Genomic DNA, 105154 nt, shown 5'->3' with positions numbered 1-105154 from the left:
TCTAAGTGGATAGACTACTTTGTATTTGTATACATCAAGTCTTCATTGCAAGCTCGGAAAGTGAAAAAATAATCTAGTTTCAAGCAATTGATGGCAAAACAGAAACAATATTCTTCTTCTATGCTGAATGGAGATGATTTTTCTTCTCTCTTCGCTCACTTATGGAGCTGTACAAGAATCACTGTATAAGTTGTGATGGCTGCAACTGCCTGAAAAAAAATTACAGTTAAATAGGACTGTTTTTCGACAGTCAATAGTTTTCAAATCAACAGTCTCAGAAAAATATTCAATCAGCAGTCTTAAATAAACAGTCTCTAATCAACTGTCTCTAATCCTAATGAACAATATTCAATCAACAATATCCAAACAACACAGTCTCTAATCAACATTTTCCATACAATAGTCTGAACCTCTTTTATAAACATTTACCACCTTGTAAATGTGAAAAGTTAAGAGTAGATACATCATAAAGACATATTCTATAGCATAAACATTTGTAAAACATTTAATAAACCAAGTTCTACTTACTGCTGTTGCCAGATTGGCTCGTAATATGTAGAGATCAAATGCACAAGAAATAGTGACGTTGCGGCTTGCAATTTCTTGACAAAAATAATGTAGCTGTAAAAAATATTTGTTTTAATTTTGTTATTTTAACTCAACTTTTCTGTGCTTACAACAACTTATGTTGATGAGCATAATAATTCTAAAATATGTTATATTATGTACAAACATTATTCATAGAAAATTTTATTTTTTGGTCAATAACAATAAAAATTTAGTGAAGGTAAAGGAATATAAAATCACCTACCTCTTCTTGAGTCTTTTTGGAAAATGTTTGACATGCATTTCCACTCAAAATCACCATTGTTCTACTAGCCTGAAAAATAAAAAAAACAAAAAAGGGTTATTACAATTTTATTGCAACCGGTTAACTTGCTCTGTTCATGATAGGCTTTGGATTGCTAGTAGACAGTGCTCTCATTATAGTCAGAAATTTGCTGGTTTTATCCTAAAGACTTCAGTTTTTTTCTGAAATTCATATAAATCAGAAAAATATCCATCCAAGTGTGCTCAGCTTGAAGAATTGAGTTAAGGTTCAATGCTTGGTCCAACAAAAACTATTTAAAATGTCTTCATCTATGAACCACATACGGTTGCGTAAAGGATTAATTTTTTTCTGTAAAATAGTTTATGGTCTAGTAAGCAAGCGTGTGAGATTTAACCCGAAGGGAAACATTTTTTGAATCCATACATTTTGGCGTTATTTATTTTCAATAATTACTACTAGTATTTCTCACTTAAAAGCTGGAAAATCAATAACTTAGAGCAGCACATATTGAAAAAGTTGAATATTTTATAAATTAACTAGTAAACAGTTGTAGCTCTAAATCCATAAATTACATAAAACTACAGATACTTACCGAGTTAGCAGTTACTTCGCTTATTACTAGAGGAATTGTGAATCTGAAAACGCTTTTTAGAATCCAAAACGATACATCGAACCTCGTGGAAAGAATGAAAATCTTGACGAATCCATAGATAACAAAATAAGAGTTGAGAAGTATTAGAAAGAATGATGCAAATATGGAAAATAATAGAATATATTCGAACATGACTTTTAGAAAGTACAGAGCAATACAGAGATGTCGATGGCTGAGGCGCAAACTCTGAAGTCGACTCGAGTAATCGGATTCTGAGAGAATAACTGTTTTATCTAAAAAATTGTCAAACTCTGATGTAAAAACTGTAGCAAAATCCAATTGTTCATCAACTTCATCTTGAGGAACAACAAAAATGGGAACCGTTTTGATGCAAGAATTCATCACTGCTTTTTTATTACGAGCTTTAATTCGCTTCATCAAATATTTCGATAGTGTTACATGATTTAAAGATGACTTTTTAATCTCAGGATTAAACAGCTTTTTCCGATTAGTCCATTTGTCTGCGAAAGATTTGATTCTATATTCAAGTTTGATATCGTGCGGTGAAAACAGATTTTCAAGAGTTTCATTAATAGCGTTGAATCGTATTCTTAAACTGTTGCACATCAGTACAAATTGAATTTCAGCTATGAATCCGATCATGTCGATGAAGTACAGGAATATTATCCAGAACGTTACGTATTTGTTGAGAACGTGCATCAGTGCGAGAGACGTAACCGAGAAGAGTTTCACCGGAATGCTGAACCCTAGACAGTAAGTTATGAATCTAATCGCAAAATTATCATGAGTTTCTGAAAGAACTCTGCCTTTCCTTAGGAACAAGTCACACTCGTCGAGGTATTGCAGATATTTGGGCAGACAGTTTTTGTACCTTCGCAAAGCGTTGAGGATTGCGACTATACTCGTGCAGCACATGACCATTGGGTAGAAGACCTTGACGAATTTCGTTAACAAGTAGCCTCTAGTGGTACTGATTATGACTTCGGGTCCCGGACCTTCCCTGACGTCTTCGAAGTATTGCACAACAGGAATACTGAGAGCGAGGATGACGATAGAGAGCAGAAGAAGAAAAAGAGAGTAGGAAACATCGCCATAGGAGACTTTGGGAGAACCCTTGAACAGATCTATCGGTAACATTCCAGAGAACTTTAATATGCTTATGAAAAGATTTGGAAACACTTTAGAATATGCTTGAGAATCCATCACAATGATCCACAGTTGAATTTAATGAAGACTTGACGGAGAAAAGATTGCATTTACTACAGTAATGGTTCTTGTAATATTGACAGCTTGATGTGATTAGTGGACTTTTGAAGTGAACTAATTGGAAACCAACATTTGCGAAGTGTATTTATCTATCATTATGAGTAGTGGTTTTGGTTATTGATGATCCATCATTTGATAATTGGAATTGTTGAATGTTGTTTTAAGTTTTAATGTTGTATTTTAAGGGCTGTTTATGATTAAATTATTCCTACTATTAATTAATTGATGTATTACATTGAAACTACAACGTTTACTAAAGGTTCTTTATATCTGAAACTAAAATAATCAAACACTATGTGAGTAACTGAAACGAGAAATAAAATGCTGTGAAATAAATGCAGCAGCATTGGAAGAATCCACAAAACCTACATTCCAAGGGTATTGTTAGCTTTTATTTGAAACTGCATGTAAGTTCAGAAAGCTGGAAGCTGGGTAGAAGGTATTAAAAGGAAGGAAGGTATTAGGAATTAGAAGAAGTCAAAAGGTTAACGGTTTGATCCTGAGAAAATCATTTATCCTTTTGATGGCTCAAAACTGGACTCAGCTGTCGCTTGATGTTGGAAACTTAATGAACGGCACCGGCTAAAGAACCACTGTCAATAACGAAAAATATCACCAATTTCATTTAACACTCATCTTCATTTTACAATAACCACCCGGCTTATTGTTGGCGTTGCATGAGTACTAGAATTATTGATCCTAACTGATGAAACAGCTGATCTTAGTCAGTAATAAAGCTACACAGATCTCACAACATTCTGCACCATCCTTCACTCATATTTGCCTTAAAATATGCATATAGGCGTCCTCATCTCATGATGATAATAATATGATGTAAATTTAGCTCCATATTTTTCAAATTTGCCGTATCATAGTAACAAAAATTCCAGTACATCCAAGATGAACAGTAAGGATTGGGGTGTGTGTTCGGTAGGATGCCAGTGTGCTCGTTACCGAAGGAATGTTCAAGAGTTTCATCCTTTTCTACCAGGAGTTCTTCCATCGCCTCATTTGAGAGAAAGAGAAGTCACTGTACACTTTACAGAGGGTTGGTATTTATAGTAAATAGTGGGATTGGACAGTTGTGTATGTCCTGACAGTATCCATGTAGAAATTGTGCAATCAGATATCTTCATAAAAGAAAACAGGAAGATACTGATATAGTGCAGTTTAAATGGAGCTACCCACACAAAAACAAGACTTGATTGATGGATTTTTTATCAATTGCTATTAAAGATCAATCAGATCAATTAGGATGTCAAAAAAGGAGGGATGAGGGAGAGGCTCATTAATCAATTATCAATAACCGGAAATTATTTAAGATGAGGATGCTACTATGTATTATCATTATGATATAGCTGTTTCATCAGCTGACCACATGAGAGTAACACTATTATAAATAGACGATAGTAATATTAAGTTTATCTAACAACAAATTATTTAGATGTATGAATGATAAAAAAAATGACAGTACCGGTAGTGGAAAATTGTTCTTGTAGGCATCTACATCATACTTACCATTGTTACTGACATGGCTCACACAGAGAATTTGATTTAACAAGGTCAAATTCTAGCTAAATAATATTAATAGTTTAAGAAAATTAAAAAAAAAACAAAAAAAATTACTAAAGAGATGGTAATAAAATTCTTCTACGTTATAAAACGCACTTTCAAGGAGTTCATTTTTTAATGTTTCTTAAAACTTGTTTGAACTCATTTTTTATAATTTACCGTTAGTTTATTATACATTTTTAAACCTGAGTACAAAGGACTTTTATCAAATAAGGTCAAACGGTGATGTTATTCAACTCTTATGCTATTCCAGATCAGTTTCTCCAAGATCCAAGCAGCAAAGATTTGTCCAGATTTAAGCAATGGATGCCAATAGATCCAACCTTTGTTATACCAAGGTGATTCATTTACAAAAATTTAGATTCAATTTGAAATTCAACATTTTAAATTAGTTGAAATTACACAATACAATTCAACGAGATTTGTTCATCTTTGACCCAAACGTGTACAAGTAGTTTATCCCCAAAAAGTTGTTATGTTACTATAGTCTATATGATGGAACCTGTCTTCTGAACCTTTGCCTACCTGGGCCTTAAACCATTAGACAGTCCTCAGGTAGACAAGTAGTAGGAGACAAATTTCATCATACAGACTATAACTGCTTTATACTACAAGTTTTAAAACATTTATTTTTTCAATCCTCTGCTTTGCTTTCTTGCTCTAGATATGTTGAAAAAAATCATGAAAATTATTTTGGGATTATTTTGGAAAATAATTGGTTTGTAATGGTAATATTGGCTACCATTTTGGATAGAGAAGAGATAGCAAACTCTGGTTTTCACCATTCTTTAAGTTTTTGTAAACACTTCAAAATGAGGTGTCACTTGAAGGGGGTTTACATTTAAAACATTTTAGTTACCCCCCAAATCCCCCCTTTTAGGGGACACTCAAAAATTTCAAAATCATAAAATGAAACTTCCTGCTAAGATTGCACGACCACCAAAAGGATATCTTTGTATATTTAATGGGAAAAATATTAAAGGGGGGGGGGTCTTGACTTTTTATTCACCCTGTATATAAGCTTCAACAGCTATGTCAGACACAGAGTATCAAAACCAAGCTTTCATTTACTTATTAGTTTCTACGTACCTACATAAGGAAAACTCAAGAAAAAAAGCAAAAAGCCATATTTGACACCTATCCCAGACTGTAAAATTGTTGAAGCATTTTATGCTTGGGATTTTCTCTCCCTTATGCTAATGAATTCTTCCCAATTTTATTCCAGTGGAAAATCAAAACTGTTATTTTGATAAACAAATTGTATTGGATCAAGAGGCAAAAAGTCGAGGGATTTCACGAGCTGCTGAGCTGAACATGGTTAAATTCTTTTTTTTAAACTTGTAATTAAAAAGCTTTAATGCTCTTAAGATTGTTGACAGTTTGATTCTATGAGTTTGTTGTCAAAAATAAGTAGGTTTAAAAAAGTGGGGTAAGTAATAATCATGCAAATACATTGGCACGTTAACTCCCCTAATGAGGGGAGGGTGCTTTGGTCCAAGTAGTATTTTATGCAAGAAAAACATATTTCTTGTTTATCTGATTGTTAATATGTAGATTACATCTAAATCAAACAGCTGTAGTCTAATTTTCACTCAAAAACATCAGAATTATCTGCCTGGGTGTTTCTAGCTTATTCCCTGCATGGGAAATTTGCATTAAATCTGCAGCTCAAAATAACTACCAAGTTCTTTTCCGTTCTAAAACTGCATTCAACTTAATACTAACGTAAATTAATGTCTACTGTAGTACTTTAGTACTGAAGTACAAAAATTGTATTCCTATAACCAAAGGTAGCTCACGCTTGAAGTAAATTAGATATTGACTAAAATTTCTGTATTACCTATCTGAACTATGAAACACAACTTGAATTAATCCGGTAGAATTCAACAGGACCAAAATTGACATCCAAACACAACTTGAAATAAAGTTTTATTATTACAAATATTTACAAGCTTAAACTTACCCAAAAACTATTAATATAGAGTAAATTTAAGTGTAGCACTCTTGTCACAATTTATTTTTGTGGATCTAGAACTATTTAACACAACGCTAAAAATCTAAAGAAAAACAGCTCACCGTCATAGTCTGGATTAATTTTTGACTAGATGTTCTAAAATGTTAATATTTTAAGATATTTTTAATACTGTTAGTTTTTATGTAAATAAAGTAAGAACTACTGTATATAATACTTTTTTGTGTTCATTTCATTTTATTTTCCACAGCAATGTCATTTACAATCATTTATCTCTGTATACTCCAAAAATTTGCAAGTAACAAGATCATATTTAAAAAAATATACATTTAAAAATATATTCACAGCTTATTTGGGAAAATGAGTAGCACTTTAGTAGTACAGTAGTTGATACTGTACTTCATCTTATGGTAATATTTTAAATTAATAAGTATTCATTAGGTAGACCTACTTATAATAGTATGTATTAATTGACAGTTATTTTTGTAAATAATACTGTAGTGTACAAAGATAGTAGGTTTTAAAAACAAATTAGATGAAAAGCAAATTTCAAAATCATACATATCTGTAGTACTGTGTATTATTAAAAGTTGGAATGCTCCAAAATTATGCATACACACCTAATTATGTATGAAAATAATTTTTCACTCAAGTCAAAGATTAACACCTTTAATATTTTTTACAAATACAAAAATATTATCGCTTATCAATGTAATAAAATTAAATTAAAAGATTTTAAATCGAAAATCTTTGTAATAATAATGAGATAAAATCTAAGAATTAAAAGTGGAACACTACTCCAAAGCTGAGATTTTCTAGCTTTTAATTTTGTGTGCAGATCATTTTGTGAAGGTTACTAACATCTTTGAAAGAGAATGCAGTAAGTAGCCTAGTATTTATATGTTTCGGGGAGCGAGCTGGTCTAGTGGTTAGAGCGCGGGAATTCGGTCCTTGAGGTCCCGGGTTCAAATCCTGCCAATCACCAATGGATTTGATCTATTTGATAATGCCAGTACCCCTAGGCCTACCTTGAAGTTATGTGACAAACATTCTCAGGCTAGAGCATAGCGTCCCAGGACGAAACAAGAGTTGTTGAAAAATAGCACCTAATAATGCTAAGTGATATTAATTTGATTAGAGGACGAGAACTTATACTTAATCACTTCTTTTTAGCAATTTTGTTATAGTAACTATTGCGGAGCTAGGAAAATGTAACGGCGCAGCACTATACGCACAGTGGTTCACATTTCCTTGGGAGCTTTGAACAAAACCGAGCTAGAAAAACCCACCTTAAGTCATAAATAAATAAATACACTACTTAAACAATTCTAATAAAAAAAAATTCCGATCAGGAAATAAAGATCTTCAAATCTGCTTCCAAGAACAGTACACCCTGAGTTCGTCTGAAGCTCGGCTGAAAGGACGGCTGCCGTTTGACGCAACGTACTGATTGGCTTGGTACTCACTCATCACTTTGTAGTTAAAAACATCAGTGCCGAGTTGCTGAAAAAATGTTCGGAAGATTAGCTAAAAACACTTAACCAAACTATCTCGACATCTTTTAATTGGATCGTTAGTTTACTCAACTATACTTGCAATAGTGTCAATATTTGAATGGTCTTGAGTCAGCATTTGTTTTGAGAAAGTACAGTACTTTTCGTTAGTTCTTTGACCTTGTCAAGGGGGTAGCTATCAAGAGGTCGGTGTGTATAGAACCCCTGTAAGAAAGGGGGATCCTGGGGTCCTCCTTCAGAAAAATTTTGGTATTTTCAATATCCTTTAGTGACTCTATTAATCCACTTTTAACATCAAGATTTGAGTCCCAAAACATCCATTACTTTTTTAGGACAAAATGTATGTTTAAATTTACTTTTCCAGTTCAATCCGTAGCCCTCCCCCCTTGGAACCGCCATTGGTTGTGAAGTATATTTTAGTCATCGCTTAAATAGTGTTTTGATTCATTGGTTCATTCTTTTATTAAAACTTATCCATTAACCTTATCTATTTAATGACCCACTGTTTGAATGACTCATCTATCCATCTTTTTGCTAGTCAATTTATCCATTTGTTTACTTGTATATTCATCTAATTTTCATCTATTTGTCCACTCAACCATTCCTCCACTCATCCGTTTGTCCAGATAAACCAAATACCAAATGGATTAGAGCGCGCGACTTTGGTCTGCGAAATGGTCTATTTTCCGTTAATGGATTTTAAAGTGCGTTCTAATCCATTCATTCACTCATCCATTTGTCTTATCACCCGTTTATACACTCTTCCGTTTGTCCAATCATCAATTATTCATTCGATCACCCATCCAAAAATTTGGTTTTGTGTTAGGCTCAAAGTGAACAAATACCATACAACAAACATATTAGAAACATAACAGAGAGGGAATGGAGTAGGGTTCAGGCAGGGAGATGAAGTTTATAAGAGGGATAAAAGATAAAACAAGATTATACAGAATGAGGAATGAAGAGCGAGAAGAGGAATAAAGAAAGTTTGAGAGAACAAGTAGAGAAGACGAGATTGAGATGGTTCAGCCTTGTAAGAAGAATGGAGAGTGAAAGAGTCCCGAAAAGAATGAGTGAACGTCGAATGGATGGAAGAAGACCAAGAGGAAGGCCCAGAAGAAGGTGGTTCGACGAGGTGAAACAAGATGTGGAAGCAAGAGGAGTGCAATGGCAGTATGTGGAGGAAGTGGAATTGTGGAAGGACAGACGAAGATGGAGAGGCCTAGTGAACACCCAGACCCGAAGATAATAGGACCGGGAGAGGATATGTATTAGAAACTGAGAAAACCTATAAAATTTCCTAAGTAGATAGTGAAAGGGAAAATGTACCACCCCATACCTTAGTAAGAGGGCTAGTGTTGGTGGTGAAGATGCCGGCGAATCCTCGAGCTGTTGCTATAGACAACACTTCTTCTTCCATCGTCTGCATGGCTAGGACATTCTCAGCGGCCGACAAAGACTGTTCTGTGCCCATCATAAAGGCATGTAGAACCCTGCCTTTGCCTTGGGGTAGCTTGTAATCCCTGCACATAAAATGTTCTGACATTTCATTGGGCAAAGATGTAGTGGCAACGTTGGTAGGATTGAAATCAGGCCAAATGTTGAGAAAGATGTAGGTGGGAGGCAAAGGAAAAGGTGGATTTGAGAAAGATAAGACTGAAAGAAGGATGATGAGAGATTGAAAGAGAGACGTGAGACATTAAAAACACTGAGTAAAAAATGCAAAAGTCCTCCTTGTCTAATTTTTAGGATGAGTACTTTAGAATTAAGAAGATAACAATGGATCAGGGTAGAAAAAGCTTTGGTTAAAATGAATTTGTTGATTTTCTTATACTGGAATAATTGAAAATGTTAGGGCCAATTGATTCTACTACTAAAAAAATAGTTTATCGTCAGCGATATAGTACAAATAAATAAAAAAAATATTTTTACTTGCTTATACAATTAACAGGTGAGGGTTTGCGTTGAAAAAATCTAAGTAACTCAAAATCAATATGTGAACAACTACTACATTTTAAATCATAGTTGTAAAATTAAACTTTGGTGAATCAAATTTCATTTCAACATGTAAAACTCATATGTAATTTCATAAAGTAGTAGAAGTCAAAACAGATTTTCATCACTCCTCACCGAAAGTAACTATTTTCGATAACAGCTGACATCAATGAAAGTAGCCGTTTCCCAAGCTCTAATTTAGGGCGAGGGAAAATCGATCAGCTGATTTTCCCTCGCTCTAAATTTACTTTCCCTCGCTCTCAATTAGTTTTCCATTTATTCACTACGCGCGCAATTTTTTTGTTACGGTTTAATTTAATGATTCAAATCAGCTGTATGTATTGTTCAAAGTAGTTTTAATCTTTTATTTTGATGTTTGAAGTATTGAGAAATATACAAAGGTTTCCTTTAGAATATTTTATTTTATTTTATGTTTTAAAAATCAAACAAAAATGAACATAGGTTTACTTTAAGAAGATTTTATTTATTTTTATGTTTAAACAAATTGTTTGATAGATAATTACTGTAATATTACTGATGAGGTCTGCTACTCTGTGTTTGTGTATTTTTGCGTCGTGATGAAAAGTATCGTTCATAACTCGTACCGAAAGTTATTATTTGGCACTTGCTCCATTATTCCCGTCCTCGGCTTCGCCTCGTACGTGAAAATAGCTCTCACGTACTCGGCTTCGCCTGGCACGTGAAATTGGTGTTCCATGTGTTCGGCTTCGCCTCACACAAAAACTTGAGCGCGCGCCGGAAAATGCCACTTTCGGTCCTAGTAATGAAATATACTATTTCAAGCGTTCAAGGAAAATTAATTGTTACAAAATATTTTTAATTTATATGAATTTATATGAATGTATAGGAAAAAATGAAGATGAAAACATTATACCTGATTGGGGCTTCAACAAATTCCAAGAAGTCAAAAACCGCAGTGAGGCCTCCGCTGAGTTGAACTGGAGGTTCGTCATGGGCATCAAAACTGAGAGCTACACTGACAATTTGACCAGTGGCTCGGGATAGCAGGACAAAACTGCACAATAAAAAAAAGTACAGAATGCCTTCACATCAGCACATCAGTTTGTGTAAAATGTCAAAGACAAACAATCTTTATAGGCACATATAACTGTACATTGTATGGATTGATTATTATATATTTTCATAAACAAACACGTACTACGGCAATGCTGATCAAGAAATTATTTAATGATCAGAGGCTATATGTCTTAGTTCTAAGAGATAAGTTACATCAAGGTCAAATGATTTGTGCACTCCATAGAAGGCGGATTTAAAAAAGTGAAACAATTGTGTTTAGATTCTATAGTTTCAATTTGACATAACAAAATTTGCATAAACTTTACCTTAGTTCAGCTGCAATCAGAGGCTCCCATATTTTGTCCAGAAGCTCATGGTAGTCTTGTCTGGGTATACGTGGCTGAATGCACTGCTCTAGGTCTCCTTTGGAGTAGAAACTATCTGTGATTATCCTACAGACAAATTTGAAATTTGCTGTGAAAAAAATTAATGAAGACAGTAAAAATTATTGGTTTACTTATGAAAAGATAAATAAATTATGTTTTAAAGTGAACTACTGCACCGTAGTAAATTATGTTTTTACTGCTACTGCTAATTACCGTAATTCTCTTAGTGATCTAACCTGTAAACATCTGATTTATGTTTGTTGCTTATGATTTCTCTGATGTAAGGTTTCTGGGTTTGGGAGGATATTATGTTGTCCTCCTTTGCTTCTTCTTCTGGCTCCATTTTTTCCAACACATGCCTGAGATTTTTGGCGGAGATGAAGTCAGTGATACCTAGAACACATTTAAGTCTTAGAGAACCCCAAAACTCATTGGTATTAATAGTTATCCCTAAATATATACATTTGGACAGATGGTGTTTTTAGCCTCTGGCACATCAAAATAAAAAGTAAAGGTGTCGCCTGTCTAGGTCTTACGATGAGACCTTCTGTAACTTATTCCCTAGGTTGGAAATTTACTAAAAGTAAAAAAAAACACACAAATAATATTTATGACGTGACGACATAGGGTGTGATTATTAATTCAACCCTGCTTCTCTTCTTGTCCCTGCTCAGAAAACATCGTCAGTTAAAGACGTTGCTCCATCCCAATCTCCACCCTAAATGATCATATCAGCCATACCTTAAAGATTTTTATAACAAAACATTGTCCCGTTGAACAAGAAGAAATATCCTTTCCCAAACTAAAATTACGAACCCATCTCACCTATGAGATAGCCCTGATCTCGTAGTTTAGTCACTGTGTAGACAGAGTTGAGAGAGTTTCCGCCGAGGTGGTAGAAGTTGCTGTCGAGAGAGACTCGTCCCCGAGCAGCGCCTCCCAAGACAGCGGCCACTGTGAGTAACAAACACTTGGCTGTCGGTACATCCGTCTCTTTCACTCCAGCCAAGTCCAGGTCTATGTTCAGCATCTCTCCTCCTCCTACGATATGAGAAAAACAATAATATAGACAATTATTTATTAATTATATATTTATCAATTATTATTTATCAATTATCAATCATTGAGTTTGGGACACCTAACCCCCAAACGTTGGGGACATTTGAAACTTAATATAAGTGAAGGCTGAGTGTAGAATGATGTGAGATGATCTGTAAAAAATATATTTGATTTTTAATTGTTCCTGGCAAAAATCAGCTGTTTCATTAGCCAGGATAATTTATTTAAAGTCCAATGATCAGGGACAGCTGGGTCCAGTTTCGATCCATCAAAAAACTACCGACTCAGGATTGACCTGACGAACTTTTGATTGCTAGGCGAGCACTATAACACAGTCAGTATCTTTGATAATGCTCTTCAAAATACATACTCATTGGAAAAAGTACTGTCTTCAGAAAAATGCTTGTATTTAAGCTGATTACTATTTCTTTCTTTGAAGTATTGTTTCTGCAGCAGTCACTGATGTCATAGTAATATCTTCTGAGGTTGTTTGGAAGATTATTGAAGTACAGAGCTTCATCGTAAGAGATGATAGTGGTACTTGATACATGAGCAACTGATCTACAGTAGGCTACTGTGTATCTGTACATCTAGATAGATAATACCCAATCAATATGTCTCCAAAAAATATTCAAAAAATAAATAACTCTATCAAATTTAATGCAAAACCCTTTAAAGCTAAAAGATTTTTTATTTATTGGTGTTAATTTATTCTATATGTTTTTTCAACCTGCCTCAAGAGCTATTACATTATAACATTGTTGTGCTCTACTTGGATATAGATTGTGTTAATTGGGAAGGGGTGTTGGGAGATTAGTGCGAGAGACAGAAAATTTTCCTCCGCACACTTTCCCTACTCTGAAAACGTACAGTTAGTTTTTAAAATAGCTTGTTTAAATTAAAGTGTACAAAATAATAGCGGCAGTGATAGGGGAGGGTTTTTTATTTGAATAACCATAATTCCTGCTTATTATTCTAAATGATTCAATCCATGCAAATGATATTGTTTACCGTAACGTTAATGGTGTGTGTTTACCGCCGGTAACGTTACCGTTGCTTAATGACATCGATAGCATGATTCCTTGATTCTTCTTATAACTAACACTCATGCCTAAAACAACTTTTATTTGAACCATATTATACTTGGAAAATATGGAAGAAATATAGGATAGATTTTCAAGCAGGTATCTCACCTCCCATCTCAGCGTATCTCTTCAGCAATGTTTGTCGATCAACTTTGCCGTTGTTTAGCAGCGGAATTGAATCCACTACTATAACCTGAAAGTTTAAAAAGTAAATAATTATATTGCAGGCCTACATATACTCATTAAACAAGTTTACCATCCTTAAGTCTGTATATATACCAGTGGCTTTGGATGATGCTATAACACTTCAATTCCTATCATAAAACTTTTGGTTAGTTTCATATCTACTGTTACATTAGATATGCTTACATTGTTTTCTAATTTTTTACGATCTGCACGCCTGATAAAGTATAATTTCTTCATGTGATATTTGGTAACGCAGTCTTTGAGATTCTAAACATTTATGAAGAAACCAGCAGTTTAAATCGGATTGTTGGTTTTAGGAGAAAATGTTTGGTTGATTAATTGTTGTAATTGTTGTGAAAACAACAAGCATGTCAGAGTTTCTACTCGCTAGGGTTATGTGATAAAAAATCCAGCCTTAAGATAAACACATCTTGACAGAATTTGTCACGAACACGGGCTTAAAAATAGAGCCAACTATTGAACATGGAGATCCAATCCATTTAATCTACCCTTTTAAAAGCTTGTCTATGTAGAGTTTAACCCCACCCAATGAGCTTAACAATTCTTCAAAAAGTTTTTGAAACAGTCATTATAAAACCGTTTTTAACATATCTATATATCAGTTTAGTATCTAAACAATGAAAAGTTTTAATAGTTTAGTTGTAACATCTAATTATAATACAAATTTTTATAAGTTGTTTTAAACTATTTTACTATCCATCACATATACCTGAGAAAAATAAAGGAATTGATGTCTTTACATTCAGAGAAAATTTCATTAAAAAAGTCTTTGCATGAGGAGTACCACAGGGATCCATTCTTTGCTCATTGTTGTTCACTATTTCTTTTTAATAATTTACCTATCTTTTGTACGCTTACATAAAAAGGGCTGAAAATGACTCTAAACTTAGATTCTGTTAAATTACTTGGTAAGGATTAATTCTTGTAAAGTTTCTTGACTAAAGATTTTTTATTAAATTTGAAGCAAATCTTACCTGAGGAATTGCATAAATGGCCAAGTGTGATAGAAGTGCCTTCTCTATTTCTTCTCCTGAACATTTCTGATCAGAGTGTAAAGTTACATAGGCAATCACCATCTGAAATCAAGTAACATAAACATTTCATACACATCATTGTCTCTATAGATTACAGCGGCATTTGAATTCAGGATTAGTTTTATCCATACTAAAAATATCTTTTTAGTAAAAATCTCACTCTTCTTACAAATTCCATTTTTAAATTCATATCTGACATCTCATAATAGCTTATTAACCCAAAAATAAAAATCCATTTGGCTCTTAAGCCAAGAAACATCAGTATATTTGCTTTGATTAATTAATAGGGAGGTTTATCAAATGTTGGAATTCAGAATATTTTCAGTCTGGATTAGGGATTCCTATACCTGGACAATATAAAGAGAGAATAAATCCTGTACTTCTCCAATGTACAAGTAATGAGTTTGACTGACCACTTCAAAACGTTGGCTTTCTTAGCAACTGTTGTCAGAATCCATTAGAGTTTTCGGGGTCAATTACATCGTCTCATGTAATTCACTGCCCTGATGTTTTCATTTACCATGAATTGGTGGCATCCTCCTTGCTTAAGCTGAGTCCAAGTTCCTTACTTCACAGGTTGGAAGGACGAGAGGTGTATTACATGTGATTACACAGCTGACACAGAAAATGAGTAGATGAAATTACTATAAAAACTTCACCAACCTGATCAACTTCTCCAGGCTTGTAGCACAACACCGCTGCCTTCTCTACCTGCGGCAGTTTACTGAGAGCTGCGTCGACCTCAGCCAAATCCACCCGGTGACCTCTGACCTTTACCTGTGAATCGGTACGACCTTCGTACAACACTGTGCCCTTTACTAGACGTCCGTAGTCCCCGGTGTGGTATAAGCGGCTCATGTCTGTAAAGAAAAAAAAGGTTCCCTAAAATGTTTGGAAGATTATGTGGGCAGGAATAGTTCTTATGTATACTTGTAACTCTGCCTAGTATAAAGGTTTACTACATCGTTCATTATCCACGGTGTCAAAGGTTGGGACGGAAATGTACGAGCAAGGAAGAGCCGAACGGCAAGCACTGTGCGGAAATTCCTATCACACAGAGGAATCAGGGTCTTCCTCCACCGTGAGTGGTGTAGTAAATGAGGGGCAGTGTGGAACTTTGCCCTAGACACCAGCGACTAGTGCTAGCCACCAGCCAAGTGTACCATGAAATGTATCCTCTGTTCCTTACTTTACTGTGTCCAAACAGAAAACAATATCAGTTAATTTCTTACCTGGATCAACAGTGTGATTGTTGGATATAAACTTGTGAGGATCTCGGTTGTTGATGTATCCTGCGCAGACGTTGAGTCCAGCCACGTAGATCTCCCCCACCTCTCCCACAGGCACCACTGACAGCTGTTTGTCCAACAGGTAGATAGTTGTGTTGTCCACCGGTCGTCCTTCAAAGAGTAACATCTCATGAAAAGACTTTGCTGAAGAATTTTATATGTTACAGTTGTTTCTTTAAAATCTGTGGCGTAAGGGGGCGTTGGTTTACAAAAAAATGTCGGATTATTGAGACTGAGTTCCTTTTTAAATGCATTTGATTATGATATAACATTATTTTCTACAAATTTTTAGAGCAGTAAAATGGAAACAAGGCAAAAAAGGAAAGAAAAAAACAGCATAAGAGAATAGATTTTATTTGATGAAACATTTGCTGTGCTCTATATGCCTCTAATCTTGTCATGATGTATTGGTTTCTTTGCACCTGAAGATGGGATCAGATTCAAGATTCTGAACATTTTCATGTTTTTGAACAAATATTTTGCTACACCTAGTACATATAGATGAGATGCTTACCATCCACAAGTTAATGATACTTATATTCTACGCCACTAACCAATGGGGACTTTGTCAAAGGCAGCGAGGTCGTCATGGCTGCGGATGACGTGGAATGTTACGTCTCCCATTACCTCCGTGCTGCCGTAGAAGTTACAGAGTGAGACGTCTTTGTCGTGGAAGTGATCCAAGAACTGCTGGGCCAGAGAGACTGCTAAAGGCTCTCCACTACACACCCACGTCTTGAGGTTCTGCAAAATCAATACTATACTTGACTGCAAAGAGGAAAAGTATAAGCTATTTAGTAGTTTAGTTATTATCTTATTTGTTTTGTTTTGCATCAATGGTAGTCAAAATACCTAAAACTAAACTAAAACCAAATAACACAGAAAATTTTCCCGATTCCCTCACCAGCAAAACCTACTCAAAACCATCAACAAAAAGTCAAGAAAGTTACCTCAAAATATACAAGCATGTAAATATAAATTGATTGAATACCTTCCTAAGCAAACAAGCAAAACTATAGCCAATTTTCAAAATAATCTACAACATTGAAAATGTCATAACTTGATAAACAGCAACAAACAAGTAATATAACAAAGATTAAAGTATCCACCCAACCAAAGACCTGGAAAGCTGTTACCCTTAACCGAACGCAATAAACTCCAAAACCCCCGGTCGGAGAAATGAAACAAAGAAAGAAGGACCTCCCGTCAACATGAACTCACAAGAACTCAAAAGTTAATAATACCTTTTATATTAAAAACTCAAGGTAAGAAATAAAAATAAAGCCTCTTGGTTACTAATATGCACTATCACGGCGACTCGTAATGGACAGAAATCACTATAACTACTCACTTGTAACTTGTATGTTTTATCCAAGGTCAAGAAGAGAAGAATAGCTCGGAGAAGAGTTGGAACAACAAGCAGCCTCTCCACCTGAAAAACAGAAAAACTGAACTAAAGAGTCAATAATTATCATGACACAACTAATAGTAACATGCAAAAATCTGGTTAAATTAGAATGACAAATTATTTATCTATTGAATAAACTGTGTTCTCTTCAATATCATGTTACTGTAAAAAGTTAAGCTATATTATAAAATTTTTCAAGCTTTTAAATTTCACCTAATTTTAAATAAGCAACACATATCTAAAGTTTGTGGAGTCCTCTTCTATATTCATGAAAACTCACAGGCTAGAGAAAAAAAACTACTTTGCTTTCCCAAATGAAACCTTAACCATCAAACTTCTCCCTATTTAATCCAACTATTCAAACAACTACCCCCATTATTTTTTTTTAGGGAAAGGAGGTAAAAATGACTGTACACACACATATTGCCATTTGAAGTACAAGACTCCTGAATTGATAATTTAAAATATGCGCCTACTCTGTTGGACCCAGACCTGAATTGGTTTGTCTCGTTACTTAGAGTCAGATCAACATGTGACCAAAGCCCTCAGGGCTTGCAACATTTCTGGCATTAAATTTCTTTATGACCTAGACCACATCCCGGTTGTGATCAAGCTTCTTGGCACAGAGAATACCCTGGAAAAACTCTAACACACAGGTCCAATTGTCCTCACCCTCCGTCACCATCGGGATGACCATGTCCACTGACAACAGTCCTTTATGTTGGTTGAGCCTCCAGGTGGGACCTTTACCAGTGGAAGAAAGTGTGTTCCCCTACCTCTGAGTACCCAAGCAGTCTGAACTCTATCCTTTTTCAGCTTAATTTTTATTAAATCTATCTTGGTATTCAAGGCGAAAATGTTTCTCATAACCAAATTGGCAGGTGGACAATTTGGATTTGTTGTTGATGGATAACTTCTGATCAATAATGAGATGCATCAGCCCATAATGATAGTGATGACTAAGTTCTACGCTGACCACCATAGTGTTATTTACAGTGTTTACCTGGTACTCGTCCAGTAGGGGTATCAGCCGCTGAGGGTCCTTGGTTATCTCGCGAGGAACCACTAGTAGACTGATAGGAATCTCATGCAGCAGGGGCCCCCAGATCTCACACACAGCGTCTACGAACGTCAACGTCGTCTTGAACACACAGACTCGTTCAGTCTGTCCGTAGGGGAACTCTCGCCACTGCCAGCAGAGACGATTCAACACTACAGCATGCGGTAGACGAACACCTGCACACAGATGTAGACTTTTGGTTCTTATACACATTTTTTACACCGACAAATTTTTCTGCTTACACATCTGTCAATTGGCAACAGTAATCAATAGAAATAGTTCTCCTTCCTTCAAAACCCTAATCAAAGAAAGAGATTTATTCTTGGCAGGAGCATCAATTTTCCTCCACTTTTGTTTGGTTTGACAAGATTAATATTTGTGTATATGTTGGAATTTAGGAGGTTTATAGTGGACAAAGTATAGAACACTACATTGGTTTCAAATAAAAATCTCACTTGGCCTAAGAGTTTAAAGTAGACCTTACTTACAACACTCATAGAATAACAAATTTCTTTCCCTTTCTTTTCCCTGATAACAATTTGTCCTAATTTTAAAAAGAAATTGTAGGGATGGACAAGTTTCATAATTTTGAGAAATTTTCGGGAAATTTTCAATCTCGTTCTTCAAGACAAGATTTAATTTTGGTTGAGATTTTTTCGAGACGAGATTTAAAAAAAAATCAAATTAAAACGCCTGCAGAAAGTCAATGCAGTACCCGCAATACAGGCGCGCGTTGTTGATGAGTTTCCTTTACGAAGGCGTTTTTATATAATTAACTAGCTGTACCCGCGGGCTTTGCCCCGTTTAACTTCATAAGTACTCGCATGGCTCAATCACGTCCTGGCTGAAGTTCGTTCGCTATGCTCACTCACCTTTAGGTTGGAGCTCGTTCGTTGCGCTCACTTGCCTTCGGGTTAGCTCCTTCGCTACGCTAACTCGCCTCGCCTCCAGGTTGAAGTTTGTTCGCTACGCTCACTCACCTTTTGGTTGCAAATTAGCTGTTGTCATAAATATAAAAAAAATAGTGCAGCACCCTGTTGGTAATCCTTGTAACTTCAATGCTATTGAATATCATAGAACAGAACCAACTTGTTTAATAGAAACAGCTGTTAAGATTCATTAATTCCTTTATATATGACAAATCATAAGGTTAACATGGGAAACTCCAGAGCCACTGGGGCAGAACCCAAAAGCCCGATCAGAATAAAAACTACTTAGTTTTTCTATTTAATGCCCAAAGAATCAGTGTACCGAATTTCAGCCTCCTAGGTGAATGGGAAGTAAGAGAATTAGTGATGAGTGAGTGAGTGAGTGTGTCAGTGAGGGCTTTGCCTTTTATATATTTAGATTCTTTACATGTAAATAAATATAGCTTTAATTGTTTTATATTTTTTTGGTTTTACTTTGCAAATGGTGAGAAGTTTTGTTAAGTGAGACATGTTTTAATACTTTTAACATAGGTAGCCAAAACAGGTCAATAGAAAATCATTTTAAAAATAACACAAGACTGAAAAATTGTTAGGCCGAATAATAGTCTACTTAACTAGTATGACTGATGTTACAGACTGATAATTTTTTTTTAGTTGTACTATATCCTAATTGATATCACCATGTTTCCTATGCGTCAAGAGTTATTTTTTGAGTAAGGCAGGACAATATTTTTTCTTGCTGATGTTTTTTTAATAAAAGATGTGAGATTCTTGCTTATTAATATTATTTTTGTATTTAACTAGTCATCTGTTATAAATTAGTAGGTATTCAAACATTTTACAAAGTCAGCTTAAAAATGTCGAACGTGCATTTCCCGTTATGTATGAGAAGGGAATCCCGTTTCAATCTCGTCTCAAAATTTTATGTGAAATAAAAAATCCCGCCTCGTCCTGAATTAAAAATCCAATCTCGTCCATCCCCACAAATTTGTAACAAAAAATTAATAACAACTACCTGTAATTCGCTATATTTCCAATACTATCAACATTTTTGCAACTATTAATTAGCGCTAATGGGAAAATATGTACTCCATTGACTATAGAAACATGGTTGAGTTTCATAATCAATGGTGCAATGGACCATCAAAGTGTTTGTAGCCTATTGGTTGATGTAATGACTAGACCAGCAAGTAATTAACCAGAGAGTTTATCGGTTGATTGATTTGGCCAAGAGAGAAAGAGCGCCAACAATAGAGATTACAACAGATATTTCTCTCTCTCACTCTCTCTCACTTTTATTCTCACAGTTGAGTTGTTATGCCATTCTGAACTCTATGGCCTTCTGTGGAAATCAACGATATTATAAGTTTGAATTCAGACACATGAAACATTCTTCTCATCAAAATATTTATAGGGGACATTTGTTATTCTTCAATTATTAGATTTATTTTCCTTCAAACTTTATTAGAGAATTTCCACTACCACGAATGTAATCGGTCTGCTGTTGTATTAAAGTAATAGCATCAATAAGCAGTGGTCATTCATTAAGCTCCTACCTATTTAAAAATAAATTAGTGCATTGTAAATATGTTTTGCCATTGATGTTTAGATATTGAAGCAGGCATCCTATCTATAACAGCTGTAGATTATTTTTCATTGGAAAAGTAAGTATTTGAGTGAGCCGCAGAATGTGCAACAGTGTAAAAATATATTTTACCCTGTAAGTGTTTGTTTCTAGGATAGTTTGTGTGACATAAAAGACGCTATAAAATCTGCAATAAGTAGTAATATTGACTTTGTACAAAAGTTGGCATATTTTACAGAAATCGGTTGTTGGCTGAATTCAACTACGTCCATTTTGATTCTAAAGCTGGTGACAACTTAAACATGGAGATTGAATGTCTCCTACCAATAGTCAGAGCTTTGCTTTACTAGATAGCACAGAATGCATGTACCTTTAGGTACCCCAGTGCTACCAGAAGTGTACAGCACGAGTGCGAGGGGTTGGGAGGTAGATGGCAACATCTCTTCTTCCGCAAGACTTCCATCAGACTTCCCAGCAGCCTCAGCGTCTAGGGTGGCGAAACTGACTGTGTTGTGACTACGGAGCACCGAGTCCAGCTTATCTGTTCGAAGAAATATTTTTGTTAGTCTAACAAATAATAAAAAGTGTTTCCTTTTGAACTAAATACATATGCAGCTATAGGAGTATTGTTTAGAATGAAAATGTTGTTGAATCTTTTGTAAAAGGATATGTAAGGGTTTAGTTTGTATCCATTGACTTTCCATTTATGGGCAAGATGAGGTGTAGCAATTTTTTATTAAAATGAGACAAAGTTGAATGAATGTATTCACACTCTGATGAGGTAAAGATATATTTCAGTACAGAGTAATATTAATAATAAGAGTTTCTTTAACTTTATTTTACTTTCCATTCAAGAAACAATGGTGGTTTCTTCACTAAGAACCAATTAATAACAGAAAAATCCTTACCTTCTGGTTTATCAATGATCACTAACTAAGAATTAGCTAAATTGACTGGTTATTCATGTACATTTGTGTTTTTTTCACAATGACTGAGTTTAGTGACTTGTATAAACGTTTGGGTTACAATCTATGACAAAAATTACAAAGTACCTTCTGATTCCTCGGTGATTACTAACTGCGGTTTGGCCTCAGAAAGGATATGTTGTACTCTGTTGGATGCTTGCTGATCCAAAGGCAGGTAAGCTGCTCCAGCCTTCCAGATGGCAAGGAGGGTCAGCAGCAGTGCATCACTGGGTGGAAGACTAACAGCTACCACAAGATCACCACCAGAGGTACCACTACGCACTCTAGACACTATAGCACGAGCTAGACAGTTGGCAGCCCTGTCCAGCTCACTGTACGACAGCTTGTGGACAGCTCCGGTTATACCTGGGAACGGAAACAAATATTAGTTATTATCTTCTTCGTCCTTCCAAGGAATAGGCGATATAAAAACTACTTCATACTCCTTCTTCACCTTCCACTGGTGTGGAAGACGATTGCTACATCCACTGCGGAGAGCTGGGAACATCGCAACAAGTGCTGATGGAATGCTGGTTCTACAACGAAGAAAGACGTGAGATTAAGGAATGCCTTTGACAGAAGATGTGAAACTGGGAGAAGATAATGTTACAAGTCAGGAGCCCCGCGCAACAATAGCCAGGCGCCGTCTCAAAAGGGTTGTTTGTTTACACGGGTTTCTCCTAGCGCACCACTGATAGACAATAGACCCATGTCAACGTACTACCTCAATAGGGGCCCTAGAACCTTCTACACTTCTACGGCGTAAACACCTTTGTCTAGGCTACCAGGGGTCTCCAGAATGCTCCACGGCAAACTTATATAAGGGACCGTCTTCCGGCACACGGCAGTTGAGTTGAGTTGAGCCTTCCGAGAATCGTCGCGGCAAGCGCCCGTCGGTGTTAGTGACCAGTGCTAGTGCTAGTGGCAGTGACAGTGTAGTGACGGTGTAGATACAGTGTAGTGACACTAGTGACAGTGTAGTGACAGTGTTGTAACAGAAGTAGTGATAAATCCTGTAGAGGCTAGCTGTAAGTAGAACCGTTGTAAATTAGAATAGGCATTAGCTAGGTTTAGATAGGGTTAGTTAGGTGTTAGGTAATTGTAATATTTGTAAATAGATAATAATTAGTGTAAATAAATAGTTATTAAAAAAATCGCCTAATTTAATTGTAAAGAACCTGCTAAGCCCGCAACAATAAGCTTCTTGGAAAACAAGGAATCAACGTTGGAGATTGCCAGTGTGTGCCGAAGAATGGGGGTAGTTTGAAATAGAAATACAGAAAAATGTAATGAAATAAGAGGATTGAATAAAATCCAATGATCCTAGTTCAGTGAGTTTTTAGGTGAGGAGAGACGTGTGTTGGGTGGGCACCGAATCTGGATGGAAAGACAAAAATTAAAGCTGACAGCAGAAAGAGGAATTTGAAGTTTCTTAGGAAAGTGGCCAGGTGATAAAGTCTCTGCCTTAAACCAGATGTGGAGGAGGGCCAAACGTTTTCCTTTTCACCTACTCTGGTTCTCCTTCTTTACCTTCTCCAGGATCCTTCTTCGCTGACTCCAGACTCTTTCTTCGCCAACTATTGATTTTTCCTTCACTTACTCCAGACTTCTTCTTTGCCAACTTTTGACTCCTCCTTTGCCTACTCCAGACTCCTTCTTCGCCAACTTTTGACTCCTCCTTCATCTACTCAATACTCCTTCTTCGCCTAATTTTGACTCATTCTTTACCCCCCTTCTCCAGACTACTTAATCCCCTCCTCAGGACTCCTTCTTCACCTTCTCCAGATGTTTTGTTGCCTCCTCCAGATTCCCCTTTTCGCCTCTCCGATGATCTTAGGTGATCTTAGCAGTGCTCGTGGCCACAGCGTCTTGTATTTTAAGGTAAACGTTAGTCTAAATGTTTGTTCGTACATGTTTAATGTTTTGAAATGTTTTGATCACCTCAACATGAGCAAAGTGTGTATCTTGACAAGGACCCATAGAAAGGTGACACAATAATTGGAACACTTGTCATCCACCTGTAGAAGAGAGAACAAAATCACCTGACAGAATTTTGAATCATATGGTTAAAACTTTTTCTTTACATAATATAAAGTGATTTAAGAATTCACAATATTTTATCAGAAAGTAAGACATCACATAGACTACATTTTCCATCTTGTTTATCTCCTCAAATTTAGGAAAAACATTAGCTTATTCTACTTATTTTAGTAGTCTGCAATTTTTTACCTACCCTTATATATGACAGCAGTAGCCCCTGGGTTGTTTCTCGCCTTCTCCTCGTACAGTCGACTCAACAGACAGACCCGAGGCAGCGGCCTGGTGGCGCCCCGCAACACCGACACTTGCGGAATCGACCCCATCCTGAGCAACAGATTTACGAATTAGTACATGTATTTATATTTACCAGCTCAACAAAAATAAAAAAATAATATTATTGGTGGGTTGAAAATGGGAAAAACCAACCCCCATGGGTTATGGGGGTTGATTGGGTTGGTTTGGGGGGGGGGGGGGGTTTGTGGTTTGGGAATGAGGGGGTTGGTTGGGGGAGGGATTGGGTTAAACTAGGGACAGTAACGGTTGGAACAATTTTGAACGATGGGTTTTTTTGGCCTCTGGGGCATCAAAATTAAAAGTTAAAACAGTCCCGGATGTCTACAATGAGAAATAACGGTAATGGCTAGGGAATGAGATAATTTTCCTTATTGGTTAATTCGCTAAATGACCTTGTTTTATAGTTAGCAGGCCTTGAATGAATACAAATAAGAACTCTTGCCATCCACATCAATCATCCTAACATGCCAGACATTCCCAACAGAGTTGGCATTGATTAAAGACTTTTCACAGCTGTTTCCATCTCAGCTGTTTTTGTATCAGATGTCTTAATCTGCAAGGACCACAGAGATGATTGGTCTGCCAACATGAAGAAAATCTATTTTTCTGTTATCCGTGATTATTAATTTGTGTAATGAAAATTGTAAATAATAAAAGACAAAACATCTGATTTTAGAGTATTGTTGAAAGACAAAACATCATGGTAACTATTATAAATATTTTGAACTTAATTAACGCAATCAATGTTTTTTATTGTTTCTGTGATCTTATAAAAGTTTTCGAAATAGTTCTTATTAATTGTAACTAGTGTTTACAATACAAAGTTTGTCCCTTGTAAGAAAGACAAACTTTGTTGACAAATTACTTATTACGTTTTTAATAATTAATTAGCACAGCTGTTGGTAAAAACAACTAATAAAAATAAGCATGTCTACACAAGATTAAATTTTATTGAATAATAGGTTGAACATGACGAAACATTATTTAATATTTTCATAAGCCATTTTGTGAAAAAAAATCACTTTTACTAATATTACAATTTTAAACAATTTTACTAACTTATAAGGTAATATATAATCACCCATAACCAACAATAAGTTAAATAACAGTAAAATAAATTGCCTTGTTAAAAACTTCCGGCAACAATGAACAGCTGATCTAATTACAGTCAGTGTTGCCAACCTGTTTTCACGCGTACACGACCTCGCCTAGCTATTACCAGTAGACTACAATTATACTGTACATGATTACGGGTTATATTCAATGCTATTACATGCTTACTATTTTGTGTTTTTACGATGAAAAGCTCTTAAACGGTAAAGTGAAAGAGTTCAGTAATACATGTAAGATATTTAATAAAGATTAATATATAATAAGATTAGCTTATTTTATATATGTATACGTGTGTGTCCGTTAGAACGATAACTCGAGCTAAAATTATCCGATTTTGATGAAATTTAGTACAAACGTTTAAACCTACATTTATTCGAACGAGTTCCCGAACTAGCATGATCGGACTATGGGAAGGGGGGTTATGGGGGTTTTTATGGGGTAAAAATAGGGTTTTTCCTATTTTGACCTAAAAAATATAAATTTTATGAATTTTCTTCCAGACCATTTTGTAGAGCTTAGAAAAACAAATAATTTAGTATATTGAAGCGTTATTATGTGCCTAATGGTTATGGAAAAAAGTGTAAATTTAAAATTTCCATGTTATTCTTATGGAGAAGAAGTAAACTGTTGTACTGTAGTTTGCTTGTTTATGAACGTATTTTGATCAAATTTGGAAGATGCATTTATTTCATACTAAACTATTAACATTTTTACAAAAAAGAACACTTTTTACCCTCCCTGTTGCTGCATACTTAAGAACTCGTTCAACTAATTCTATTTAAATAGGGAATAAAAGTGACATTTTTAAGGCGACATGCTAGTGTTTCTTTACAATAAATTTTGAACTGCTTAAACTAAGCTTGAATTAAGAATAGACATATTGATATAAATATACAGTTTTAATGGACTACTCGATTCCCGTACATAGGACGGGCCAACAGCTCGTATACTTTAATCTACAACAATTTTTCTCTCCAAAGTAGCTTTGATCAAAATTTAGCGACATTCTTATTACGCACAGGCAGAAGTTTTTTTGTGTATACAGGTAGTGGTGTGTTACTTGCTAGCCTAGTGGTTAGGATCGTGGACTTTGTTGAACAAGAAACGGGTTCAATCCGTAACATACCCAACAGATTTTGATGATTTTGAACCGCTCCCTCTTAAGCGTTTGTTGCGCCTCAAAAATGCCACTGGCGTAGACACTTAACATCAAGAACTCCCGTACTCCCGAACTGTTAACAATACAAACATGAAATATCCTTCTTCGACCTCCAGTTGTCATTCATGCTTCCAAACCTACAGGAAATCGCAGATCCAGATCTTGAATGCAATTATCAGCGTGACAAACTCTATGCTCGTTCATTGTGCAAGACCTAACAGTTTTGTCCTCTAGTCCTTGAAGTCTCTGGTTCATTCATCCGTTGATTTCCTTAGAGCTAGGAGGACAAGGACGCTATGTAAAGGACCTTATCATAGTTACAATAGAGAAATCTCTGACACGCTCTCTAGTTGAATAGTTGACGGTGTTTGAAGGACTACTGATCTAGAAATACAACTGAGGGAAGCACTGGCACTTAAACTCTGCTAGAAAATCTAGGTTAGGTTACTTCAGCTTAGGTTAGTTTGCGTCAGATATCGATTTCGGCTCAGAAACTTCATCTTCAGTTTATCAAGGTAGACAAAAATTGTAAAACAATGTTATTTGAGAAAGTGTGAATCAGACTCCCAGTTGAAAGAACCTGTAGAGTCCGGAAATCTCATTAACTTATCTATTCACCAACATGTTACATATAGCACGGATACATTGCAGTATACAAAGTCTAGCACTAATATTTTACATTCATAATCCAGTCGGTAAACGTACTGAAAATCAGGAAGAAATCATTAATCATGTCTGGAGAACATAGCTACTGCGATACCAAGAGTTATTACCAAACTAATTTCGCATGATACAGTATTTAACAGCAATTTAAATCAACCAAACGAGTAATTAGTACAAAACGCAATTTTCTGTAGTAATCATCGTCTATATATGTGCAACAAATCTAACTCCAGCAACCAAGGTCGGAACTGTCAACAAGGTAGCTTTCACACGAAGTTTTTTTTTGAAATTATAAAAAACATTAATTGACAGTCTGTAGCCTGGAGGAACGATTGGTACGCTCAACAATTCTAAAAGTAGTTTCGCGCTAATTGAACATATTGCTACCTTCATGGCTTTACGCTTCCTGGTAAAGTCTGAATGCATAATGAATAAATCAAGTGTTGTATTGATTCATGTTGGCCATCAAGTCAACTTTACCTTTGAGCAAATCCAACCATTGGCCTAACTAAACATTGAGGTAATCCAATTGGCAAAACTAAGCGTTGTTTTCCCGACTATTGGCACAACTAAAGGTTGAACTACCGAAACTATTGTCAAAAATAGGTGTCGAGCTACCCCAAATATTGGCAAAAATAATCGTTGAACTACCCAACTATTGGCAAAAATAAGTTTTGATCTATTCCAACTAATAGCACAACTTAGCGTTGAAGTTTCCCAAATATTGACAAAAATAAGTTTTTTGCTATCCCAACTATTGGCACAACTAAGCGTTGAACTACCCAAACTATTGGCACAACTAAGCGTTGAACTACCCTAACTGTTGAAAAATAAGTTTCAAACTATCCCAACTATTGGCAAAAATAAGTTTTGAGCTATCCCAACTAATAGCACAACTTAGCGTTGAACTTCCCCAAATATTGACAAAAATAAGCTTTGAGCTATCCCAACTATTGGCACAACTAAGCGTTGAACTACCCAACTATTGACAAAAATAAGTTTTAGGCTACCCCAACTATTGGCACAACTATGCGTTGAATTACCCATAACTATTGGAAAACATAATTTTTGAGCGACCAGAACTATTGGCACAACTAAGCATGAACTATCCAACTATTGGCACAACTAAGCATTGAACTACCCCAACTATTCGCACAACTAAGCGTTGAACTACCCCAACTATTGACATAACTAAGCATTGAACTACCCCAGCTGTTGGCAAAACTAAGCGTTGAACTACCCCAACTATTGGCACAACTAAGCGTTGAACTACCCTAACTGTTGAAAAATAAGTTTCAAACTATCCCAACTATTGGCAAAAATAAGTTTTGAGCTATCCCAACTATTGGCACAACTAAGCGTTGAACTTCTCAACTATTGGCACAACTAGGCGTTAGTAGATATATTCATGTCACTTCTGGGCCAAAAAAGGAGCCACTCAAAAATTAAATGAATTTTCCTATTTTTTTTTATACAATATGCTATATTTTTTACCCTTTTAGGTCAATTTCTAACATTTTCATATTTTTCTAGAAAAAGTATACAATTTTGATGAAATTTTCATGAATATGTCTATATTTTACATAAAATTGACTACAAAACAAAATGTTTTTAAAAAACAAGTAAAATTTTAAAATTTAATTTTTATACAAATTTAACTAAAACAGTTTCTTTATCTTTGAATGTTTTAATTTCAGTAATAATTAAGTTTAAATCTTTTTTATTTAATTCTTTAATTGTTTTTTCATCAAATATATTAATAAATCTATGAGGTAAATGAACTTTACATTTTTCTAATTCAACAATAATTGTTGGTCCATATTTATCTTTAACTTTTTCAAATTTTTCTATTTTATATTTTGTATTTAATTCTAAACTTTTTATTGGTTTATATTCTTTGAATTTACATTCTCCAATATTATTAATCTCTTCTAATAGATCCATTTATTACAAAAAATAATTATAGAAATTTTAAACAGTTAATAATTGAAATATATGAAAAGAATTTTAAATATCACACAACAGTTTGTTAGAACTGTTGTGTGATATTTAAAATTATATTTTTTTTAATAATATCTGATGTATCACTTATGTTATCAGAAAAACCATTATGTTGATATATTATGCATGGATCATTTAAAGTTGATAGATGTTTTAAGAATTTTAAAAAAATATTATCAAATTCTGGTTTTATATAAAAATTTAATTCTAAAAGTTTAAAAATCATTGGTAATAGTTTTTTAAATGATATATTTCTTTTTGTAAAACTGAAATATGCATTAAAAATTACTGTAATATTTCTTTTATCTTCAAAATTTAATTCAAAATCAATATTGAATATTTTGTTTAAGAATTGGTAGTAAAATATCCAGTTTGTATAATTTCTTTGTTTTAAGAATAATTTTATATTTTTAGGTGTTATTTCAAAACTATTGTCTAAAATACATAACGTATAGATTTCATTGATTAATTGTTGTGTGCGATATGGTTGAAAATGATTAAATTCTCTTAAAATATTTATAAGATGTTTGTTTTTATTTTTTCGTTTATTAATCTTTTTTTCAAAAATAATTTTTTTACATATATTACATCCTATATAATTTTTAGTAATTGTAAAGTTATTAAAATTACGACATTTATAACATATATCCATTTATATATAAAATGTTTATATCTAAATGGAAGAACTTATTCAGTGTCATAAATGTAAGAAGAAAACTAAAAATATTAATCCAGAAATTGTTGAAATGAAGAATGGTTTGTTTAGAATTGCTACTAAATGTTCAATTTGTAAAACAAATAAAAGTAAAATAATTAAAAAGGAAATTAAACCAATAATAAAAAAGGAATTAAATAAAAAAGATCAAATAATTGAAGCTAAAGAAATTCATGCTCTAATAAGAAAAAAATTTCGAAAAAGAAAAATAGTTACATTAGGTATTGATGATTTATGGGCAGCTGATTTAATCATTATGAAAAATTATGAAAAAGAAAATGATGGTTATAAATACATGTTGAATGTTATTGATACATTTTCTAAATATGTTTGGTCAAAACCATTGAAGAAAAAAGATGGAAAACATGTATCTATAGCATTTGAACAAATAATTAAAGATTCAATAAAAATTGGCCATAAACCACCAAACTTATTACATACAGACAAAGGATTAGAATTTTTAAATAAAGAATTTAATGGAATTTTAAAGAAATATAATATTAAAATGTATCATACAGAAAATGAAGAAAAATCAAGTATTATTGAAAGATATAATAGGACTCAAAATGAAAAAATGAAAGTTTTATTTGAAATCAATAAAAATTTTAGATGGATTGATATTCTTAAAGAAATAGTTAAAGAATATAATAATTCATATCATTCAACAATTAAAATGAAACCAATTGAGGTAAATAAAGAAAATGAAAATGATTTATTAAATACAGTTTTTAAATATATCCCACCAAAAATAATTACAAAATCTAAATTTAAAATAAATGATAGAGTTAGAATAGGAAACAAAAAATCAACTTTTTCAAATAAATATAAAAACAATTGGTCAAGAGAAATATTTGTTGTTTCCAGAATTAATAATACAAATCCTGTTACATATAGTATTAAAGACTTGAATGATGAAGATATACTTGGTAGTTTTTATGATTACGAATTGAAGAAAACTAATTTGTAAAATTTTATACTATATAAATGGAGAAGGAATGTTCAAAGTGTAAACAATTAAAAAATATTAATAATTTTTATAAAAATAAAAAATATAAAGATGGATTACTTTCATATTGTAAAGAATGTGATTTAATTTATAGAAAAAAGTTATATGATAATATTATAGTAGAAGAAAAAAGTGAAAAAGTATGTTTGAATTGTAAGGAAACAAAAGATATGGACAATTTTCATAAACATTATTATAGTAAAGATAAAAAATTTGCAATTTGTATTGAATGTGTTAGAAAAATGATGAGAGTCACAACCCATTGTGAATGTGGTAGAGATTTAAAATGGCTTAGTTATCTTCAAAAACATTTACAAACTAAAATTCATAATAAAAACATAAATAAATTAGAAAATTCATAAAAATAATATTAATTTTTGAAAGTATTATTTAAAAAAATTACTGGTTTTAAAAAAGTTTAAGTTTTATTTAAAATACTTTTATAATTTTTAAATTAACACATAAATATTTATCTTAATATTTATATTTTACAACAATAATTTTTTCAAATAAAATTATTCTTAATAAATCGTGCACATTTTTCTTCTAATAAATGGAGCGTACAAATAAAAATATATTATGCCCTTATTGTAATAAGAATATATTATCTAAAAATTATAATAGACATTATAATTCAAAGAAACATTTTGAAAATAAAACTAAATATGAAACTGAAGTTAATAACTTAAAACTTTGGTGTAAACAAAATAAAATAGTTGATTATCAAAACGAAAATTTAGATCAATTAAAAGAATTAAAGAAGTCATATGATCCAACAAATTATTCACTATTTAACAGTGAAAAATTAAAAGAAATTGCTAACAAATTATCTGTTAGAAATGTTGACAATTTAAATAGAGATGAACTAATTAAAAGATTAAATAATATCAAACAAAATCCTAATAATCTAAAATATAGATCATTACAATTTATTCAAAATCTATCAATTAAAAATGGTATTAAAATAAAAGATAAAACTAGAAAAGAATTGATTGGATTATTAACTGATCATTTAAAAAATAAACCAATTCTAAAGGAAAATGTAATAAATATTCAGGAAGTGTCATCATTAAAAGGTTATTTTCAAGAGTATTATTTAACAAATTCAAATGATGATTTAGATATATCTGAATATTTAGAATCACAAAGAAATGAAATTAAAAAATTGATTGAAAAACAAGAATTTAAAAATAAAAGAGGTCAGTTATCATTATCTTGTGAATATGAAAGACAATTAGTAAATGGTGATAGTCAAAAAACCCAAATGTATTATCCTTTAAGAAGTTCAGATATATTAAACACTGATGAATTTATTGATGATCAATTTAAAAAATTAATATTAAGAGAAAATTTAAATCAACCATCAAAAGGATCTGGTTGGTCATTAAAAAGATGTTTAGATTTAAATTTAAAAATAAGTAAACATAATTCATTAAATGGTGGTTCATATGTTGAATTACCAATTGAAATAAAAAATAAAAAGTGTTGTATAAATTTCAAAAATAAAGATGAATATTGTTTTATTTATGCAGTTAGATGTGCTATTGATAAATATGAAGATAAAAAGTTTGATCATCCACATAGAGTAAAACAATATAAAAATTACTTGAATGATGAAATTTTTAAAGAATTTGATTATCCAATGAGTTTAAAAGATATAAAATTATTTGAAAAAAGATCATTTGATTCTAAATATAATTATCCATCCATGTCAATTAATGTATACAGATTTGATGAAGATAAAAAGATTGTTCCATTACAAATATCTGAAAATTACAATGCGAGATTAGATATTGATCTATTGTATATAAAAAATGATAATAATTCACATTATGTTTTGATAACAGATTTAAGTAAATTTGTTTCTACTCAATTAACAAAAAGTAACAGACATAAGAAATTCATTTGTAGAAGATGTTTAACACATTTTTACAAAAACAAAGATTTAAGTGAACATTTAATAATTTGTAAATCTCTTGAACCTTGTCGACCAATTTTGCCATTTCCTGGTGAAACTGTTAAATTTGAAAATTATTGTAAAAAACTTGAACATCCTTTTGTAATTTATATGGATTTTGAAAGCATTCTGAAAAAGATTAATGCTTGTGAAAATAATCCAAACAACTCATATACAAATAAAATTCAGAAACATATACCTTATGGATTCACAATTTATTTAGTTTCTAGAGTGACTAATAAAATATATAAACCAATTAGTTATAGAGCAAAAACAGATGAAGAAATGAAAAATGTACCAAATAAATTATTTGAATACTTAGATGAGATTTCAAAGTATATAGCTAAAAAATATAATTCGAAAAACAAAAAGCCTATGAGTTTAACTAAAAATGAAGAAATTGAATATCATAAAGCAAGTGTTTGTCATATTTGTGAAACTAGTGGTTTTGATAATGACACAAGACGAAAGGTAAGAGATCACTGTCATTTAACAGGAAAATTTAGAGGTGCAGCACATTCAAGTTGTAAATCTAAAATTTCCACAAAATATACCTGTGTTTTGTCATAATAGTTCAAACTATGATACACATTTGTTTATCAAAGAATTAGCTAAAAAATATGGTAAAATTGATTTAATAGCAAATACTGATGAAAAATATATAAATTATTCAGTAAATTCAGGATATGGTTATGAATTTGAAGATGATAAACCTAGAAAATTTGTAAAATTCTCATTTGTAGATACGTTTAGATTTATGGCCTCATCAATTGATAAGTTAGCTAAAAATCTGAAAGAATTTAAACACTTGACTAAATTTATAAAAAACATTGATATAATTGAAAAAGATGATGAAACATTTGAAATATTATCTTCTAAAGGTATATTTCCTTATGAGTTTATAGATGATATTGAAAAATTAAATTATGATAAAATATTAGATAAAGCACAGTTTTATAGTTCTTTAACTGATGAAAATATTAGTGATGATGATTATAAATACTATCTAAAAGTTTGGAATAAATTAAAAGTTAAAACATTAGGAAATTATTCTGATTTATACAATATTCAAGATGTGATGCTATTAGCTGATATATTTGAAAATTTTAGATCAGTTTGTTTAAAGAACTATCAATTAGATCCTGCACATTATTTAACATCACCATCATTAGCATGGGACTCTATGTTAAAATTAACAAAAATAGAATTAGAATTAATAAGTGATTATGATATGTATTTGATGATTGAAAAAGGTATAAGAGGTGGAATTTCTCAATGTGTTACAAGGTATTGTAAAGCAAATAACAAATATACCAAAAATTATGATCCTAATAAACCTGAAAATTACATGTTATATGTAGATGCAAACAATTTATATGGATGGGCCTTAAGTCAAAAACTACCATATAAAGATATTAAATGGATGAATCCAAATGTATATACAACTGATGAATGGAAAGAAACTATATTAGAATTAGATGAAAATGCTGATTATGGTTATATTTTAGATGTTGATTTAGAATATCCAAAGGAATTACATGATAATCACAAGGATTTACCATTAGCTCCTGAACATTATAATAATAAGCTTTGTACTACATTATTTAATAAAAAAGACTATGTGGTTCATTCAAGAAACTTAAAATATTACTTAAAAAAAGGATTAAAATTAAAAAGAGTCAATAGAGTGATTGCATTTGATCAAGACAATTATATGAAAAAATATATTCAATTGAATACAAAATTAAGAGCTCAATCAAAGTCAGATTTTGAAAAAGACTTCTTCAAATTAATGAATAATTCCGTATTTGGCAAAACAATGGAAAATGTTAGAAATAGATGTGATATAAAATTAGGTAATGAAGAATATTCATTAAAACTAGCTAAAAAACCAAACTTTAAAACATTTAAGATATTTGATACCGATTGTATTGCTTCTCACATGATTAAAGAAAAAGTAAAATTTGATAAACCAATTTATATAGGATTTTCAGTTTTAGAATTATCAAAGCTATTGATGTATGAATTTTATTATGAAAAGTTGAAGAAATTTGATCCAAATATAAAACTATTATATATGGACACTGATAGTTACTTTGTGGAATTAAAGAAAGATCCTTATAAAATTATTAAAGAAAATATAAATGATTTCGATACAAGTGATTATAAGAAAGATCATGAATGTTTTAATGAAAAGAATAAAAAAGTAATTGGAAAATTTAAAGATGAATTAAATGGTGAAATTTTAGAAGAATATTGTGGATTAAGATCAAAGCTATACAGTTATGAGTTTGATAAGAAAAATCCAGTTAAATGTAAAGGAATCAAGAAAAGTGTTGTAAATAAGTCAATTAATATGAATGATTTTAAGAAATGTTTGTTTGATGATGTGGAACAATATAGAGAGATGACATGTATTAGAAGTTTTAAACATGAATTATACACAGTGAGAATTAACAAATTAGCTTTAAGTAATAAAGATAATAAAAGATTTGTATGTGAAAATAGAGTAGATACATTACCTTGGGGACATAAAAATATTACTAAATGAGCGATCAACCACATGCATTAATTATACCAAAAGAAGTTTTAAATATAAATGATAACCAAATAATATATTTATATCCAAATATGACTTATGGTAAAATATTTTTATTTAGATATAAAAATTATAATATATATCAGAATAAAGAAGATAAAAATTTAAAACCATATAGAACTAAAATTAAAGAATTTATTAAAAAATATTTTTAATAAATGGAAATAATAATTATACCAAAAGAATTAATAAATAGTAAAAATGATCAAAAATTATATTTATATAAAACAAAAATATCAAATAAACATTTAGTTTATCTTTTTAAGTACAACCAATATTATGTTTATCACTTAACATTTAATTTTTGTATTATGCCATTTTTACATATAGTTTTAAAATATGTTAAAGATAGTTTTAAAGAAAATGATCAAAATATAATTAATATGTAATATTTATAGTTGAATTATTACAATTTATAGGTATATTACTTTTTTCCAATTTATTAAATTCTTTCTCTTTTATTAAGTTGTTTTATATCATTTTTAATAGAACTATATAATTTACATTTATCATTTTTATAATTTATTTCTTCAAACTCTATATTATTTAGTTTTAAAACTTTTATAAACTTATATTTTTAATTATTTAAACAAGTCACAATATTAGTGACTTGATTATTTCTTAATAAATTCTATAAAATCTATTAGTTTATTTAATAATTAAACCTTAAATAAACCTTTACAAACTTGTTTTTTAATCAATTAATCTACTTCAAGATTTTTATGATATAAAAAACTTTAATAATTTTGATAAATTTCATATTTTTTAATAGTTTATTTAATAATTAAACCTTTATAAACTCATTTTTAATCATTTATTAACGCGTCGCGATTTTTGCGACGCGTCAAATATTTAATAAATTCCATAAATTTAATAATTTATTTGATAATTAAACCTTAAATAAACCTTTACAAACTTGTTTTTTAATCAATTAATCTACTTCAAGATTTTTATGATATAAAAAACTTTAATAATTTTGATAAATTTCATATTTTTTAATAGTTTATTTAATAATTAAACCTTTATAAACTCATTTTTAATCATTTATTAACGCGTCGCGATTTTTGCGACGCGTCAAATATTTAATAAATTCCATAAATTTAATAATTTATTTGATAATTAAACCTTAAATAAACCTTTACAAACTTGTTTTTTTAATCAATTAATCTACTTCAAGATTTTTATGATATAAAAAACTTTAATAATTTTGATAAATTTCATATTTTTTAATAGTTTATTTAATAATTAAACCTTTATAAACTCATTTTTAATCATTTATTAACGCGTCGCGATTTTTGCGACGCGTCAAATATTTAATAAATTCCATAAATTTAATAATTTATTTGATAATTAAACCTTAAATAAACCTTTACAAACTTGTTTTTTTAATCAATTAAACTGGTTGCAATTTTAGTGACTTACATCTTAATAAATTCCATAAATTCAATAGTTTATTTGATAATTGAACCTTTATAAACTTATATTTTTAATCATTTAAATCTAATTTTATATAGAAGATTCTTTTTTTAATTTTAAATACACAATCGATCTTACATTTTCATTATTCAATAAATTTCCTTCATTATCTTGAATAGTAATTTTAATATTTTGAATTTTATTTATATTTTTTAAAGGAACATAATTAATTTCATTTGGCTTTTCACTAATCTTTAAACCATATTCAATATTTGGAAAGAAAGAATATAAAATTTCAGATTCTCTATGTAAATGTAAATGATCTTTATGATTTTCAATGCTAGGTTCAACTAAATTACAATGGATTTCAATAACATCAAAAGGTCTTAATTTTGGTAATTTTATTCCTTTTATTAATACATTTGGTTCAATCATTTCATCTTTTAACCCTAATAGATCAATTATGAAAGCTGTGACTATAATTTTAACAGGTGATTTTATTACAATAAAAGGACCATTGTTTTCTAATAAAAATTCATTTTCATTAAATTTATCATATTTATTTTTAAATTCTGTTAAACTTTTTGTAAATAATTTTTTTTTGTCTTCTAAGGTGTAATATCCTTTCTTTATATTAAAATATTGATCAATTGTTTTGTTTTGATTAATAATACTAAAACCATATATATTTATATAATCATTTGGTACATTTAATATAAAATTATCTGAATAAAATCCACAAAGACCAATACTATAATTTCCATCTAAATGAATTGGATGTTCTAATCTTAGTTCAATCTTTGAAGAATTGCCTATAATTTTAAATAATTTCATCTTATTTAAATGGAAAAATTTTTAAAGGAAAAAAATAAGATAAAATTTGATACATATGATGAAAAAATCAAGAATAATCAACCAATTAGATTGTTAATAATAGGATCAAGTGGTTCTGGTAAAACAACATTACTATTAAATTTCATCTATAAAAGATTGATACCATACACAAATTTATATATTTTTAGTAAATCATTAGAGCAGCCTGCATATATAAAACTACAACATAGATTTAAAAATATTGAAATGAACATTAACAAAAAAGTTGCAAATTTCTTTGGTTCATGTGAAGATATAATTTCATTAAATGATTGTAAACCAAATTCATTAATTGTTTTTGATGATTGTATTTTAGAAAATCAAGATAAAATAAAAGAGTATTTTGTAATGGGTAGACATAAAAACATATCATGTATTTATCTTTCACAATGTTATTCAAAAGTTGACATTAAATTAATAAGGAATAATTTAAATATGTTATGTATTTTTAAGCAAAATAATCATTATGTAAAACAAATTTTTGATCATTTTGTAGGTTCTGATATGTCATTTAATGAATTTAAGGATATTTGTAATGATTGTTGGAAAGAAAATTATGGATTTTTAACTATGAATTTGATATTAAAAACAAATGAAGGAAAATATATGAATAAGTTTTCTAATATAAAATTTTCTTCTAAATAAATGTGGTGTATGCTTGATTTAATTGTTGATAAAATATTTGTTATAATAATATTTGCCTTATCTTTAGTGTTTATTTTTTTTATTAAATTTACAGAAAATAAAAAATGATGTGTTTGTGTTTATTTTTAGATTTACTTATTATTTTTGTTTTATTTATATTAATCATTAGTGTAGTGTTGATTGTGCTTAATCGACATAGTTTATGTTTATGTTAACATGGTTTATGTTTATGTTAACATCATTTATGTTTATGTTAACATATTTTTTCTTTTAATAAATGGATAACATAACTGTTGACAAAGCTAAAAAGTTAGATGAAATTGAAAAGAAATTAATAAAAGAATTTAAAAATCAGATTAAAATTGATGAAAATTATGAACAAATTAAACAAAAAGCATATGAACCAATAACATCTGCAATTGGTAAAGTAGAAAATAAAATTGGTGAAGTTTTAAATGAAAATAAAAATTTAATGGATTTAGTACCTATTGTTAATCAATTTGCAAACATGTCAATACCACAATCTGAAGAAGAATTTATGTTACCTTCAAGTACTCCATTTAGACCAATAAGAGAACAAATTATTGAAGAAGAATCAACATTTATAGATCCAAATATTGTTTCACCTCAAATATTAAATAAAATCATTGGTCCAATTGCACAAAAATATTTACCTAGAGCAAAAGATGATAAATTTGGTTTGTATTGGGATAAACATAAAAAATCATTTATGATTGGTGATAAAATAACAGTAATTGATAATGATGATTTACTTGTTAATGGTAAAACATATACTGGCACTCAAGGTTTATGGAGATTATTGACATATAAAGACAAACCAGATGATAATTTATATAGTCAAGATGATTTAAATAATTACTCAAAAATTTTATGGGAAACAGATTCAATTTATAAAAATAATGATCCAAGTACTAGAAAACCAAAATCAAGTAAAGGTAATAAATATATGAATTTGATTAAATTTATTTGGGATTCTAAAGGAAATATTGAAGGATCTGGTATAAGAAAATATTCAGAAAATAAAATTGAATACAGATATATTGATGATTTAAACAAATTAGAAAGTATAATCAATTATATATATGCTCAAGAAAAAGCTGGAAATAATAACTTTATCAATGAAAAAAGGGCTATTAAAGATTTTATTTCAAACAAATTAGATGAATTAATTGAAAAACCTGATGGTATAAAATATTTAAAAAGAATATTACCAACTATAACATCACCAATTATAGGTTCAGGATTATTAAATGATTTTATAAATAATTTACCATTTGAATTGCATGTACCTGGTTTTCAATATCTAGGACCTGGAACTAAGCTACAAAAAAGATTAAAAAGAGGTGATCCTGGAATAAATGATTTAGATAAAGCTGCTAAAGAACATGATATATTTTATAGAGATCATAAAGATACAGAATCTAGAAATGATATTGCTGATAAAATATTACAAGATAAAGCATGGGATATAGCAACATCTAGTGATCATGATATAGGTGAAAGATTAGTTGCTTTACCAACATCAGGTGCTATGTGGTTAAAAAGAAAATTTGGAATGGGATTAGAAATAGGATTAAAATTTTAACCTATATAAATGGAGAAAGTTAAGGTAAATTTAACTGATTATCAAAAATCTAAAATTAAATCTGCTTTTAATAAAAATAAAAATTTGACTATACAATTTGAAATAGATCAATTTAAAAATGGTAATGATGTATTATTATTAACTAAAAGACAATTGAATAAATTAGAAAAACATAAAAAATTAAATACTGGATTAAGACTTGAATTTTCTTATAATCAACTTAAACAAATAAAAGATGGTGGTTTATTAAATGAAATATTAAATGTTGCTGATTATATTCCTGGCATAAATAGTTTAACACCAAAAGTTAGAAGAGGAGCTAAAGTAGTAAAAGACAATGTTATTCCAAAATTTAGAGAATTTATAAATTGGTTGGATCAAGAATTAGCTAATGTAAAAGGATCTGGATTAGATGAAAAAACATTAAAATATGTTAAGAAAAAAATTTCAACCCATTGACTTTAGCTGATTTACAAAAATTATGTCAAAATATTAAGAATTTTAGAGGTGTTTTTATGAGAGATATGCTTCCAAAAACTGTTAATAAATTTGAATGTGGTGTAGTCAATTTAGATTCTTTTTCTGGTAATGGAACTCATTGGATATGTTATTATAAAAAAGATAAAATTAAATATTACTTTGATTCTTATGGAAAAATTGTTAATAAACCTTTTAAGGAAATTGTTAAATATTTAGGAAAAGACAATATATTTTTTAATGATTCACAAATTCAAAATTATAATGATCCACCTATATGTGGTCATTTGTGTGTTTTTGTATTAAATGAGTTGAATAAAAATATAAGATTTGATAACATAATCAATAAATTAATTCTTAATAAATATGGATTCATTAAATATATTTGATCTATTTGGTAGACAGAAAAAAGATTTAATTGAAGTAAAAAATGATTATATTAATTCAAAATTAAATTCCATTTTTAATGATATTAATAAGGATTTAAAAAACCATATTAAGAAAACTAATAATTTGGTTAATGCTATTAGTCTATCCAAAAATTATTTAAGTATTAATTCTAGAAGGATTGTTAATGTAAAACCAAGCATTAACGACTATGATGTTGTCATAAAATCTGAGTTAAATGAAGTTTTAAATTCTATTATTAAGGTTGGTAATGATCATTCAAAAACTAAACAGGATTTAAATGAATTGGTTAATTCATTATTTAATCTAAAAATGTATGTTGAAGATTTAGAAAAACAACTTGAAGATAAACTTGCTGAAAAAATAAGATTAGTAACTGCTGGATTAGCACAAATATTAGAAGATAAACTTAATACAGAAAACCAAGAAGATCAATAATTTTTACTATATAAATGGAGTTTATTTACTGTCTTAAATGTAAACAAAAAACCAATTCTAAAGACATTCAAGCAATAAAATTAAAAAATAAAAATATGATTAAAGCAAAATGTTGTATATGTAATTCAAAGAAAAGTTGTTTTGCAAAAATTTCCTCCTAATAAATGGCTCTATATAATTCATTTGATTATTTCATTATCAGAAACCAATTTCTATTAACCAATGAAGATTGGGATATTATTTCAGAAAAATATGAATTGAATGATGAGATGATTAGATTGTTTCAAAATAAATTGAATTGGGAAAAAATTGCTAAATATCAAATTTTGAATGAAAAGATTATTACTGAATACATAAATTATCAGTTAAAAGATCATATTGATTTGATTTGTAAATACCAAACATTATCTCAAAACTTTATTGAAGAATACAAATATATGTTGGATTGGGAATTACTTATTGAAAGCCAAAACTTATCTGCTAAATTTATTGTTGATAATGTTAAAGAAATTCAATATTTTAAAGATAAAAATGATTATGATACTGTTGATTAAACATTTTTCAGTTGATTAAATAGATTTCAGTTGATTAAAATTCAAAATTAATAAAATTTTACTTGTTTTAAAAAACCTTTTTCTTTCCATATTTTTTCATAAATTTTTCCTTAATAAATGGCTAATACTTATGAAATTGAAAGAGCTGAATATAAAAATTTTTATCCTTTATCTAAACTACATTTGAATGAACCAAACAAAAAAACTGAATTTAATATTGATTTTGGTGATGGATTTTGTTCATCTAAGTTTCAATTTTATATTTCAGGATCATTAAAAAAATCTGATGATAAAGACTATAGTGCTACAGATAATGTAAAGTTGATTAATAATTTTATACCATTCTTATTTTCAAAAATTGAAATTAGAAAACATAATAAATTAATTGAGGAAATTGAATATCCTGGATAATTGAGTACAATAAAAGGTACTGTTACTTATTCAAAAACAGAAGCAGTATCCAACATTTGTAATGGATTTCAATCAGATTTCAAAAAAACATTTGAAGCTGTGGGTAATCTATCACATTTTGGATTAGGTTTCTTTGAAAATGTTAATGTTCCAATATACAAAGGAGGATTCAATATATGTTTTGTTAGATCTGAAGATAATGATGCCATTTTTAGATGGAAAACTAAAAAAGTTGATGGAACTTTTGATGATACTACATTACCAAGTGCTGGAAAAATAATTATTGATGACTTTTTTATTAGAGTTCCAATAATTGAGTATAAAACTACAAGTAAAATTCAATATATTAATGAAATAACTAAAAAAGAAAAAATACTATTTCACTTTAATCATTGGCAATGTATTGAACAAAAGACAGTAACTGGAAAAACAGTTAGTTTTGATATAACAAATATTTATCGAAACATCTATAATCCAAAATTTATAATAATTGGTTTTCAAAAAGGTAGAACTAATGATCAATTATATGACACTTCAAAATTTGATAGTATGTATATTAAAAATATTAGAGTAAAATTAAATGGTCACTATTATCCTGATGAATTAATGAATCTAGATATAAATAATGGAAAATTTAGAATTTTATATCAAATGTATCAAGATTATAAAAAGGTTTATTATAACAATAGTGAAATGTATTATGATCCAACAGAATTCATTGAAAATAGACCATTATATGTGATTGATACTACAAAAACTCCTGTTAATATTTCTGGTTCAAAGAATGATATTATTATAAATATGGATTTTGATTATGATATAAATGTTGCTAGTAAAACTAATTGCTATGTAGTTGTTGTGTCTGAAAGATTATTAGAGTATAATGTAATTAAAAATGATATAACTGAAATCAAATAAAATTGTTATAAATCACCATTTATTTACTACTTTTTGACATATTTTTCAAAATATTATTATATTTTATGAGTAATGAGACTACTATTGTTAATTTAAAATTTGTTTCATAAAAAAATATTAATAAATAAAAATTTTTGATTTTCAAGGTCACAGGAAATGAATATTTTAAATTTTATTATTTAATAAATTTGTACTTACCTTATAGATATATCATACCAAATTTCATGAAAATATCTTTAAAAACAAAGAAATTATTAAGGTTTTTAGTTTAAGGGTAGTTCACCCTAAATTGGAAAATTTTAGTAAAAACATTGATTTTAAACATAACTTTTCATAATTTTTAAGTTTTAGAATTATTCAATAATTTTTTACATTTTTATAAATAAAATACAAAATAAGGGATGAAACTACCCTTAACATAAGTCAAAAACATTCATTAATATTCAATGAGTGTATGTTTCAAATTTGGTTAAGATTGGTTTAAAAACACTCAAGTTATAACATACAATATATTTCAAATAATTTCATTCGATACTAACAATCGAATAATAAGTTGAAACATTCGATATTAACAGTTAAATTACTGAATAGGAATTCAAAATAACTCACACAAACATAAACAAATAATATTTACTGAACATTTCAGATTTATCAAAGCGTGCATGCAATGCACGCTTTCGTTGAACATCATTTGGTTTGGCAAAAAAAAACTGTCAAATAAAACAGCACAGTCACTTAAATTTTTCTACACAAAATATTTACTGTACAATTCAGATTTATCAAAGCGTGCTTTAGAAGCACACTGTCCTTGAATGTCATATGGTTTGGCAAAAAACTATCAAACAAAGCAGCAATCACTTGACCTTGAAAATTCTGATTGTTTTATAAACAAGTTATGATTACAAACAATAAAAATAGTCTATAAATAGTTCAATAAATCACTTTTACTTATTAAAATATTAGTTAAAAACACTTGAACAATCCAAATATGGTGATGAACACTTCAAACACATTTCACTTCACAACACGATAGTTTCACAATTTTCATAGTTAATCTTCTTTATACTTCATCTTCAATCAATAAATAATAAACTTTTACCATCAATAAACTCTTATTTTAAATATTTCTTCATAAAACAAAATGAGAATATACATAGAAAATCAGCCAGTCGACAGAGCCACACCCATTATGATAGCTAATGACGAGATTTTTGCTAACTTGACACTTTTTTTTTTCAATCGGCTAGTTTCATTAGCTAACTATTTAACCATTGATTATACATTTTAAGCATTAATTATAAAATACTTTTCGATTAGTTTAGATAAATCAAAATAATTATTTTAATCCACACTGCAATTTACTAACATTCAACTGGTTATTATTTTATTCAATCACTTATTTTCATAAAAAGATCGACCAAACAAATTAGGCCATAGACTAATATTCCTTCAATAAGATTATATTTACAACACAATTTGTTTTTGTTGATTTTTACATTATCTTTAATCATACAGAAATGTATAATATATGAAATAGCACTAATTTTTAACAAGCTTTTCATTGGTGACATTTATTTTTAATTTAAATCAATACTTATCTTATTATCTTAAGATTATCATTTTTGATAACATTTCATGTTTAAGTTTAAAATTATTTAAAATGAAATATGGACTTGTAATACATCAAATATCATTAGAATTTTCTGAGAAATTCAATACTTTTAATACATTTTGAATAACTCAAATAGGAAAAATATTATTTACAAAAACAATAATTAAAAACAAATATTTAGAATATTTAAATAAAAAAATTTAAAATTTTACTTGTTTTTAAAAACATTTCAGTTTGTAGTCAATTTTATGTAAAATATAGACATATTCATGAAAATTTCATCAAAATTGTATACTTTTTCTAGAAAAATATGAAAATGTTAGAAATTGACCTAAAAGGGTAAAAAATATAGCATATTGTATAAAAAAAAATAGGAAAATTCATTTAATTTTTGAGTGGCTCCTTTTTTGGCCCAGAAGTGACATGAATATATCTACTGGCGTTGAACTACCCAACTATTGGCAAAAAAAGTTTTAGGCTACTCCAACTATTGGCACAACTAACCGTTAAACTACCCCAACTACTAACACGACTAAGGGTTGAACTACCCAAAATATTGGCAAAAATAAGTTTTGAGCTACCCCAACTATTGGCACATCTATGCGTTGGACTACCCCAACTATTGCCATAACTAAACGTTGATCTACCCCAACTAAGCGTTGGACTACTCCTTGAGCCAAATCTGCGAAGGAATCAACTTCCTTATTCAATAGGTAAAATTGATCAGGTTTAAAAACTTCTCTTTTGATCGATATTGATTAAAAATTTGTTTTTTGTTTGATATTAATACGTTTAATATTTCTAACAATTAGTGACAATCCAATTGTTAATAGCTTCTGAATATTGAGTTTTCCCATATAATGAGCAAATTTAATAATTGAATTAACCATTGAACAATCAAACAATCTCGTTCTTAACTGTCATTGAGCCTATAGAGCGAAACTCGGATCGGGCCAGACTGTCGGTAAGCGATCGCGATGCGATAGCCTACTTAGGGATTACGCAATCACCATCAACATTGGTTCGTTGACATCTGTTAAGAGGCGACAAAACTGTGTGAAGTAAAAGTCATAAGGAGTTGCTAAATTAAGGACACGAAACGTGGGCTAGAGTTTATAGTGTTACCTGGGTTGTTTAAATGTTAGTAACGCAGCATAAAATGACGGGTGTCAAATCTTGAAATGCTGCTTGGAAATCAAAAGGGCTTGTATCACGAAAAGGATAGGTTTAAATAATACGTGTTGTTGCAAAGTAAATTAATGCGTACGTCTACTGCTAGAATATTCAACATGAAATCTGTGTTATTCGTTGTTAGGTCGAGTCGAGGATTAAAGTTAGCAGAACTCATTATGAGGTACCACAAATGTAACACAATCGCAATGGACGAAATGATTGAATCACTTTTTAAACAGCTGCTTATTTGCATTAGCAGAGTTGAAAACAAGCTGGAAGTCGTTTTGAGAGGTTATCTTTACATACAAATTATTTCGTTTTCTAGCTTTGTTTGTAAATTAATGATGCAATATGACGAAAAATATAGTTCACCAAACGGGCAGTAAGTGACTTTTTAACCCTCACTCCATTTTCCGACCCGGCTTCGCCTCGATCGTAAAACTTCGGTCAAAAACAGTCACTTTAGGCCCTAGTGATGAAATATACTATTCCCATCCTGTGATGATTTACTCTCTTACTGTAATCAGCTGTTTTATAATACAACGTAAACAAGAGAGAAAGAAGAAGAATACAACTGGGATAAAAGTTAAACTTAGGATCGTTACATTTTGGATTAGCAAATGTTGATGCGTTGGTCAAACGATACATTTAAGCTAATCGTAAAAAAAACGTTACTATGGTTCTGATTGGGAAAGCTATAAACTTTTGAAAACGTGCACTTAACAGTAAACATTGTTCTTCAGGAAAACTGTTCGTAGGTTAAACAAAATATAATTCACATAAAATTTTTATGAATTTCACCAAATACAGGTATTTAGATCAATTTTATAACACTCTTGAAAACCCACTAGCTAAGTGACATTTACCTATTCTTGAAGCCACAATTCGTTCGATCAAAACGAATAACTAATGAAAAGTTTATAACATTTGTATCCAAATCTTTACTTTATGATTACATTTTATTTTTCGTAAAATGTTAGTATTACCTAGAAACGTATGATCAAAAAATGTAAATTGTAAGAATTCCGCTTGAATAATCGTGGAGTTGAAACGTCCAACGGTTTTGCAATAGGCATTCACATTGTGGCCAGTTAAACGGGTTCTCATTGGCCCAATTAGTTCAATTGTTACAACCACATGAGGGACAATGTTTACGATGTTGCTGGTCTTGTTTTGACTGCAACGTTTAAACGGAAAAAAGAGATCGAAAGGAGGGGTTTTGAACGTCTTGTTCCCCATATTATCTAAATTGGTGTTATTTCATTATTATGGTCTAAAGTAATTTTGAATGGGCATACGTTAGACAGGAAAATCTAAGGTCGGAAAATTAACGATGGTCAAGAATACACTTCTGGTCAGTCTAAACAATTTTTTTCGTCACACTGGACATTAGGATGTCTACTAATATACAAATTGAGAACATTGGGTATTGTTTAGTTTTATATGGTAGTCGGAAAAGGACATGTCATAAGTTTGAAGATTTATAATCGTTCGACTATTTAACTATGTTGCTCGGTTGAACAAAGTTACTCATCAAATGTTACTCCGCAAACGGAATAAATATTCCAAGTTTTAATTACTGAAATATTTTTACATTTGAGGTTTAGTTTGATTGCCAATAATGGGGTATTTATTGTGGTAATATATAAATTGTAAAACAATGGGGTTACCAAATAAGATTCGAATAACGATGGTATAATTTTATTGGCACTATTTACTTCGTAAAAACCATCGGACCAAGTTTGCAAGGGAAACATCCTGTATACAGTTGACGCCCATGATTTGAATTGACTTTCCACCTTAACCACGAATATTGTTTGAAATTATTCAAAGATAGCCTTGTCCCATTTCAATCAATCAAAATTTAAATCCAGTGGTCATTTGAATCTCTTTAACCACTCAATCGCCCAAGTTTCATTTGAAGTAATTTAATCAAATACTTAAACAAAAGTCATAAGCAAGAAAAAACTGTGATATGACCAAATATGGCCATTTTTTGTACTGAAAGTAACCAGAGTATACTTCTTCCAAAGTCATCACTTAACCACGATCTGTAATTACATTTGAATGCAAATCACAGCCCGATGATTAATATTCATCCAGAACCGAGTAATTATGTCACTAAACGATCAAACTTTCAATCAGCCACGTCGACGGCCTCCAGACCAGCTGATCGTTCATAACTACTAGGTAAACGATCCAGTTTCTTCAGGAGTTAAGAAAGGAGGCTCCAGGGGTGTCAAGGACTTAGGAAGGCGAACAGGATCACAGTCCACTGCGGCAAGTCTTGGGGTAGGACTGGGCGTAGAAGGCCGTAAGGAAAAGTAGAAACAGTTGAGGTAGGACGAGAAAAGAAGGACACGGGAAATCTGGGCATATTTGTGGGTAGGACCATAAGGTGATTACTGGGAATATTTAGAAAGATCAGAATGTCAAAGATCACAGAAAAATTTAGAAACAGTTTGGGTAGGACCATTAGGAGGGAAGATACTGGAACACTAGACACATTTGGATGGAAAGATCAAAATGTTGAAGACTTCAGGAACATTTAGAAGCAGTTGGGGTAGGACCATGCTGCAGTAAGCTACTGGAAAACTAGAAACAGTTGGGAAAAATCAGAATGTCGAATATTACAGGAATATTTAGAAGCAGTCGGGTTTGGACAAGACGGGAGAAAGCTACTGGAACACTAGACACATTTAGAAAGATCAACATGTCGAAGGCATAGGAAAATTTGGAAGCAGTTAGAGTATGACTGGATGGTAAAATGAATAATACAGCAAAGCTATAACAAGTTGGGTAAGGATAAGATGGTGGAAAGCCATATAATAAACACAAAGAAAACAACCGTGGGTAGGACGTAGGTGTGGGACCCAACTGTAGAATGATGTAGAAATGTTGGACACATTCGTATAAGATTTATAGCCAGTTGAGGTATGACCTTGATTGTCGAAGGCAATTTAGAAGGAAATTTAGAAGCATTTGAGTAAGCTTCAGATGGTTGAAGGGTGGAGAAATTTAGAATAAACTGGAGTAGGACCAGATGGTAGAAGAGTAAGGGAAAATTTAGAAGCACTTGAGATAGGAAAAAATGACAGAAGGCTACAAGAAAATTTAAAAGCACGTGGGGTGGGAGGTGGGACCAGACGGTGGAAGGCCATAGAAAAAATGGAAGTAGGATCAGTCGTTGGGAGGGATAGGATCAGACTGATGAGTACAACAAAATGTAGACCAATTTGGGCTAAGATCAGACTGTCGAAGGCTACAGCAAAATTTAGAAGCAGTTGGGGTAGGACCATACGGTAGAAGAATGGAGAGAAATTTCGAAACATTCGAGATAGTACTGGATAATAGACGACCACAGCAAACTTAGAAACGATTGGGGTAGGACCAGACGTATCAAGGCCACAGGAAAACAAGAAGCTATAAAACTTACCGGTACTCTTCAATTGTAGGAATTTAACTGGTTCTGGTGTGATTAATTGGGTTAATGAGTCTGGCCTTGGGCCACACAGATGGAAAGGAAGTTGTTATGGATTTTCTGTAGTTTCAAAACATTGCATTGATAGTAGGAAATTGGAGTGTGAATAAAGTCGAAGTATTTTGCATGATTTAAACCTGTAGCGTGATAATTACAGTAGCCAGTACATCATTGCTGAGCTTTTTGCTACTTGTGTATATTAAACATTCTTCTAGGTAGGTTTGTGATTATGGTTCAGCGAAAGACAAAGATTGAAATTTCTGTCAGCTATAATGGGTAGAGTGTGTTTTCACGTTCACTATCTATTTTATTGTCCTTTCACCAGATTTTAAAGTATTTTAACCTAATAAAATGATTGTAAAACATTACTTGTACTTTGTAATTAAAACCAATGATTTAAAGAGCACATGGAGTAAAAACTATTGAAAATTAAATTACGAAATTTGCCCTAGAAATATTAATTAACATTCAATCACCATTATATGCCCTTTAGGCTTAACACGAATTAAGTAACCATCAAAATATTCTACAATTTTATGATGTCTATTAGTATAAGTTGTCATATAGTAAACAATAGGAGTTGGCACTGACACTGAAATTCAGCTAAAAAAATCGAGACGCTGTAATTTTGTTAGGTTGGTACCAACTAGGGGAATTGGGAATTAGCTATGATTTATGATATACTAGCAGAGTACCCGTCCTTCGTACGGGTTTGGCATATAAGTATAATTCTTATTGCAGCTATACTCAAGCTCTGCGTTTGCAATGAGGGAGAATACAGTTTAATAAAATTTACTTTTTTAAATTTACAGTTTTCTATAGTATTACAAATCTACCATAGCCATAATGTTCTACCACTTCACTTCACCTAAACAATAAAAAAAAATTATCAAAAATTCGCAAAATATCACAAATTATTTATGAAAAAACATAAACATAACAGTAAACAATCCTCCTTTGACAGTTAGTTCTCATTGCGTATCACATTTATTTGTTGCTGCCTAGTTCAAATTAGCTGTTTTCATAAATGCAAAAAAATATATAGTGCTTCACCCTGTTGGTAAATCTTTTAACTTTTTAATGCTTTTGCAAATATAGAACCAACTTTTTAGTTGAAACAGCTGACTAAATTCTTCAATTCCCTTTAAATATGAATACTTATAAGGTTAACATGGGGAACTACAGAGCCACTGGGGCGGAGCCCGAAAGGATTTTTGAGAAAAGAATATGCCTATATGTTAATCGGGAATATGAGCTATCATTATGCCAAATTTCAGCCAAATCCGTCCAGTAGTTAATGCGTGATTGAACTTCAAACAAACAAACAAACAAACAAACAAACACACAAACTTTCACATTTATAATATTAGTAAGATAAAGATTTATGATTTCTGTATAATCCCCCGGTTCAAATGTACTAAGTAAATCGTATAATGTACAGACAAAACAAAATTTTTTGTACCCTTAGTAAAAATGGCGGCCAACGTCTCGCAATTCCCTCATTCAGTTCTACCTCTAGTTGTATAATTTCAATGGAATTGAGTCCTGCATCGACCTCACGGATTGAACACCTAAACCTACCTAAATCTACCTACATGAACATATGTTTTGCTGGTGGCAAGATCAACTAGTGCACCTGACGGTCATAGAGATTTCAGACTAAGATTGTCGATAGCAATATATTGCAGTTAACTTTAATTGCTGTTAATGAACATGTCCTTCTTTGAACCATGTAAAAGGAGTTGTAGAAGATAAAATTAGGGACTGATCATTATTGATTATCAATATCCCCCTTTAGAGCGGTCTTCTTTATGGATGTTTATCGACTGGCACTTGAAGATTTATATTTATAAAGGTATATGAAGGGTAAGTTTAGTTTTGTTGGAAATTTATTGTCACTTAACTAAAAATATTACTACGAAATAGAACGATTATTTGTCTGCTATTTGATCTTTCATATTGTTACCAATTACCATATAAAGAAACACAATACTGGTACACATTTTTTTTTAGTTAATGCGAACTGGCGTCAGTGTAATAATGCGTTACACTGAATTACATGATTGCACTTAATTGCACATGCACCTCATATAAATCACGTCTTAATTGGTATTTTTTTTAATTTTGGCCAATTTTTACACTGTTTTAATCTTATTCAGAAAGAGATCAGCGATGATAACATTGCACTCATTTTGTTAACCCACCGTTCTTTTAGATTTGATTATATCACAATTTTTACGAATAAATCTACACATGTGCTATTTAAAAACATGTTACTTTTAAAACAATTTAATTTACATTTCTGATGTATTTCCTATTGAGTTGAGTTTTTACTCGTTAAACACTCTTTTACACAATCATCTTGTATTTCTTCATTTATTATGTTTACAAGAACAAAGGAATTGTCAGATTACTGTGGTGTTACTTTTAATGCCCTGGAATGCCACCTTGCAAGTGAAAGGAAGAACTTAAGGAGTTGTCAAGAGCCTTGAATTTATCGTAAAGCCGAGGATAGTGCTTAAGTTCTGAATTACCGATTGTTCCCGACAGTCGAGAGTCATTGTTGAAGAGAGGAAGAAGAATGACGATAGAGAGGGATATTACCCCCCCTTTATTATATTAATGGGTTGAGAGATGGGATTGTAATATTTAATATTTACTCAATGTATGAAAATCGACTACTTTTTACTTCCTCTCCTAAACATAGTATATAGGGAAAGTAAAATATAGTTTAAAAAAATCTAATTTTATTTTTAGGTGGATATTTTTGGCCCACTTGAACCCAAAAAAGTTGTTTTCGAAGTGATGTATGTGTGATTGGATGTGTACATAGCTTCAGACCACAACTGTGGTCCGATTTTGATGAAATTTGGTATGCGAGTGTACTAATCAATGGTACCTCCAGGCTTTTTGTAAATTTCCTCAAAATTTTGATTTTCAATTGTAATTTTCCCATATAACCCAATAAAAAGGGGGAGATTCGGATTTGCACGAAAACGGCCCAAACGATTTTTATTAAAATTGTTTAATTTACAGACCTTTTACTTATTAAAAACTTCCTCCATTGCTGTAAAATAACAGTTCAAAAGTTACAGCAACTTATGTGATTTTCCATAAAATAACGGGAAAATCAGATTTCTGAGAACACTGCTCTACAGATTTTGTTTCAAATATACTATGTTATATTCCTTTCAACTCCAAACAAAAGTGTACAACCCCAATTGCTGTAGTAATTAAGATTCAAAAGTGATTGCAGCTTTTGTGATTTTTCCCCATAGACATCATAGTTACTTCCACCGCATACCTATGAAGGGTTTGACAAGCTAACGGATATTCTAAGTCTAAATGTCAAGTATATATTGCAATTATTATACATATTTTATGTGTGAATTACATTTGTGTCTTAAGAATATTATAATTATTTGCTAAACATTTCATATTGATAGAACCTCCAACATAATCTTATTTTACTTCCTTGTTTTTGCATAAAAATAACGGTTTAAACAGAAATCTTGGTGACAGCTTTTAAATATCGTTGACACTATTTAACACAAAATGAAACTACACTTTAACTTGAGGTCGAAGTTACATGTTAAGTTTTGTCGTGGTCGGGTAGTTTTACATAATTGATCAACACACAGCTCACGCACTACAGTGTGTGCCATAGCCTTGTTGCCAAGTCTGGATCCTGATTACTTGAATAGAATGCGGCAATCTTACATTAAGACATCGATTATCTATCTATATATTAATAGGCAAGCATGTTTCTTTAAAACCTTTTTTCTCAGCTCGTGTTCATCGTAGGGAAAATCTACGCATACCGTTAGAAAACTATTTTCCTGTAGGTGTGCAGAATCCCTTTATAAATTTAAATAGGCTCAAAGATAAGCACAAAAAATGAGTTTAAAAATTTGAAAATATTAACATGGATCTTATGCGTTGCCATGCTGGTAACGAAAATAACAACGAAATATAAACAGAAAACCAAAACAAATGGAAGAAACTCAAATCACATGTTTTATTTACTGTGTGGGGTGAAAATAGATAAGTGAGTACATTACGTATTTTTGGTCGAGTTTCGACCACTGGACGACCTCTCGTATTAATATATATAAAGTTTGTTCAAACAATGAATATTATAACTGAAACGGTATGGATCATAAACATAAACAAATTACGTCACTGGTCCGAAATAGCTGTAAACAGCTGGTTTGGATGTTTTTTGACAGTTCCTTTTAAATATTCACAAAACAATTTTACTTTCAGGTCGGTGACATAATTTGTTTATGTTTATAAACCGTTTATGTTATAATATTCGTATTTTAAACGATAATTGAGGTTATTCACTTCGTCGGATGTATTTGACGAATAACATGGTTCAATTTTGTAAAAGAAAAACATAAAATACAATTTTAATAACTGTCATCCCTGCCTTGACGTAAGTGTGCTTAAAAACTCTGTAAATATTGTTAAAATTCGATTGTTTTAATAACATTTTTGTTTATTTAGAAATTAAATTAAAACAGATTAAAATTTGTACCAGCATTGGTGGTTATACAATTTATTAAGTAATGTTACAATGGGGTAGACAATTTATTTTAGGTAATGATAAATGGTAAGTATGAGATTTAAATTAAGATTTTCAAAATTTCAATGACTTGTGCATAGTGTTTACAATTTAGCAGCAAATATTTTAAGAAGACTTTGTTTTAATTTTTATTCTAAACTAGCAGAGCACCCGTCCTTCGTACGGGGTTGGCATATAAGTAGAAAATGTTTTGCAGTTATACTCAAGCTTTGCGTTGTTTAGTTCAAATGAGCTGTTGTTGTGCCAAAGGCATGGATTGAATTAATATATTAAATGCCAGCTGGCTATAATTCATTTGTTATTGTTTTGAACTTATAATTGTTACTATAAAAATACAAAAACTGTGAACCAAACTCTCAACTTATTTCAGTTTTATCTAACTTTTAATCTTATAAAACTAACTAACTTTAAACTAACACTTAACACTTTACCTAACACTTTACAACTAACTATTTGACAGTTGTCATATATGCAAAAACAAAATAATAATAGTGCTGCACCCTGTTGGGAAACCTCACAACTTTTTAATGCTATTGCATATTATAGAACCAACTTGTAAAGTTGAAACAGCTGACTAAATTCTTTAATTCCCTCTAAATATGAATACTCATAAGGTTAACAAGGGGAACTACAGAGCCATTGGGGTGGAGCCCGAAAGGATTTTTGAGATAAGAATATGCTTAAATTTTAATCGGGAATGTGAGCTATCAAAATGTTAAATTTCAGCCCAATCCGTCCAGTAGTTTATGCGTGATTGAGCAACACACACACAAACACACACACAAACTCACAAACTTTCAGATTTATAAAATTGGTAAGATAGTTTAAATTATAAGCTATAGAAACCCTAAATATTATGTACCCATTTTCTGTACTTCAATCAGTGACTTTTGTATATTGTTAGATTCTCATTTTAAATAAAATTTATTTGTATTTAATTTTGTGCTGTAAACAAAGTATAACGTTAGGATTGAAGTTATACAACGTTTATGTAACTGCATTAACAGCTGGTTGACCGATAGCATTCTGACATTAACATTAATATTAATGCAATCTTGGTACTGCACATAAAAGCAACAATCTCGAATCAGCTGTTCTGCTGATTCTGTAATGGATGGAGAAAAACTTGAACAGGTAAAAACTTGAAATGCCCGAACAAGTCCGAGTTATGCTAAACTACTAGATGGAGCTCGAGCAATAACAGTTAAGATTAAATTAGGTTCAAGTCTTTGAGGTAGTAAATTTAAATTCTACTTAGATTTTCAAGTGCACTTTTAATTACATGATTCCTTAAATGTGATAATTATTTTGAGTGAATTTTAGACGTAGCGTTTTTGTTTCGATTGCTATTCTATAATTACAACTTAATCTATGATGACTAAAACTTTTGACTTAAAACGTTTGATGTTGCTGAGTTATAAAAGCATTGTTGATGTTGAAATGTTTCTCTCTGTTTCTTAGGGTACAGTTTATAATTTGTTAATTTCCCTAACTGTATCACCAGACAAGAAACAGTTTACAAATACATTGTATAATGTATTGTGTGTGTGAGTGTTGTTAACACATTTTTAATTGGTTTAACCGGATGAAACAAGAAATTATTTAAGAACAAAACGTTCTATACACAAACCGAACAGAAATAAGCACCACCTTAAATCGTCTTGATGGAGATCCATGCAGTGGTCCGAAAGGCAGTGCTCCGAAAGGCACTGGTTCGAAAATCATTTTCGGACTACTGCCTTTCTGAGTACTGCCTTTCGGAGCAGTGCCTGACCATGCTAAATCTTTCTGACCAGTGCCTCATCTTTGTATTATTTTCGAACCACTGCCTCTCGGACCACTGTCTTTCGGAGCAGTGCCTGAGCGTGCAGATTGTTTCGAACCAGTGCCTTAGCAATGCATTCTTTTCTGACCACTGCCTTTCGGAGTAACGCCTGGGCTCTAACATTGGTTGAGGGAGGCGCAAGAACCGAAGGCGGAGACCCGTTGTAGGGGAAGGAGGGGTGTGTCAGTGGTGGGCGGAGTCAGAATGCCACGGTCATTGACGAGACTTTCTCTGGAGGAATAACCCAGCACCACCGCGCCATCCCGAGCGCTTCCGAACCATAACGAATACAGCCGAGGTCCGAATATAACTCCTTGTGTCGTGTCTGGAATCGGGACAGCGGAATTGAAATCGGAACGAAACATCGGAGCGATTTCTTCCAATCCCGAGTCTCCTTTAAACACTGATAGGAATAGATTAGTTGTTTAATGATGTTATGTAATTAATTATACCTATTTGCAGACCAATTATTAAAAGTTAAAAAATCCTATGTAAGCCAAACTAATCCTTTAATCTTCTTCAGTATATATTTATCCTTTCAAAAATCTCCTATGTTTTCTGGAAAAATAAATAGTAAATTTCAATTTACCTATAGTTAGGCAACAGTTTTAAAGTAATTTTGAAAAAAATATACTTAAATGCAGAAAGCTATGTGGAAATAAATGATATTTTACATGTTTAGACACAATAATAACAAGTAAGTCGATTTTTTCGTAAACATCCCCCTTATTTTAATTAGGTACTGTTAGTTTTCCTATCCATCTAAATTTAATTATGCCAGTTGTATAGCTCATTCCGTCTGATATGCGAAGTTAACATTGCTATTATTTTTTTAGCTTCTTAATTGAAATCAATGTGGCCTATCCAAAAACACCAACTTACCTAAGGTTAGCAATATCCTATTATTAGAATGCTACGGTAATAACTTATTCTCTTTTGGGAAACTTGCTAAAATTATATCCTAGTGTTGGTATATTAATTACTATTTATTAGATCTCGTTCGTTTGTTTTTTAAGATAACGATACGTTATTGTTTAGTGCGCCCGTTTAAAAAGAAAACTTACAGTTACGTTACCTATAGGAAGGAACTTAGCATTTCATTTATTCCCGTAGGAATTAGATTATACAACACAGTATGAATAAATATTGATGATGAATAAGTCTTTTTATTTCGGTTGGTCGCCTACGTTTAATTACTTTTAAAGACGAATAACTGGAAACATAAGATAGCAAATGAGAGACACCATAACATAATACCTAACCAAATGCCAAAATAAATATTACAAGTTTAATTCATTATAGGCTACTTTGATTCCTCAAATGAAACTTAATTGGATGCTAGTTTCAATGAGTAAAGCGATTGCTACTGCTACAAGAATATGAAGGAAACACATCAAATTACATTTTAAAATGTAGGTAGGCTTATTCAATCAAAATCAACTCCCTTAACATATGTAAAACATAAATAGTTGTAAATCCTCAAACAATAACAAAATTCGAATGTTAAAGTAAACGCGTAAAGTAAATTAATTAAGTGAATTATAATTAGAAATCTGAGAAGATAGAACAAAATTTGACACTCTTTTAACAGTAAGGGGCTGTCGTCAAGATGCTACCCCGACAACACGCCACCATCTAGAAAGTCGAAGTGTTGGGTTGACTTGTCCAGCCATTTAAGTGTCATACCAACAGAATAGTAATTAATTATAATATATAGTACATTGTCGTTCTGTCCGCCAGTAATTTTAATACGGGAATATGTTTGATTTCTTCATAAACCCCTTATTTGTACTGCCGTTGATTATGGACGCTATCTGAAAACAAGTGCATGTAATACACCATATATAAAAAGGGAACGTGATCCACATGATATTATTTCTTTGTACTATCGGTCACTAATTACTGTACAGAAACATCATTTTCCTGCCAGCAGTAAGCTATTTACACTATCGTCGATTATAGGCGCTAACTAGAGCTACAGTTAAACATAAACAAGGTATAGTACGTCAACTTGTGACCTACAGATATACGAACTGTCAATTAAATTGTAAGTTAAATTGTAATATATAACCAGGTAAAAATGTAGACTAGTGTTTCATGTAGTACATGCAAAACCTTATAAATTGCATTAGGTTTGTGACAGTATGGTTTAGTTTTATAACTCTTGATTTCAAAGAAGCCTTTGATAATAAATTACGCTTGTAATTTTTTTAGTTAAGAAAAACATCCAGGATAACATTTTACTAAAATTTTTTGTTAGATATCTACTGGGGAGCGAGATGGTCTAATGGTAAGACCTGGGGCTCCGGAGTCTTATAGCACGGGTTCAAATCCCACCAATAACAAATGGACTTTATTTACGTGGTAATGCAACGACCCTCTTGGAAGTGTTGGGTGGACTTGTAGGTGGCATTTAAGTGCCATACCGACAGTATTGTCATTAATCGTAATCTATTGTACATTTTCGTACTGTCCGCCAGTATTTTTAATACGGGAATACGTGGTAATGGGAACACCATTATAGCAACGATACGAAATTCTTCCATCGGCCTCGGTGGTGTAGTGGATAGCATGTCGGGCTGTAAATCTGCAGGTTCCGGGTTCGAATCCCGGTGGCAACACCAACTTTTTTATCAAAAGTAGTTTTCATATCAGTAAGTTTGGTTGGGTTGGTTAAGTTATGACAGTTTAATTTCATAATTAAAAAATTATAAAATTGATTTTTAGGCGTTTATAATTTTATTTTATGAACAAAACTAATTTTTAGATTAGTAAACCTTTATTAGATTTTTTCATAATTAGCACGTTTGGTTATGTTGGTTAAGTTATGACAGTTTAATTTAATAATAGAAAAATTGTAAGATTAATTTTATAATTTTTCTCAATTTTATAATTAACTAATAGTGAAGTAAAAATTACGCTCTACTACAACACTGTTCACGGAGGAATTTTGAACTAAACTATGACGCCATCGTTGCCTCACTTATACTTCCCGTAAGTCCGACCCCTATATTTAACACTTGACTTATGATCCTGCACAGATGTAGCATTGACTTTGGAATGGATTAAAATGCTTGCCCACTTAATATTGCAAGCAGATAATTGCATTTGCATTTACGATACCCAACCGGGAACAGTTCTCCTAATAATTTCTTTTAATAATTATCTACAGCCGAATCAAAAGCATAAATCTACTAAGGGACATGCAGGTGAAATGTGTGCCGATGCGACACCGTAGCGAACGCAATTGGCATTCAAATATTTCAATCTGATGAATAACAAAAGAGCAGCGGTGATTGTACTACGTTACCCCGAGATTGGACGTAGTTCCCTGAAACACCCAAAGGTAGCAGCACTGCCTGGATCAGTAGTAAGTAGCTTGAAGAGAGTGTTGGATCTCTTCAGATTCGGATTCAGCGCCCCCAAAAAAAAATAAAGTTAAGAAAAAAACTCGTAACAGTTATTTTTTGTAACGTGAGGTAGATTTCCACGACGATTTGACTGGACTATTACTACTTTGCCACTTAACTAATAAGTTTGTTCTATGACATGCAATAGCATTAAAAAGTTATAAGGTTTACCAACAGGTTGCAGCACTATAATCTTTTGGGAGTATCGATAGAGCATCCCCGGGCGGGAACATTACGCATCCCTGCGGATATCCTGGGATATCCCAGGTTGACCATAGGACTACTATGGGATATCTTGCATATCCTGTCGCAATATCCTGCCTGATAATCTTTTGATTGCCAGTTTGGTTCACGCTGTAGTCTATAACTTTTTATCAAAGATTTAGCTTAGAATACTTCTTGACTGTACATCTTTTGTTGGAATTTAAGGCATTTATAATTTTATTTTATTGACAGAAATTTTTATTAGATTTTTCTATTAGAAAAACCTTCATTCGATTTTTCCTTTATCAGCAAGTTTGGTTAGGTTATATGACAGTTTGATTTTATAATAATTTATAGTGATTTTATTTTAGAACAGAACTATTTTTTTCAATTAGTAAACCTTCTACCGATTTTATGTTGTGGGATTTTTATTCGGAGATTAAACATGTTGTTATGTGTTAATATATTATTTTTGTGATGGTACTACGGGGCAAACCCTTAGAACTAAAGACACAGACGTCAATAAAGAGATTAAGAAAACAAAATTTAGGAAACTTTTAAAAACATCCAGTTGTGTCACCTTTTTCTGTTTAGATTGTAATAATAAATCATAGGTCGTGTATTCAGCAAAATTAACTTAAAATATTACTATAGGATACTAATTGCAAATATATTATATACTTGCAGAGTACCCATCCTTCGTACGGGGTCGGCATATAAATATAAAATGCTTATTGCATTTATACTCAAGCTTTTCGTTCACAGTTTTTTGTTGCTACTTGGTAAAAATTAGCTGTTTTCATAAAAAAGTATATATATAAATAATAATAGTGCTGCACCCTGTTGGTAAACCTTATAAATTTTAATGCTTTTGCATATCATAGAACCAACTTTTTTAGTTGAAACCGCTGACTAAAATCTTTAATTCCCTTTAAATATGAATACTCATAAGGTTAACATGGGGAACTACAGAGCCACTGGGGCGGAGTCCGAAAGGATTTTTGAGATAAGAATATGCCTATATGTTAATCGGGTATGTGAGCTATCATCATGCCAAATTTCAGCTCAATCAATCAAGTAGTTAATGCGTGATTGAACTTCAAACAAACAAACAAACACACAAACTTTCACATTTATTTATAATATTAGTAAGATTTGTTTACAACAATATAAATTTAAGATATATATTCACTTACTATAGCAAATTTATGATTGGATTTTTATGCATGGGCATTTAATGATATGTATTTGGATATCTTAAGCTCTATAGAGGTTGCATAACAAATTTGCATTACAATAACATTAAGTACAATTTTATCTAGTGATTACAAAGGTTACACACATTTTCAGTGATATGGAATAATTCATATGGAATAATCCACATAGCAACTTTAAGATTGGTTTTTATCTACGGGAATTTAATTATGTTTATGTTAGTATAATATTGGCTATATAACTTAAGTTCTATAAAGGTTCCTTTAATAGAAACTCATTACAATAACCTAAAGGCTGCGCTCTACCTGTCTGGCGCGTGCAAATGTAAGGGGCTTAAGTTCTAACTGTTTGTAGCCCCAATTGTTAACTGATTTAAAAGATCTTGGTGACATATATTTCGACAATGTTATTGTAGGTAATCAGCTTATTTTGGGCTTAAAGATTGGTAAAAATGTTAAAATTCTTTTTACATATATACAAATATTTTTTAGAGAAAAACAAGAATATGCAGTTAGTTTATTAAAAAGTTTAAGGACGACGCAATGACCCAGATTCGAAAGGATTGCAAGCGCTCTTCATGGCGCTGTTCAATGCAATGGTAGCTATAGGAACATCGACGTTAAGCAACTACGTATTGAGAAATACTGAGCGCACCCTTCAGTACAATTTTATCAAGGTTACACAATTTTTTATGGAATAATTCCTTCACTAAAAACATAGCAACATTGTTAAGGAAAATATATCCTGGGGAGTATCCCCGATGTCAACTGCCCCTGGTCCTGGTCCTTGTGGTAACGTAGAGTGATTGAGTGAAGTGAGAAGTGACTAACCGACACTGTCGTCACCGCGCCAAAAAGTAGGGGCATGTCAAGAGGTAAGGGGGACGGGAGGCTGCTCCCACTCCACACCTGTATAGCTCCGCCCATTCGCTGCGAGGGGGAACCACGTTTCGAAGCAGTGCCTGACCACGCACATTCTTTCGGACCAGTGCCTGACCCTTGCATTCTTTTCTGACTAGTGACTTTCGGTGTTATAACTTTCGGAGCAGTGCCTGGATGCACATATTGTTTCGGACCAGTGCCTGGATGCACAAAATGTTTCTGACTAGTGACTTTCGGAGTTGTGACTTTCGAACCAGTGCCTTTCGAACTTATGCCGTTCGAAGCAGTGCCTGACCATGTAATTTCTTTCGGACCAGTGCCTTTCGGAGTACTGACTTTCGGACCACTGCCGCGCACCCGTCTTGATGTGAGCCATGAGGATAGATCATATAAAAGAGAGTTTGTTTATCCATGCCAAAATAAACCCAAATCATTTCACCATCAAAAGGTTATAGAAGTTTCATGTAACTTTTCAAACCCAAGAATAACACAAGCATTTGTAACATTACAGCTCTGAATACAATTAAATTTACTGTTTAATTTGGATTAGCTGTTTGTTTTATTGTTGTCATGTGACACTTTCCAAATCGGTTAGTTTTCGTAAAGTATTCGTAATTTCTAGATGGTTCGATCGGTATGGATCATAAACATAAACAAATGACGTTTTTGGCCCAAAAATAAACATTATTTAACATTGCTTAAATTGAACTGCCAAAACATATGTTCAATGATATTAGTATAGGATTCGGGCCAACAACTTCATTTTTGTTTATGTTTATGATCCATACCGGGATTTTTCTAGTAATCGTGTTCGATACTAGACCCGGTCGTCCTTGATCACTGGATTCTTCATAAATGATCGTTACTATTTAGTATGCATTTACTAATAAATCTGCTAATATAAGTGAGTAAAAAAGCTACACAAATCATCTCACTTCATTATACATAAACAATACCCCCGCCGCAGCAAACCTGCAGACTAAGCAAATTTCCATTTGCCTGATTTGATTATCTACTATAAATATTAGGTTTAACGAGTACCTAGGTTTGCTGCCTACAGGGAGAGTAATAAAGTGTGTTTTTTAGTAAAATATTAATAGCTTAGTATAAAATAAATAGATTCGCCAGGTTTGATCCAAATATATCCATAAACAAGCCAACTACAACAGTTTAGTCTACTTATTCTCCGTAAGAATAACATGGGAATTGTATGTCCTGTTTCATTTGTCAGGACCATTTTAAAAAAGCCCAATAACCAAGGACAGCTGGGTTCAGTTTCGAAATATCATATAGCTACACACTTTTCTCAATTGTGTCTTCATGGAATTATAATTGGTAGAAATAGGTTTCAATAATTAATTCTTTATTTTATCGCGCATAAAAATGGGTAATATAAAATGTATGTAGGTTAAGTGTACAATTGAGTAGAATGTTTATGCTTAAGCGGACCAATTGTATTCTATATTGTGGTGCCATGGCCCTTCGTATTCCTGAGGACTTTCCAATTAGACAGGTTCCATTATACAGACTATAGAGTCATCAACATAGCGTGTACTAGTGTTTCTTGTACATCTTATATAGTATACTGATTATGAACGACTTTTGGTCCATTGTACTTATGCAAAGGTTATAGATAACCTAAAGACAAAGGTTAAATTTGATTCACTGATTATTCTTTCAGAAAAAAGCAGAAACGGAAACTCCTTGATTCAGGCGAAAAATAGCTCAAGAACACTGAAATCAGGACGGAAAGCGCCAGGAGTCAACGGAGCGAAGGAGAAAGTTCGAAGGTCCTGGGAGTCTGCAGACAAATCTCGTGATCAGCTGATTGTTACACAACAGCTGGTGTCGTTGACCCAATGAGAGTGTAGACATCAACACTGGGATCTTGGTCAAGTGCAAGGAAATCTGGAGGGAAACCGAGTCTGTTGCCAAGCAACCGCTAACGACTCGGAACCGCCAAAAACTTTACGGGAATCCATGTGGCGGGGAAGGTATATCCATAAGATATGTATATGAACACGTAATTTACACGTTTAGCTGGAAAAATGAGTGTATATGTGCTACCATTATGTCAGTAGGTTGCCATTTGAATTCTAAAAAAGTCAAACATTTTGAATGGTACGATGCCCATGACCATTTGACTTTTACGAAATTATCCTGCCTGATCTTAAAACCAGATGATCTTAGAAACAGTTTATCTTAGAAACGGATGATCTTAGAAACAGTTGATTTTAGAAACAGCTGATCTTAGAAACAGCTGATCTTAGAAACAGCTGATCTTAGAAACAGCTGATCTTATTCAGTAACAAATCTGTCCTCTCATTCATTCAATACTCAAAGTTTACCGCTGATGTGTTAGCGCAACAAAAATACATCTCTGCCCATGTTTATTGGATTTAGTGTGTTTTATTTATTTTTATTTACTTTCTGTAACAATCCTAATCTAAATTGATGTTTTTTTTTATCAAATTCGGGAGTGGGGTCTTAAAAGACTTTTAAAAAATTGAAAAAAACACGATTTTAATTAGTTTTCTGCCCACGGTTGTTACCTGATCTATCAGCTAAAAGTGAAGGTGTGTAGCATTGTTTTTGTAATGTTGGCAACACAACTGCACCACAATCCAAGGCAAACATGAGTGAAATATGGTGGTAGAATGTAAGCTATGACAAGAATCATTTACCGACGAATAAATTGATTATTTTATACAAGATTTTTGAATTGTTAAGTTCAATGACAGCTGTTGTAATATTTATTTGTTTGGAATACTTTCAGGTCCGAACCAGAGTCCTTTGGATTCTGAGGTAAGCTCTTTAACTACTTAGCTGACTTGGCCGGTGAAAAGTGGCGATTGAATAAAATTCTTGTTTCACAACTAAAAAGTGATTTTTGCTATCACCTCACCAATAATGTAAATCTATAAAGATAGGTTTGGTGATTTGATGGGAATATTGATTTAGTTACTCTAAACTTTGATTGAAAGATAAACAGTTTGCAAAATTCAAATATGTAAAACATTCTACAATAATTAATTCTACTGAATAAAAACAGCAAAAAACGTACTGTATTTTGGCAACCAATCGCTACAGAATTAAAATATAGTATACTAATACTTACTAACTTATTGGTTGGCATATTACGTGTTTGCGGTATTATAAGAATTCAGAGTGTCCCGTTAGTATACATGCAGACTTCGGAAAATAGTTTTGTGGTTCTATTTAGATACTATTACTTTCAATTTAAATCGAAGTACGGTTTTTGTTATTTTTACTAAATGATGCACTAGAGAACTAAATAATCATCCAAGATTTTAAAATTATTTTGTTACGATTGATTTAAGTATTTTATTCGTTAAAGGTCTTTATAATGTTTTAGTATTTTAATAAACAGTGTTTTGACTTCTGGGTAATTACTTTCAATAATGAATACTTCCAGATATTCCTTAAATATATTTAAGGTAAACGAGTTCTAGCCTTGCATGGGGCCAGGGTCATATAAATGATTTAATACGATAATATCTAATGCATCGATCACGAAATCGCCTACAGCATTTACGGCAATTTGTACTTTTAGGTGTCTCTACACATTTTTTGCCTTAGATTGGACAAGGAAATGACAGTACGTAGACTTAATATACTTTAAACTGTTTCCACACTACACGAAACAAAACAATACACATATGCAGGAGTTTTTTGGAATAATTTAATGTTTTCTGGCTAATGAAATCGGACGGTAGATAAATTTATGTACTCATTTTATTTTGTATAGACTTCAAGAATATTGTACATACTATTTATTATAGCCGAAATCAAATTAACGACAAATATGTATATTTTTATATAAATAATTATTTATGTATTTGTTATTTGAGATGCACAGTAAAGTATGTATTCTATCGTAAGAATTGATGTTGTAACAAAATTTAAACGTTAAATTAGAACAGTGTTGTCATTTTTATAACATGCACAAAATTAAGAATATATATAGATAATTTGTTTTAAAATCGTATATAAAATTTCACATGGATACTAAAAATTATTAATATCAAGCATATTTATCGTGAATATATGATAAGTATTCATTCCTCCAAGAAATATTGGATCAAATATTGTACAACTGAATTAATAAATTATATAAACAACAAGTTGATGTATTCATAAAAAAAAATTAAAATGAAAAAATGTATTCTATTATTGCATGTGTTCATCCAATGTACATAATTGAAATTTTGTATTTTATTGTTTATACATTGCTCAAGGGAGTCAATTAAAATTTTAATAATGGATAAAACAACTATATTAAAATATCTTAATAATACATTAGAAATATTTTGTTAACCAACACTTTTTCAAAAAAATGGTGACTTAATCATTGTAATTGTTAAGTTTTGAAATTCGGGGATGCGTGTTGTTGTAATTTATAGCTTCGAAAACAGCACCTTATCAATCTCCTTCTAAACAGTTTGTAGTATTAAAATATAATAATTTATTTGTTGGCGGAAAAGAAATGTCAGGGTCAAATACGTCCATACGGTATTTATACTAGTAATTTTAGTACACTAATACAACTGTAAAAAAATCTTGCAATGAACGTGGACTCTGAAACTGGGGCTGGAAAAATCACTTGAATAGTTTCACCGAAACCTCACTTCACCCAAAAACTTAAGACGAATGAGGCGTATGAGTTGTGAATAACGAATGCAGGCAGGATTGAGAGAGAAGAAGATGATCAGTGTAGTATTGTTGCTAATATCAGCTGTTTCTCAATATAGCACCATTCATACAAACTTACAGAAAAGACAGCATAGAATTTAGTTTTAATAGTAAACAAACTGAAATCTACATGCTATTATATTTGAATGAATTTCAGAACATAATTTTCTTCTTTTAAAGGAAAACGTTTAAATGTTTAAATTAGAATGAACTCGCAAATTTTATAATTTGTATTAGCAATTTCAGAACATGTTTTTTCTTCTTTTGAAACTCCCTTAGTTGCATTGAATCAATAATAAAAAAAATATTAATTACTGTATTTCCAAAGTATAGAGAGCTTTTTATTCTATTGATAAATTCTTAATGATCTAAAATTTAATAGTAAATGTTTATAAATATTTCCCATAGTTTACTAATTTTTAAAGCTGAAATACTCGGATAGCCTATTGTAATCTAATAAAATCAATATAATTTCCTTGAATTTGTTAAACAATTTGTAATCATTTAAATATTATTTTAAAAACTGTAAAACTAGATATAAAGCAATATTAAATTATGTTTAAATTATTCAGTACGTTTGAATTTTTTCATATTTCTATGAAATTGCTGTCAGCAAACAAACTAGATTAACACAACATTTTAATTTTATAAAGTTATGTGAATTCTTTAACATAGTGTGGTAATGATACAATTTCTATGTTGTGCTAGTGACAATATCTATCTTGTATTTGTATTATGTGCTGACATACCTGCACAGGCAGTATAAACAGTGTAGTCAAGGGAGAAAGGACCCACACTAGACACAAACACGGTTTTGACTGAAGGAGTTGTGAGAGAGGCAATGGAAGGCCCTCCGCGCGGGTGTATATGCACTCCCCTCCAGCTGGTACGAAACAATACGCTATACGCTGTATGACGTATACTTAACGCTATACTTAAACTTTGTTGTTTGATGGTAAATTAAGGGTGTATAACGTACACCTTATGTTTAAAACTTAAACTTTGCTGTTTGGTGGTAAATTTAAGGTGTATAAAGTACACTTTATGCTATAAGACTTATACTTTGCTGTTTGACAGTAAATTAAGGGTGTATAACGTACACCTTAAGTATAAAACTTAATCTTTGCTGTTTGATGGTAAATTTAAGCTGTATAACGTACACCTTATGTATAAAACTTAAACTTTGCTGTTTGATGGAAAATTTACCTTGTATAACGTACACTTTACGCTATAAGACTTAAACTTTGCTGTTTGATGGTAAATGTAAGGTGTATAAAGTACACCTTATGTTATAAGACTTAAACTTTGCTGTTTGATGATAAATTTACCTTGTATAACGTACACTTTACACTATAAGACCTAAACTTTGCTGTTTGGTGGTATATTTACCCTGTATAACGTACACTTTACACTATAAGACCTAAACTTTGCTGTTTGATGGTATATTTACCTTGTATAACGTACACTTTATGTTATAAGACTTAAACTTTGCTGTTTGATGGTAAATTTACCTTGTATAACGTACACTTTATGTTATAAGACTTAAACGTTGCTGTTTGGTGGTAAATTGAATGTGTATAATGTATACCTAATGTTATAAGACTTAAACTTTGCTGTTTGATGGTAAATTTACCTTGTATAACGTACACTTTACGCTATAAGACTTAAACTTTGCTGTTTGATGGTAAATTTACCTTGTATAACGTACACTTTATGTTATAAGACTTAAACTTTGCTGTTTGATGGTAAATTTACCTTGTATAACCTACACTTTACGCTATAATACTTAAACTTTGCTGTTGATGGTAAATTTACCTTGTATAACGTACACTTTACGCTATTAGACTTAAACTTTTAAAAAGTTATGTATGGTGGTTTATAAAGTAACATAGTGTGCAAATTATATGTGTTAAATTATAGAAATATTGTCTCTACAATAATATAATCTGATATTATTCCAAAGGTTCAGTGGTGGCCTTTGCATAATAGAACATTTAATTGATTTGGTCACATCAAAGGAGGATGGCTCTTCTGACTAAGTAACTGAACAAGGACATTGAATATGTAACACTGTCAATGTGGTGTTATACAGGGTATCCCGTAAGTAATCAGCCATAGTTTCGGGAAATGGTTCTATAGGGTAAACATAAAGAGTAAATCAAGAATTAAATTTTCCAAAACAGCTCTTTTAACCATGTAATCCAATATCGTGATTTTTGTTGTAAAATTAGGTAGAATTAGCCAGGTTGCTCCTCATTTTTGCCTTATTTGACAACAAAACATCTTAATATTTCTTTTTTCATTCGATATTTTTAAACTTGGTGGCTTTTGATAGGAAATTTTAAATGCTAAATTAATGTCTTTACAAAATTATGTCATAAAATCAGCTATTGCTTAGTAATTTAAGCTATGAAAATAAATTTCTGCCATTTTTTTCAACCAAGTTTGATAAAGAACAGTTGGAACGATCCAAAGATAAACATGTTTAAAAACGGTGGATAGCCTATATGGTCAAAAAAGTGATTGAACTATTCATCAACGCAAAAGTGTTTATGATTTTAGTTCTCTCAATAACTAAGCAATAACAATCAAAACTTTACGCATAATTTATTTTACAAAAACATCAGTTTCATCTCAATCAATGTAGTTCAAGTCATTGCGGTTTCATTTTCACTGTAAATATTTTATTTGGTAAAGTTCGTAGTGGGCAATCGTTTATTACCTAGTTATGTTTTAGTGCATTTCCCTATCGGGAAGTAGCTATTACCGTAGGTGGCACGGTAAGACCTAGTACCGGGACAGATTTCCTTTTTCATTTTGATGTCCTCAGAGGCCAAAAACACCATTCGTTCAAAATTTTATATATATATATACTAGCAGAGTACCCGTCCTTCGTACGGGGTTGGCATATAAGATTAAAATGCTTATTGCAGTTATGCGTTTGTAATGGGGGAGGAGAAAGTTTGATAAAATTTGCTTCTTTAAATTGACAGTACAACAGTATTGACAGTATTGGTATTACAAATCTACTATAGCCATAATGTTCTACCACTTCACCTAAAAAGTAAGAAAAATAAATTATTAAAAATTCTCAACAAATCACAAATTATTCATGACATTAAAAACATAAACATAACTGTAAACAATCCTACTCTGACAGTTCTCATTACATAAATGAAAAAAATATAGTGCTGCACCCTGTTGGTAAGTCGTATAACTTTAATGCTTTTGAATATCACAGAACCAACTTTTTTAGTTGAAACAGCTGACTAAATTCTTTAATTCCCTTTAAATATGAATACTCATAAGGTTAACATGGGGAACTACAGAGCCACTGGGGCGGAGCCCGAAAGGATTTTTGAGATAAGAATATGCCTATATGTTAATTGGGAATGTGAGCTATCATGATGCCAAATTTCAGCCCAATCCGTCCAGTGGTTTATGCGTGATTGAACTTCAAACAAACAAACAAACAAACAAACAAACAAACACACAAACTTTCACATTTATAATATTAGTAAGATATCTACGTCCGTGAACGCGATAACTTGAGTATTTTTTGTCCGATTTTGATGAAATTTGGTTTAAAGGCGTAAAGCGGGATAAACTTGAACGAGTTCGCGAACCAGCATGATCGGACCATAGAAACGGGGCTTAACGGGGGGTTTTATGGGGTAAAAATTGGTTTTTCTCACTTTTGACTCTCAAAACACAAAATTTTCCAATTTCTCTTTAGACCTTTTTAAAGAGCTTAAAAAAACAAATAATTTAGTATATAAAAGTAGCCTATTTTTTCGGTTATTAGTAACGGAGAAAATTTAAGAAATTGTAAATTTAAAATTCCCATGTTATTGTTATGGAGAATATTGTCAAATGTTGTAGTTTGCTTGTTTATGGATATATTTTGATCAAACTTGGCAAATTTATTTATTTTGTACTAAGCTATCAATATTTTACTAAAAAACACACTTTATTAGTTTTCTTGTAGCAGCAAACCTAGGTACTCGTTAAACCTATTGTTATTAAAATATATTTAATTGAGAATCAATTCAGAATAATGGAAATTCGCTTAGTCGGCAGGTTTGCTGGTATTTTACAAAAACATCACCTACCATGGCTTTGGATAATGTACTGGATACATTCGATTCTCCAGACACAATGTCTCTACTACTTCTCTAGTTACTCCCTTGATCGTGGACCCATGTTACCTTAGAAGTCACCTTTTTACAAAAACACCCCCTACTATGGCTTAGGATGGTGTACTGCATACATTTCATGCTCCAGACAAAACGCCTTTACTTCTTCTATAGTGACTCCCTTGATCGTGTACCCATGTTACCTTAGAAGTCACTTTTTTACAAAAAGACCCCCTACTATGGCTTAGAATAATGTACTGGATACATTTCATGCTCCAGACAAAACGCCTTTACTACTTCTATAGTGACTCCCTTGATCGTGGACCCATGTTACCTTAGAAGTCACTTTTTTACAAAAAGACCCCCTACTATGGCTTAGAATAATGTACTGGATACATTTCATGCTCCAGACAAAACGCCTTTACTACTTCTATAGTGACTCCCTTGATCGTGTACCCATGTTACCTTAGAAGTCACTTTTTTACAAAAAGACCCCCTACTATGGCTTAGAATAATGTACTGGATACATTTCATGCTCCAGACAAAACGCCTTTACTACTTCCATAGTGACTCCCTTGATCGTGGACCCATGTTACCTTAGAAGTCACTTTTTTACAAAAAGACCCCCTACTATGGCTTAGAATAATGTACTGGATACATTTCATGCTCCAGACAAAACGCCTTTACTACTTCTATAGTTACTCCCTTGATCGTGGACCCATGTTACCTTAGAAGTCACTTTAAAAAAAAACCCCTACTATGGCTTAGGATGGTGTACGGGATACATTTCATGCTCCAGACAAAATGTCTTTACTACTTCCATAGTGACTCCTACAGTACGGACTCCCACAGTTGTTAAATCATAACCCTCCTACTAAATAACCCAAAGATTTTCTCAATATAAATACATCATTAAAAAATTATAAGTTTGCTGGTTCATAATAAAATCATAATTTGAATATTAGTGGTGTATTTATAAGAAAACACGAAAGTTTAGAAGCCAGTGGGGCGAAGCCTGTAAGTAGTTTTAAAATAAAAATATAATATACATCCTTTTTCTAAAATATTTCTACTCAATTGGTCCAGAAGTTTTAAATTGAATAATCATTGTACCAATTCACAAACATCCATATTTTCACAAATTGTTATAATATTAAGTAGGCATAAGGATTTATTTAATGTATTAAAAGGTAACTAGAAAGTAAGATAAGATCAGCTCACTTCCCGTGTTTTTGGTAAAGCTATTACAATAACAAAGAAGTTTAATATAATTTCGTAAGTACATAATTATATTATGGTTAATTTACAGTTGTACCATACCTAACAGTTTAATAGCACAATAATATTTGTAATGCATAAAACTCGCCATGTATAAAATAACGTTATTGAATTGTATTTATTAGTAAAATAATTAGTACTATTTATTTAAACCTAATGATTATTTATGTAATTGCATAATAACGGAAACAGCTTTTCCCAACTAGTAATTGAGCCATTTACCTATACTCATGATATATTGATTGATATAGTATACAATTACAACAATTAATTATATTGTAGCGTATGCAAATGCTGGCTGGTATACTAACCAAAAACCTAAACAGCTGATCAGCAAGTCATCTACTCGCATAACGCGCTGTCTTCTCATTGGTCCATTTTTGTCCTGTACGTATAGTGAACGTTACAATGTATTTTCACGTTATTACGGGTTAGTTGTGGTCGTGTGTTCGTGTAGTGAGTGTACGTTATTCGTGATAAATTGTACCTGTGTCGTGTAGTGTTCGTGAGTGTGTTTTAGTAGACATTTAGTGTTAGTGTCAAGTGTCTGGTGGTACTTCAGCTGATTTTCCTGTGAAGACAAGCATATTTGTTCAAATATGGTAAGTATTTTCAATAACTACAATTTGCTATTAGGCCTAGTTACCAAGCGTATTATCTTTGGAAAAACTGAATAAAATATCAGTTAATTACGCAATGTTCTAAAGGTTATACAGAGTGTCCTACAAAATATATTTAGAGGTTTGATATTATTTTTTTATATCACTGACTATTATTTATATGTAGACAGCTTTGAAAATATACACAATTAATAAGGTAGGTTTGGAAAATATTTCGTGAAAATGCTACTTCCTAAAACTTGTAGAAACAAAATGGCGGCTTGTAGAAACAAAATTGTGGCATAATGAATATTACCAATCATATTTTTTTTTAATATTTCTTATGTTTTTACCTAATTTATTAACTGCGTTGCAGTTTAGCTCTTATTGTTGTACAACTGTTAGATTTCACTTCTTGAACCGTGAAAATTTTTAACTAACATCTCAAGTGCAGTTTTAGTTCAACTGAAGTTCAAGGACGAACAAGGTGAGGAGCTGTGTTGGGATAATAGAAGCTGTAAGATAAATTGTTTTACACAAACCTATCAGTTTATTACAAACGATTTGTCCACTAAGTTATTGTTAATTACTCCTAGATAGGTAACTTTAAAAATTGTCTGCTTCTGTAACATTGCCAATATTTCATGCACAAAATACCTAACCTATTGTTAAACATTAAAAGCCAAACAGTTTCAGTAAATCTGCAGCAGGGAGTTAGGTATGTTATTATGGCTTGATAAATATTCTCAAATCAAACAGCTGTTCAACAATGACTAATTTATTTTTATAGGAAGTAAATAAATACAGATTGTAACAACATTCTGTTTCAAAACGTTTTAGGTAGCTAAAATGAATTTTTTTACAGATTATTTTTAAAACCTACTTATAAAAAGGATAAAAATAACTGGAGTTACGCAAAAATCTAAAAATAATGTTAAAATTGATGTAACCTTTTAATTTTTCACACCTAAATTAGATAATTGGCTAAGCTATGGCTGTAGATCTTCAGACGTTTTTATTATAATTTAATAACCAAAAACCATAAGATTTATGATGTAAAAACCAAATTTTGAATAGGGTTCTTATTTAAATTGTGTTAAGGCCGTAATAAAGATTGCGGATTTATTGATTAACTTAAATACATTCAGCCACTCAAATGAAGACACTTAATAATATAGGCTGAAGGATATCAGGTATTCTGTAGGCCTACAATAATATTTTATCGCCTATTTTTGGGTGTGTTTTATTCAATATTTTTGTTCACAAAAATATTAGTACTAATGTTTAAGAAAACATAAATTTACCTGAGGTTTTGTGAATTATAATATTTTTAACTAATTTACATTTATATCTGTGCTTTACTGTTGTCTTAAAACACTTAAATTGCGAGCAGACAATAACTAGCTGTGAATGTATATTTAATTGAAAAATGTTTTTAAAAACTATTGTTTCGTAATTTTTATAATTTTAGTTTTAAATATTATATAAAATACAATAAATAACTTGTAGAGGAAATGCCTCCTATAGGGTCTACATTCTATGTAAACACCACCTGTTAATGTAGAGCTTTTATAGCTTTTCAAACTGTATGAAATGTAAAAACAAATTTTGTTTGCAGGTTTGTGGTTGCAGTCGTACCAAAGGTAAGACTTGTGTGTGTGCATGCCTTGTAGATTTGGACCTTCGCATCGTGGGACTTCGAGGAAGAAGATCAGCGTATAAATTTGACAGTGCAAGGACAGGGTATAGTTAGGAATTGTAGGACAATTAACTATTTGTTAGGTGTCAGAACTTAGAGTTAGTATCATTTCCATAATTTGTTATTCCACTAATCCAAAAATAACCTATAATTGGCGTTACAGACTTAAACAAATTTAGCTAATGGATGGCAATAAACCAATCACAATTAATAGTTATAGATTTAGGGATATTGTTAAACTTGGATGATTTAAAATATAAACAGGACACAAACCAAGGTACCCTTTTTCAGCAGACCTGCATACTATTTTGTAATATGTGCATGTGATTAGACAATTAAACTGTCACATTTGTGTGCTAAAAATTTTCAAAATTTTTAAATGACTTTGATATACGTAATATTTGATTAAAACCAAATGCTGTAAATGTCATAATACGTTAGCAGCTACGGATCTAACAGAACCACAATAAATTCTGACAATTTAAATGTACACAACATTAATATGGTACTACTATAAAAGAATAAATTGTCGTGCTCTTGTTCGTTCACTCATCTCAGCTGACGAAGCAAACAGCTGGGACAGTTGCGGCCGGACTGTCACAGCTGATTGTTACGTCATACCTGAGACTAGGCGGGCTACATAATGTTGTTGTGTTGTCATATAAGTGAACTATTCCAAAATATGAGCATGCCCGTAATATTTTCCTATTGTAAATTTCAATGGAGCGCTAAGTTATTAATTTATTGCTCAAGCATAAAGATAAACTATTTTAATTTCCAACGTAATTAAATTTGAAATTAAAGAGTTTTTGTATGCATTTTTCCAAATTCTAAACGTAATTTCGTTTAGATTTTAGTTTCCATTAGGTAAAAATATTACTTACAAACATACTTAGGATATTACTGATAAATAATTTTGACAAAATAATCATGACTGGTTAGTTAATATGTTACCAAGTTGGAATAGGTAATTTACGTTTTTTATGATGAATCACACATCGGAAGTAAACAAAAACGGGCTTTAGAAAATTAAATTAATTTGTAAAAATTGTTATGTAAGAGATATATTTTTTAATATACATCTTCAAATCTAGAACTGCTGTAAAAGGGTGTTCAGTTTATTAATTATTATAACTGAGGGGGCCAGTTAAAAAAAAAAATATTTTATTTCACTTGTAATTTTGTGTACCTTTTTACTCGCATACCCAATGGATACTTCACCAAGTTCCCAAATCAAGTAGGCCTACATTGAAATTTAGTTTAGTTCATTATACATTGAAATATGCCAGGTGAATTTATTTGTCATACAATTCAACATAAATTAGGGATTATCATTAATAAAACTTTATATCTAGTTAGAAATAGGCTAATGTAAATTACTTAGTTTTGCCTACAAAGAGTATCGAGCTTTTAATCTTCTTTTCCAAATTCAATATTTAATTATATTTTTACCAGGAAATCATAAATACATTTATAGGTTAGTGTTAGTCAGGCTAACCACAGAATCAAGACTTCGTCTACAAGAATCTTCTCGCCCCAAGATGCATGCTTTAATTTTAGTGCATGTTTTAGCTCTTAAGTCAATCCTTGTATCCAGGCTTCGGGTAGGTTTAAGATACGATTTATCTCCGGCGATTATAAGTACCTTATACTAACAGACATCCATTACATTTTTCGACTATTTCAACCACGTGAATGGAAAAGTTTGGACAGTTGCCGTTGTTGGCCAGTTAAACCAAAGAATCAACTGAAAGAAGACTATCGACAAACGCGTTTGTGTATATTTTCAACAATACGCCGAAGGATTTTAACCGTCAAAATATTGTTTTAATTATCGCCGACGTCGTAACAGTTATGTTTAAATATAAGTCGTCGAACTTTATCTTTTGTGTAGTTTTAGCAATGTTATGTTCTCTTGTAATGTTTGGGCATGTTCTGTTTTATATGTCTTAATATGTGTTTCTATCTTATTGCATTTTTTTGTATGTCATGTCTTGTCAATGAAAGTCCAATATGATGTGAACAACAACCTAGCCCTGACAGGGGCTATTTTCTGATTAGCGATTCCTTTTAGTTAGTTAAATATTTGGTTATCTTTTTGGTAATTACCAAACAGATGTACCGGTATTGTTTACTCATACAATTGTAATATGCGTAAAGCTAAACATTTAGGTTAGGTACCAACTTTTGTAAATAGTAAAATGATTTCTGTTCAACGTACTTATTATAAAAGTATAATGTAATAAAAAAGGTAATTTCTTTAATGAAAAACTTAATGTATGTGTAAAAGGCTAATTATTGTGTATACAATGATATGTGTTCGATTTAAAATAATAATAATTCAATGATTGAAAAGAAACGTTTTCGAAATTGATTTCTCTAAAAGCCTTTGTTCACATCATATCGGTCAAATTTCAGCTGAAGCCAACCAAAGGTAGGAAGTACTCAATTTTGTTAATATTAGTTGTGTTATGATTTAGCCTGGATACAAGGAAATATATCTGCCAACATATATTTCAAAAATTATGTTTACTAATTAAGATTTCCTAGACACTTATGAAAATGCTTTGAAATTAAATCTAAATTATACAAGTATGTTGTGCAGATATCGTTAAGCCGTACTTTTTAACCTCAAGATGGGAAAAAGGTTGTTTTTAGCAGGATGAAAATAGTTAGTTTTCAGTTGCTAAGTTTGGGTGATTTGAAATCTACTTTGGCTTCTGCGGTGTTACTAAAATGGTAGGTGTAGAAATTATTACACAGTTTTTATCTAGGCATAATTAATATTTAACTTATTATTCGTATAGGCTGGTATCATGAAATAAAATTGTTAGTATTATAATTATAAAAGCATCAAACTTTTGAACGGCCCAGTAGTATTTAAGTATTGTTGTTGAATTTTAGTTAATGTAGGTTATGTTAGGATATTAAACCAATTAATTTAATTAAAAGTTACATTAGTTTATTTGAGCATGTATTTTCCACAAAACCAATATACTTACTTTTCTTAGTAGTTTGTTTAGTAATCATAATACAGTAGTTTGTTTTTAAGAATGCCTTAACATAATTTTAATAATCTATGATTTTTTCACAGCATTAAAAATAACTGGATTTGTTTTAAACTGGGCCTTCAGTTGATATTTTAGTCACAATATGATTTTTGAGAGGTGTGCCTATAGAGATTAAACTAATTGTTGTATTCGTGGGAATATTGCCTTGCGGAGTGTATAGTTTCCGAGGGAAAACATAATTTTCACCAAAAATAAACAAGTTAGCAGTTGGTTTATGATAAATTCCGAGTTGGCAAATATGCTTGCGTTTATACTCAATGGTAACAATTAACATAATCATTGGTTTTCGTTTGGGCATTTTTAGGGTTTCTACTCATGAAATGCACAAAAAATATTGTTTTCGCTCAACAATCCTCTTTCGCCAATAAAGGAGTGTTTCGACTGACGATAAAACTACTTGGTGATTGATTTTTAAATTAAAATCTAATAAATTAAATTCGTTTCAAGAAAGCCGCTATATATTTAGTAACTACTGAGATAAACAAATCTCTATGGCTGCACCTTCGTAGACATAATTTTAGTATAGGTTAGGTAAAAGAATAGAGGCGGCCGGAGTCAAAAGAAAATAATATTCTATCAGGTCGGTAGCGGCTAATTCATTAAGGTTTACACTTTGATTAATATTTTTAATGACAATTGTTTCGTAAAGGCACAATTACGTGCCATTATCTTTCTATTTATTAGCACAATTGTATATTACTCATTTTATAATGTTTGGGAGGAGCATTAGACCTATATGTTAGAAAGCAGCAAGATATTATCGCTCACATGTGCATTTTTAGTTGTAAATGTCAATTATTCTAAACTATTGGGAGTAGTAAACGTTATGTAGTATCCATTTAGGAAGTTTTTAATAGTCCTGTGTTTAAGTTCTAATAACATCTTTCACATAAAACAATTACTTTGTGTATAGTGACTTGTTTACTTATAAACTCATGGTACTGCAAAGATTAAGTAGATTTTTTTTTAGATTGTAAAATGACTCCGCCCGTCTCTAACCCATATTTTTCCCGTGTGGAGTTGCTAGTCTCCTATCGGGCGCCTCCCCAGGTGGCGGATAGGGGAAGGCTCGTCAGACATGGCGGGTACTGGGAATGAACCCCCAGGGTGGACCAAAACTAGCATAGTGTTAAGTATTAGCTGAACAGATAAAAAGGTTTTAGCGATTTTCCTATTTAGGGAATAAGGTATAACCAATCTGATTTTGATGAATTTCTGTACTAACCTGCCGAGCCTGTGTTTATTCGAACGAGGTCGCGAATTACTAGTCTGCAATCTTGCTTCAGGGGAGGTATTCTTATCAATACCCAATAAATTTAAGCTAAATCTTTGAGACATGGCATGATTACCAAATTTTAAAAGAACAGGCCCAAATAATATTTAACATATGTAGTTTTTAGCGCATTCCCTTTAGGGAAGTAGCTATTACCGTAGGTCTCATGGTAAGACCTAGGCCCGGGACTGATTTACTTTTTTATTTTGATGTCCCCGGAGGCCAAAAACACCATTCGTTCAATTTTAGCGAATTTCCCTATAGGGAAGTAGCTATTACCGTAGGTCTCATGGTAAGACCTAAGCCCGGGACCTATTTACTTTTTCATTTTGATTTCCCCAGAGGCCAAAAACACCATTCGTTCAAATTTATATATATATATATATATATAGGTGTGTGTGTCCATCCGCACGATAACTTGAGTAATTTTTGTCCGATTTTGATAAAATTTGGTTTGAAGGTGTAAGGCGGGATAAACTTGAATGAGTTCGCGATCCAGCATGATCGGACTATGGGAAGATGGGTTTATGGGGGGTTTTATGGGGAAATAGGTTTTTCCCATTTTTGACCCTAAAAACACAAAATTTCACAATTTCTTTTTAAACCATTTTGTAGAGCTTAAAAAAAATAATTTAGTGTATTGAAGCGTTTCTATGCGCCTAATTGTTACGGAGAAAATTAAAAAAAAACATGTAATTTTAAAATTCCCATGTTATTCTTATGGTGAATAAGTCAACTGTTGTAGTTTGCTTGTTTATGGACATATTTTGATAAAAGTTGGAAAATACATTAATTTTTTACTAAACCATAGTACCTTTTAATATTCTACATAAAAAAAACTTTTTTACCCTCCCTGTTTCAGCAAACATAAGTACTCGTTAATCTAATTCTGTTTAAATAGGGAACAAATGTGACATTTTTAAGGAGACATTTTAGTTTAAATCCAATCAGGCAAATGGAAATTCGCTAAGTCTGCAGGTTTGCTGCGGCGGGGGTATTTTTAATAGTACATTATATACATTATTAGTGGCTGTTATTTGATTACATAGTATCCCTACAAACACAATTTATACCACTTACACAACACAACAAAAACAAAACACAAAGAACAATTACAACACTACAATTTGCAATCTATTGACAGCCTTCAGTTATATTGTTGCAATAATGAGGTGCTAAGGTACAAAGAATGCACTCAAATGCATACAATAACCATTGTTGCACTTAACACACTTAACCTACAAAGTAGTGATACTGAGTGGCAAAATCAATTATTTAATTAAATTCAATCTTAGAATGAAAACAATGAACTGTTTCCATAAACTTGGATTCGAATGAATACAAGGGGAGCGACTAGTCTAGTGGTAGAGCTTAAGGCTTCGGAGCCCGAGGTTACGGTTTAATAACGTAGACGTAGAAAATAAAAATGACTTTTGATTCATGATATTTTAGGATACATATATATTTAATTATAATTTGAGCAACATTTTATGAACTGTAAATCTAATAATACAATTGAATGCACATGATTCCAACATTAACATACTTTAACACATATTGAAAGATAATACTCTTGTAAATCCGATCCGACTTAAAATGCAACAACAAAGTAGACAAAAAATTATAAATGCACTGATTTAAATTGACAGAAAATAGAAAGGCGGAATCGTTGCAGTGTAACGGCATTGAACATGCGGTAAACTAAATTTGCATAATAATTCTGGACAATTTAAGGTGTGAAGTATGTAAAATAGTAACACCTTAGGGAGAGTGGTTTAAGCCAAATTAGGACATGCATTTAAGTACATTATATTGCTTTAGGCTTGAATTTAATCAACGATACGTGCGTAATAGATTAGGAAATTGTATAAAAAGTCTTTCTGTTGCAAAAGAATATAGGGAATATATGCTTATTTTGTAGGTATTGTGTGTCTTGACGCTGTTGAGGGTTTTGCATTTTTTCAAGGGATCGGTCCAAAAACTAAACCGTTCTTGTAACTGTCTAATTTCGACGTTATTATGTTAGATGTATCATTAATCAATTAATTAGTAGTACAATCTGTAGGTTCCTTTCAGTTACACCCTCTGAATACAATCCATAAAGATGATGTTTCTGCTTAATTAGGTATTTACCTAAAATAAAGATTAGGTAAAATAAAGTGTTTGATTGTTATTGAATTGCTTCGTGACATCCAATGCATCCAGAGAAAAACTGATAAATCATTTCCAGACATAAAGCTTTTTTACAAAAACACTTGTCATTTTTACTATCCACTTTTTAAAATTCAAATCATAGAAAAAACCTTAGTGATGGCTCGATTGCAAAGTTATTCGATTCTGAAATTTTGCATTCGATTTTTGATTTCCAGTTAGATTCCCAACGAATCGAGGTATTTGAAATTAAAGGTTGGAATCGGCCCATCTACTTATACTGTAACTAATTCTCTAAATTGGTTCAGGTACCTCTATCATGTATAATGTGATGTTTACCTAACCTAACCTAACCTAACCTATAACCCAACCTAATATGACTAAATTCCCAGTTTATCATTTGTCAAATTTAAAAAATGTCACCGACACAAACCTATCAGTAAGTATGATGGAGACAATAAGAAATGTTATTTTTAGTTTATTCTTAAAGAACTAAATAACAGGCTCAACCCAGTTTTAACTATGAAGACAATATACGTATTATTATGGCGATATTACTGGGCGCATATGCTATAGTAATTATAAAAATTTCAATCATGGGTTAAATAATCACCAGTTACGATAAATAGTTTTCCATATAACTCCATTAGCATAGTTGTTTCGTATTGTACAAAACATCAAGAGACATCATTTTGACAACTTGAGAGATTGACATTTTAACTAGAGTCAACTCAGCCACACATAAGTTATTGAAGTGCGAGACATATAAACAACTCATGCCAAGTTATACGCAAAAGATAACACAATCAATGACTTTAACTCTTTATTCCCTATTCGGGATTTTTTATGTTATTAATTTCTCCCCCTACTACATAGTATATTGAGAATGTATTAATTTCGTCAAAATTTTTCGAGATTTTAGTTTTTGGTGTAGGAAACATCCCTTTAAGAAGTCATCACGGAATCCCATAAATAGTCGGGCAGGTATTAATTGCGCGAACTAACTGTTTCAGGTAGTCGGGTATTCCTGAATTGCGCCAACTACTCCAGGGAGCCACCCGATAATTTCATTAACTGCAGCTGTATAATAAAGTAGGTCAGGTTAGGTAGGTTAGGTTAGGATAGGTTAGGATGTCACGTAAACAAGGTCCTTCTGCGGACAACTCACCCTTGGCTTGGGCTTGGCGCAACTAAGGAACATTTTTGAGACATTTGAGGGCTTGGCGCGATTAAGGAACTATTTGGTGCAGTTAATGCACGACCAAACAGTCATAAAAAGTCACATCCATCAATGGAGTCTTAGACTAAACCTTGGAATTTCTTGTATTTTCTCACTATCAATAGCCTTCGGATTGGAAAGCTAGCACTCTTGAACCCAGTTAACGTGCAGTTGGGATACAACAATTAGCAATCGAGTCAACATTTATTAATTACGGGAACTAGTTTTTTAGCCGTATCAATCTAACGTAACCAACCTAACCCTAGCAGACCTTTCCTAAAACGTTTTTCCAGGTTATCTTGAAAAATGTTGTCACATTAGCTGCAATGTGTAATTAATTATCAATTATTAATTGAGATAGGGAAGCAACTGGGCAGGCTTAAACCCAAATACAGGGTGAATAAAAAGTCAAGACCCCCATCTAATATTTTTCTTAGTAAATTTAAAGCGATACCCTTTTGGTGGTCTTGCTATCTTAGCAGAAAGTTTAATTTTATGATTTTGAAAATTTTGAGTGTTCCCCTAAAAATGGGAAATTCTGGGGGCCACACAAAAATTGTAAACGTAACCCCCCCTGAAGACACTTTGTTTTGTAGTGTTTACAAAAACTTAAAGAATGGTGAAAATCAAAGTTCGCTATCTTTTCTTAATCCAAAATTGTAACCCGTCAAATGTATTGAAGTCTTTACATTAAAAAGATAAGAATGAATTAATGTTATGGGAATATTGGCCACCATTTTGGATAGAGAAGAGATAGCTATCTCTGGGTTTTACCATTCATCAGGTTTTTGTAAACACTTCAAAATGAGGTGTCACTTGAAGGGGGTTTAAATTTAAAATTTTTGAGTTGCGCCCACAATCCCCCCCTTTTTTGGGGGATACTCAAAAATTTCAAAATCATAAAATGAAACTTCCTGTCAAGGCTGCGTGACCACCCTAAAGATAACTCTAAATATTTACTTAGAAATATATTAGATGGGGGTCTTGACTTCAACACAAATTTTTAAATACTATTAAAACAATTTCTTTTATATTTGTACCTAGACTTTTTTATCATCCTCCTGGCAGGCTACACCAATTTCGAGGTCACATTTAAATAAAGAATGCTGCAAGAAAAAGAACTAAGCAGTTTTTTTACTGAACTTATCATTACTTTATCTGGCTATTCCAGTTTGCCATAAGGAAACCGATCCTAATAATATTCAAAGTATTCGAATATTTATACCGTAATGAAGAACCAGTTTGTATCGCCATCATAATAGGTTTTTGCCATTACATTTTTGTTTGATAAAGTTTAAAACAGGGTGCTTGTGTTAGATGATAGGTGCACAAAATTGGTTTTGTCAGATTTTTATGAAATTTTGTACAGTACATTAATTCGAACAAGTTTTAACACGACGAAAGGAGGAATTTATGTGTTTGCCTCAAGCTATTGTAATCTCACAAAAACACCTCTTTATATTCCCAGTGCAAACCAAAGCTGTCGTTTAACCTTATGTTATCTAAAAAACATGGAGGATGGACATTTAAGGAATTATTTAAGTGAATATCCAATCAGGTAAATGAAATTTGCTTAGTTTGTAGGTTTGCTGCGAAGAGGGAATTTTCTCTGTCGTATGTAGTGACAAAACAATTCATTGGAGAAACATCAGAGATGCATTTGTAAAACGACTGCAGTCCCTTTTAGTAAAGATTTATTATGCTACTATCGTCATCTGTTACGCCATAGCCTCCTATAATACAAGGCCGTGGTGAGAGAAAAGTGGCAACGTCGCAATCCCGGCTTCCTGCATTAATTCATCATGGAGCGTCTACGCAATGTTTATGGGCCTACGTTTGTTATTGATGTTACTACCGTCATAGGACGTCGTTGCGACGTTGCCACACATCAACGCCACAGCCTTGTATTATATCAAAGTATAGTTTTTTTTTTTTTTTTTTTTTTTTGTCCTAGGACGCTAGGCACGAGCCTGGGATTGTTTTTCACATTACTTCAGGCTAGACCTAGGGGTTACGGCATTATCTCTTAGATAAATCCATTGGTGACTTGGCGGGGATCGAACCCGGGACCTCAGGGACTGAAGTCCCGCGCTCTAACCACTACGCCAGCTCGCTCCCCATATCAAAGTATAGTAAGGTACACATGAGTTAGGTTTACTTAAAGGACTATAGATAACCTAAAATTGACTACATTGTTTACACTTCAACTAAACTGCATATTTTAAAATACGCTTCTAGATGCGTTGCTGCCTTGAAGTAATGAAAGTATTTATGTACAGGACCTGTTTTAGAGCGTTCAGAATAGTTTAATTTGCTAACCTATATATCGGACTACTTTTTGTGCGCGGAGAGGCGCTGCAGCGGATTTGTTAGAGCCTAATGAACATCCGTGGTCAGACAAAAGCGCAATTTTGCTCCCCCGCTCAATTGTTGCGCACTCTGCCAACAGCGAGGATGTCCGTTATACAATTAAATCACGGTTAACTAGAACAATGATAAGATTATCAACAAGATGTGTAAAAGATCAGAGCTCACGTGATAGCTCATCCTTACATGTAGAAACAAAGGAATCCGATCTTCCGATCCTTGGAAAACTAAGCGTCTGTTATATGATTTTTACTTCTTCGAATTTCGCAATAGGATTGGAAGTTTACTTGCACTATTGAAATTTAATGAAATAAAGACACTGGCTATTTTGAGTTAGAAGTTAAATTTGTTTCTTTTATGTGGTAGGTATTAGATTTGTGTTAAGGTGTTATTAATAAGAAATTCTGAAACAATAATTGGTAAAAACTAGCTGCTGACAGATGTCATTGTTAATTGGACAATTAATCATACTAATTAAACAATCAGCTGATCTAAGTCATTAACAACTAACAAGGAATGCACGGAATCCCACTTAATCTACACTCATCTCGCATACAAATACACCTTTGAACCTAGCAGCAGTAGTGTGTGTGTGGTCATATGAGGAAAAAATAAATTATAATAAACTGTATCAGCAATCTGACACATACTTTCTCCCATAAGCTTGTCAACAACCTTTATCATGGGTAAGTGGTGGGTATAACCATAGATTAAAGGAGTATAGACAGTATAACTATGATAATTTTGTAGGAAAAAATCACAAAAGTTGCAATAACTTTTAAACCGTAATTGTTTCAGTAATGGGGGTTGCATTATTTTGTTTAGAATCACAAGGGCCATAACACATTAATTTGAATCAAAATCGGGGTTTTCCAAAATCCGATTTTTTTGTAATTTTATTGGATTTTTTGTGGGAAAATAAAATAAGTTACAATAACTTTTGAACCGTAATTTTTACGGAAATCGGATTTATACAATTTTGTTCAGAACCTAAAGGACTATAACATACAAAATGTTTATCAAAATCGTTCGGGCCATTTTCGAGAAAATCTGATTTTTCCGTTATTTTATGGAGTTTTATATAAAAATTCCCTTTAAAAATTAAAATTTCCAAAAAATGTAAAAACCTGGAGATACCATGGATAAGTACCTAGATACCAAATTTCATCAAAATTCTACTACAGGTGTGGTCTGTAGCTCTTTACACATCCACACACACAGACATAACTTCGAACACCACTTTTTTGAGTTCAGGGGAACCCAATCAAAACTCAAACTCGAAAATTTGGACGAAAACAATACTTTCTCATTCAAAAATGTATAGGGGGATAAAGTAAAAATAATGAATAAACATTAGAAAGCTATGTGATTGTCATTTTATATCCTGATTTCTTCGTTTTATATTATTCGTAAGAAACTGTCCAAATAATTATCATAATATGCAATTGACACATTCAAATTTGTAAACTATTTATTAGATGATGATGACTGATTAGGTGATGTTTACATATAACTAAATATAAACTGACGTATTATATGCTGCAAAAGAGATGCAGTGTAAAGCATATAAGCTGTAATTACTACAAAATAACTGTCAAATCAAGCATAAACGTACTATAAGCTTACAGTATTGTAGCGGTATGGTCAATACATTTAGTATTTTCAGCAACACAGAAGCAATTTTATCATACTTCTATCGAACATATTATTTATTCTATGGTAGAATACATAGAATATACAATAACTACAAGGAAAAACTATTTTAACAGCGGTATTAACTATACCATTTGCAACACTTAGCATAAAATAAAAATACCTCGGAACTGTGTTTTTATCCTGGTGTACTTTTACGGTTGTTCGTATGTGATATTTTAGGACTATATGTGGATTTTGCTGCGTTTCGATTGCGTAAAAAACGAGAAAATTCAAATAAAGAAACTAAAAAAATGTAGGCAACGCAAACCACACCATTGATTATAACTACTTCTTCTTCAAAATCACTTCACTATTCCAATCAACTTGCAATAAACTTACCTTAATAGAACATCCTCTCCCGTAACGCCTGGCATTTCTGTATCACCATCCGGCGATAAGTGACTCTAGGTTATGTTGGTAAAATACAAATTCAGCAAGGCTTCAATAACACTATCGTATGACGGTCAGGATGCATTCGTTTCGGTCTCGGTGATTTCAATACGTCGAGGCCATTCTTCTTCAGCTATATTGGCCTAAACTCATGGGTGAAAAGTCACTCAGAGAACATTATAAGCATACGGGTGAGGGGAGGCTGCCATTTGACCGACAAGTTAATTGGTCCAGAAGCCACTTGACCGTAATTAGTAATAAAATAAATATATTCTTACGAAAAATTGTTTTTACATGTTACATGTTGGCATTCCAGTTGACTGTTGTGTGAAATAAAAAAGGATAAACCACTTGGTCGACATAGCAATTTTGTCGATAGGGCATTTGATCGACATCGATTGTTCAGAGTGGGGGAAGTGCCGCTACAGTAGCTGGGTAATTGAATCGATATTATGCTCCCCTAATAATCAATAGGTTGTCAGTTCAATCCTGGTTCATCCCTGATAATAGTCAGTAGCATCCCAAGGGTTTTAAACTGAACACAATTTTATTTTGACTTTCTTAAAGAAATAAAAGTGTTACTAATATCGCTACATACAATTATCTCTGTTCTTCATTCGTTCATCACTCATTTCAGACTAAACACGAAGATATGTATTATTGGAATGATGGGAAGAAAATGAAAAGCAAAGATTTTGGTTCAAAATTCAAAACCCATTGTTTTGTGAACAACTAGACGCTGTCTTACCGGTTGTAATTATTATTGTCGAAGTATTGTTAATAAGTATGTATTATCATGTAGTATGATTTCCGTCATTATAAATTAACTACAATTAAAGTCCCAATTATGTAAGAAATTATTTAAGTTACTAATCCGTCTTATTAATATATAATCCACATCAGAACTCCATTTTCGAAAGTCTAAACGTTCATGATCAATTATATCCTAAAGTATTTTAATTTCACATTTCAATCGTAAATATTTATTTTCAAGATCTTACTTAAGCACGGTACATACAAATGCACATGGCACATGTAACAGCAAAGAATATAGCTTTAGTGGAGTTCCCCACAGACATTTCTTCGACTATGAAACCTATCTTTTTACGTTGAAAGGTAGAACTATATCTACATAGGTACGAGATTTGAACCCAAGGACGGAAGCCCTACGCTCTTTTACACCAACATCCTGTCAAACGTAAAAAAACGTTAAAATTTACTACTTGCAACAAAGTTGACACTTAAATGTTGAAAGTAGGATAATGTTAATAGCTTGTCTCGTTCTATCAAATAGGTACGCGATGTGACATAAAATAATTGATAGCAATCAGCTGTTTTAGATATTCAGTATTCATCCATTTAACCGGAATACAACTAGGCATTGGATGACTAATTTACCTTGGAAATAAAGGTTAGTAGTTCAATTAGCACAACATTCTATATTTCATAGTCTGACAAAGTGTGTTTTTTATAAAGCATTATTGATATGCCACTTACCTTAGCCTACTATGTTGCAACTTCAACTTTTGTGCAAACGCATGATTCATTTGATCACCTCGATTCCCTAGATGCTGTACGAGTACCTTGGAATAAAATGGAAAGTGGTCAAGATGTGGCATCATTATGTAAAAATAGTATACTTCATCACTAGGGCGCAAAGTGACTCTTTTCGACATGAGCTCAATGTTGAAAAGACTATTTGCCCGTTTTAGAACAATATTTTTTCGTTGTACAAAACAGCTAAGTTAAAATACTAAACGCTTTTAATGTAAATATAAGCTCCAAAAATAACTTCCATATTATTTTCAATATTGTCGTGAACAGCAGCTCATTATTTGGAAGGCATTGAATCATTTTGTCTATTAAGATTGTGTTGTCGAACAGTTGATAATCAATAGTTTCTAGAATTTCTTGGGTTTTCAGTGTAATTAACAGTTTCCCTGTGTTACCCATCTTCAGAGATTCAACGTAAACAAATTTAAATCGACATTAATGCAGCTCTGCAACAATGCGACACCAGCTGATTTGTACTCCCTAGGGAGAAAATAACTACTTTAGACCCACAACGCACCGAAGCCTTGCGCTCTTCGGTCTTCTAGACCAGCTCGCTCCCTACACTTTCTTGTAGGGTAGTAAATTATCAAAAAGTTTTTCTTTAGTCGTCGGATAGTCTTGAACTCTGAATTTCACACCAAAGTCCCGAGCTATTACCAATAGATGAACCGCGCCCTATCATACTTTTCTAGCAGACTACGGAAGTCACTTCCAAGTTCCGCCTTATGAAGTAGGTATGGAGTTACATAGCCCCAGGCAACGCCGGCTTCGCCCATCAAAACTCCCGCCTTCTATTCGTCCTCGGTCCATGGTCAATGTCACAGCTGGTTTTTTCCCGCCAAAGTCCGGTCCTCTCCACCCCGAGATAAAGAGCCAGTGGCTGTTCACCTTCGTACATTCTTTTTTGTGTAAAAAATGCTGAGAGCTCAATTTGTTGGAATTTATAGCTACAAAGACTGAGATTAAAGTAAGTACATTGGTAAGGAATGCCAAACTATAGGTTTACTACTAAATGTTTGGTATACGTCGGGTTAAACTTTATGCACAGTTTTAGACTTGCTCAGCATTGAGGTTTTTACTTGGATATTGTCTTAAGACCAGCATAGTACTAAATTTCACGGGCTGTACAGTTTGGTAGGGTAAAAAAACAACCACCTCAAAAATTTCGTGACATTTCTGTCACCTCTAATTCAGGTACGCCACCTTACTTTGATCAAATTAGAGTTATTGCAATCATATCCGAACGAAAAAACTCATCGAAATACAACCCAATTATAGGGAGCGTATACAGTTATCGCTTCGATCACGATCTGATTGAAACTAAGCAAGGATCTAATATAGAACTAGCAAAATTCTGTGTGTTGTGTTAAGTTTTTTTTTGAACGTTATTCGCTGTCCAAATAATTCAAATATTGTCAGGAACTTATTTCAATCTAGTCTAGATTATAGTCCTGTTGTAGTATCGATCTTATTCAAACTCAGTCAAGTCCTGATAAAAAAAATTGCTTGCATCTGTTCTAAACAGTTTAACCACATTAAAACCCTAAAAAAGGTTAAAGGTTAGGTTAAAAAATGTTAAGCAGGTTAAGGTAAAAGGTTATGCCGATGGATGTTATGTCTTTTTGCATAATGGTTGTCAATAAAGGATTTTCATTTCATTTCGCGTTCGAGATATTACGTAACTGAAATCTCTTTCGACTTTCGAATATATGAACGTGAATGTGTGTTTTCTTCCTTCGTCAACATATCAATATGCTTAAAAAAACTCGCTTGACAAGCCTTCATCAGTTGACGTTTTGAACTCCCAATTACCAGAAGTCAGGAAGATCTTCGGAACTTAAGCAGCGTATAGACGAGGACAGTTGAGACGGCAAGTTGCTGGCTGCAAGTACTTGCAAGTTGCACTTACTGCATACTTACCTTGTGTAGGGGTACAAAAAGAGTTGCAGGTTGCAACTGGAGTCCCGACCTATCCCGTGGGTGGTGGGCGAAGTCCCCGGTGTTAGCCAACCTGAAGCGACGCGTAGTTCCTTGGTTGGTTTACAAGAAGCTAATGACTATACTCCGGATGAGCTGACGTTAGCGATCTTGTTTGTAGCTTCCACAACAAACAACTGATGAGCCTGATAGCATCAGACACGTCTGAAATATTCACCGATGTTGTAAAAACAGGATAAAAAACTAGTGATGTTCTAGATAGTACAAGAAAGATACCCTTAGTATTTTAAGTCAAACGAAATTTTTCGAATGATGTGGTGGAGTGACGTGGTTGAGTAGGGAAGGGTTCTTAAATTCCAATTAGCATAATATGATTAATTTATGTGGTTAAGCAATTTGACACTTTTCAAGCCATATGGGAAATTAGCCCGAATGTTTCATGCCTTCTTCCCTAAACGCAATTGGTGCCTGCAAAAAACTAAGTGAGAAGTGTTCTTTGCAGATTCCAAAAGAACTCATTTCAACAATTTCTGACACTTCAAAAATCCCTATTTAATTCTCAATTTTCAGAAATTGAATGACCTAAATAATGCTTCATCCGTTCTGTTCTTCGTAATGTTCTAGCCCAGTGAGCTGAAACCCTTACTGGACTGAGGCTGTTTTAGGACTTCGTCCTCTTTAGTCAGGGAAAGGATAGCAGAACCGTCTTTTCTTCATAAATGCTCATTCCTTCAAGTTTCTCCAAAACATTGTTTCTCCTTATACACCATTTTTGGTTGGCTCATGAATATTATTGATACTTCTCTTTAGGTACATTTAACTTCTATAATAACTCAGCTTCGGATTTCTTCGATTCCTTTAGACTCGTTGACACGACTTTAGAACAAGTTAGGGGACTCCCTTAAAGAACCTTTTTGGGTTCAGTTTGTGGCACGTGTTTTCACAATAGACCTTCAATTTAATATACTCGACCTGTACTGTCATTTGAGATTTTCTTCCAACCTTCTTGTAGACCTTCCCCAGTAGGAATACTCACATTCGCTTCAAAAAGTAAATAAAACGTACATGCACTTCAATGAACCGTTCTGACACGGTTCAAAATTTATGCCGATCTCGAACTTTTTATGGGCCCTGTACACTGTCATAACTGGTTCCCCCTTCAGCATAATGGGTTTTTATTTATAAATCCAAAGACAAAGTTTTTTCATATTTTTTCCTTGTGATGTGATCATAAATTAATCTAGTTTCAAATATGCCCCTCAACTGCCACTGCCAAGGTGATTGAGTCAACCGTGGAGACTAGCTCCAAGATCTTATTTTGCGCGGGAGGTTGTTTTTTAAGCGGGTACTTTTTGCACCACTTTTTACCATTGCATCATTCGAGCCTCCTCCCAACGAAGGAATTCATATGAACTCTTTCAAGGATGTTTGCTTTGCAGACAGAATGAATATTTAAATTTCGGGACATATGCTATGCAAATTTGTTAGTTATTTTTCTTACTGTTGATTATTTCTTTTTTATGGCTCGACTGTGTAGGTAAAGCAATTTTTCATTCAAATATGTGCGGTGTATTTAAATGTAAGAGGAAAAATCGAGGGTTTTGGTACAAAAGAGGTTTAATTTATGAGAGAAAAATGAGTACGTTTTGTTATGAGAGGTGATTCGCGATGAATGAATGCAACAATAGGATTAACATAATGGTAATTACAGATGGACAGTTAAAAACAAAGACATATAAAATTGATACAAAGACAACTTGACTGAACACAAGAAATTATTGACTTTGATTAAAGGGGTAAAGGAGGGTTTTATCTTGGAAACAAAAAAGGAGTAACGGATTTTGTTAAAAGATTCAATTTGTTTACAATTGTGTAATGATTAATCTAAGTTCATCCATTTAAAATATTATTTTAACTTTTTTAAATTTTGATTTTACCATGAAGTGTGGGACTCTTATTCTGGAGATAATGTATACATTTTGCCAATCTCAACCACTAATGTTTTTAACTAGACTATATGATAATGATTTGATGCGTTGGATTGGGACGTTTAAGCTTTAGGTCCAACAACATAGCATACTAAAGAAGGCTGAATTTTTTAGATGAAGAGATTTTTCTGTGTATTCAAGGACCCCCTCAAATGAAAATTCTAAGGATTCGTTTTATTTTAGTTTGTACCAAACATCGATGGTGAAAAGCATAAAGACTTTTTAAGGTTACATTAAATTCCTGTAAATCATTATCTGGGCCGAGGACTACCCAGGAGTCTGCAGCGTTACAGATAAAACGGTTATGTAATCGTGATCTTCGGTAAGTCCAAAACCGAAGAAAGTGAAAACCCCAAGTTCAAGGAAATATTACGAATTGAGTTCAAGTTTGCTGAACTGCGATTCCCAGGCCTGCCTTAAACTCAATGTCATTGTACTACTCGACTTATACCCTAATTCAAGATTTCCTTTTGACTCTTATCGACCATCTTCGTTATATTGGAAAATGTGTTGTTGCTAAAAATAAAAAATAAACGGTATCAGCAATCACATACTCTCTCCCATTAGCTTGTTCAACAATCTTTTTCATGGGCAAGCGGTGGGAGTAACTGTGCTATTTTTAATAGGTAAAATCACAAAAGTTGCATTACATTTTGAACCGTAACTTTTACAGGAAGGTGGGGTTGCTTTCTTTTGTTTTGAATTTTAAAGACCAACACGGATAAATTTCAATCAGGACTGGTTTTTTCCGAAAAATACATTTTTCCGTTTTTACATGGGTCTGTATGGGAAAATAACATAAGTTACTTTAGAACCGTAATTCTTACAGCAATGGTGGTTGCACTATTTTGTTAATTTTATTAAGAATTCAAAGGGATATAACATTCTAAAGTTTTATCAAAATCGTACGGGCCATTTTCGGGAAAACCTGATTTTTCCGTTATGTTATGGGTTTTATGGGGAAATCATCATTAAAAATCAAAATTAAAAAAATATCAAAAACTGGCCAAATTTAATCAAAATTGGACTACAGGTCTGGTCTGTAGCTCTGTACACATCCACACATACAGAAAGACACACACAAGGACAGACATCACTTCGAAACCCTCTTTTTAGGCTCAGGGGGACCCAAAATGGATACATCCACTCAAAACTCAAACTCGAAAATGTTGACGAAAACACTTTCTCCATATACTATGGTATAGGGGGAGAAAGTAAAAGGTATTTCGTTTGATGTACTTTGATACAAAATCAATTGGAAAATCAAGTAAAATATCAGAAAATGTTATTGATTCCTCAAAGAATCGTCTGGATTCTAAAATATCTTTAACCTTGAAGGATGCACAATCGGATACATGGATGGATTTGATTCGATTTCAATAGTATCAAGGCTGAGATAATGACAATGACATATAAAACTTATGAAGCATATGGACTAGTTTCAATATCCTATCAATATTGGAAATATTTCTTGTTTATTTATATTCACGGCCAATTGAAGCATTTATTGAATTTTATCAACGGCAAAACAGACAATTGATGCAATTACAAATAATTTCAACTATGCTTGATACTTAAGCGTTTACAGTAAATTAATAATATTTTTTTTTTCAAAATTAAGTGAATCGATCAAAGATTTTCATAATTGCCATTAACTGTTTTCCCCAGCTTCAAGAACTACTTACAGTATATTTAAATCATTGCCTAGGTTGAGTCAGCAGTTCAAATAGTACATGAGAATAACTTACTCAAGAACTCAAGGTTAACAAGATAATTATTTAAACTTGAATACGATATTTATAAATTTATATATTACCCTACAAATTGTTTTTAGGAATTAATTTAAATACTGCAAGCTAAATTCTCAGTAAAACCTGATGTCTCTGTTGAAGTATTATTGAATGTGTTGCAACTAATATTTTCCTCTTAGTTGATAGTAAATTATTCTACATCTTGTATATACTCTTGGGTTTTACACTAGAGTACATAGACCCGATTATAAATAAATCTTTTTAAAGAATTTCCCACTCAGAGAATAAGCTTTAGTAGGTCTCACAGTAAGACTTAGACCCGGAACCTCTTCGCTATTCCGTTTTGAAGTTGTAAAATGGGGGTTTCCCATTTGTGACCCTCAAAACATACAGCTTAACAATTTTTAATGAACCATTTTGAGGAGCTTTAAACATAAATTTATGAAAGAAAAAAACCTGCAAAGTTGAAGCTTCCATGCCATTCTTAAGGAGTAATAAACTGTTGTAGTTTGCTTAATTAGGTTTAATTTTGTTTATTTTGGATATCATACTTTGATCAAATTTGTAAAATCTATTTTTTGATACTGAGTGTAACCACAAACCATGGTCTTGTGGCGTTGTTAACCAAACAACGCGTGTATTAAAAACCCGCCATTTCACTTCAGTATAACTTAAGTTCTAATATTGCTGTGGCCTGAATATAGGCAGATGTAAAACACAATCATTGGCTTTAAAACGCATTGGTATGACGTAACTTCCCATGCACTCAATTTGGTAACCAATTGGCTGTAAATTAAGTTTTTTTCGGTCTGACACACCTCTTTTATTCTTTTAACTCTTTTTGCCAAATTTACCTTGAACACGTTGCACCCTACCTTTAACTACGGAAATAACGCATGATGTAATATCAGATTCGATCTAAAGGACGTATCCAATGATGATTGCAAGTCAAAAGGTCAACAGGCCTACCAGGCAATTAACATTAAAATGCCCTTTGTGGTTAGATCATAATATCATTGACTTTGGATACTGTAAATAAACTTTACCTACGACCGTTTTTTAAAGTAGCCATTTCAGTTCAGTTTTTAGAATTGAAAAGTTTCACTTAACCGCTATTTACTTTCGTAACAGCATAGTTTTTCTCATAACAACACGGGTAACGGACCAATGAGATTCGCGGATTGAGAGAAAAGAAGTAAAATTGTAATGCTTCGAATGTCAACTAATCAGCTGATCAGCTGATTAGTTGACAATTTTAATTGTTGATCTGACTTGTTCCTGTTGATACTCGAGTATTCTTACCTAAGTTGGTGGAAGTTAAAGGAAGGTACATTAAACTGATTTAAAAATGTCAGTGAAAGTAAAGTTGACGAGATGGAAATGAGAGCACAAACTGTTTGTGATAATCTTTTGCCACCAAAATCAAAACAAAGGTATGAAATTGCATACCAGCAATTCATTAAGTGGACGAAACATAATAAGGTTAAATTGATAAATGAAAATGTTCTTCTGGTTTATTTTGAAAACTTCTTAACCACTTTTTCACCCAACTCGTTGTGGACCACATATTCGATGCTGAAATCTAACTGTAAATAATTAGGCTAACTGTTTCACTAATCACTATATTATTCAGTTGTCAAAAAATATGTAATATTTTCCTAATTGTACCTGATACAGTAATTTTGGTTAGCAATGCTGCTAGCAGAACCTATTCCCTGAAAAAAGTAACATATTATTTAAAGAAGTTTTACAAACACGTAATTACATGAAATCAGCTGATTATACAATAAGTCGTTGCATCACTTTCAGTGGCACTGACAATAAACGAAAACATATATCTCTAAGAAGTAATGACCTAACCTAACCTATGATTGATAGTAATTAAAAACCAGATTGTTAGTAATTAAAAAAACGGTCGTAGGTAAAGTAGTGTACGCAACTCCCGTTAATAGTCTTTACGACACTCATGGAAGTTTTTAAGGTCCTCGCCAAGGCTCGTGCCTTAAATTTTCTACTCGTGTCGTAAAGACTAACTTAACGCAATCATTGTGTAAACTACTATTTCGTCGGATTGTAAAATTGTAAGGTTGATTTTTCATACAATTAAAGTTCATGATTTGACTTAAGTGTTATGACTCAAGTGGTTGTGATTGAGACATTTGATGTACCATAGGTTAATAGTTTGTTTAGGGTAAATTCTACTGTACTTTTCTCACCGGTTAAAAATACAAAAATACAATAAGTAATTATTCAGGACTTAACAAAAAGAGCGTTATATTTTAGTGGGTCGGAATAATTTTAAACCCCGACAAAAATCAACTTACTCGAACTGTTTGGGGAATAAACGTTCCTTAAAATTGCTTGAATGTTGAATGAAGTGTAAGAAAACAAATTTCGTCATACTGCAGAAAAAATTTAAGTTTTTAATACTTTCGTTGCGGTCTATAATAGAAGTTCTTTATTTCCCAAGGGAGTAAAATACAGCTCTTGTAAACTTCGATTGTAAGCAATCGCTTGTATCGAAATTATGTACAGATTGATTCAATCGGTTGTAGCTTATTGTTGCATCCCTGTCAAAAATAACATCCAAAGGTGAAGCTTACAGAGACCACTTTCAAACATAATGACATCGTACTCAAGTCAAGACTAATATAGTGAGAGGTCTTCGTTTACTATACAAACTAGGACGACGTGTGGCGACGTCCTGTAATCCAACTAGGCTACTAGGAGGTTACGAATTGTGGATATTTATAGGCATACACTGTGGATTATATACTCCCTGGTGTGGATTCACGTCCGCACTAGTGAGTACTACGACTATCCGCAGTACTATCCTGAAACTTACTGTATATACTGTACCAAGGCAAAAATGTGGTTCGGGTTCCACTATAAATTGTAGGTCCCTTAGTTTCATTAGCTGTATGGTCTAATTAACAGCTGTGTCTAAGGAACAAGTCGGCCTTAGTCACTAACAAGACTACAAGATCGCGCCACTAATCCTACACTCCATACTTGGATTAAAATACATACTTTATATGGTCACCATTTCATTGAAAAGTAAAGTACCATTAAAGTATCCAAACCAAATCCTAACCACAATAAGAAACTCAAGTCCACAATCCAAGATGAATGAGTTACAACAATCACTTAGTCACTTGAGATAATCACTACAGCGATTACAAAGAAAGCGTTAAATTCGAGACTCACGCCTGACCTTATGTAAACGACTGCTAAATGTGTGTTGTGTGTAATCAGTGTGACCTTTAGTGATTGTGTGACTCCACACTGATAATTATTGTTATTAGGATCGGATAAACTAAGAGAGCTTGTCCAAGGCTGGTGAAGACCGATAGGTCACTAGATATCCTGAATCCTTGGTTCGTGTGCTAAACATCAGAATAAACTATGATCCAAAGATAAACAATATAAACATATGTACTTTTGTATATCATTGATCAGCTGATGACAAATTATTTGTTAGGTGTTTTTGGTTTCTTAACTCCCAACCTCTTGGACGCCAGACTCTATCCTATTGTAGTACAGATTCATGGAAGTATGTGTTATATACTTCGATGTACAGATTACTCCAGAGGACTAGAGGATCGCGGCAATATCACTTGATAAAATGAATTGGTGATTGATAGGATTTGAACCCAAAACCTCAGGAACTACTAGGCCAGCTAGCACCCCTGATCTTACAACTATGTCACTAAAACTCGCCAAAATCATAAATCCGTGGAGGACTATAATCCAAAAGATAAATAGAATCTACACATCGGTTAAAACATACATTAAACATACTAGTTTTGTACTAGTAAATTAAATAAACCATTGTTTTAAAAAATAATACAGCAACGTTACATGTTTTGACAACAACCAAAATCACGTGTCACCTAAATATTAGTGACAAAATTGTAAGACTCAAAAACCAATAACCTTTTAAATAATTGTTAAGAAATCTTGACTAATCAAACACAGCTGAATGTACATAAACGCCAAACATAACTGAGAGCCTCTGAATAAATTTAACGATTACACAAAACAATCCTTCCCAATGAAATTTAAATAAATAAAAAAATCTTCAGTAGGTTAAAATGTAGTACCTGGCAACCTATTAAATAAGTGCGGCGAAGAATTTTCTCAGGCTACTTGATTTAACTTCTTTACTTCCTGAATGTTCAAAACCTCCAAATATGAAAATATCTGTAACACATCCAATTTACAAAAATCCAACAAAACAGCCATCTCAACTAGTATGAGGTTAGACAAAATTGGCAACGCCGCAATCCCGGCCTAATGAAACAGCCGTTGCAATCATATGGAGGGTCTGTGCAGTTGTAAGGCCGGTGCAACGTTGCCACACAATAACGCCGAGACCTTCTTCTACTTCATGACGTTCCAATCTAGTGAGCTGAAATGAAACCCTATTGGACTGAGGCTGTTTTAGGACTTCGTCCTCTTCAGCCGGCCGAGACCTTGTATTATAGGAGGCTATGGTACTGAGGAACATTATTTCCTGATAGCAATACTACCAAAAACGTTTATATACTTGGAAATAGCCGTTACAAATTGTCGACTAGCTATTGGAACATGATAAACCTAACTATAGCCTCTGAGGACCTGAATTGGAGTTAAAAAAAGTCTTTCAAACTGTATTCTCAAATGATTACGTCGCATTCCAAGTATAGACAGTTTCAGTTTGGAGTTTATCCATGTGGTAGATCTGTAAAAACCTCTTAACAAAATCCAATCTGTTAAATGCACTGCTATCTCGGAATATACTTTCCCTTTCACGAAGCTATAAAAACCCATCATGGATCACAACCTTTATAAGTACTGGCTCTTATAGTGTTGGAATCCGTCCTTTATATTTTATTAACATTCCTGTAACGGTTCGGTCTACAAGTACAAACTCTCAATTACTTAATTGTCACCTTTCAAAGAACTTGTTCAACTATTTGGTGAACACGAAGGTCAGGACTTTTCTTTATCACACGAGACTTAACACATGCCAGCGAATTGTGTAACTTATAAGGTATATTCAAGGGCTTTGAAAAAAGTTCTGTTAACAATCAATCAAAATAACTTCGGTTGGGAGTTGTAGTAAAATAATGACATGTGTTGACAAACAAACATTGACTAAACATAATTAATTTCTTATACTTATGTTAATCGGTTCAATCCTAAATAGTCAGTAGCTTTTTGGTGGTTGAAGAAAAAGCCAATCTTAGTCAGTGGCGGGTCACCGGTTCGATCCTGGAGAAAAGTGTGAAGCTTTTTGATGGTTCGCAACTGTACCCAGCTGTCCTTGATCATTGAGCTTTCAATAAATGGTCCTGATTATTGAATCAGCTGATCTTAGTCAGTAACAAAGCTACACAGATCAACCCACACCACATTTCAACATTGATCATTCACTCATATTTGTGTTCAAATTCGTACATAGGTGGCGTCCCCATCTAAAATTAATATGAATATGACAAAGCTTTGATAATCACGATTCATTCAACATTCGATCATTGTTCACTAATCATGTCTGTGGGGAGTCTAATCCAATCTAATACATTGAAGATATTGTATATACACAATGGCTTTTATACAGACATTCCTTTAGAAGTTCTACATCTAATGTGGCCTGGTAGCAATCTGGTCTAGAGCGCGGGACTTCGGTCCACAAGGTCAAACAAAGGTTCAAATACTGCCAATCACCAAAGGCATTATTTAAGCGATAATGATGTGAACTGCTTTAGACCTAGCCTGAAGTAAATTTGGAAAACAATTCCGTGCTAGAACATAGAGGAAAATGCCAAATTAGGTCTGGTTAGTGGATTTTAAGTTTTTTTTTTACGATTTTTGGGATGTACACAGTTAAAAACACCTTCAGAAAGCCTCTGCAATACCCGCAATACAAAAACGCGTTGTTGTTGCGTCTACTTTGCAAGGGCGTTCTTAGTATTTTTATTATAATCTATTCTTGAAAAGTCTCGGAGCAAAATCAATCCTACATGAACTTACAAAATTTTTTTCATATCGCAAATATTTTTCTAAGGTTAGTCAAAATTACCTTTTTTGTATATATATAAAAAAAAAACAAAAAAAACAAGGATTGCATGGTATGGCTAGGCTGTATTTATCTTTAGCAAACCAAATCACACAACCTACAATTAATTATCTATAGCCGCACATTCAAGTAGGCGAATACTTAACTTGTATTAGAATCTTTGAATACCAGCGACGCCTGCTTCTTGTAGCACAAAAATAGCCATGCACTAATGTGCTGCTCTTTGCCTGACAATATTGAAGGCGTTCTAAGGCTTTTAACTATTATAACTATTTTAACAACATTCTACCAAACAGATTACAATGGAATAAAGACCTGTTCAATGTAGGCCTAGTTTTGAGTTCATCATTTTTTTAAACCTAGAACAGTGGAAAGTGTAAAAAAATTATGGCATACAAAATAAATTTACTTTATCCAAAACCAAAACTAATTTAATTTATTTTGGTACAAGATATAGATCCCTTTAACTTCTTCATGCGAAACTATTCATACCTAATTCATTTTAATACTAGCCAGCTATACTAATGGATTCCAAATTAGGTATGTTTTCTATGGTTACTCAGATCTGGAAAATGCACTATAAAACACACTTAGTTATCTTAGACTGGTTGTGTATTTGTATATTTCTCCTGCACTCGAAGAAAGTGTGGCAAGCATAATTTTCCCCCTCTGGAGAGTGAGCACTTGGATGACCTTCCCTATTTATGGGTGCGCTCTATGACCCTGTTTTTTAAATTTTCTTCTAAAAATATGTATTTGTATCTGTAAAATGCTTTAGAAAAAAAGCTTATTTAGACATATTTACCAGTCATTTCCCACTTAAAATTCTACTATTATCAAAAAGTTTTTAAAGTACAAGCCTATAAAAATAACAAATGAATAAATTAACATAAATATATTTTTAATTGGTTAAGAACTAAACCGACAATTACGGAGATCCTAAACCCTTGCATTAGCACGCGGCGGAGAGGTAGAGCTCACCCTTAATGGAGGCACATTCTAAAGTCTAAGAGGTTGTGTACATCAGTATGTAACTGACATACATAGGAAGAAATTGGTCCTATTGGCTCGCCCAGCCAGATTCCAAATGTTGAAACCAGTGCCTAAACTTCTCTACCACACTTGCAAAGTATAGTTTCTCTTCCGGTGTTCACTATTTCTATTCTTTCCACCTAGGAAGAAGTTGTGAAGGTGGTCTGCTTTTCAACTGCGAGCAGGTCAAGAGGAATTTCCCCATCGACTCTTTTCCACATACTACTAGGTTGTAAATTGTCCTTGTTTCATTACATATTCATACATATAAAGAGTGAGCTAGTCTAGAGGTAGAACGTGGGGCTTTGGTCCCTATGGTTCCAAATTTAAATCCTGCAAATCACCAATGGATTTTTATTATGTGATAATGAAGCGACCCTCTAGGTCTAGCTTGAAGTAATGTGTAAAAGAGGCTAGTCCCCGAGACGTCGAAAGTGGGACAAAAAATTACAATAACATTATAACTAAAATAGTTAAATCATAACACGGACATCTTTTACTCATAAGTGTGCGGGAAATGAGGAAGGAATAAATCAAATCAATATCAGTAAACACAATCTGATCTTAGTCATATTTATTTATTTTTGTAAATAAGTATAAAACCTTCCTAATAGTCTAATTTAGAAAAAAGTCATGAGTAAAAATATATAATTGTATGCCAAAAATAAATGTCTTAAAACTGTATAACCATAATTTACATGGAAGTAACTGATATTATAATAAAACAATGAATTACAAATTGTATTTACTGAAAACTTACAATAATACATACTAATCACATTATGTTATAGTTGCTCTGACTTCAATACCTGTTTTATTCAGCAAACATCACTCTCTAAGTCAACAGTATATTTTTCATTCCTCGAACAACTAGAGCTTAACAACAAGTAGTTTCACTTTATTTTCTTATTTTCTAAGTTTCTATTTTTTTGTATTTTCTCAATAGTTTCTTAGATGACAATGGTGAATGAATGTGTGTTTCAAAATCTGCGATTAAGAGTGTGTTGAGGATCGGACGGAGGAGTTCCGACGGAAGGTGTCCCGCAGTCCTCGTGCGGCTCTGGAAGCACGGTCCCGAGTGGTAGGCCTAGCGGCCCTAGCAGGTACGGACTCTAAACTTCCACCGGTGCTTTCCTTTTCCGTCTTCTCCACGAGGTTGTTGTAGATGACGTAGATTATGACCACCATGACACCGAACATGATGAAGCCAACGCCGCAGATCATTCCTACGAGCTCGTAGAAGGAGTACTCGGAGGTGTAGAGGTCCCTCAGGGTCGGACCCTCAGTGTACTCACCGGCTGGTGGCGGGGCAGCTATGACGATGGGTGGTGGGGCAATGGGGATCTTGGGGGTTTCTCCACAAGATGTTAGATTCGCAGCGTGCTGCATTGCGGGGAAATTGTAGCCGGCCAGTTGTTTCAGAGTGCCTGCCGTAAGAGAGGCCACCTAGACCAACACGTTTGGGTTAGTTTTTGTAGATGTAACTAAGATAAATTATTTCAGATAAATGGTTAGTGTTAGAATTGGATTTGTATTAAAGCTATAGTCTAAAATCACCAAAACTAAAGGGCTAGTTATGTACTATGCAATGGAGAAATTATACATGGCAGACTTGACCCATTCAGAACAGAATTCCATTCTCAGTAACATCTCCATCTGACTCATGAAATGTAACGTAACATTTGTCTTAACAAATGTTTAAAGACCTTAAACAAAATGTTCCCTGAAGAAAGAGAGGTATGAAACACTGTTTATTGTGTTCTTTGTGAAATCAAGCCCTAGCTTAGATATGTAAACATTTTCTCTTGAGAAAAATCCCAAAACACTATTCCATTGTGTTCCCTCTGAAATCATGCTCTAGCCTATTAAAACATTTTCTCTTAAGAAAAAAATTCCAAAACGCTGTTTCATTGTGTTTTCTCAAGATTGAAGCTCTAGGTAAAAGATTTACAAGTTGAAGATTTTATGATAGGTTAATCGTTGTCACCTTGACTAGATTTCCCTCGTTGTTGTCCCTGCTGTAGATGCTGAAGCTGGTAGGAAGCTCCATGAGGAATCTCACTCTGGTGTTGTCAGGTTGCTTGGTGGTAGCTGTGGCCCGGCGCAGCGCCGAGTGCCATTCACCAGATGGTAGAGCCAGCAGCTTGGCGCACATGCCGAACACGGGAGAGCTGCCTGCCAGGCAACGAGCACGATGGGACGTACGCAGCGCCGAGCCTATCAAACGGACAGCGTTGGCCATCCCGGTCGCAGATACATCAATGTTCTCCAACAAGGCGTCCTAGAGAATTTTAAAATTCATTGAAAGAGGTTCTTAATGAGTATAACTCATATAGATGTACTAAGTGGAAGTTTGGTCAGCTTGTAGTACCACAGAGAAGTAAGGTACAGAGGAATCATTCAATGGTACACTTGTATAGTGTCTATCACTAGTCGTTAGTGTCTAGGGAAAAGTCCAACACCACCCCCCCTATAACTCATGTACTACAAAGCTCACGGCGGAGGAAGACCCTATATGCCCTGTGGGATAGGAACTTCCGCAAAGTGATCTTTGTTCGAGCTCTTCCTTGCTCGTCACAAGTATATTTCCGTCACAACATACGTGAATTTTGTCTGTTATATTGAACATTAGAGCTGAAAGAGGTAAAAGAAAAACAGCTTCTTACATGAAACAATTTTTTTATACTAAAGTGAACTTACCTGGGTGTTACTCTCAACAGCACAATCAGCTGCGTTGGTGATATCTTTGCAATGGATTTTGAACTCTGCTTGTTTCTGGGCCTCATATTGGCTCATCAGTGTTGTGTTCAAAGTTTGCGGAACATTCTCGTCTGATGCGCTGCAAACAGTTAGTCAAGTTAGGGAAACCAGACTTTAGTTGTTGACATGGATAAACGAATACATTTGCAATATCAATGACTACTAGTAATATGTTTAAAAGAATTAAGGTGTCAGAAAGTTTAAGAAACACACCTGATTTGCTGCATGAGGTACATCTTGGAGGCAGACCTAGGTACCTGCCACGCCTCTAGTCCTGCCGTGCGAACCATCAATATCAGAGGAGTTGTCAGCGCTTGGTAAGACTGGAGCACCTTAGCTGCCATCTGGTGAGAGTCTGCTAGAACTACAACTCCATCCTGGCTACCTGCAGAATATTCATATATTTAAAACATCTAAATGTGACGAGTACTGTGACGCAACCAATTAAATTACAACTGTTCAGCATCAGCTGGAATGAAACTAAAGTGGCTGAAATAATTGACTTAACAATGGTCTCAAACACTACGAAGTTCGCACCCCATATCTTTATTGCATCACTAGTCCTCCAAACTTTGAGGGTGGCCTATGCTCTAGAGGATAAAAATACCTTTGCCCAACTGATCTCATGAAAATGAAAATTCAAAACGATTTTCTACAGCAACTACGTCATAAGTCAAGTCCATGCTTTATTTTCACTGAACCCTTGTCATTTGTGAATTGCAGTAAGATTGTTTGCCCTTACTATAAAGAGACATTTGTGTGACCACTGACCAGTAAGAATGCCTCTTCATAGTAAGGATGAAACTTCTGGCAGCAATTTAAGATTGACAACGTGATCAATGCTGAAAACACAACGAATTTTCAGGGTAAAAACACCTTGAATTTGAATCATATACATACAATTTGAGACATCGTTTAAATACTGGGACAGTCTTATTTTGGCACCTTACTCGTTGAAATTGGCTTAGTAGTTGCAAAGAAGTGTCAACAAAAGTAGTTTGCACCTTGAATACAATGGACGGCGAGTAATTGCTTGAATCATTATTTACTTTTCTTACACTTATACATTCTATGGCTTACATCTCCATAATTGGTGGTTAATTCTACACTAGGTGTGTGTTGCAGTTTGGAAGAAAAGCTTAGAACTACTACTTTTGCCAGTGCTGTAGGATGAAGCAAAATTCCTTACCACCAAAAATGTTGGGGACCGCAGCCTGCACATGCATCCTAGACACAGACCCCTTCACGCACACTGAGCTGTCCTCCTTGACAGCATGGATCAGGATTTCTGCCAGCTCAGACATCGGCTCTTCAAATGCTAAGGAGAAACTTTGCCAGTTCAGCTTCTTCACTATGGCCAGCAGGCTCTGAAAATAATCAAGAATTTGTAGTAAAATTATGAGATTTTAATCCAAATAGAGTTTATAGAAAAAATCCCTGAGAAGTATAAATATAAAAAAGGCCATACAACACAACAACACTGACGTTTTGTCCCAGTACACAACCTTTCCCATCCATCGCATCCCTTTAATAAGCTGCTAATTTCATCAGGTAAGCAAACTGTATGGCTTTCGCTTAGAAAACAACCTGTACTGCAGAAATTCATGGACTAGTTTAGATTCTGGTTGATTTTGAACAATCCAAATAAGGATTCAATCTGCAACAAACTATACACCAAGAGTTATTATACCACAGAGACGTAAGATACAGAGGATACAAGCTAATTGGACAACCTTGCGCTTTTAGCTCTGGTATATTGGGGCGGAAATGTACTAGTATCAATCAAGGAAGAGCCCAAACAGCGATGGCCATATAGCATATTTGTACAACAGTTGCAGCGCCCAGGGTCTGTCTTCCTAACACAAGAGAGAGGAAAGGAGAGCGTAAGGGGCCAGGGAATATAATTTGCGCTAGACAACAATGACTGATGCTAGACACCACTTAAGGGTACCATGTATCCTCTGTATCTTACTTTTCTGTGATTTTAC

At 32.4% G+C, this 105154-nt stretch overlaps 2 protein-coding genes across 2 annotated transcripts in view; both read right to left on the bottom strand.

Moving 5' to 3' along the window:
• Positions 1 to 6885: 6885 nt before the first annotated feature.
• On the bottom strand, positions 6886 to 67040 carry LOC128993364 (beta-alanyl-bioamine nonribosomal peptide synthetase ebony). The gene is made up of 17 exons (XM_054417219.1): positions 66954 to 67040; positions 24043 to 24173; positions 21897 to 22175; positions 21215 to 21385; positions 18274 to 18506; positions 17214 to 17294; positions 16417 to 16606; positions 15806 to 15973; positions 15237 to 15433; positions 14514 to 14615; positions 13441 to 13525; positions 12014 to 12229; positions 11425 to 11581; positions 11129 to 11254; positions 10660 to 10800; positions 9109 to 9292; positions 6886 to 7758 (listed from the first exon to the last, which is right to left on the bottom strand). Exons 2-17 carry the CDS (start codon positions 24170 to 24172, stop codon positions 7621 to 7623), a joined length of 2598 nt encoding a protein of 865 aa, XP_054273194.1. The 5' UTR covers position 24173; positions 66954 to 67040; the 3' UTR covers positions 6886 to 7620.
• A 33908-nt stretch (positions 67041 to 100948) lies between these two features.
• The window catches only part of LOC128993356 (uncharacterized), an 8614-nt gene continuing 4408 nt past the window's right edge, over positions 100949 to 105154 (bottom strand). The window contains exons 5-9 of the mRNA XM_054417206.1: positions 104356 to 104533; positions 103380 to 103551; positions 103107 to 103245; positions 102394 to 102687; positions 100949 to 101852 (exon numbers count right to left, since the gene is read on the bottom strand). Coding sequence (XP_054273181.1) covers positions 101400 to 101852; positions 102394 to 102687; positions 103107 to 103245; positions 103380 to 103551; positions 104356 to 104533 — 1236 coding nt within the window. The 3' untranslated portion in view covers positions 100949 to 101399. The remainder of the gene's footprint in view (positions 101853 to 102393; positions 102688 to 103106; positions 103246 to 103379; positions 103552 to 104355; positions 104534 to 105154) is intronic.

This window comes from Macrosteles quadrilineatus, unplaced genomic scaffold, assembly GCF_028750875.1.
Source record: "Macrosteles quadrilineatus isolate MER2022 unplaced genomic scaffold, UCM_ALF_1.0 Scaffold_1__1_contigs__length_201487025, whole genome shotgun sequence".
In the NCBI taxonomy this organism is placed as follows: Eukaryota; Metazoa; Arthropoda; class Insecta; order Hemiptera; family Cicadellidae; genus Macrosteles; species Macrosteles quadrilineatus.
This window is presented reverse-complemented; position numbering and strand designations above follow the sequence as displayed.

What these genes read in the sequence shown, in the direction of transcription:
- LOC128993364 (XM_054417219.1), bottom strand. Translation starts at nt 24,172, where the DNA reads ATGGGGTCGATTCCGCAAGTGTCGGTGTTGCGGGGCGCCACCAGGCCG. An exon ending in CATAAATCAGATGTTTACAG is followed by an intron (nt 11,255 to 11,424) that starts GTTAGATCACTA and finishes ATTTGTCTGTAG; the next exon opens with GATAATCACAGATAGTTTCT. An exon ending in CTGATTGCAGCTGAACTAAG is followed by an intron (nt 10,801 to 11,128) that starts GTAAAGTTTATG and finishes TTTATTGTGCAG; the next exon opens with TTTTGTCCTGCTATCCCGAG.